Raw genomic sequence first — 110858 nt, forward strand, 5'->3', positions numbered from 1 at the left:
TAATTCCATAAAGGATTTTCTGCATTATAAATTTATGCCTACGACCTACACGGTGGACTGCCATGCGGGATAGTGAATGGGCCCTTTAAATGGAAATATATTCTCTATGGTCAACCGTCAATGTGTCAAATACTCAGTCAAAATGTCAATTTTGTGACTAAAACGTAGTGATTATATTCTCTTTGTTTGTGACCGAACTCCGAACAAATTTAAACTAGTAATCTGTGACTCCGAAGATATCAATGGAAATTGGAAAAAGTCCATGATTTTTTCGTTTTTGATAATATTTTTCCTCACTTTTCTATTTTTGTTGTTTTAAATAAAGCGTACATTTTTACATTACATAACCTTCGTCGTGAATTGCGTTACATGTGCGTTGCTCGTATCAAAATTCTGTAAAATATGCTTTGTCTACGAGCGGTAAGTATTTGATAAAATGTTCCAAACCTATTTATTCTCAGTCATATTTCAATATTATCTTTTATTTTCAGCTTGTTCAGCATGTCAGGCAAGCACAACGAGCCCTGCTATCTAGCAGCACAACAAGTTCCGTAGACACAACTTACATGGAAATTCCTGTGTACGACATTAATAAACCTCAAACATTAGAGAATAGAAAAGCGAGGTACGAAAATAATTATTGTTAACATTAATTACTCGGCTGTCGCATAGCAATTGAAAATCTATTGTGTCTGCGATTCCCACGATCAAAGTATTAACACCTCGATCGTGGAAAAACCAGACACAATAGCTTATCTATTGTTATCGCGGTCGCCGGTGACCGCTTGGGGCTTGAGCCATTAATTCATGATTTTCAGGTTGCTGTACCAGTCTCGTAAACGGGGAATGCTAGAGAATGGCCTTCTATTGAGTACATTTGCCAAGAAGCATTTGTCCAATTTTGATGAAAAGCAAACAATGATGTATGATCGCCTCATTAACTCACCGTCTAATGATTGGGATATCTTCTACTGGATTGTTGAGAAGCAACCTACACCCAAGGAGTTTGATAATGAAATTATGGATTTACTGAAGAAACATGCTAAAAACGAGGACAAAACAGCACTTTCCCAGCCACCCCTATATTAAATAGATCATATTTCAAAAAATCTGTTTAACTGTTATGGGTAATTATTACATCTTTATAATATAGTCTGGGTTCCCTAGAACAATTTTTTTTATTACTTTTATGCTAATTTTTGTGAGTAGCTTCATTGATAAGACAAACAACAATTTTATTTGCAAAAAATCTCGAAAGTGGCAAAAATTCTCTGGTTAAGGTTCAGTTTTAGGGTTCCGTTGTCAACCAAGTTTTGTTGATTACAGAACCCTAAAACGAAACCCTAACCAGCTGATTTTTTGTATATTGATAGGGTAATGGTTATATTATTTAAGAGTAACATTGTCCTACAAACAAACAAACAAATATACATTATTGTGCACAAAAATTACAATAAAACTTCAATATTTAAAACGATACTTACATTTGATTTTAAATACAGTAATAATATTATATATAATAAAATAAATAATATAATATATACTAATAAATACAATGCATACTATAAAACAGCGGTCGGCAACATGCGGGCATCGGGCCACATGCATCCCGCAAATGTGTTACTTGTGGCCCGTGAATGTGTTATGAATAAGTTATATTAAGTATCAAAAACAATGTTTTCTAATATTGCCAATAGTAGTTGCCTCTTAAGAATGTAGCTGTTTCTGTCATTTTATAACACTAAACTTATTTCCCTTCAATATTTGTAGGTACTTATACTGAGCTTCTAGGGTTAATGCCTGCGGCCTGCCTTTAGTTTGTTTTGCCACCTTGTGGCCCTTGCCTACCAAAAGGTTGCAAATAATATTTCAGAACCATCAAATCAATATAAAATCCTTTCTATCTCTGTTAGCTACAACTTTCGAGATTTTTCGCAAATAAAATTGTTGTTTGTTTTATCAAAATCACAAAAAATTTGCTTGATAGTAATCACAACAAAATTTGTTCTGTTATCAAATATTTTCACCTTATAATATAGCAAAGCATTGCTAAAAGATACTTAATTGAAGAATGTATTTAGTATTTCTTGTCTAAATTATGATAGTATAGTTATTGCTTAATAAAAGTTTTATTTAACTGAATAACAGTTTTCATTTTTGACCTAGTATTTGTTATATTAGTGCGCAATTTTGCAATTAGGTATAAGACTTTTAAATATATAAGGGATAGGATATTTAATTTTTATTATTTGTTTATTTAAAAAATTAAAATAATATATATACTACATATTTTAATAAATAAGTCCAGGGATAAAACAAAAAAGATCCACGGATCTTCATATAAATCATTATTACATATTTTCTTCTTATGATAACAAAATATGAAGTTTTATTTTTGTGTGCATGTAGTAAGTTGTACCATAATATGTAAGTACAAGAAGTCATTAAGTACATGGAGATAATAGTATGTCGCTGAAAAGGCGAGTTCATGGGCCATAAGTATTTACAGAATGAAGTTCTTTGGCCCAATTTTTTAAAACATGTGTGATGTAATAAATAAATATTATGTGTTTATAGGAGTCAAGATCATCATGCTGAATGCTGCTACTGCAAAAGTATAACTTAATACAACACTATCATCATAATTGGTTGACCTATAAGGTATGTTATATTCTTTAAATGTATGTTCATTAAAGATGTTTCAATTAATTAATTATTATTATTATTGATCACAGAAAATGGATCTAGTTAGAACCGCCATGTTGCTCCAATTTGTATGAACCCGAGCGTGTCACTTTTTTCATACCTACTATGACGTCACAAGAGCGCTTTAGTGATGGGAATACCCGTACACGCGGAATCGATTCGAAGGCATCGCCGCGTCCCGTCTCTTTTGCAACTTTAATAGGTATATCGATTTTTAATCGATTATTATTCGAGTTAATATACAGAGGAATGATAAATCCAGGACAGCTAGTAATATATTATATTATTCTAAACTAAATCACTAAACAGGAACATAAATACATCTATACATCTATACATATAAATAAAATTGGAGTGTCTGTTTGTAATATTGAAAGAACCGTTTTTTACTAGATGCATATGAATGTATATAGGGTATATATGTCGTAGGATGATTTGATAAATCCGTGTTTTCGCGAAATCCCTAGAATTTTCGCGAAAATTCGATTTATCAAATCATCCTACGATGTCGTAGGATGATTTGATAAATACAGAGATAGAAATCCCTAGAATTTTCGCGAAAATTCGATTTATCAAATCATCCTACGATGTCGTAGGATGATTTGATAAATCGAATTTTCGCGAAAATTCTAGGGATTTCGCGAAAACACGGATTTATCAAATCATCCTACGACATATACACCAAAACAACATTTTTTACAATTTTTGTCTGTATGTTTGTCTGTCTGTCTGTCTGTTTGTTCCGGCTATTCTCTGAAATGGCTGGAGCGATTTTGACGGGACTTTTTTTGGCACATAGCTGATGTAGTAAGGCATAACTTAGGCTACTTTTTAACCGACTTCCGAAAAGGAGGAGGACATATTTCATTTTTTTTATATTGGTTCGCGGACAACTCCGTCGTTGGTAGACCGATTTCCAAAATGATTTTGTTGTTGTATGAGATGTAGCCCGAATTTAGTAACATGATCACAAAAGTGATGATCTGATGATGCAATCCATAAGAAATCGACAGGACTCCTTAAAATTTATATGGAAACATATAGTGATTTTACGTTTTTCTGAAGGATTTTAAGCTTAAACTACCAAAAAATGAGAATTTGCGCTGAAGTACACCCTGACTCCGAAGATGCTGTACAGAACTCTTGAATCCTTATAGATAAATGTTCGGCAATTTTGGCGTTGTTTCAGCAACTAAATGCATATTATTATGTCAATTCATCATCATCACTATAATTATTATGCCATGAATCATCACATTATTATCAAAAATCTTGCCTTTGATTATATTATTGTTCCACCGTTTGTTGACTGATTTTTAGGGTTCCGTATCCAAATGGCAAAAAACGGAACCCTTATAGATTCGTCATGTCTGTCTGTCTGTCTGTCCGTCCGTATGTCACAGCCACTTTTCTCCGAAACTATAAGAGCTATACTATTGAAACATGGTAAGATGTAATGTGTGAACCGCATTAAGATTTTGATACAAAAGTACAAAAATTATTTAAAATTTTAGGGGTCCCCATTGGTACAACTGAAAAAAAAAAACTTTTTTTTCATCTAATCTATGCGTGTGTATGGATAGGTCTTAAGTAGGGACATGATAATTCTAAAAAAAATATATGATGTACATTACTATAAAAACTACCAACGAAAATTGGTTTGAACGAGATCTAGCAGGTAGTTTTTTATACGTCAATATAAATGGTAAATGGTAAACCTTAACTTTTCTTTCATTAAATCAACTGAAATATAAAAATAAATCAAAAGCCTTTTAATTTCATAGAAATAAACCTTATAGCTGCTGCGAAACCCTTCATGGGCGAGTCCAACTCGCACTTAGCCGGTTTTTACTATTTGGGTAAGGAAGGGGAAAATTTGTCTCTTTTTAAAAGCTTTTATTTAACTTGCTCTGTATGTATGTAAGTATGTATGTCACGGTGGAATTTTGGAACTCAATTTTAAGGTAGATATTTCATTTTCTTTTTTATCGCATTTTGCTGACGCGGACGAAGTCGTGGGCAACAGCTAGTGTTACATAAAATATAATTATCGAGTCACAAAATATCCCAAAGCGAACATTATCATTCCTCTGTTTCATGTCTGTTTCGAAAATCGATTAATTAGAATCGAGAATATGTACAACACTATTTGCTTCATTTGACAGAAAAATAAGAATATTGATTGTACCTCGAAACTAAGCGATGAGTGAAAGTATCGATTGTTTTATTTCCATTGTGCGCTCAATAGCGGACAAACAGAACGGACTCTATAATTTTCTAACTAAAGCGGCAATGTATTATGAATGCCATGCGCTACACACGCAGTTACGTAGATTTCATGGTAAAAACTACAACCACCCACGATTAACATTAAATAATTGATTTTAAAATAAAGGACACATGATTTAATCATAAAATTACTTACCGATGAAAAGAAACGTATCCACTATTTAGACCAACGTTTCTAGTCGAATTTCCACAGCCCAATACGGCACAATTAGACATTTTTAGAATTCCGATTGACGTCCGATTCCGATGACGGTGGAGCACAGACTAAATAACAGACTTTCGAAGTTTTGACATTGTACAACGTTTGGGAACGCGATGGCACGCGAAGTACATACACATGGCAGTTCTAACTATATCCATTTCTGTGTTATTGATAGAATCAGTACTTTTCTACTGACTTATACTTAATACCTCGATCGTGGGAATCGCAGACACAATAGATATTCAATTGTTATGTGGCACCCGGGTGCCGCTTGGGAGTTGATGGATTAATTTATATTTTGTTAATTTTTGCAAGCACACAATATGTTAATGTTTTAATTAGATTTGGTATCTACTTGCTATTTATTGGGTATCAGCCCCGGATTTATAAATAGGCCGTTATAGGCCGTGGCCTAGGAGCGGCGGCGTCCATGGAGGCCCTTCAGATTAGGTACATGGGGCGGCGGAAATATAGTGGCCTACTCTCTTAAAAAATATAAATTCGGCACTGTTGGGTATACAACTAGTTACATAAATGAGTTTTGAATTTAAATTTGAATAAAATAAAATAAATGATGTTACTCTAGCGATCTTTGCATCACCCTGGCATCACCGTTCTGCGTTACAATTTCACGTTAGTACGCAGTTATCGCGCCCAATTTTGTTCAGTACTTCATTAATGTAAAACCGACGTGGTCGATTTTAGCGTCGCATTATGCTAAGTGCATTAATAAATTCATGTAAATGTATATATGTATGAATTGACCCGGTGCAGACATTTCGCTCGACCCCGCTCGTCACGACCAGGGTATACGCAGTTTGCGTGCACGCCCGCAACAATCGGTCGCTCAGATCGTCCGTTATCGTTTTGACGATCCGCTGTGATGCTGCAACGTTCGCGCTGATTGTGAATGATACGTCAAAGGTCATATCTTATCGCGTCGCTCCTTAGAATTGTTTAAATATTGTGCGGTGGTGTAAGTGAAGTCAGTTAACTCGCAACCGCCGGTGAACGAGCATATTTATACTGTGATTGTCGAAACGTAGAGTTCGAGTACAAAACGACTGTGGATTAAACATAAGTGCTACATATAGTATTACAAAGTGATTTTATACGAATACGATAGTAAAAGTGATTCAAAATGCCTATCCGTCGTAGCAAGGTAGGTTATTCATAAATGCTGTAATATATTTCATTAGGCCCTAGCTGTTTATGTAGTGTTAGGTACTGGTCAAAATTAAGAATAGGCAGATTATTCAGGATTTAATTATTATTTGAGATTCAAAGCGGGTAATAAGCAAGTTCTGTAAGTATAGATAATATTATAATTATTGCAAATTAAGTATGATTAAAAAGTTAAGGAAGTTTACAAAAATTATATACTATTTAGATAGTTATATAAAAAAATTAAAGTAGAATTCTTTAAAAATTATTAAGTAGATACTTTAGAATAATTATGAAAACATTTAAAACAATAAAAAATCAAGGGTAAAACAAATTCTAATGCCTACCATAACACTGCTCTTGATATTAAATCCAGAATCCAGCAATACTCAACTTTTTTTTAACAATAAACAAATTGGGAAATTTTAAAAGCTAAAAGTTTTTAAAGCGAAAAAGAGATTTCGATTTTCGGCAATACATAGTTTTTACAAGGGCTAAAACTTAAATAATAAAAGCCCTTAACTATTCCTCGTTTTCCCGTAAGCAAGATGTCTTACTTTAGGATTTACTTGAGTTTGTTTAAAAATATTAATAATATCTAATTATTTCTAACTGTCTTCAAATAAAGCAGACTAACGAACGCGAAGTACCTAAACATTGTTTGTTGCATGTTTAACCTAATTGAATTTCAAATTACCTAAAATCATTCACCCAATTTTAAACGGAAAGTTATTAAGCACTTTTTTCAAGTTAGCTACACAATATGTGTTACCTAAGAAAGTTAACAGTTTAAATGACTAAAGAGAGGTAGTGCCATGCCTATAACATTGGCAGGCAGGCAGGCAGGACACGCCCACAAACGTCATAGTTGATTGTGGGAGGACTTAGGATCCTCCCATATTATAGGTTTATAATAGACTAGCTGTTGCCCGCGACTTCGTCCGCGTGGACTTCGTCCGCGGGGACTTCAGTTTATAGCGCGCGGTGTCAACAAAATTGGTGTCAAAAGCTTTTTAAAACCCTGGTACGCCTTAAATCAAAATACCCAAAACAGCCGTGTAGTGTGCACATTTTTTTTTAATTAAACTTTTTTATACCAAATTTTAAAGCTTATTTAGCTTTACACAACTCAGCTGCATTACACAAATTATACACTAAATAGTTTATGGGTAAAGCTACCCATAAACTATTTAGTATTTATTATTGGTATGCTGTTGTTTCTGATATCTATGTTGGTAGGTGAGTTATTTGATATCGTGTATAACAATCGAAAGAATCGAAAAATTTAGCCGAACATGGTACCACCAATACATATGAGCAAGCGAAAGCGCGACCTAGGCGACTCTTGGCGCCATCTGTTATGAGTTTTAGAACTAACTTAATTTGAACAAATTTACGCATAAACAGCCCCCTACAACCCCCTTTTCCAGTAAAAAAGTAGCCTATGTCCTTTCTCAGGCTTTAGACTATCTGTGTACAAAATTTCATTACAATCGGTTCAGTAGTTTTGGCGCTGTTGTTTCTGATATCTAAGTTGGTAGGTGAGTTATTAATTGATAACGTGTATAACAATCGAAAGAATCGAAAAACTTATCTTGACATGGTAACACCTCTTATAGAAATACACATGAGCAAGCGATAGCGCGATCTAGGCGACCCTTGACGCCATCTGTTATGAATTTTTGAAACTAACTTAATTTGAACAAATTTACGCATTTTCACCACCTTACAACCCCTTTTTCCAGTTATAAAGTAGCCTATGTCCTTTCTCAGACTTTAGACTATCTGTGTACAAAATTTCATTACAATCGGTTCAGTAGTTTTGGCGTGAAAGCGAGACAGACAGACAGCCAGAGATACTTTCGCATTTATAATATTATTATATAGAATAAATATAATAGATAATAGATATAACTATTAATTTTATTCTTAAATGCATTTCCAAAGTGAACTTTATAAAATATTTAGACGTTCCGCGCGGCTTCGCCCGCATAAATTAGGAATTTTACGGAAACCGTACATTTTCCCGCAAAAATAACCTTAATTTGGTCTACTCTACATCTGTGCCAAATATAACTTAAAAAATACATCTAGTAGATCGCGAGATAAGCGGCTTCAAATAATTTTCCCGGTTTTTTTCCACATTTTCCTCTGTTTCTTCGGTCCTACTGGTCTTAGAGTAATAATTTAAAGCCTTCCTCAATAAATGGGCCATCTAACACTGAAAGAATTTTTCAATCGGACGGACGAATCAAATCGGACTAAGTAGTTCCTGAGATTAGCGCGTTCAAACAAACAAACTCATTCCGCTTTATAATATTAATAAGTATAGATAAATAGTATAGATTGATTTTATTTGAGATAACCAAAGGCATCCGAAGCTTGCTTTTGTGATTACCGTAACATAATATTATGTGCATATAACATATTGCATTATGATTTATGAGTATTAGAATTGAGATAATATTATGTTCTTAATAAGTGGTGCGAGAAACAAAAAGCCAAACATATTTTTGTGTTTTTGGATATATTAATTGTTATTATTATTATTATTAAAACTCACGTAAATCACACAAACTTCATTTTATGCATTTAAAGCAAAAAAATCACGAAAAAATTCATACTGTCAAATAGCCTACTATCATTATATTATAGGTATCATAGCTGATATTATAGTACTTGGGGTATCTGTTATGGTTATCAATCTTTTTATACTATGCCTCGGTAATCCCTGTAAAATTCGTTCTTAGCGATTGTTTACATGTAAGGCGCCTACTCGACAAATTTAAAGTTTTTAGAAATTTCTAAGATTTAGTGATTATTATCAGTACTTATTTCAATTTTGTTATATAAATCTTAATCCATGTGTAAATCTTCATCCATGTGTAAATATGTATTTTTATAAAAGAGAGAGGTAGACTATATACTCATTACTCACTTCTATCTCTCAAAATTAGTACGGTTAGCTGTAGTCAGAAACTAGTGAGCCCCATAAGGGCCTAGGTCTACATAAGCCTCGCCCCGCCCACTTAGTATACCTACATAAATAAATAAATACAACCCAGACTAGCACCCGCTTCTCCGCCCATAACAAATAGGTTTTTAGCGCCTGTTTAACCCTTTTGAGGGTGGAATTTAAAAAAAAAAAATCTTAGTGGATATGTCGCAGTCCACTGCTTAAAAAAGCCGTTCAATCAAACAGCTAGCCTTTTGCCATTCAATCACACGGCTATACGTCGTTTAGCCGATTTGTTGACTGCAACGTTCAACACTACAGCTAGACGACGATTAGCTAATTGGTTAAATGGCAAATTAACTAAGGTGATCATTAGTTTAGTGTTATTATTACACAAATGTAATGATATCAAGAAGAATAAATAATTGTATTCTAACTCATTTTGAACAAAATTGCAATAAATACCTTGGTGATGCATTTCATAATCCCGTAATTTTTCCTTGAATATTTGTTTAAATTTTGATTCACTCGTATGCGCTTCCATAATTTCTGTCACTTTAATAACACTTGTAACGTATAATTACGAAAAATATCTTAATACAATATCAAAATACCGGCTAGTTGACGCCATATTGTAAACAAAACGCACCTGGTGCCGCGGTGGTGAGCGCTGAACTAATTCAATCAAACGGCTGCTTTTGAATTAGCTGTAGTGTTGAACGTTTTGAGCGACTGAAATATTCAATTAAAAAGCTAGACGTGTGATTGAATGACGTTGTTCAGTCAAAGGGCTAGCTGTTTGATTTTCTGGTGCAGGTAGGTACACCATAATATGGGAGTGTTTCTCAAGTGTGAATTTTTTCCATCTCGGAAGGGTTGGGCCTAACAGTCAATTTGTTGCCTAGGTAATGGGACCTAGGTATTACTTAAGTTTTTAATATTGTGACTACTTTTCATTAAACTATAAAAATACATATGAAATATTTATTTGATATGTCAGTGCAGGACCCTGTTCCTTCTGAAATGTATGTGTGGTAGTAATAATATACCATGTACCTCTGTTTAAATTATTTATGAATACCTATTCATAATAATATAATTTTGCAATGCAATCTAATCAAAAGATGTACAAATACTAAAATATATAAACATAATTAATGTCAACTTTAAAAGTAATTAGTAATTACGTTTATTTATTTTAAATATAAAGATTATTATTATCAAAAAATAATAAACTTTGGTAATTTAGAATAGATATATGAATAGAATGCAGTTGTATCGACCTTGTACACAATGTCTAGCTTTGGGATAACATAACTGCTTAGTTTTTAGGGTTCCGTACCCAAAAGGTGAAAACAGGACCCCTATTCAGGAGACTTCAATGTCTGTCTGTCCGTCTGTCTGTCTCCAGGCTGTAACTCAAGAACCGTTATAGCTAGACTGCTGAAATTTTCACAGATTGTGTATATCTGTTGCCGCTATAACAACAAATACTAAAAATAAAATAAAGGTAATTTTTAAGGGGGGCTCCTATACAAGAAACGTGATTTTTTTGGCCTTTTGTGCTCGTAATCAGTAATGGTAACAGTTAGGCACTTGAAATTTTCACAAAATCCTTAATTTTATTTGTACTATAATAATTAATAATGAAATTAAAATAAAGTTAATATTTAAGGGGCGCTCCGATACAAAAAACACAATTTTTTGTCTACTTTCACTCTATACCGGTACGGAACCCTTCGTGCGCGAGTCCGACTCGCACTTAGCCGATTTTTAGAATATTTGTACAAAATATAGAAATTAGAGGGCGTAGTTACATACAGTTTGGTAGGTAATTACTAACTACATATTACCAAAAGGGTCGTTGTCTGTAGTTTTTAATTACTTACATTAACAAATAGGGATCTTAAAATATGAAATAAAGTCCGAAAGTCGTTACAACACTCGTAATAAAAAGTTGTACTAATATGTGACGTCACACGCTTGTAAATTATCATGTACATAATTTATGATTACTTACAAGTTTTTTTCTCAAAAGTTGTGCGTTCATACATACATACATACATACTATATTAAACTATTTATTAAATATTTTTATATTTGATACTATAAAGGTAATAGAAAAGAATAAAAACTACAATCTTGAAACTTTATAATGCTCGCAATTCCAAAATTACACATGTACAACCTTTTTTTAAGGGTACTTACAATCAAAAACTACATTTTTGTATGAACCATATTATACTACCCATAGGTACTCACGTATTCTCATTATCTGGTATGGATTCTGCCTAAGCAACTTATAGGTGCATAATACCCCTATCCACCAAATTAAGTACCTACTTAGCACGGAGCTAGACCGACGTAGTGTGAGGAGTCATATAATTATTGTAGAAAAATATCGGCGTAGTGACCCAAACACCCTCATCAATAGGTCCTAGTGAAATGGATATACGAGAACCAGCACAAGATGCAGACGGTGCGGCGCTGCAGCTCGTCGTTCCAGTACAAGCTGGCCGAGGACAGCCCGCTCGAGCTCGCGCCGACCGACTCGCAGCCGCGCCCGCAGCCGCAGCCCGCACCTGAACACTCCTTCAAAGTAAGCTATTGCATTATCATATTGGAATCGCCTCGCCTTTTTTATAATAACGCCTATAATAACGGTCTAGTGGTATAGAGCGCGGCTATTGGCTCGGAGGTCGTGGGTTCGATTCCCGCGTTGGAAACATGTTATTTCCAAGTTTGGTTAGGACAATGCAGGCTGATCACCCGATTGTTTGACAAGTAAGATGATCCATGCGTCGGATGGGCATGTAAAAAGTAGGTCCTGCGCCTGATCTCTCGCCGGTCGTGTCGGTCTTCCATCCCACTGGGTTATGAGAGTAAAGGAATAGAGAGTGCTCTTGTGTACTGCGCACACACTTTGGCACTATAAAAGTTACTCCTGCGTAGCTGGCCTGGTTTCAATGAAACCCGGCCACGTTCACCGAAACCGATGTGGGAGCTATTATTATTATTATTATATTGGTATCGATCGGTGCAAGTGACAAAGAAAGCGCTATTTATTTATTAGCGTTTCCGGCATCGAAACTACCCCGGGGCAGGGCAGGCCGAATGGATACGAAAATAGACGAAGTTTAAATATCAGCTACATAGAAACGCCGCAATCCGGTCATGTTGCGGTTCGTGGATCACCGGTTTTGTTCGGCTATTTCTGTATCTATTCGACCTGTCCTGCACCGGGTCAGTTTTCGATGCCGAAAACGCTATAATATATGATTTACAACCAATCAAATTTTATGTCGTACCGGTGTTACGTGACACGGCACACGTTAAACGAATCTTGGATAAGCGGGACGGGTCAAAGGCGTCGCCAAGGGGGGGCAAAGAGGGGCAGCTGCCCCCCCCTAGAGATTCTAAAAAAGTTGCCAAATATAAGTAATGCCAACTATTATCTATTCTGTGGTAATGCAAACAACGAGCACTATAAATTAAAATCTGATAATTAAAAAAATACAATGTTATTATAACTTATTTAAGTACAAGTTTTTTATTGTACTAAGATACTGTTTTTACAATCGCTGTAGATGTAAGGCTCGTAGTACAAGTGAAAACCTTCATATTGTGCTGTCGACTTTACCTACAATTTATATCTACTTTTCTCAATTCGTAGATAATGAGAAAAGTATGAATTGTAGTAGGTAAAGTCAACTTGCCCCCCCCTGCGCCATCGGCTGGCGACGCCCTTGGGGCGGATCATTGTAATCGCGACACCTAGCGGGATAATTTGGCAAAAATCTGCACTGTCAGGAATTTGTTTTGAAGACCCAATAGAATCGCTGCGCTTAGCGAGGTCAGGCAAATGAAGCGAATCTGTTGGCTCTTAAAACACACTCCTATGTGTACAAATTAAACGACTATCTAAAGAGGAGTTACAAAAGCTCGCTCTCAGCAATCTGATCGCGAAGCACGTTGAAATTCGGACAATGACTTCTCGTTACGGCTCTTTCGCTCGAGCAAGAACTCTGCTAATACGAGATAGCAGTACTGCTATCTCGAGTCTGCACGTACGTAAATGCAGTGCGGCAATAATATTTTTCGAACGAGTAAAAGAGACAACTGACAAGTAAGGAAGTATCGATACGAATTTCTATGTGGCTCGAAAACAAACGATTATAGCCCCCAGCCGTAAAAATGCATAAAATCTGTGCATCCTTTTGCGGGTTCACATTTATTTCTAAAAATAATTGTTGCTGCCATTATCTAAATAGACAGCTGTAAATGTTTTTCTCTGCTCGTCGCGCGTAATGTTCACAACCCAGGTTATGATCTCTTGAACTTTTTATCATGTTTTGGCTTAGAATTTAAATCGTATAACGTCAATAACTAAAGCACACTTTTTCCAGCCTAAAACATCTGATTAGAAAAATATGTGTTTGAACTTTGAAGTAAGCGACGAACGTTTTGTAACAAGACCAGAACGTAATCGAACGTTTTTTTTTTAAGTATGAAGACATCCACGTGAGGCTAGCGGCGCCATATCAGTTGCAACCGAAACCGGAGGCGAGCGACCTGGGCTTTGGGAAGTACTTCACGGACCACATGCTCAGGATCGAGTACCATAAGCACCTGGGGGGCTGGCAGAAGCCCGAGATCACCCCCTTCGAGAATCTCTCCCTGCATCCCGCGGCCAAGGCGTTGCACTACGCGATACAAGTACGTCACACCCGATAACCCTCGTGTAAACATCTAGAACGTGACAAATAACTTATTTACATTTGCCAGATCTTTCCCAGTAAAAACGTTGCCCGATGCTGTTTGTTTTGAAAGGGAATGTTATCTATCTATCTTTTATAGCATGATGGAGGAAAATGATGAAGGAAGTTCAAGTAATGCTCAGTAAAACTTACCTAATTATGCATTTAAAATGAAGCCATAACATAAATTATTTTATGCTGCTTTACTATGCTAATAACTAATAAGTAATAATAATAATATGATAGCTACACCAGAATATACTTTTTACATTTCAAATAAAAACATATTTGGCTAAAATCACTTGAATTCATAGACTAAAAAATATCTCGATTTCTTTAGGTTATATCTCCACAGACTAAAAATATCCTATACAGTTGTTCGAAGGTATGAAGGCGTATCGGGGCGTAGACGACAAAATCCGGTTGTTCCGGCCGGATTTAAACATGGAACGGATGAACTTAGCCGCGGACCGGTCCGGCCTGCCGATGTTCGACGGGGAGGAGCTGATCAAGTGCATGTCCCGCCTCGTGCAGATAGACCAGGAGTGGGTGCCGCACTCGGAGTCCTCCACCCTGTATATGCGACCCACGCTCATCGGAACTGAGGTGAGATCTTGGCCCTGATTCACAATGTAATTCGAATTCGGAAACTTCATCGCGCGACGTCCAATAAACGCTCGCTGCGCAAGGCATTGACCAATGATCGCACGGTTAAGAGCCCATATGACCCTAACTTGACTACATACTTTAACCTAGATCTCAAAATCTGTAAGGTCTAGAAAACTGATTTTTTGACACAAGTAACTTCAGTTCATAAAGATTAACGGCCGTTCCCAATATTTGATCTATCTCTGGTTTTGCCCTACTAGAGCTATCTCTAGTAGGGCTCACAGTTGACATAAAATATATGTCTCTAATGTCTAATGTGAGCTATTCCTATCTCTAGTAGGGCCAAACCAGAGATAGACCAAATATTGGGAACCGCCGTAAATGCTCAAGACGAAAACACGATTACTCAAAAAATGCACGATAGTTTCTTTTTTACAAAAAACCTTGTTTTAGACACATTTTTGCTTGGATCTTCGAAATTTGCTGTCTTTTCTTTAATATTTTTTAATATCTAAAAAGGTATTGATAAAACCTAAATTTGCTCAAAACACTTTTTTCATAATCATTATAGTTCGTCTTTTATTCAAGTAAAACTAACTCGGATTCCGCGCCGTCCTTTTTCACCTGGCATATGAAAGACGGGCGTGAGTGTGAAGAGAGAAGGACGATGTTTGATTTTTAGAGTCAGGTGAGCTCTTATGTTTCCAAATCCTTGTCGAACGGGAATCGTGAATCGCCCTGCTATAATAAGTTTTTCTAAGTTAATGATAAAACTGTGTGGACTTTTCTAGATAAAAACGACTACTATTTTTACAATATATATCCCAATAAAACATCTATCTATTCTTAAACTCTTATTAACATAAATATGCTTAATACACTAAGGCCCGGTACATATATGTACCGGCTCTAAATCATGTGCTATGTCTTTTTAAACGTGTCAGTATATTAAAATAGCAATTAGCAAGACGTATTGTATTAATAATTGTATCTTGTACAATTATTTAGTGCATAGTTTTATTAAAAAGGAAGGAGTATAATTTGCGCTTAAAATTACTAAATTTTATCTTGACATAGATTTTATCATAATAGTTTCCTGTAAGATAATAATTTTTGGTAGTCTAAACACTAACATATAAATAGGATGTATGAATTATAACCACTAATATTAACCACGTCATCATATAATAAACCACCTAAGAACGTTGTTTGCAAATGATTTAAGATATTATGAGAAACAAATATTTTGTACGCAAATTAGTGAACTGTACAGTTTATCATAAAGTAATCAGTAGGTGTGTTTTGTGTGATGTATTTTATTTTACCTTTCGTATAATTATATGTACTTATAGTTTTAATGTAAATAATAGATTAAACAACCAAGGCCTTGCTTACGTGAAATTATTTTGCAATCAGTTTTTGCTCGATTCATACTTACATTAAAAATATATCTTCCATTTAATACATTTCAACCTTCAGATAGAGACTATATTATATACATGAATTTTATTCATCTATACTAATATTATAATTGGGAAGAGTATGTTTGTTTGTTTGTTTGTTTGAACGCGCTAATCTCAGGAACTACTGGTCCGATTTGAAAAATTCCTTCAGTGTTAGATATCCCATTGATCGAAGAAGGATCTAATAGGAGCGAAGAAATAGAGGAAAATGTGGAAAGAACGGGGGAAATTATATGTAATTGCTTATTATATTATGAACTATACTGGAGCAATTTTTATGTTATTTGGCAATCATGAAGAATAAACCACGTGAAGGGACATAGACTATTTTTTGCTGCAAAATGTACGGTTGCGTGAAATTCCTAAATTACGCAAGCGAAGCCGCGCGGAACATCTATATATAATAAAATTGTAGCAAAGTCTAAGTATTCTGCATATTGAATAATTTTACTACAATAAATAATACTTGGGATGTGATCTACTATGCTAACGCGGACGAAGTCGCGGGCAACAGCTAGTTTTATTATATTCAGTTTAATCAGTGTTCATTGTCCAAACTCCAAAACACTAGTAGTGAGTAGTGTTATGGAAATAAAGAACATATTATTATTATGTATGAAGAAGCTGATTTAGTAGGCTGACCGAAAATTTTGTATTTTTTTGAAATGCCGCTGTCACTCAATGTGTAATACAAAAGATCACGCGATATCTTTCGTATTACTTTAATTTTGCAAAGTTGACATGCAACTCTTAGACTAGGGTTACACGGTCAGTCTGGCATCAGTTTTGTTTCATCAGTGTTGTTGATTAGTCCATCAGTCTCAGACTAAGGGCGTTCGCTGCATTGAGTGTATGCCCGGCGCGGGCGCTCGCCATAGTAATCGTGCGGCGGCTGACCCGCCTCGACGTAGCGCTGCTTTATGGGATGACATGAAACGAGCACGCCTCGCGGGTGGCCGCGCCGGGCGCACGCTTAACGCAGCGAACGCCCTAACGCCAGAATGATGGCCGGAAAATAAATAATAAAAAATGACCAGTCCGTCAATCACACGGTTACACGATCATTCTTTAATTACTGTAACCCTAGTCTACAACATCGTGATCTGTCTCGCAGGCAACGTTCGGCGTGATGCAGCCGGAGTCGGCGCTGCTGTTCGTGATACTGAGCCCGGTGAGCTCGTACTACAAGACGGGGACGGACGGCGCCGTGTCCATATTCGCGGACCCCGGCGTCGTGCGCGCCTTCCCCGGCGGCGTCGGCAACAGGAAGGTCGGCTCCAACTACGGACCCACGATAGGTTAGTATTTAGTATTCTTCACTAGGAAATAGTAGAGATATTAATATGTTAACGCAGGAAACAAATTATTTTTTATATCATATTATCATCGTAAAATGAGAAAGTATTCTTCATTTTCTGGTATATTCCTGAGACTGACACAGTAAATAACTCGGCTAAACGACGTATAGCCGTGTAATGACACGGCGTTGTTCAGTCAAAGGGCTAGTTGTTTGATTGAACAGCTATTTTAACCAGTTGGCTGCACACATCATTCAAATTTGCCACTATATCAATGGAGTGGTGAGTCCGTAACGTTACATCAACTAACAAATAATTTGTTAATAATTAAATTTAATAAATAACGTTCCACGTCATGTAGAAATTTTTCCTGTTTAGTATTTTTATATTAGACTATCTCACTAGTTGTCGTAGTCTTACTACTACTACTTACATAATACATACGTCACGAAAACTAATATTATTACGTTACGTCTTAACACGTCCTTTTATTGCAAAGAGTTAGTGCTAGGTTTTATTAATACACTGCAGTCTGCAGTATCCATAGCTTGGAGACATTTCAATCCAAGCCATCATCTCATCATAAACAGGTGTATAAATTTGATCCACTAACACGTAGTTCTATGGTGGTTATACGAGCCGAAATGTGTCGCAGCCAACAGTTTAAATAGCCGTTCAATCAAACAGCTAGCCCTTTGACTGAACAACGCCATTCAATCACACATCTAGCTTTTTAATTGAATATTTAAGTCGCTCAAAACGATCAACACTACAGATGATTGAAAATCCGCCGTTTGATTGAATAAGTTCAGCGCTCACCACCGCGGCGCTAGGTTAGTTTTGTTTACAATATGGCGTCAACTAACCGGTGTTTTGTGGTTGTATTAAGATATTTTTCATAAATATACGTTTCAAGTATTATTAAAGAGACGGAAATTATGGGGGCACATAGAGTGAGTCAAAATTTAAACTAATATTCGAGGAGAAATTACGGGATTATGAAATGCATCACGGGATTATGAAATGCATCACCAAGGTATTTATTGCGATTGTGTTCAAAATTAGTTAGAATACAATTAATCTGCTTGTTATCATTACGCTTGTGTAACAACAGCACTAAACTAATGGTCACCTTAGTTAATTTATCATTTAACCAGTTTGCTAAGCATCATCTAGCTGTAATGTTGAACGTTGCAGTCAACAAGTCTGCTAAACGACGTATAGCCGTGTGATTAAATGGCGTTGTTCAGTCAAAGGGCTGGCTGTTTGATTGAATGGCTTTTTTAACCGGTCGACTGCGACATACGCACATCCTACTGTCCTGGATACACCCGTATCATGCCTGATTATTGATTAATTATTTTAATATTTGTACGCCCAAAGGCTGAAATTGTGATACACTTAGTTATTATGTCTAAAATCAAAATCAAACACATTTATTTCCAAATAGGTTAACAAAGTTAATACTTTTAGAACGTCGTGTCTACATGAGGCCTACCACCGGTTCGGGAACTACCCCGCCGAGAAGAACCGGCGTAAGAAACTCTATAAATTATAACATCTTCAACAATTTCCCGAAATAATTGGTTCTGATTCATTAATCGTTTCCTTGAGATCCCCTCCTCTAAATCATCGAAATGATGTTTTATTGAAGAAATGACATAATTTTTGAGGATCAAGTTTAAGTCGAGTGGTGGAAATCTCGAAGAAACGACCAACAATACGTGGGACTACGTTTACACGGTCAGTCTGGCATTAGTTCAGTCCATCAATTTTTATTATGTACTTTCCGGCCATCATTCTGGTAACAGTCTCAGATTGATGGTCTGAACTGATGCCAGACTGACAGTGAACACTAGTCTAAGGGCCTGTTTCACCACTTTCTGATAAAGTGCCTAATAGGCTATTCACAACTTTTTTGATAGATTATCCATACTTGATCTGTCAAGTTAATTGGTGGATAGCCTTATCAGGAAGTGGTGAAACAGGCCCTAAATGTCTTTATAAGTACATATTTATAACCAGCGTTAACGTTACAGAGACGACGGCGCGCGCGGCGAAGCTGGGCTACCAGCAGGTGCTGTGGCTCTTCGGCCCCGACCGCCAGCTCACAGAGGTGGGCGCCATGAACATATTCGCCGTCTACGTCAACGAGCGAGGAGGTAATTTCAAACAAAACGTACAAACGCGCGTTATAAAGGCTCCCACACATAACTGCGAATTCGCATGTCATCGCAAATATCTGTGACAAAACTCATACTTAAAATGAAATTACGATGCGATGCGAATTCGCAGTTTTGTGTGGGAGCCCTAATACGAACATAAAAGTGCACGCATGCACACACGCATACGTACACGCCACTCCCACTCCCACGCTGTCCGTACGTCCCCATGCAAGAATATGAAAACACCACCACCACAAGTAAAAATGTTCGATAATGATATTATATTATTACTATATAGTTATTACTACTTGTCATGTATACTGTAATATTTTCCCGCGGTAAAAGTAGAATGTGTTAATCCAGATTCCAGGGTATCATATAACTCCATACCAAATTTTATTAAAATCTCTCCAGCCGTTTAGACGTGAAGAAGCAAGTTTTCGCCTTTATTAATTAGTAGTGAAGGGAAGTTCCGGTGTTGCTAGCTTTCCTGTGTTGCCAGATGACGCGACCGGAAGACATGGCTTGACGTAGGCGGGATCGCTTGTCTTTTTTGCCCAATAAAAAAAAGTAATAACCGTGTCAGGTTACTCTAAAGACGCGAAATCGCGTGCAGTGTGATATGATATTTTAAGTTTAACGATGATAAGATTTTAAATAATGTTTGATAGGTCGGGAAGTCTTTCATATTATTTCTCCAAAAGCAAAGAAGTATGATCTATAATAATTTTTACATCAAAAACTTTTTATCGTGAATGTATACCGAGGTTATATAGTGGGCCAATAATTGCCCTGAATCAATCTTGCCTAGTTTCGTACGAATACTCACCATAACAACTCTTACTTAAGTTGTCAGTACGTATGGTACTTAAATAGAATCAGCTTTGTTTAAAACAAAGCAATTCTGCAAGTGCATTACGATTTACGTCAGAATGTTTGTTTGCACGTCTTCGTATTTGAGTATGGAAATATATTTTTTTACCGTTGGCGTATTATATTACTAATTAATTAAATTTCGAGCATAAAATTAGTGTGTATGCAGATTTTTAATTTATTTAATTTCGTAATTAAAATTCGCATATTAAACAATTATCTGGTAGCATACCTACTAAAACGAATATGATTTTGACTTACATTAAGGTGGCCATACACGGGACAATAAATTATCGTAACGATTTATCTCCTCGATGTTAAAATCGAACGACAAATTGTACGTGTGTAGCAATATCGCAAACGATTTTACGTTCAAAAGATCGATTGGACGATTTTCTTGACGATCGATCGAAACGACAAATTGTCCCGTGTATGGGCACCTTTAAAAAGTAAATAAAGTTACGGTACTCCATATTATAAAAATGTATACTATAGGATTTGGCACAACGCATTGCTGAGTGATTTCTCTACATTTTTGATTTGTAACTTCGCAGTTCGCTATCGAAATTAGTGTTTTCGAAATTTCTTTTGCCGCTTTGGGGCACTCCTACAAAGCGCCATCTAGTGGCTTCTAAAATTAAGTATTTTTCGACACTTTCTGCCGCCTCACTCACATGGCAGAGATCTGTATCAATCCTTGTCATTTAAATTTTAAATAATTTGGCAAAGTGTCATTCACTAAGGCCGTGATGATACATCGTATGTTGTATGTCATGTAGGAATCGTAATCGGTAGCGCGGGTTATCTACTGACCGGTTATATCTGAAGCAATAGCCGGGGTCGCTAGCATCATTCGTTCTTTCTAGATATCGTCCTACGTTTGTAGATTATTAAAAAAAATTCCTCGTGATCTAGTTACGTTGGAGAGGTCAGCTGGAATCATACGAACGTCACACAAATTCATATAAACTATTATTATTAATGCATTTTACTGTAATTAATTATTTTATATGGGTTTTTATGGTAAAAAAGACAATTGAAAGTCTGTTTTATACCAATCACTGTTATGTACACACACAGTCTTACCGACTTTAGCTTCAACCGGTTTCATCAAAACCAACCACACTCTGAACGAAACATTAATGAGTAGTACTTTGTTCGTAGACAAGCAGTTGAGTACGCCGCCACTGAACGGCCTGATCCTGCCCGGAGTGACGCGGCGGTCGATACTGGAGCTGGCCAGCCAGTGGGAGGACGTCACTGTCAAGGAGGAGGTGCTCACCATGGACAGAATAGTCGAACTCAACAACAAGGGACGGGTAGGTGTCGTTTAAACGTTTATAAGCTCGTGGGAGATCCGAGAATTAGGGATAGAAATGAAGACGCGGCTTCGTGATGGGCTGAAAAGTACCCCAAATAATAACATACACGTATAGCAAACCTAACTGCGCACAATCTTAAAAGCCTCGTTTATGTCCTACTTTGAGTCCGTGGAATGACCGAGCGGCGGCGGGTTAATGAAACTTATTTCACGAGCCTCCTAATGAGATGCACGGCTCGATTGACCGCGACAAACGATACATTAATTATCGGCCTTTTCGATCGACGGAATCGCGGTTACATACGTTTTACATAACACCGGTCAGCGCGACAACTATCGTGTCAAAATATATGACATTTGAATTTTAAAGCCGCTCTATTTAATGTAAAATGTAAAGCGAAAGCGCTGGCTCCTTTTTAGCTTCGATATTTGCACAAATTACATATTGTAATTTTGTTTTTCAGCTGCTGGAAATGTTCGGGGCGGGGACGGCCGTGATAGTGACTCCCATCAGCAGGATCGGTTTCCTGGACGCGAACATCGAGATACCGACCATGAAGCAGGAGCAGCCGCTGTTCCAGCGACTCAAGGACACGCTGCTCGCGATACAGTACGGCCACATAGCGGAGCACCCCTACACCAGGGTCATATCGTAGTGTCCCGGCGACTGTTAACAGTGATCAGACTCTAGTGTGGACTTGGGGCTCGATTCGCACCCAAATGGCCCCCGAGTTTCGATTTCGCGCGATCGTTAACTTTATATTTATTCAAGTAGGTTTAATCGCTCGAAATATTAATTTGGACTCTTATTTCTCTATGCCATTTTCGTGTGAATTGGGTTTAAGAACAGTAGCATAATGTTCCGCATTCTTTAGATAAACGTAAGATAAATAGATCGAATGCGGCCTAGTTTGTTCTGTCGTGTCGGTTGGACGATGTATAATGTTTTCATACTCACATTGTAAATAATAACTCCTAGCTAATTAGACATTTTTGTATATATTTTAGGTCTACTTAATTAAATGTATTAAATACATTTAATTGTACGATATGAATATTTAAACGCATTTATTTAAATAAAATTGCGCATCAAATTCATACACGAATTAATTATTATAGTTTCAAATGAAATCACTGCTGGTGGAAATTGAAATCTTTGTTGATGGTGAACTAAGTATAATAATATGTTTGACTATATTACATTGTCGCCGTCCTCAAACAACAATGATTTTAATTTGTGATATTATCTTCGTTAGATAATAATGAATTGGAAAAGACCTGAGAAGGCAGATTTATCATTGTCATTGGCGTATCATCTAAAAGAATATTTAATAGATGTATTCATGTATAATTGTAAAAACTATTGCTCAAATGTATAGATAAAATACACTTTGTAAAATTTAAAATTTTATCAAGGTAGCGTAAAGTATTTAGTTCCTAAAAATTTTGCAAGAATTGCGCAGTATTTTATGTTGTGACGCTTTGTTTAAACGATGATGAAATTTTTATTAATTTGAATAAGATTTGTCGGGCAATAAACATCTCTGGGGCGAGGGAGTGTGGTGATAAGGTTATCACTAACATAATAATGACACAGCGAGCTCAGAACAATAACAAGATATATGTAAACTATTGCCGCCGTTATCGGCCAATGCTTAACATTTGTTTTAATTATTTCTTCGCTAAGTCCATTAGTTTTTAATCAACTCGCCTGTACCATATTTCTAGTCTAAGTGATTGTATAAGTTATTTAAATATAGAATAAGTTTTACAATTAAACTGGTTTTTATTTTTTACTCTCGAAATTGTTAAAAATTATCTACCTAAAAACTTGCAATGAGTGAACGTATCTAAATGCGAATATTTGCACAATATAATTCGAAAATGAGACAAACATACGCTTCCTCAATAATATTGTTTTTTTCCGGGCCGTTTCTACAAGCTTTACATAACTTTGTTCGGCAGTTATGATAATTATTTATACTTACTAGGTAAATTTTAATTGCGAAACATGTTTATATTTCAAACGAATATCAATGATATGCCTATTCTTTACCGATGTTTTATTCATTACAAACGTTTTGACAAGTAATCGTTATTCGTAACTGTACCTATTCGGGTGGGAGTGGTAGGTCGTCGTCGAAATCCTCAGTCTTCTTTCTGCTCTGCGATCGCTGTAGAGGTCTCGATACTGGCTGCATAGATTCTTGGTAGTTTTCTGAATAACTGTAAAAGATAATCATAAAACAATTTATCAAAGTATACTGATAATATAAAATACAAAATCTTTACAAATACAAAATCATTATTCACAAAGTTTTAATTTTAACACAGACGAGTAGACGACGGGAAAGAACATAGGTTTTCTTCTATTTTTTGTCTCGCTATTTTTTGATTGGAGGCCTACGAAGTCGTGGTAAAAATCTACTTTGTTATATATTAATGATATGTAAAAGCTTATTTAAATATCTGTTGGAGTCGTCAAGACGTTAATTATCGAAATTCTACTAGACGTTACACATCGGCAAATCCTAAGTAGGGAGTTTTTGAGTGGGTAAATACTAAATAGGTATAATAATGCCAGTGTGACATTAATTTCCTAACCTTGGGTTACGTTTCACGCGGTAGACTGAAAAAAGTTCAGTCACCCATAGTAAACAAAATTAACAATTCACTGGATTAAGTATTAACCTAGCCTAAATGTCACTTAACAATCATCATAAACAGCCTAATGTTTATGAATCCATAAGTTAATATTATAAATGCGAAAGTGTGCCTGTCTGTCTGTCTGTCTGTGACCTCTTCACGCTCAAACCGTTGAACCGATTTTGCTGCAATTTGGTATGGAGATATCGATATATCTCCATACCAAATTGCAGCACGCGCAGCGACGATTCGCTGCGCGTGCGATACCGCGTATGAGCAGTTGGTAAATACCGCGTATCTGCTTTTTGATGATTTTACAGGAGGAAGAAAAAACTGAATATCTCAGCTATTTTGACTCCTATTACCGACTGAACTTAACAGCTAGTTCTTTGTACTTTCCTTTAGTAGTTAGTAACGTAAATTTGTTCGCAATTGGCTTAGGTTTTGTGTAAAGTCAAGTCAAAAACACTTACGCGTTTTTGTATTAACTAGTTACAAAATAAGTAGGCTTAATATTAAAGATACGCGGTTTTGAAATCAAACAATTTAGTAAAAGATTGCATTTTCTTATTAGAAAAATCAAATATTTTATATTTTGTTCCACTGTAAATTAGCAAAAATATGACGTGTTAATTACCAAAATCATTTAATTAACAATAATATTATCTATTCTTAATTTTTAATTGATATCCCAATTTTTCATAGATTTCTGATTTTATCTGACAGAGATCATAATAATCATTTAAAATATACATACTGAAGCCCTGCTCTTCCATGGACGTGAAAAAAAAGCACCCCCACCCGGAGCACTTGTTATCAGAGGGTCGAAGGTCAAAATGAGTCCGACGCTTAAATATAGGGACCACAGCAGCTATACTCTCCAGAGTATAGCCGCCAGAATCCAGTCTATCGGAGCTTAGCTCTGTACGGTGGTTCAATATAGGCAGATTCCGTTACTAATTTCGTAGTAATAAGGCGGGCATTAGCCGGGCGGCAGCTACTCTTCGCAATGTAGTGGTGAGGGTTACCAGGAGGTGCCGTACGGTCTCCTAGGCGGCAGCTACTGCCCTAGCGGGAGATTCATCGTGACAGCTGGTTACGAAGGTCTTCGTCAAGTGGCTCATCCTCGTTCCAGAGAGGACGTCACGGCCTGCAGTGTGAGTTCCGGAGGGTTTAATGGCAAGGAAAGCAGCCACGAGGCATACGATCGTTAGGCCATAGAGTAACAAAGATAATGAGCTATTATCTGTTGCGCATCGGGAGAGGGGATGTATCATTATGCGAACCTCCAAATTTCAATGCAATCGGGGCTCCGGGTGAGGCTGGAAACCTACCCGGCTTAGCTGGTCCCGACGCCGAAGGGAACTCTACAATTTACCGAAGCGTTTCCTTACTTTGATGGTAGTCTGCTCCCTTTTGGAGAAGACCGTCCGGTCGTGGAGGGAGCCCTGTGTTTAACAAGCCCAGAACATCCCTCCGTATACGGCTAAAGGAAAATCGGTGAGGCTAGAACCTACCCCGGCTTAGCTAGTCTCGACGCCGAAGGGAACTCTTCAATTTGCCGAAGCGTTCTCTTACTGTGATGGTAGTGTGCTCCCTTTTGGAGAAGACCGTCCGGTCGTGGAGGGAGCCCTGTGTTTGACAAATCCAGAACATCCCTCCGTATACGGCTGAAGGCAAATCGCAGGTGGTTTTAGTGGGTAGGGTTAGCACAACTAGTCGCCCATATCCCCGGGGTGCTTTAGCTTAACTGAGGTACTTCCCCAACCTGGTGATCATATTATTTAGTCGTGGCGATTGGTTGCCGCCTGTATTTTTAAGGTGAAGATATAATGATCACGTCATGTAACCTTCCTTGATCTTCAAAGCAATGGAAATGGTGGTAAATTAATTGAAACATTCTAGCATGAATACAATACATATGAACAATATTAAACAATAATTAAAATATACTTACGTGGTGGTTTATCTCAGAAAAATTGTTATTTCTGGGAGCACTTTACTATTTTCGATATATTTTTCTTGCCGCTGTAGTAAATACGCGGAATTGCTTCTAACTTCCGGCCGCCTACTGATCCGCGGTATTGTTTCGATGGCAAAATGTACGTTTCTAATTGGATAATTTAAATTCTGTGAAGCCTAATAAAGGCCAATATGCGTTTCGAATCGGCTGGCACAATATCTCAATTTTGCGCATTTTGCTGTTACGCGGTATTTACCAACTGCTCATACGCGGTATCGCACGCGCAGCGACGATATGGCGATAAACGAATTTTGGCGTAACGGAGTTACGGGCGTCGTCTAGTGTAATATAACATTAACAGCTTTAAATTGCAGGGAAGAAAACAGCTTAATAAAAACTGGCCAAGTGCGAGTTGGACTCGTCCATGAAGGGTTCCGCAGCAACAATAAGGTTTATTTTTATGAAATTAAAAGTTCTTTGATTTATTTTTATGTTTCAGTTGATTTAATGAAAGTTAATTTAAGGTTTACCATTTATGACGTATAAAAAAAACTACTTGCTAGATTTCGTGCAAACCAATTTTCATTGGTGGTTTATATAGTAATGTACATCATATATTTTTTTTAGACTTATCATGCCCCTACTTTAGAAATTACAGGGGGGGGGGGCACAAATTTTACCACTTTGAAAGAGTCTCTCTCGCAAACTATTCAGGTTAGAAAAAAATTATATTTGAAACTTCAATATGATTTTTGAAGACCTATCCATGGATGGTCCCAACCCACACGCATAGGTTAGATGGAAAAAATTATTTGTTGTTGGTTTAGGGTTTACCATTTATGACGTATAAAAAAAAACTACTTGCTAGATTTCGTTCAAACCAATTTTCGTTGGTAGTTTTTATAGGAATGTACACCATATATTTTTTTAGACTAATCATGCCCCTACTTTAGAAATTAGAGGGGGGGGGGGACATACATTTTACCACTTTGGAAGAGTCTCTCTCGCAAACTATTCAGGTTAGAAAAAATGATCATATCAATCTCAATATGATTTTTCAACACCTATCCATAGATACTAGGGAATGAAGAACCGGTGTTCTTCTTGCATCCCGGGATTTTCGGGATTACTTGTTGAAGGAACCGGGGGAACCGGGACTTTCGGGACTTTTGGGTATTTTTTTTACTTACTGCTGGTATTTTTATTTTAATAGGTCTTTAGTATTTGTTTATGTACGTAGGTAATGAAAACTGCATTATATTAATTAAAGATATATTACATTTTTTTTAAATCAACGTAAACAGAAACGTAATTTGCGTGGGTTGGTTTTTCTTTTTTATGTTGTTTATGCTCATTTGTGTTGTAATTTAGTTGACTAAAAGGACATTTTATCTTTTTCGAGCAGCCTTTAAGGTTTTTTTGTCACCGATTTCCAATCCGAGTAGCCTAAATGGCGAAAAATCGCCTTCGTTGGCAACACTGCGCAGCGGCGCGGCTGCACGGATGGTTGCGGTGCGGGAGTGGTGGACGAATCGCGTGCGCGCGCGTATTTTGATTTTATTACTTTTAATTACTCACTATCTACACTATTAGGTTAGGTATTACAAAGAGGAAAGATTTGTTATTTGTAGGTATTCTAGGTATGCAATCGATAAACTAAAAAACTACTGATTATATTTTAAAATTTTTTTCACCACTAAAAAGCTATAACATCAGCATCAACAGTAGTAAGCAACAAAGGATATTTTTGACCTCATTCGCTCGGAAAAACGTGTAGCAGCGGGTGAAACCGCAAGGCGGACCTCTAGTTTTAAATAAAATCTTAGTAAGAAACCTTTTATTATGATATCTGAATGGGGAAACTCAAATTCTTAACTTAAGTTTATACTTTTCAACTAAGTCCCGAAGGTCCCGAAAGTCCCGAAAGTCCCGGGACGAGGTTTTATCGTCCCGGTTCTTTAGTCTATACAAAAATCCCGGGATTTCCCGGGACCATTCCCTAATAGATAGATACCCCACACGCATAGCTTAGTCGAAAAAATTTTTTTTTTGTTTCAGTTGTACCTAGAAGTTTTAAAAAAATTTCCATTTCTGTATCAAAATCTTAATGCGGTTCACATACTACATCTACTTACCAAGTTTCAATATTATAGCTCTTATAGTTTCGGAGAAAAGTGGCATACGGACGGACAGACAGACAGCCATGACGAATCTATAAGGGTTCCGTTTTTTGCCATTTGCTACGGTGCTTCGGAACCCTAAAAATAATTACAACCGACACCTCGCATTTTAAAAATCTTAAAAACAGAACTTTTTTTAATTTTCAACTCAACACGCGGCCACATAGTACCTACTTATGATTTTTTAATTTTCAACCACGTGACATTGCTAATAATCTTGTTTAAACATTAGCATTATTGTACAAAAATCATTAATATTAATCGTTTGACCCCGTGACAGAGCTCACGATGTCTGGAAAATAAGAATAAAAATCTACGCAGCAAATAGCAATTGAGCTGAACCGCCAGCGGTCACCCAGACCTGCGTCATTACATTATGCCGTTTTGTAAATCATTTGCAATGACGTGGGTACATAATATTAGGTCATACTCTGAAGTAGGCGGGCCGCTCGGTAAATATTTACCAAACTACACCACGTCATTTTCTCAAAACATCAGCTGATGACGTGTGTTTTACACGTCATAAAAAACGCAAAGCATAATGATTTTTAATGCAAGATTTTTAATGAGGTTTTATAGGTAAGTAGACTTAAATCTTAATAGAGAAAAGTTACAGAAAATTCTAGAAATGTTATCAAGAGGTTAATTTAATAATAAGTACTATAATTTAATATCATGTGTTATTAATTATTATTGATGCATTACCTGTTTATGTTTGGCTCTGATAAACACAACGTAAGCTCTTATTAGTTCTATCGTCATTGGAAACTGTTATCTTTTGACATTTAAATAAATTAGCATCATTGCCTAGATAGAAAAATAAAGTAGCTAAGTATACTAGAAGACGTCCGCAACTCCGTTGTACTAAAACACGTTTATCGCGCGGTAATCTATACTAATATTATAAATGCGAAAGTATCTCTGTCTGTCTGTCTCGCTTTCACGCCAAAACTACCGAACCGATTGTTCATTACAATTTTGTATACAGATAGTCTAAAGCCTGAGAAAGTACATAGGCTACTTTTTTACTGGAAAAAAGCGCTGTAAGGGGGTGAAAATGCGTAAATTTGTTCAAATTAAGTTAATTCCAAAAATTCATAATAGATGGCGCCGTGCGTCTCTTACATCGCACTAACGCTTGCCCAAAAGTCTTTCTATAAGAGGTGGTTTTATCTTATAATCAATTTTTTTCGACTGTTATTTCTTTTTTACGTTATTTCTTTTTTACGTTATTTCTTTTTTAAGTTATTTAATAAATCAGTACTTTATCTATGCAGTGACGTAACCTTAAACCTATCAATGATAAATAGTTTATGGGTAAAGTTGTGTAATTGAGGGGCTAAATAAGCTTAAAAATTTGGCATAAAATATAAAGATTAATTTAAAAAATTGAAATATTATATGCACACTGCAAGGCTGTTTTGATTTAAGGGGTACCAGGGTTCTTTTTATAAAAGCTTTTGACACTAATTTTGTTGACATCGCGCACTATAAACTGAAGTCCACGCGGACGAAGTCGCGGGCAACAGCTAGTCGTATATATTTCCGGGATGAAAAGTATACATTTTTTCCTTTTCCGGGATCGGGACTATATTATTCTGTATACTTATTTGTATATGCATACAAAATTTCAGAAAAATAGGTTTAGCGGTTTGGGCGTAAGAGATTAAACAGACAGACAAACAGACAAAAACACTTTCGCATTTATAATAATACTAGCGGTCGCCCGCGGCTCCGCTCGCGTGGATGTCGGTTACCGCTGCAATTTGCAAAAAGCCTACCCAGGAAAGACACGGTCAGCTGCAAAATGATTCCCAGGCCAATTCACAGACAACGACATGACGACGCAGTCATTATCCGCAGGCTTTAAGATTATCTTTCTGTGGATGTTAAAGTTGTTAATGACGAGAATATTTAAATGTAATTAATAATAAGTTTTCACTTCTGACGGTAGTCCCGGAGTGCAACCCGTTGTTTTAGGATAGATAACTAAAGCGATTATTGAAGAGCTTCTCTACAACATTAAATTTTGACGTTTAGTTATTTTCGTAACAAAATATACTGATGGTCGGGAGCCCCGACTCGTAATAGGGCAATGTTGGCAATGTTGTAGGCAAGTTGCCCATACGTAAAACATTCCTTTTAACCGACTTCCAAAAAGGAGGAGGTTATAACTTCGCCGTTTGTTGATCGATTTTCATGATTCTTTTGTCGTTGTACAGGGTTGAATGCCTAATTTGGTACCATGTTCACAAAAATGGTAATCTGATGATGGGATCCATAATATAGTGATTTCGACGAACGAAGACGAAGTGAAGCACTTGAGATAAATGCTACCAAAAAGTAAGACTTCGCACTAGGTTATACCCTGGATCCGAAAGTACCGAACAGAATTTTTGAATCCTTATAGATACAGGTTCGGGGATTTCGGCGTTGTTTAAACAACTGAAAGCATAAGCCAACATATCAATTTGATTGATCATTATCATCACAACCATAATTACTCATTATGACCCAATTATTGGTACTTTTAATTCAAAAGAATGAAAATTTAGTACAGAATTCGTTGAGATTTAGTCGAATTTTGAAAAAGGCACTAATGAAGAATAAGAATTATTTCATACTTTTTAGGTCATTTTAAGAATATTGTTTTTTCCTTCGAAGTCGGGTTCAATTTTTTGTTATAAAATAATAATCGTAAATCTATTCCTACTAATCGTTAGTGCAAAATAAATTTTTACAACAAATTGGAGCCTTTTGAAGGGTACTTAATAGGCAAATCAGTAGGGATCATTGGTATTCTTGGTATATGAGCTAATTCACCAGCTGCAGGGCCGGTCATAAATCATAATCTTCGCTACTGCGCACCCCTGCCTTGGTAGCGCCCACTTCAAAACGGACGTATTAATTACTAAACTTAATTTCGCCATAACTTCTAAACCAAACGTCCAATTTTAGTCATTCAAAGACAAAATATTATTTACACAAACTGTACTTAGCGAATTGTGTTAACATAATTAAAAGTTAAGGCAGTATCTTACCGTTTTAACTTTTAACTATCTTTTCCTTTTACATTTTAAAACACTTTGACTGAAAGCAGATCAACTGGAAATAGTAATTAAAAAAAATAAACATAGTAACGATCACAGCCTCATTTCTCTATCCACGAGAGGTGGATACCTACTTTGAGCTAACAACAATAATGTTCACTTCTATCACTTAATTTAAGAATAATGAGTTAAACCTATTGGCATGTTAATAATATTTTTTGATTATAATAAAAATGTTACACTCTACAGATAAACCTTATTGGATTAATCTCTAAAAAAATAAAGGCAAACTGTGACTATACAAACTGTAACATTCCATACAATGAAATTGAATTATAAATTGCGTTATTTCATAACACGAAAAATGTGTGTAAACAAATTGAAACACTTTACCTATCCAAAAAAGAAAATATTTTGTGACTTAAAGCCGTGTTTATCCAAATAATGACACTGTTGTTTAAAACATCCGTCATCACCGACACCGATTCCGACACAATATTGTATTAATCGACCCTAACATGACTCGGCTTAGTAACGCTTTGATTTACCGCTAAATGGCGCAAAACACAACATTTTGCAAAAACCAAACCAAGTGTATCTTGCAGCTTACGTTTATTTTAGATAGATTACATTGATACCTCAATTTCTGAAAAATTTCGTTTGGTAACGGTATTACTTTAAAGATGCGAATTATTGAAATAAATTGCATAAAATATGACGCAAGAGCACTTATTCTAGGTTCAAGTGTATTATATTATGCACAATAATGTAATAAATAACTATTACATGACTTAATCGCTTGTTTGACCGCTAAGTCAATGGCCTTATTTACAATTATTTAATTTAAACCGACTTCTACAGTAAAAACAAAATGATATACCTATACCTAAATAAACCAAAAAGTATTAAATAATTCTTATTCCATATTAACGCCTTTTTTCCTCAACCATAGATTTATATTATTCTTTATTTTATATATTAGACCAATAATTTATCATTAATCAATAAAATCTAAGCCCTCAACTATATCTGTACCCAAGCTTTATAATTTTGAAGTCGATACCAGCTGTTAATAGCGCAAGTTGTATGTCAAGAATGAAGAATCCTCCGATGTAACACGCAGTGCTTCCGCGAAACGACGGACATGAGAAAAAGTGGGAGGCTGAGAGCGGTGCTGTCAGTTTTTGTTTTTGTAATATCGCGCGTAAATGCAACACAGGTGTGGTGTATGCGTTTCTCGTTGCGACGACGCGACGTAGGTACCTAACGGAGCAATGTATGGCAATGTGATCAAGTTCTTCCAATCCAAACCAACTTACGTGTGAGCCGCGGAGCTGCCGCTCGTTCTACTAGCCGGCCGTTTCGAAGCTGTCGCCATCCGTAGTTCACTGGAACCACCTGGAAATATGCAAAAAAAGGCATATTCAATCAGTTTCTTATGCAGTATGCTACTGTGGGATACCACCACGCAAATATCCCACACTACTACCAGTTTTTTTATTATATTTGGCGCTCCACTTAAAGGTGATGGATAGATCATAGACCATCAGTAGGTAACCAAACAGATTATTCTTATAAATAACTTTTTACATGGTATAGCTACACACTAAAATTTTAGGTACCTACTACATAGTTTGGTACTATGCCAAAATGTAATAGACTTTACTTTAATTATTTGCAATATCACGATATTATATAATATGACATATTAAGTTGGTAGTTGTAGGTATTTTAGCTTTCAGCTAGGTGTTACAATATGTTCTTGTATCTCATGAAAAATATTGGTCTTCGGTGTTATCGAAGAGGTTATCAGTGTTATAATATCATGCGCGAACACAATAACAGCAGTGATAAGTATGTCAAGTTCAGAAAACCGTGTGCCTTGAGCCTCTGGAAATTAACAGGCTCAAAGACGACAAACATTCAACACGAAAACGGGAACTTACGAGGTGTATAGTTTATCTAAAAATTTTACAAATTGACATTAGTTTCGTTATACCTACAAATACGATTACTTCTGCATGATATGCGAATATATTATATTACAATGACATATTATAATGTTAAATACGGCTTGGATGCACCATGTGTTTGTAACTTTTGGGAAATAATTTAAAACCCAAGCAAGTAAGGGTATAAAAAAGACTACCTACATTTTAGTTATGGAATGACTTCATTAAAATTATTTTAGCCAAACAATAAAACCTACAAGCTATTATTATTAACTTACACATAATTAAATTGTAAGTATAGTCCTATTGTGCACACAGACAATAAATCAATAAGTACTATCATTCAATTTATTGCTCAACAACAGGAAAGATTTTACCCTCTCGCTATACAGTGTTATCTTTGTTCAAGAAAAATCTGGTAGCCCTTATCTCGAGTGACCAAGTAATGTAACTTTAACCGGTTTGAACTGGTCACATAGAGTGGTCAATTTAAATCGTTACCCAGTCAGTTTTAATGAGCATTCGTTAATCTATGTTGCAGTCAATCGACAATAAAGTTTACCAAATAAGATTAAATATGAATAAATTAATATTTGAGAAAAACATAGCTGTAGGGCATTTTGCATGCCGCTTGGTTAGTTGCATGATATGGGTTTAGATCACGAAGGCATCGCTCAGAAAGGAATATTCAAACCCGTTTAGAAAATATATACTTAATAACAGAAATGATTTTTTTATACATACAACATTATTATAATAATAGTGCAAAAAGTAAAAAGTTATTTTGGTCAAACTATTAAATTTTAATTTTAAGAAAAAGATAGAGATACATGTGATATTTTAGCAAACGATTAGCTATAGCGCAAATTGCTCTATATTCTATAGTCTATGGCAGGGGTCACCAAATGGCGGACCGCGGTCCTCATCCGGACCGCCGACCCATGGTGTGCGGACCAAGCATTTTCAAAGATTATTACTTCGTTTAAAATAAATTTCGGTCTCGATGAACATCTCCAGGATTAAATTCCAATAGCTTACACCAATTTCACTCCTAACATCAGAGACATAATTAGCTACAAAAATTTATTTGTATGTTAATTTGTAAACTTTGCATAGTATTTTTTTAATGTGTGGACCGCCAAATTAATTGGTGACCCCTGGTCTATAGTGTTCAAGGCTTACTTACTGGTAGAAGAACAACAAGTGTCTTAACTAGGCATTTTGCAGAAAGTAAGAAAGCAAAGTATTAAGACAACACTACTGCAGAGCATTTAGTATTTTATAGACCCATTTGCGCTACAGTCAATCGTTTGCTAAAATATTATGCTTTCTCTTTTTATAAATACCAGCTATTTGACGGAGCTTTGCTCGGTATTCGATAAAACTCGAATAAAATGACATTTTATAAAAATGATTCTCTTTTTATAAATATTAAAAAGAAGACAGATAATAATATGCATAGTTTTGACATGTGGTGTGACATGGCCTATGTTGCGTAGCTTAGACGTCATGTGGTGTGACATGGCCTATGTTGCGTAGCTTAGACATGTGGTGTGACATGGCTTATGTTGCGTAGCTTAGACATAATATTGTAGTGTGACATGGCCTATGTTGCGTAGCTTAGACATGTGGTGTGACATGGCCTTTGTTGCGTAGCTTAGACATGTGGTGTGACATGGCTTATGTTGCGTAACTTAGACATAATATTGTAGTGTGACATGGCCTATGTTGCGTAGCTTAGACATGTGGTGTGACATGGCCTTTGTTGCGTAGCTTAGACATGTGGTGTGACATGGCCTATGTTGCGTAGCTTAGACACGTGGTGTAACATGGCTTATGTCGCGTAGTTGATACGTGTGGTGTGACATCTCACCCCTGGTTCTGTCGACCGGAGACTGGCTCGCACCGGATGAGCCGCTGCCAACCGACGCCGCCGCTGTTAACACATTACAGTTTCAATGTCTCATTAATTAATGAAATATCCCAGCAAGATACATAAGTAAATACAGTCGCTAAAGCAAAGGAAGAAAGAAAGTAAAGGAGTAGTAGTGGTCAGAAAATATCTAAAATTTTTATTGAACTTATAAACTTTATCTTACGTATTATCTAATTTGGAGTTGACGACATTCATAACATCTTAAGCATAACAATAACAGTATTTACCCTTGTGAGTTATCGCTCATTATTATCAAATATTATTTATGTTTGCAACAAATTGTCGTCAAAAGAAAATTTATACAAAATATATTGCCTATAGATAAGCTTACTGGAACAATATTATCGGTTAATGCGTTTAAGAGTTACGATGCTACAAACATGCTACAAACATACTTACATAGAGACGCACATAAGATATGTTATCAAATAAATAGGTATAATGAAATGCGTGAGAGAATGCCTGGGTAAAAATAAAAATGACACCCTTAAGGGTCAATTTGTACTAGCGCAGAGTCGAAGCGAAGCGAATTCCCAAAAACTGAACACAGAAAATACAACCTTAACTCCAGAGCGTAACGCGTACATTACTTCTGCGAGGCCAATCAGCGTTGGTCGGGCGCATCGACACGAATTCGCGCGGATGCGCGCGCCTTTTTAAATTCTCAGAAGTAATAAAGTGCTTTAACGCTTTGGAGTTAAGGTTGAATTTGTTATATTCAGTTTTAATAATTCGCTTCGATGCGCTTCGACTCCGCGCTAGTATAAATTGACCCTAAGGCTGAAGTTTCGAAACCTGCGGGCAGTGGGGCGGCAGCGGCGCGGCGCGTAGCAATGTATAGATTTCTATGGATAAGCCGCCAAGTACGCCGCTCGGTTTTCGAGGCATGTCCACATAAATCAGCCTAACAGCCTTCAGCCTTACAGAAATGACGTTACGTCAATAATATTTGTTTTACAGTGTGAGGTTGCCAGAGACAAAGATATAAAACGAGCATCAGCGGACCTATTCGCTTAACATCAGGAAATCGCACTGTTCGTTTTCTGTCCCATAACCCACTTCATTTAAAAAATACAGCTTTACTGTAAAACAAGTAAGAAAAATTGCACATAAGTTTTGACTCAGATTTTTATTAGCCACAAATCATATTAACGTCATATTTGTTTATACAATCCGTTATCGAGGTTCAAAGTTGCAGATAATATTATGTTTGCTTCTGATGTCAATGTGCTATTTAAACAAAACTGAAGTTACTCTAAAAATAATATAAAACTAGGTTTTTTTGTGCTTATGAGTAACGTGATATAGGTACTCGTCTGCAAAATATTATATTGACGGCTCCGAACTTAAAAGTTAAAAATATCCGACATTCATAGAGCGTTTTCATATTCAGAGGGCGAACAAAGCAAAAAATCAAACATGTGCCTTCTCTCTTCACACTTACTTAATACTTTCATATGCCAGGTGAATAAGAACGACGCACAATCAGCGCCAAGTTAGTTTTTTCTTAACTTGATAAATATACAACATTTTAAAAATCCGCTAGTACGGGAATAGATTTATTTAAATACACACACTGGCAAAATTAGCGGAACATTGGTAAAAAGGGCCAAAACTTGAACTCAAGTGGGCCGGGCTGTCTGAAAGCCTTTTTTATAGCTTCTAAGCTCATTCAAGAAATAAAATATTGAACAAAACTGGCAAGTTGACAGGTTTTTATAGCAATTATGCCCTAATAAGTGTTTTTCGATTATTGACGTTGTAAGTGTTCCTGATAAGAATGGCGTTTTAGCGGGGTGCAAGGTATGCTCAGCTCATTTGATTGTTTGGTTTTTGGAAGAACACATTGCTTAGATACAAAATTAGTGATTTCCCAGCATCTGCGACAGCTAGAGCTGTAACCACGATAGAGAAAGGTCACACCTACCGTTCGGTCAGTCAGGCCAGGTGTGTCGGCTTCCGTGGTTCATCGTAACTTTCAACGCTTCAGAGAGACTGGATCTTATGTTCGGAGACGAGAACAAGGCAGATATCGGGTGACAATGGTTCAGGATGACCATTTTGTAAGGAAACAAAACTTAAGAAATCGACCTCAAACTGCTATGCAGTCACGAAACCTGTCGGAACAGGTCCAAGATGAACGTGTAAGTGATTGTACAGTAAGATGAAGACTCAAAGAAGTTAAATTAAACTCAAAAGTGCCAGCAAGGGCACCAAAACTTAAGACAGGACACCGAAGAGCCAGGCTAAGATTTGCGCGTGAACATCAAAATTAGACAAGTGAGTGAAATCTTGTGCTGTACAGTGATGGGAGCAAATTCTGTGTACATTGTATTGACAGGCGATAAAGAATGTGGATAAATTATAAGGAAAGCTACAGGCCATCAAACTTACCGGAAACACTGGCCTATGATGCAGGCTTCGTAATGGTTTGGAGTTGCATATGATTTGGAGCCCGCATGGAGCTGATGATTATAGATGATGGTACTTTGACAGTACAGAGCTATAGCACCGACATCCTGGAACTGCATGGTGTGCCTTTTACACAGTTTTAGGTAGTAATTTCAATTTTATGTGCGTCCATAGAGTAAGAAAATCGGGCATTATTACCTAAACGATGCTGGCGTAGCCCAGGTGGAGAGGCCAGCGTGCCCTACGGATGTGGATCCGATTGAAGACGTGTGGCACATCAATGGGTGAACGGTACGAGTTAAAACTCCAGCTCCAAAATGTGTCCAGGAGCTCAAGTTGGCGCTACTGGAGGAGTAGGAGAATATCCCACAGGAAATGATTGACAATTAAAATGCAAGCATGGAATGGCGTATCCAGGCCCTCTTGAGATCCATAGAAGGCATTACACCAGCATTACACGCTTTTAACATGGCATTTCTTTAATAAAAATGGAGAATTTATCTTAAAAACTTACTACTGAAATTTCAAAGATTTTCTTAATTTTTTTATTTTTGCTGATTTTTTTCTATTTTTCACGTTTTTATGCCCTAAATTTATATAAAATTTAATTTTTAATAATCAATTAATAAATAAATAAATAAATATATAAAAATCAGTGAACAATTTAAAAAAAAATGAAAATTTTGTTATGTTCCTCTAATTTTGCCGGTGTGTTTATTTACTCAGTTGAATGCCTTTTTTTGAAAAGAAATTAAATATTCGTTAAATTTACATGCATGTTTGTCATTTTTCTCTATTGAGAAAATTTTGAGATGTCGTGTTTTCGCTAGTAGGTACTAGCAAATATAATGTAGTATCTATACTTAAAAATCGGCTAAGTGCGAGTCGGATTCGCGCACGAAGGATTTCGTACCGATACAGAGCAAAAATAGGCTGAAAATTGTGATTTTTGTATGGGAGCCCCCCTTAAATTTTTATTTTATTCTAATATTATTATCAAATATTAAAGTACACCTATAACAAAAGAATGTATAAAAAAATCAAGGGTCTACCTCTTCCTATTATTGATATAGAGCGAAAAAGGCAGAAAAAATCACCTTTGTTGTATATGGGAGCCCCCCTGAAATACTAATTTTATTTTGTTTTTAGTATTTGTTGTTATAGCGGCAACAGATATACACAATCTGTAAAAATTTCAGAAGTCTAGCTATAGCAGTTCTTGAGATACAGCCTGCAGACAGACAGACGGACAGACAACAAAGTCTTAGTAATAGGATTCCGTTTTTACCCTTTGGGTACGGAACCCTAAAATTAAACAATAAATAGCTTATTATTATGTATAAGAATGAATTATAAGTTAATCTATTTTGCTTTAGTCGCCCCTTTTAAGCGATACGGTTAAAAAACTACCTATGTATAGTCCGTCAAGAAAGTGAAGAAATCAAAAAGTGGCAACATCGTAGTGTCATCCCTTTTTTCTTAGATTGATTTGAAAAAAATTGAAATATTTTGCAACAGGCGATATTGCATCGCGGGATGAGCCTTTTTCTAGTAATAAGACCCTAATGACAGTTTTCGGTATTTAATTTTAATAATTTGTCGCTAAGTAGCGGACCCGATTTACACGAAGCGCCGCCTGGTAGACTCATGTTTTCAAAAACTGTCAATAAAAATATTCCGATCTGTCTTACCGCCTGCCACCGCCCACCAGGCGGATCTATGTAGCAATAAGGTATTTTGTACCGATTCGAATCAATTTTCATGTCAAACAGTTGTCATAATATGTCACGATCTTTACGCCTCTAGTCCACCGACGCTGCGGATTGCGAAATATCTGCGAAACCAATGCGAAACAAAAATTGAGCGAGATGCAATATAACGCACTGTCGTGTGGCGGATGAGACAGTAAATCGGTTCGCCGCTGTTGCATCAGCAGTTTGCAGCGTCGGTGGACTGGAGGCGTTAACCTCTTGAACCCCACCGACACCTTAACGAGCCACCCGTAAAAATACCTCTGTGTACCACCGGCTCGTTATCGAGCCACCTGATGCACCTCACGCTGTTTTGTAACTTATTTTAGTGTTTAGGTATAAGATTTAATTTCGTTTGTTCTATGCATTATTTTTAAGAGTATGAAGTTAGCTACAAAAAGAACGCACTATGTTCCTGATTGGCGCAATTTTGTAAAACTTAAAAAAAAATGGCGCCATAGAACGCGGTATTTGAGGCTCAGACATCCCAGTAGTCGAGAGGTTAAACCCCCTATTATTATTGTTATTGTGTACTGCACTTCTCTCGTGCTGCTTGGCCCGCGCCTGTGCTCGCTGCAGCTCGCGGCTCCAGGCGCTGGTCTCCGACAGGCCCTGGTCTCCGCACAGCTTCACGATTAGCTTCAGACCTGAGAAAACATGGCAGCTATCAGACAGTAAAGTGTGACGCAAAGCGCCTCCTAGCCACAGAAAAGGAAAGGAAAATAAAAATTCGCTTACTAATGGATATTTAAAGCGCTCAAAGGCTTTAAATGAATGTGGACGGGGCGCTGCTGGTAAAGGAGAACTGTGAAACACATGTCCAAAATGACGTTTTTGTATGATAGAAGCGTTAGTTCCTTTTCTCGCCACGTTCATTTAAAGTAAAACCTGTATAAGCTATACAATGTTATGTCGTTATCTTTTACATTGGAAGTCTTTTGAAAGACAAAAACGAAACACTGTATAGTGTACTAGAGATCGCCCAATGGTCAAAATTCGACCTTAGTTTTAACGACATTAGGACTACTACCTATATTTTGTAAAAAAAAATATTGACTTTATCAAAATTTTTTCAACTTTTGTCCGTGGCCGTGTAAGCATGGTCTTAATGTCTAAGATTCAATAAAAAAACTATTATCCATTTTCAATTTGTCAACAGACTTCAACCATAAATAAAAGAGTATAATTCGTATGTATAGGTTTGTCACTCAAAAATCTATAATCTTCTTGAGTAATGTGTGTAATGTTTTATTTGTTAAAAAAATGTATGATAAAAGCATAATTTCAAAATAATATTAGCTCGATGCACTCCTTCACCATATAAAATATAACTGTGCAAAATTTCATTCACCTACGTTTCCGCATTTTTCGTCAAAAGGGATACAAAGTTTTTCGCTTGCGTATTAATATATAGATAGATAAGTTATAAGTTATAACATATCCATTGTATAAATATTTTATAAGTATGCTGGGGCTACGGTTTTGCAATACAATTGGGACAACTAGTAGAGATAGTTTGCATTCCTGACTTCTTTAGAATAATTAGTTATCACTTATCTTGTGACAGCAAAGCAATAGACGAAAATACAGTGTAGCTATGCTTATTTGATAGCTCACAAGGTAGCTTGTTTCTCTGTACGCAAGAGTTTGTCACTCACAGTGAACATTATCGGGGAACCGGGAGTTGAGGTTCTTGTAGAGAGCGAGGGCTTCTTGGTAGCGGCCGCTCGCTCGCAGACACCCGCCCATCAGCAGACCCCATTGCGGCTGCAAACATAAGGCGGTATTAGAAGAATCTTAAAGCAGTAGAGGCATTTCATTCAATATATTATTATGTATCAACGTGCTACAACGGTGGGTACGATATGCCCGATATGCCCCTTCTGCTTTAGGGGTTTTTACCCGGCCACCGTAACGCCAAAACGATAAAGATAGAATAATAGCAACATGAGAAATTCCTCATTACTCTTATAATTGCTCTGTAACTCCATGCTTGTAGCATGAACCCACATTCTTTATTTTATTCATCCGTGGTGATGATTGCATTATTTAATCAGTTTAAAATATAGAGGTCCGTTTCTACATGATACTTCATCGTCAAAAATTAATATTATAAGACAATTGTTATTTGGTTAGCTTATCATATTAATATACACTATAATCCATACATAGACCCGTCGCTTTTCGTCTTTTTTACCCAATATTTTGAAAGTAGACAAATAAAAATATAACTACAGCTACTTGTGTAACTACTAACAATATCTTTGTTTGTAGACAGACAATAGTATATAACAAATAATACATAAAACAAAAAATACAGTGTATAACAAAAATAAGTGATAATATTTTAGGGTGTGTACGTGTTCCTTGTAGAGAGTTCACTGTGAAAGTAGCAGCTCTGAAAGACGAAATTTTTTTCACTTTTGTATGGGCAAGGGCCCGAGCGTCACGAGTTTAGCCATACAAAAGTGAAAAAAAAATTTGGTCTTTCAGCGCTGCTACTTTCACACTGAACTCTCTACAAGGAACACGTACACACCCTAAAGTATTATCACTTGTTTTTGTTACACCCTGTATATATATATATATATATAAAAGAATTGCTCGTTTAAAGATATAAGATTATTATATACGTAATATTATGTCAGTACTAACATTGTCCGGCTGCAGTCGCGCGGCGCGGCGGTAGTACTGCAACGCTTCGTCGGGCGGCGCCTCGCCCGCCAGCCACCGCAGCGCGCGTACGTCGCACGGCCACACCGCCTCCACCTGACATTATATTTACAATACACGGAAATTTGTTATAGTTTGTGCGTTTTAAGATGATATGGGTGACACATGATAATTGACAATAGTAGGGAAGTTACCTAAGAAAATTAATCGATAATTTAAAAATATCGAATCACTTCGTAAAGGAATTGCAATCGAAATTATCGATTTCGTACTGACATTTCAGTGGTGCCGGCGATTTAAAATTTAAAACGGCGATAAAAAATTTTTATCGATTTGATTTCGATTCATTTCATACATCTGACATTTTTCAAATATTTTCGTAACAATAATTTTCACAGTTAAAATTTATAATTTTATATTAACAAGTTAGCATTTAGCAACTTTTCATTTTTATTCATTTACAATTATTATAGGAAACATTTGTTTTTGTAGATGGAATATAATTTAGTACATTTTGATTTTTTTTGTTTTCTAGTAAAAAAAACCGTAGCAAGGAATATGAGAAGTGTCACCCATATCATCTTAAAACGCACAAACTATAAGTAGCAGAAACTTAGCATCTGACCGCCGTATTCCGAGACATTTATTTTAATACTTTTTGGTGGTACGGGTCCTGAGTGCGGCAGTAAGTTTACGTTATGGAATGAGAATTATTTTATAAAAAATGAAGCTTCCACACTGTCGAATGCAAAATGACTAAGTATGGAAGGCGTACTGCGTCTTCAAGTAGCGAATATAGTCCGTTCACCTTATTTATGTATATATTATGATTATAACTATGTATATTCTATTATACTCTATAATTAGTAACGTAGTATATCTTTGTCTGAAAAGTTCATAATAAATTGTGCCTTACGTCCTGGTAGTGATGTTTGGCTGCGTGCGCGTCGCCGGCGTCCGCGTGCAGCTGCGCCAGCGCGCACGTCACGCTCGCGTCCCAGTTCCCGATCATGCTGTACCTGTGATAGATATTAGAGATTTGAGATCTTAAGGTGCGCTTATACGAGCAACTAAAATTGCTCGATTCCAGTCAATTCTCGTCAACTATGACGTCACGACTACATCAAGCAATTTGCGGCAACAAAGCAGCAACACAATTGCCTAGAATTTTCAAGCCCATCGGATATTCGTCAATTCGTATCTGCGACATTGAGCGATATGAAATATCTGGAGCAATTAGAAGCAATATCGCCGAAATAATTACCGCAATTTGTTGAAATTGCTCCATATTGCTCCAGATCGGAGACAGCTCTTTTTAAAACAATAGTACTATATTATGTACTGTTTAATTTAATTGGACAATTATACTATATCATCAACCAATTATGGTCGCTTTATTGCTCGTGTAAGTGCATCTTAAGGTTTTAAATAATGAATAAAAATCTGCATTCTGCTGTCGACAAGTGCCGTTCGTCTGTAAGTAGCCTTACCAGTGCTCGGCGGTGGCGAGCGCGTCAGGTTCAGGGCTGGCGGCGGCGAGGCGAGCGAGCGCGGCCGCCGACAGCGCCCGCAGCGTGCCGCCCGCCGCGCCACGCACGCGTGACAAACGCGCGCTCGCACCCTCCGCCGCGCCGCACTGCTCTAGCACTAGCGCTGAAATGATTATGAATAATATAAAATTAACGCTTGTGTTTTTTGAACACAGTCTAAAATGAGCCTATAGTGTTTTGAGTTTGAACTCCTAAGCTGAAGTAATATTTCTTCTAGCTTATCCTAATTTTTATAATACTTACTTACATTATGTTGTAATATAGCACATACATTCCACAACCAATTTTGCCGCCTCTATTTAAAATCATAAACATTACCAACCGGTATCATACATAGCGACTAGATCAGTGGGATCGAGATGGGACGCGGCGGTGAGCTGCTCGGCGGCGGACTCGAGCGCATTGCGTTCGATCACACTGTGATCGACATCTAGCGCGCTACGATCCGCACTACTGCGCTGTGTCGCGCTGCGGCCGGCGCTGCGACCCGCACTGCGGCGCTCCGTGGCGCTGCTCACGCTGTCGCTTCGCTCCATAGACCCGCGGTCACTGGGGCCTCGTACCGCGGCGGCGAGACTGGCGAGCGCGCCGGTCACTCGCGCCACACACGAGTACGGGTCGTCGCGGGCGGCCGCTTCGCTCAACGATTGGGATTCGGACCATCTGCCCAACTATTTAAAGATATAAGTAAGTAGGGTAAACATTCTTCGTACGATGAAAAACTTTTATTATTTTACATTAAGTTTTAATAATATAATACATACAGCAAAGGCAACAAAAGCAGCATCTGCGTTAGCCTCAGCCCTCAGTATCCGGTCGTCTGGATGGGCCCGGGCGACCGCTTTCAAGCGCTGCAGCGCCTTGGTGCCGGCCGCCATGGCACCGTTGCTGGCGCTGGTATAGCCGGTGGTCCCAGTGGTACCGGCAGCGCTGCGCAGCGCCGCGAGCGCGCTTCCGAGCTCCAGGCGGGCGCCCGCACCACCGCCGGAGTAGCCGCGCAGGGCTTCCACGCACCACGATGGCCCGCTTTAAAAGGGAAAAAGTTAGGGTAAGTTTATGTCAGGCTTGTTTTTATTACGATGAAAATCCTCCTTACTTCATAAAATATAATACCGATCCTGTTGATATATTTTATTCAAGTCAAAATTTTATATGGAAGACCAAGCTCACTTTGAGAATTTATGATTTTCCACGATTACTGGGAAACCGGCTAGAATTTTTTATAAACTGCAAAAACCCCTTTACTAAATAAAAACACTTTTAACCATTGCCGAGAAACAAATTATACATTATATCCATACTAATATTATACATGCGAAAGTGTGTCTGTTTGTCTGCCTGTCTGTCTGTTACCTCTTCACGCCCAAACCGCTGAACCGATTTTGAGGAAATTTGGTATGGGGATATTTTGAGACCCGAGAATGGTCATAGAATACTTTCTCCCTGAAAAATGTACAGTTCCGCCGCGATAAATGAATTTTGGCGCAACGGAGTTGCGGGCGTCATCTAGTATATTTATACATAATATACAAGATGATTCAAAATATTAAAAAAAAAAAAAGTTACCCGGGCGCGTCAGTGGGTCGGGCGAGTGCGGCGGCGGCGCGCACGAGGCAGGTGTCGGCGCGGGCGGCGGCGGCGCGCGACCACGCCGACAGCCGGTCACCCCGCACCACGTCGCGGACCACGCACTCGAATGCGTCCTCCTCCTACAACCGTATAACCCACTCTTATGGTCAATTCAGACCGCAACGCGACGCGTTGCATTTTTCACTCTAAATTTGACAGACTTGAATGACGTCTCACGCAATTGAAATCTGTTGAGTACTTTAGAAATGCGTCTACGCGTCATTGGGGTCTGAATTGACCCTTGGGGCCGAAACACATAACCACGTTGCGGCGCAACGCTACAATCGGTGGAATTCTTTAGTTTTTATTATCAGTTTTACAATATCAATCCATAATATTCTATACCTACCAAAAACTTCTTAAAATATTTTTTGTAAGAGCATTGTACAAACTCGTATAGGTGCCTATAGGTGTGTCAATGAAACTCGGGTTTGAGTACGGATCAAGTTTTTATTCAAATGTATGAGAATACTTATATTAATATGGAAGTAACTCCTATAGTGCGATCTACAACGACTCGCCTGCCATCTAGTGGTAGATGGCAAAACTAAAGTTTATTCAAATGTATGAGGATACTTATATTAATATTGAAGTAACTTCTATAGCGCGATCTACAACGACTCGCCTGCCATCTAGTGGTAGATGGCAAAACTAAAGTGTCTAATAATACACTAACACACAGCGGATATTGTATGACGCTAGATGGCAGCACTAAGATAAATATTATACATGCCGCCCACCAAGGCCAAAGTTTTAAGTAAGACCTTTGGACTTATAAATTTTGAAATACAAATTACAAGTCTATTTTAAAAATACACTTTAGATTGTCATAGTGTTACATATCAAACAAGTAAATGGACTGTATAAAAGTAAGTATCTACATTTTCTTATTTTAAACCATGAGAACAATTTTATGGGTACATAATATTTATTCCGCAATGGGAAGTATACAAAGTTTTGAAGTAGGTCTCTTAAGATAACCTGACTTCGTTCGAAGAGTAACTACACGTACTATATTGTCTTTGCCAGGATGAGTGACAGTCACTCTGCCATAAAGCCAGCGACAGGGAGGCATGTTATCTTCCTTAATGATAACAGTGTCACCAACTTTGAATTGGTGAATGGACGCTGAATTCGCTTTATATCGCACTAAAAATTTGGTGAGGTATTCTTGCGACCATTGTCGCCAAAAAGCCTGAAGCATACGTTGAGCGTGTTGCCACCTCCTTAATGAACTTACATTTAATGTCTCTAGGTTCTGATTAGGAACTGTTACCAGTGGTTCTCCGATGAGAAAATGTCCGGGTGTCAAAATGGTGTCTGGATCGTCTTTGATCACCGACAACGGACGAGAGTTCAGACATGCTTCCACTTGAGCAAGGACCGTTGCCATCTCCTCGTAGGTTAGGGTGGAGTTGCCAACGATTCTTTTCAAGTGGTACTTTACCGATTTTACACCTGCCTCCCATAAACCTCCAAAGTTGGGGGAATGGGGGGGTATAAAATGCCATTCACAATTAGTGACTGCTAATGCTTCGGCAACTTCTGTGAGCAGCTGCTTCTGCTCAGCTATATAATGTTTTTTGAGCTCAGTTGATGCTCCAATAAAATTCGTGCCATTGTCGCTCCAAAGATTTGAACAATGGCCACGTCTGGATACAAATCTCTTGAAAGCCTGTAAGAAGCCTTCTGATGTTAGGTCACTTACAACTTCTAAATGGATGGCCCTTGTTGCCATACAAATAAACAAAGCGATATATCCTTTGTACGATCGATTGCCTCTGCCTTTGCTCATTCTTATTTGGATTGGGCCTGCGTAGTCCAGTCCACTGTGGCTGAACGGTCGAGATGGAGTGATCCTAGCTGTAGGTAGTTGACCCATCAAAGGTGTTTTTGAGATGGCGGCGTTTTTGACACATATGACACATGAACGGTAATGAGATTTTGCCATCTGTTTGCCACCAATGATCCAATATCTCGTCTGAACGAGACATAAAGTGGCTTGCGGTCCTCCATGAAGAGAGTTTTTGTGGGCATCAGTCACAATGAGTTGAGCAAGGCGACAGTTTTTTGGTATAATGATGGGATGTTTTCGCGTGAATGTTAACAAATCTGATTGATGTAATCGTCCTCCTACTCTCAAAATACCGTGTTCATCCAAATATGGCGTAAGTGATTTTATATTGGAGCTTTTGGGTAAGTCTTGTTTTAATTTAATTTTCTTTATTTCTTCACTAAAGTAGCTTAATTGACAGTTTTTAATGTAAATGTTTAAGGCTTCATTTAATTCTGTAGTTGTAAGGTAAGTAGTAGCGTTTTTAGTAGTAGTTTTCTTAGTGTTATTGATGAACCGCATGCAATAGGCTAGTACTCTTTTTGCCTTTGTTAAAGTAGAGAATCTATTTAGTAAAGCATTATCGTCTAACGTAGTACAGTGAGCTTGAACAATCTCTAAATCAGTTTCTAATTTGTTAGGTTTATTGTAGGCAATGGTTGGTTTAGCTAAAAATTCTGGTCCGCTGTACCATATTGGCCAATTGTTAATCAATTCAGCTGGGCTTAGACCGCGAGAGGCGCAGTCAGCTGGGTTATGTTTAGAGCTAACGTGCGACCAATTGGGCGGGTCTAAGTTTGTTAAAATTTCTGATACCCTATTTGCTACAAACACACTCCACTTGCTGGGATGTTTATTTAACCATGCCAGAACGACATTTGAGTCCGTCCAGGCGTGCAAGTTGGGTTTTGCAATATTTAGTATGGTTGCTACTTCGATTAACAATCTAGTTACCATGACTGCACCGCATAATTCAAGTCTCGGTATTGAGACTTGCTTCACAGGTGCGACTCTCGATTTTGCTGTAACTAATGAGACGTTAACCTTGCCTTCAGGATCCAAAGTTCGAATGTACACCACTGCTGCGTACGCTGATTTAGATGCGTCGCAAAAACCATGCAGCTCAACTTCGCGATCAGCTTTAGATGTCCCCAACCATCTTGGTACACGTATTTTAGTCAATTTAATTTGTTCACTACGGTAAGTTAACCATTCTTTTAGTAAATTGTCTGGGGCGACTTCGTCCCAGTCAATACCTGCGAGCCACAGCTTTTGTATCATTATCTTGGCTAATAATATGTTAGGTCCAACCCACCCTAGCGGGTCATAAAAACGTGCTATGTCCGATATAATTTTTCTTTTTGTTACAGGTTCCTGCAGCGTCGGGAGGTTTACTACGAAACGGAACGCGTCTTCGCTTCGGTCAAAGGTAAGTCCCATTATTTTTACTAGTTCATCTTCTTTTATTTCCTTATCCTTTCCCTTTCCTGTCGTCCCATCCTTTCCTTCCATTAGTTCATTAAGTTTTTCATTGTTGCTTATCCATTTTTGTAGTTTGAAACCCGCCTTACCTAGTAACTCATTCATTTCCTTAAACAGCTTAATACCTTCGTTCACATTTTGAACTCCACTCATAAAATCATCTACGTAGAAATCATTTAATGTTTTCTGAGCTGCTATAGGATATTCTTCTTCGTGGTCACGCGCTACTTGCTGGAGTGCCTTTACAGCCAGGTAAGGTGCAGAAGCTGTACCGAAAGTAACTCTGGTAAGTCTATAATGGTTTATTTTCTCATAAGGATTTTTTCTCCATAGGATTCTTTGATAATTATTGTCCCGTTCATCCATCTTCACTTGCCTAAACATCTTAATAATGTCAGCTGAAAGACATATGGGTGCCGTGCGCCACTTCATGATGATATGTCTAAGTTCTGGTTGGATTGTCAGTCCTACTAGGAGGTGATCATTCAGTGATTTGTTATTTTTTCCTTTGCAGGACGCGTCGAAAACAACTCTCACCTTTGTAGTCGTTTTATCATCTCTCACGACCGCGTGATGTGGTAAGTAAACGGCATTTTCATTGTTGATTTCTGTTTCAGGTATAAGTTCCATATGATTAAGAATGAGATATTCATTTATTACTTCATTATATTTGGTTTGTAATGTTTTATCTTTATTTAATCTGTGTTCTAGTGATTTCAGCCTTTTCTCTGCAATTTCCAGTGAAGATGTTACTTGAGGATTCTGGTTCTTGAACGGAAGACGAACGACATAGCGACCATCTGGATCTCTACGTGTTGTCTTCGCAAAGTATTCTTCACATCGTTGTTCATCGTGAGTAAATAAACGTTCCTTTGGCATTTGAATATCTGATTCAATTTCCCAAAATTTCTTTAAGAGATTGTTGTTATCGTCCGAGCGAGTACAACAATGTAGTGATGTAAATTGACCACTCGGTTTAGCATTACCGTTGACTACACCTGATAAGATCCATCCCAAGCTTGTTGCTTGAGCCAAAGGTGTGCCAAGTGGTCCCTTTTTGAGGCCGTCTTTAATTATCTGCGCATGCACTTCTGCGCCCAAAAGGATGTCGATCTTGTTCGGAATATTATACTCCGGATCAGCTAAATTAAGGGAATGTAGTTCATCCCACTGTATAGTGTCTACCTTTTTGCTGGGTAGAAAGGACGTGATACATTTGTTAATCACGTATGCCCGTACTGTTATTGTAAAATAGGGGTCATATAGAGACTGGAGCTGAATATTAACTGTTGCTTTGGAGACGATGGTTGCACTGCCACCCAAGCATGATATTTGTCCCTCAGCTGATATCTTCTTCAGTCCTAGGAATTGTACAGCCGATTCGGTTATGAATGAAGACTGCGATCCTTGATCGATTAAGGCTCGTAATATAAAGTTTTCTCCGCTTCGGGAAGATGCTTTAACTAAAGCTGTTGCAAGTAATACTTGCTGATAAGTACGTTTGCTAGATGAAACACATGAGACTAATTGCGTGGAAGTATCATTAGACGCGGCAACACTCTCACTTGCTTCATTGTTTCCGTTGTTGTCACCCTTAGGGTGTAAAAGAGAGTTATGTGCTCGTTTACACACCCGACATTTCACCTTGCTGCGGCATTCTTTGACAGAGTGACCACTACCCAAGCAATTAAAGCACAAGTTATTGTCAGTGACGATTTTGCGGCGTGTGTCAACTGACGCTTTATGGAACTGCGTACATTGGTTAATTCTGTGGTAGTCTTTACAGAGGACACAAGTTACAGTATTAGAAATATGTAAAGACTTTATTTTAGTAGTAATATTAGAAGGTTTATTACTTGATTGTGACAATCGGTTAATAGCTGAAAACCGTTCTTTGAGGAAACCTTCAAAAAGTTTATAAGTGGGCAATTCGTCAGAAGTAGTTTTTGCGGTACAGTAAAACTCCCACTGACGTCGCGTTTCTGGGTCTAACTTCAGATTGATAAGATGTATTACAATTACATCCCACGTGTCAACTTTAATACCTAAACTTGCCAGAGAAGCCATACATTCATTTGTAGTGTCTACAAGTTCCTTAAGCCCACTACTGGACTCGGTGGTGAGGTTTCCTTGACTCAAAAGTCTTTTTAGAACGTGATGACATATCCACTTTTTGTCGTTGTATCGTTCATTCACCATTAGCCAACAACGCTCAAAGCTTCCCTCTTCAATAGCTACATGTTTAATTAATTGTTCAGCTTCTCCTTTGAGGTAACATTTGAGGTAGTGAAGCTTTTGAATCTCATCAAAACATTCGTTGTTTATAACAAGAGACTTGAAGAGAGATTTGAACGATGTCCACTCTTGGTAATTTCCAGAAAAATAAGGTATGTTTATTTGTGGATAGTTTGCATGCGTTTTATTTGAAGATATCGATTCATTACCCTTAACTGTTACCTTTGATTCAAATTTTTTGCATAAAGTTTTGAGATCACACTTATACTCTAAATAAAATTCTTCAGCCTTATCATAAAAATCATTGGTAACATAAATTGAGCTTTTGACATCTTTGGCTGGATAATTTCTCATTAAGTCTTTGTGACCAGACAAAAATTCAAACCACAACTGTTCAAGAATTTCTAATCTACCATCTACATATTCTTTGGTAATGCGCTCTTTCGGCGATTTCTTAAAATTAGTTTTTGCCTTTACCATGCGTTGGTACAAGTCTTCTTGAAAGCTAATAATGTTTTCCATGTTTAAAAATTAAAAGGTAAGTGAAAATTAACTTTAGATCTTTTATCAAGAGTATTACAAATTTTTATAAAAATATTCTAAGTGTTTTTATCTTGTTGTACAAATTTTCACGAAATTTTGTAATTTTATTGTTTTAAAAATCGGGCATAGGTTCCCCGTACCTCCGTTTTATTGAAAATTATTCTAAGTCTAAATACTACGTGAAAGTTAAGTACCTAAGTTAAAATTAACACAAATTTTTAAAGTCCAAAATTCACAACATATTCTAAGTCCACGATATTAAAGTTTTTATAAGTTTCTTATTTTGCTTGAAATTCTTCTAAGTTATTTTCCTTTAAGTTATAAGGTTGAAAGTACTTACAGTTGTTCAGATACGGGATCAATCCAATTATAGCGAACACACACTATCACTCACTAATCACACGCACTTGGTGATGTACCGAGGGAGGGAAGCCCTAAATTCCCTCGGAACTCAGTACCCGCTGATCCGCTCCTGCAGCAGCTGTTGTTCTGAGGCACCTCCGCGGGTCACTTCCCGCGCCAGAAGCTTGTGTTGATGATGGGCAGGCTCCGCCCACCGTGACCTGACCAGCGCCTTCCACCCGAAGACACGGTCTGAAGCTCGCCGATGCTGCACTTAGCCTCGGCTGGCTCCTGTTACTTGCGTTTGCGACAGCGATCCACTGCCCGCAAGTAGTTTTCTCAAAAAACAATTACGCGGCACTTCGCGATTGACATCCGGCTCGAAGGACCATGTACAAACTCGTATAGGTGCCTATAGGTGTGTCAATGAAACTCGGGTTTGAGTACGGATCAAGTTTTTATTCAAATGTATGAGAATACTTATATTAATATGGAAGTAACTCCTATAGTGCGATCTACAACGACTCGCCTGCCATCTAGTGGTAGATGGCAAAACTAAAGTTTATTCAAATGTATGAGGATACTTATATTAATATTGAAGTAACTTCTATAGCGCGATCTACAACGACTCGCCTGCCATCTAGTGGTAGATGGCAAAACTAAAGTGTCTAATAATACACTAACACACAGCGGATATTGTATGACGCTAGATGGCAGCACTAAGATAAATATTATACAAGCATAATAATTTATATTGCATGCTGTGTTCACTGTAGAAGGTTGTACACTCAGTTCTACTAACATACTGCATTATTTTATAAAATTGTTTTAGTGATACAGCCAGCTTGTGAAACTTTCAATTTAAAAATCAGTTTTGAATGATTTAGCCGTCGATTTTGGCGATGCGGTGCCGCAACGCGGTTATACTACCTATGAAGTATGAATCAATTTCTTTGGTGGTACATCGTACATGTGTACTCACATCATCGATAGCTATGTCGTGATGGTACGTGGGCGGTTCTACGTCGAGCATGGCGTGGAAGGCGGCCTTCCCCCCCTCCACGTCGTCCAGGGCAACCGAGCACAGCACCAGGTGCAACCCTACAAGGTGTTTCAATACAAAACTTGTAAGTACAAAATGTACACTTCCTAATAAATTATATACACAGCGTTTGTGCCTAAACATACTAAGCCGAAAATACGCAGCCGAAGTTCGGCATGATTACGCCTGCAATGTATTTTAAATTACCGATGACACACCATGCCGAAATTACGTCGCGTTATAGTGCCGAACTTCGACCGCGCATTTTCAGCCTAGTGTGTTTAGACACTTATACTTTTCGAAGCCCACTGGCTTTGTCTATCATGTGACTTTTAGTATACTTTAGTATACTTGACCTTACATACTCTGTTAGTTCATTGATCCTAGGTTCAGTTTTTTACAGATATTATCAGGTCAATTTTGACCGCAAGAAGATTTCGTTTCTAAGTAAATACTTGCGGTACATTATCCCCGGCATACTCCTCTTTTTAGGAAATCTATGTTTTAGCGTAAACTCGATATTAACAGAGTATTACAGTTATTCTTTATAAATACAATCCCATCCCATAAATCATAATACTTGGTGCTTTGACAAAATATCAGGTAAGTATTAAAATTATTTATTTATTTTTATAGACTCACCAACAGAACAGCATTTGTGACATTTACATACCTGTTTGAAAATCCCCTTGTTCCTGCATAATATGCTGGAAATTCGTGACCGCGTCTCGAAACTTGCCCATGCGCACCAGTAGCAGACCAATGTTGTGCATCACTTTCATCCTGTAAGTGACAATAAATTAATTATATTAAGTCATACTAATACTCGTACATATTACATAATAATATTATTTAATATAATAATAATCAAACAAAAAAAAATAAAGATATTTATGTTATGAATAAAAAAAATTGTTCCACTTAGATGAAGAAGTGATAATAATGATAATTCAATTTCAGTCACAGCATTGAAAGATTTCTTTCGCATGCGAATGAAAGTGGCATGTGGTATTAGGCTCATATAATCAGGCGCGGTCGCAGCCTGAAATTTTGGGTGGGGGTTCACTCACTAGTCACTATACTAATATATATGTTCTGGGTTGACAGCTGTCTAAGGTCGGACGCAGTGGTGTTGAGGGAATAGCTAGAAATTTCCTTATAATATTTTGCAAGATTTTGAGATTTTTCAATTTGACCTTAGATTTTTGGAGGGTCATGTCCCCTGTGACCCCTCCCACTTCGGACCGCGCCTGCATATAATATGTGCTTAGAAACCAAACACTAAATTCGAGTAATAAGATACAAGCAGCGATCTTCCAATTGATTTCTGTCCCTCGACCGGTCTATATACAACAGTTGAAATTGTAATTTACATACCTAAGGTCTTTTTCCGCGGTCGGCGTTTGATCTAACGCCATTCGATACAGTTTCAACGCCTTTGGGTGTTCTCCCATTTTGAAATAAATATTACCCATGTTTACCTGTCAAATATAAAACATTGAAATAATTAGTTAATATCAAATGTAGGTCAATTACTTTATTAAGTTTCAATTTTATTATATACGAGCTTTTGCCCGCGGCTTCGCTCGCGTTATGAAGGATTATTATATACAAACTTTCACCCCCTATTTTATTCCCTTGGGGGTGGAATTGATAAAAATACTTTCTTAGCGGATGCCTACGTCATAACATCTACCTGCGTGCCAAATTTCAGCCCGATCAGTCCAGTGGTTTGGGCTGTGCGTTGATAGATCACTATGTCAATCAGTCAGTCACCTTTGAGTTTTATATATATATTTATTCACCAAATTATTCGAAATCCGATGTGCAATATTCAATAAAATATGAAAAACTTGCCGTGCTTTTCACATGCATTAATATCGATATAAATTATTATTATTATCAATTAAGTTTACCTTCAGTCTATTAGCATGTGGGAACAATCTGTTTCTCGTCAACAGCTGGTAAGTGTTGAGCGCTTCAGCGTACATTTCGTTGAGAGCATACTGATCGGCCAAGTTACATAGAACCTGCAAAATAAATAAAAAATTAAGCCTGTTTTAAGTTTAGTCCATTTCATAATATTTCTATAAAATTAAAAGAAAGTTGTTATTAAATCTCTCTGATTGCGGTCGATAAGCCTTATTGAAAAATTATAAAAAAATCAACATACTGCAAACGTGAGATCCAGGTTATGAGAGTCTCCCATATTGGCCTGCTCCTGCATTCTGATGAGCTGACGTTCCAGCGTCGAAGCCTCTTGTGCCTTGGCGAGAGCCTGTAAAATATTTATCCGTTCCCTTCACCCCTGCAGGTGGTACAAATGACAATAAACGTTTGAAGCTGTTGTTTAAAATAAGAGAAAGTGGATTATGTGGCAGATGGCGGACCTATGCAATTTTGTCGGGTTGTGCCAAATAATGTTTCCCATTATCTGTCAGCTAGGCTTGATTGAACCCGATCAAGCAACGTTGATCCGTCATCTGAAATTGAATGATATCTTTGATAGTCATACAATATCCATACTTCTATATATATAAAACTCAAAGGTGACTGACTGACATGGTGATCTATCAACGCACAGCCCAAACCACTGGACCGATCGGGCTGAAATTTGGCATGCAGGTAGATATTATGACGTAGGCATTCGCTAAGAAAGGATTTTGATCAATTCCAGCTCCAAGGGGTTAAAATAGGGGATGAAAGTTTGCATGTAATAATACTTCTTAACGCGAGCGAAGCCGCGGGCAAAAGCTCGTAATATTATAAATGCGAAAGTGTGTCTGTATGTCTGTTACCTCTTCACGCGCGAACCGCTTAACCGATTTTGCTGAAATTTGGTATGGATATACTTTGAGTCCCGGGAAAGGACATAGGATACTTTTTATCCCGGAAAAATGTACGGTTCCCACGCGATAAATATTGGCAGAAACTTACTTGGCTCAAATCACTCTCTCTTTTACTCTCATTTTCACCTCCCTGTTGCTTCTGTGCACTCAACACACAAGACTCTTCTACCAGAGTCATGATCTTGAGCTCCATTTGTTTTATCTTGTCTTCGATTCTGAAACGTAAGAATTGCGAGTTAGAAATCTCATATTGAACACTACTCAGTCACATATTTCGGCTGCAAACATAATGAAGTAGATGTCAAGTTTTAGCGTAAACCACATTTTTCTAATAATTAAAATTCTACTTGATACATTACGTTTCCTCCTTCTTGCTATCCCTGCCGGCGAAGTGCTTAGCGGAGGAGGTGTAGCCGGCCGCCCGCACCGCCGTCACCGGCCGCGCCGCCGTGCCGGCACGAGATGCGCCGCGCACGCTCACCGTGCCTACACGGAATATCTACAAAGAAACAATATGATTCTTTCCTAAGGGTTTGCGGTTGTGTATTTTGCGTATCCCGTGGCTCTGCTTTAAGCGGAAAAGCAGGAACACTGTTGAAACCTCAGGTTTTCAGGGTACATCAACAAATTATGTTTATGTCACACCTAAGAGAGGGAAGGGGGGGGGGGGGGGGGGGGGGTTCATACCAAACGTGTAATACAGGGAGGTTCAAAAATCCTAATTTTGTGTTATAAAATGAACAAGCTATTAAAATGTTTTGTCCTTATCTGACTGTCTGTTCAAGCTTTTGAACGTCTAAAACGAGAATTTGAGGATTGAGATATTTAAGCAGCCTGTTCAAGTAAGTTATCAATCAACAACGAGATTTACTTCGAGTAATCACGTGAAGTGATCCACGCACTTTAACTGTAGTGTGATTATTATCATACCTACTACTTACTACAACATACAGCAAACTTGAATTACATAGACCCTTTTCTGGATCAAATGATACTGTAACAAGATATAAACAAGTTTTACTATATTTTTTAACCGACTTCCAAAAAGGAGGAGTCGTACGATCTACAATCTAAATTGTTAAGCTTACCCCTGTCCCGAGTCGGTTGGTAGCCGGTCTGCCGATGCCCGCCGTGCGAAGGACCTGTTGAAAGGCCTGGTCGTCCCGAAGGTTTCGCGTGTCCAGGGCGGGAGCCACCTCATTAAACCCCGAATATAGGTCGTCTTCGTCATCGATCACTTTCGCCGTCCGCGGAGGTGTCGCGTCGTACCGTGATGTGATCATTTTTAGCACTGGAAATTTCTATTGATAGAAATACAATAAATATTTAACACAACTGTTGACTAAACCCATAGTATATATTAAGTCTATGACTAAATCGTATGCTTCCTTTGCTTCAACGGGTACCTTATCAGATCGATTTGTTGTGACGCCGTTACCATGGTAACGGTATCGCCCCATGTCACGAACGAATAAAATCTGACATAAGTAGGTACCTATAATACCTAATGCGGGCTCTACGCTCGCGGCGCGAAATGCGGCCGAGACTCACGGATGCTACGCGCCGTGAACACGATGCGTACAAATACGAAGCCCCTAAGCGCAAACACGAAGCTGCGAAACCCTCTACACTCGCGGTTCTCGGCCTTCGCGGGCTTTCGCGCTGCGAGTGTAGAGCCCGCGTATAAGCCCCTCTCTGCACCATTCAAAAATGGCCAAACCGGGCAGGAGTATTATTTTTTGCGGTTTGCTCCCGATAATAGTTCCCGCTGCGCCCCTAGAGCACGATTCCAACAGTAAAATAGATCTACACATTGCTTTGGGCAATACACAAATACGCTCGCACAGGGCGCAAAAAAGGCTGTTTACGGCACTGGCTCCACACTCGCGACGCGAAAGCCCGCGTAGGCCGCGAGCCGCGAGTGTGGAGGATTTTGCGGCTTCGCGTTCGCGCTTCGCGGCTTTCCCCGCCCGGTGTCAGTTTAGAGATTTAGTTCTCTTCCCCCGCATTGGGGGCGCTGATTCCACTTCAAATAGGCACAAAAAATAGCTGTCATTTCAAAGGGTCCAGTGTACTTGTATAATGGAGGTCAGTGGCTTACCACAATTATTGTGAAAGAGAAAGGTATACCTATGTGTGTGCTTCTTCGCTATTTTAACTCTGAATTTTTTAAAATACATACAGAGCAGCAGCAGCAGCAGTTGTAATTTAAACAACTTGAGTCAACAAGTTGTTTAAATTACAACTCACCCAGGGTTCAAACAAGCTTGATTTCGTTGATGGCAACCAGTATCGGTAGTCGGTACCAATCATCATATTAATCATCATGAGCCAACCTTGCACTTAATAAATTCTAATACGATATTAATATCTTTGTTATAAAAACTTTATTGTAAAATTATTTTAAAACTACCTAACTTACTTTTGTAAACAAAAGTCAGAGTAAATCATATGTACGATCAGAGAAGTTGATACCTAGGCAGATGGGGGACCTACGTAGTTTGGTCGCGTTACGTCAAACCCATCCGACCGATCACAGCTAACATTGAATTGACGTGATCCTACCAAATGACGACGTTGGTCTGTCAACTGCCTAGGAATCAAATTCCTCGATGGTTAAATTTTATGAGACGGAACAGATGTTTCTCCTACGTGGAGTCTCTAAATAAAACACAATTTCTCAGTCATATTTATTACATGATCACTAATATTCATTACAATCATTATCCTCCACTTAGCTGCATGCTGGCTGAACGGGTATACTGTTAAGCTAACTTTCACTTGATAGCTCATTCGGCGGTTGTACCTCTAGAGTCCGGTTGCCGGAAACATAGAAATTTAGAAAAGAACCTGTTACTTGTCCTTTTCATTCATGCACGAATTAAAAGTTATTTTCTAAATGAGTGAAAAAAACAAGAAGCGTTAAGCCTTTTCCAAAACTTCTGTCTGTCCTGCGACCGGACTTTAGCACAGCGTGCTATTCGCCAAATGAGTGATAATGGTCACACGGCATTTTACATCGCGACCCTACTCGCTCAGTCAGCATCCGTGTACGACACTCCAAAATATATCACTTAAACTAAACATCGAGCTGACTTGACTGACATCACGGAAACGGTTGACAAATCAATACAGTGGTATTGGAAGACACCGACGGAGCTAGACGTCCTGCGCACAGAATTACAACCTCGTCCGCGGCCCGCGCCGGCGAGAGGCGAGGGCCGCGTCGTTTATATACAGAACCAATCTCCTCCACCTCCGGACTCGATTCCCTCTCTGCACCATTCAAAATATTCAATATAAAAAATAAACGTATCTGAAATTTTAAAGTCATTTCGAGAAACGCAAGATTATGTACAATTTTTGATTTCACGATTTCGAAACTCGTAGACTGTTATCAGTAGGCCTACTACGAAACCGTTTTGAGACTCAAACAATCGGACGAGAATGCCGCGTCCTGCTCTAACAACATCATTTCACGTTTGTTAGAGTAGGACGCAACATTCTCGTACGATTGTTTGAGTCTCAAAACCGTTTAGTGGTACGGGCCCTGTTTCGTGACCCTAGGAGACTAGTAAGAAATGCAAGTTTTTATATTTTTGTACATTTGTCGCTTATCAATAGAATAACATCTACTTAAAATATTTAAAAACTCTCAATGACGTCTTAACATAGATATGGTGATGAGAGTTTAAACATGTCATTACATAACAATGGCATCCATGATGAAGCGCACTCGTTCTTTCTTTCTTCCCCACACATTCGTCCGTGGCAAACCGATTGCGATAGTATTTGGAAATTCATAATCATCGTGTAAAATATTCGAAATTTACAAATATATAGGTATAAAATGTTTATGTAATATTATGGAAATAACTATTATAAAACTTTGTCAAATTAAGTGGCCACGTTGGGGCCGTGGCGCACGTTCGAGGCATGCTTTCGTCGCCCATTATTTTGTATTCTGATTATAGAATCTAGCGCATGCAAAATTGAGTCTAGTCTTTTACGAGTAATGTTTTCTTGCAGCTTTGTAAAAAGTTGGCATTTTTGGCGAATGCCATAATAGTATATGGTAATTGTAGTTTTTATTATTCGTAGGGTAATTGATACTAATCAGAAATAAAATTGTGAACGACGAAGATTTCTGCTGACCGTGCGCATTAGGGCCTGTTACTGCGAATTTTAATCCCGCGAATTTTTTCTCGCAATTCTGTTACACATTGAATCTTTTAGGAGTACCCGCACTGCGGATGAAAAAAATATATTAATATATTCGAGCGATTTAATATTACGCGGTCAAAATTCGCAGTGCGGACAGGCCCTTACAACGCGAGCGTATAATATACCTACAGATGTTAAACATAGTAGAGTTATTAAACATTATAAATTCGGCCATGAGGAAGATTTATATTGCGTTATATACCATCTATTCAATATTTGGCTTGTATATTCCCTTTTACTGTTAACGTTAAAGCCTATAAACTATAGTAGTGACTGCTTACATTTTAAACTGAGACTTACGAATTACATCGACGTATTTCTCTGCCAGCTACAATTATTATCTTAGGACTCTTAAGACTGCGGCAAAGTTTAAGCTATAATGTATAGAAAATGAAGCAAGCCTGTACTATGCTACATTCAGTCACTAGTACCAAAATACGTGGCAAATCACCAAAATACTAATTATATGCGAACTAATGTTCGTCCGCAAAATATTGACGCTTGGTCCACATTTTGACGAAAATAATAAATCCATATTCATTTGAATACTCGTGACTGTAGGTAGCGTTTCGTTAGGGTCACTGATCACATAAGAAGCACCAATGTGTAGGCATTCATACGAGCACACAGTATCGGGATGAGTTACATACAATATATTGACGATCCCTACGCTAAACTAAACAATTAACACGTTTTAACGTCAAATACACATAAAATGTTCACCGACGACGCCAAAAGCACGTAGGCTGACGCCAGTCGACCACAAATATTATGAAGATTAGAAGGTGCAGTTAAGACGACTATTTATTGACATGCAATATCTTCAAATTAATTACACCTAAGACTTTTTTTCGTTTCTGTCGCCCAGATTAAGATTATGCTGGATGTAAAAAAATTACTCGAACTCGCTCAAAGCGCGAAAGAGACACAAACAAATAAACTCACATAGGCATATGATGACGGACGTGTGGATGGTCGACAGGAGCACGCGGTCGGGGGGGCGGAGCGGGGCGTGGCGGGGCGAGAGCTGCGGCGGGAGGGGCAGGGCCAGCGGACCCGGCAGTACGAGTCGGACGGGCGGGAGGCACGGGGGGAGGGCGCGCGGCGAATCCGGTGGCGACGGCCAGGGCGTCCCCGGCCGCGGCGGGGTCTGCACCACCGGCCGCGAGCACCGGGCCAGGAGGGGAAACCGGTCGGGCGGGGAGGAACAAGGTGACCGGCAGGAATCATCGTCCGGGGGCGATTGTGGCGACCGGTGGGGCGTTTCGGATAAATGGGACGTATCGGTCGGATAGTAGGATTTGGGCGGGACTGATCGTGGAAGCTGTGGCGACGAGCCTATCGACCGTAGGGGCGGTACCGAATGTGGCGACTGGTGTGATGGGCTTGGCCTACGTGGCGAGGGGAGGGGCGACGCCAGGATCGGCGAGGGCCGCTAGATCTGCGTGGAGAAGCGCGGACGAGGCAGCTCGTACACGTCGCCGTGCACGGAGCGGGCGAGGGCCTTGATGCTCGCCGCTATATCCTGAGTCTCCTCCTGCAATAAAAAAAGTTAAACATGAGCATTTTGAATCATAAATCAGGGCTTCTTAAACTTATTTGCACTGCGACGCTCTTTGAGACTTCGCCATTTTGCAATGGCATTTTTGTTTTAATAAAAATTAAATGAGAACAAAATTATTAAAAAAAAATTAATTATATGGGTGATTGACTAATAAATGTGAGAAATGTGCTTGCTTTTCTGTTCCTAGCTTATGAAATTAGATTTCCAGTTTGGTAACTGCTGCTCGCATTTCTGTTTTGACATTTATTTTTAACCTGTTTTTGTTTTCAATTTACTACGACACTCCTGGGACCATCTCGCGTCACAATTAAGGAAACCCTGCTATAAGGGATCAAAATCAAGTTTAGCGACATACTATTGTGAAAATAAGCAATTAAATAAAAGTATAGTACACTTTCTATTATATCATCTACTCGTTTGCTGATAAAGGTAAACGTCCACTTATCGGTATCGGTTCGGTATCGGTTAACGCATAGGACGCACGCAACCAGAGTATGCCTCATAACATGTTGCGTGCGGTGCGGTTAAGTGGACGCTGTCGTATGAGTTCGTATACAAGGCATACTAAAATCCGTCCGATGCGTGCAATACCGATAGGTGGACGTTTTCTTTAAGGAACACTTACATAGTCATCATAGTCCCTGACAGACGGGCGCTGGTTGGGGAAGGTGGGCATGGAGATGGGCAGGGAGTGCGCCACGTCACCGCGCGCGCCGCCGCCGCCGCGTGCCCGCTCGATGTGAATACCCTCATCGTTGCTGCCGTCTGAAAACATGTGATGATGATTAATAGTTTGTTTTTCAGAACATCTAAGGCTTCTTGTCGACGGCACGCGTCTACGGCCGTCGATAAGTGCCGTTCGTTGTGTGTTAAATAACATCTTTATATAACACACAAGGGACAAAAAATACATATTATATGAAATTTAAATTGCCATTAAATTTATAGTTTTATTCATCAAACATTGAAATCAGTTCTGTAATTTAAGTGTGATGAGGTAGCAGACAGACAGATTTCATTTATAATATTAGTATGGATTCAGTAAAAGGAGAACTTATAACCTACTCCTTTTTAGAGTTCCGTACCCAACTGGTAAAAACGGGACCCTATGACTTTGTTGCCTGTCCGACTGTCTGTCTGTCTGTCTCCAGGCTGTAACTCAATAACCGCTATATCTAGACTCCTGTAATTTTCATAGATTGTGTATTTCTGTTGCCGCTATAACAACAAATACTAAAAACAAAATAAAATTAATAATCAAGGATCCCATACAATAAATGTTGTTTTTTGGCCTTTTTTGCTCGTAATCAATAATGGCAACAGCTAGGCACTTTAAATTTTTACAAAGACCTACGTTATACAGGGTGCAATTTAACCTTCCTGCCAAATTCGGATATATTGATCCTTGTTAAAAATAAAAATACACGTATTTCTTCTTTTATAATCACTCAGTACTAAAATTTTGAGAAATAGCCTCCGAAAGTTATCCTACTAAACACCACAAAATATGGACACATTGCGCGGCTCGGCCCCGCCCCGCCCTTCCATTGACGGATTAAGACTACTTGATGCCCTAAGCAATCCATGCCTGTGGGCCCCCCTATCCGTATCTCAACTAGAATCGGTCTTTGAACCTTAACTCTTCTGGTGCCCCCTCAGACGTGATGCCCTAGGCAATTGCTTAATTTGATTAAGGGCTAATCCGTCACTCCATTCTTGTTATTATCATAAGTTGCGAATTTTCCCTTCATACTTTGACGAACTTAGGACCGTCAAATGTAAAGGACGTAGGTATGTTTAGAATAAAATTAATTGATACACATCAAAAGAATCAAAAATTACAACTTTTTAATTACGAAAAATAAGCATTTTAGAAATTTATAATAAATCTAAACCACATCCTTAGCATTTAGGCGTATTTAAAAAAATCAATTAACTTATGTACACAGTACAACTAATTAAAAAATAAAAATCAAAACAACCCACCTCTAAATCTTATTTACTTCCATCTTGTCTACACTTAGCATAGTTCAAACGAGTTCAAACTGCAATCCGTTTTGCTCTAAGTAGAGTCTAGCGCGTTTTGCACATTGTCTTTAAGACTTTAAAAGTTTGTTAAGCACAACTTTGTCACTTTTAACCTCGTCAGAGGCATATCTTCGAGGCTGGCTAGGCGTGTGCAGGTGTTGCAAAGTGCGAACTGTCCATAATCCGAGTCTTTGAATGTCTCGCGATTCAGATTCAGGGTACAGCTGCTGCATTCGAGAATCATCAATCAGCTGTTACGAAGACGAGGAACGCTTTCTTGCTCGTACAGTCTCTGGGTTTCGCGTAAACTTTCGCCACTCTTATACGTGGGAGAGCCATGCTTCGGCACGAATGGGCCGGCTCGACCGGAGAAATACCACGTTCTCACAGAAAACCGACGTGAAACAGCGCTTGCGCTGTGTTTCGCTGAGTGAGTGAGTTTACCGGAGGCCCAATTCCCTTCTTTATCCTCCCCTATTCCCTTCCCTTACCATCCCTACCCTCCCATATTACCCTATTCCCTCTTAAAAGGCCGGCAACGCACCTGCAGCTCTTCTGATTCTGTGAGTGTCCATGGGCGACGGAAGTTGCTTTCCATCAGGTGACCCGTTTGCTCGTTTGCCCCCTTCTTTCATTAAAAAAAAAAAAACTCAAAATGTAGCACCTCCACCTATGCCTCCACATTTCATAACACTCGATCGTGGTTAGGGTACATTGTAAAAGACACTAATTAAAGCGCGGGGGCCGGGGGGGGCGTGACAAACAAAATAATTACGTGTTAGCTATACAACTACGCGCGTGGTACTAAACGGTCGCCGGCGGCCGGCGACCGGCAGGCGGCGGGCCTCCCGCCTCCCATCCCGCACGTCACCCCCGCTTTACCCCTACGCATAACCAGTCTCGACTGGATATCTGTGCGGCGCGATGTACTAGCTTAGTCGCAATATCGTAATGGGCATTGTCTAAAAAAATCACATGTACTTTTTATATTTTTTTTCGTTAAAATAGGGTATTTTAAGAATATAAATTAAATAATTTTGAAATTCATTGGCTAGTTTTTTCTCAATAAATTTTTAAAGTTTCACTCTGACGTCATCATCGGCGGACAATTGACCTCTAAGTATGTTTTAAATTTCCTTTCAATCTTATTTATAATGGCTGGTTCGTCAAATGCAAGTTCTCATTATGTGAAAGCTGATACGAGAAGCGTACCAAAAGTTCAAAACGTGATGTTGGTCGAATTTATTGCTAATATAACGCCATTGAAGGTCAAACAAAGGTTAAACATATTTGTTCAAAAATATAAGTAACTAATGGGTATTTTTTTCGTTTAAATACAGAAAAACGATCGCTGACCTTATTCCTCGAAATGTTGTTGTAATGAGCAAAATTAAAAAAAAATGGACAATCCCCATTATTATTAACTTATGAAGTGACCATTGTGCATCGATTTTTTTGGGATAAAATATGTTATTGTAAAAAAATTAACACCCTATTTTTTTTTGGTTGAATGGACTCACCTAATGATACCTAAGCCCCAAAAAAAAATTGGCAGGTAGGTTTAATTGCACCCTGTATGTCTATTTTATTAATTAATAATAATATTTAAATAAAATAAAAATGTAAGGGGGCTTCCATACAAAAACACAATTTTTGTCTTATTTTTGCTCTATAACGGTACGGAACCCTTCGAGCGCGACCGACTCGCACTTGGCCGATTATTTAAAAGGCATGTTAGACTTACCATCTGAATCATAATCATCTTGATCAGAGACCATGTTGTTTCGGGAGTGAGTGCCTTCTAAATCAAATATATCTTCTGCATCTAAGGAATCTTCCTCATGAGGAATAGGTGGATTTGCCTAAAATAATGTCAAAACATTGATACCATGTAACATTTAACACCAGAACAATACAAATATTAAAGTAATATCTAACAAACATCTATGACTCATATTTTGATATTTGCATAAAGAATTTACGGATTGTTTCACTTATGAAAACAATATGAAGCTATACTAAGCAGTGAGATTTACAAATTACATGCTAATTAAATTTATTTCAGTACAACAATAAAACAATGTGTATACCCGAATTTGTGGAATTTTTCTGGAATCTTTAATAGAAGACAGTCTCCTTCTTTGAATTGAGTTAAGAAGTGTAGGAGGGCCATTGTCCACATTTGAATAGTTTGTCCAATTGTCATTATCAACATTACTATTTGATCTGCTTAGAATACTGTCAAAGAAACAAAATAGCATCAACAACATGACCTTAATACTACTAAGGGCCTGTTTCACCACTTCCTGATAAGTGACGAATAGGCTATCCAACAATTAACTTAACAGGTCAAGTATGGAGAATCTGTCAAAAAAGTTGTGAATGGCCTATTCGGCACTTTATCGGAAAGTGGTGAAACAGGCCATAAATCTTTTTTAAAATAATTTTGATCTTAGGTCATATACATTAGCAAAACACTTTTTAAATAATAGCTTCAACATAATGTCTGTATGTCTCAAACATTACTACCTATACTGTACTCGGCGAAACATGGCGGTAGCGGTCATTGACTCCCTGTCAAAAACTTGTCATTTTCTATATAAACCGCGATTGACAATGAAGTGTCAGATGTTGTCAATCGTGGCTTTGTATAGAAAATGACAAGGTTTTGACAAGTCAATGACCACTACTGCCATGTTTCGCCGAGTACAGTATAGATAATTATGTGTACACACTTACCTAGATAAAATTTTGTGATCCCTGTGTGCTCTCTCTCTGTAAGCTTCATACTCTGCTAGCTTTTGTTCTCTAAACTGATTCACCGCTTCCTCTATCTCATCGAGGTGTGTCTTTAATGTTTGGTTTAGCTGCTTCTTAAGAGTTCCTATCAACTGTGTAGAAGGTTGAGTGCCATTTCTATCGGTGAACTGATAGTTATTTGTATCAATGTTTTCTTTCATTTCAACATCATTTGTTATTTCTGGCACTAGCAAATTAAATACTGGGGAGAAGTTACTTGATTTTTTAAGATTGTTTATTTCCTGTTCCGTAGTCTGTAATTTAAATTAAAATTTTAAATTAAAAAAAGTTGACACTATAACTTATAACTTTAAGAACTAATAAAAACATAAATTCAGTTCTACGTGAGCGATCACAACGGACGCGCGTGTATCACTCCGCTTACCGTGTAGTAGGGATTCGCGACCGGACTTGTTTACGTTCCACTGGGAACGTAAACAAGTCCGTTTGCATATAACTTGGGGTTTATCGACATTTTTAAAGGGTCTCCTGTTTCCAGGAGATACCCTATTCACTAAAGTACTCGTATATTACTTATCCAGTGATAAGGATAAACCCCAAGTTATATGCAAACCCAACGTCTCAAGTTAACCCTCAGTTACCTACCAACCCAATGTCTCAAATAAACACAATGTCTCAGTTACCTACTAGTCAATCTACTAGTTACGCAAACGTGACGTCGTCTACCTGTTACCCCAAGAAGGATCAAGCGATAATATTGGATTCAATAGAAGGAATTCAGTTAAGAGAATACATTGTTGCCTTAGCTACGTTAGTTCCATCGACGGCTATCAGATTTGTATCTCGTATTTCAAATGCGCGAGTCTGTGTATACTTGGACAGTAAGAAAACAGCGGATAATTTAATTGACAATAATAAAAGAATTAATGTTCAAAACAACAGCCTCGTAATTAAGCCTTTGATAACCAGAAACAAAAGAATAGTCTTGTCCAACGTATGCCCGGTTATACCTAACTCGTTAATAGAACAAAAATTCGGAGAATTGAATATTAAAATTATGTTTCAAATATCATTTATGAAAATCGGAGCAACCGAGCCTGGATGTTCCCATATTTTAAGCTTCAGGAGACAGCTTTATATCAGCCCAGGGGATGAGATATTGCTTCCTGAATCCATCCAAATAACATTTGAAGGAACTAATTACTGGATTTATATATCTACTGATTCATTAAAATGTTTTACCTGCAATTCTATGGGCCATATAGCTAAGAACTGTAAACAAGGTCTTACTATTTCTCCAACTATTGAAATCGAGTCGCCCCTAGTCGTTGAAAATAATATCAATGATGACATTACGAACACCGCCATAGTTTTACCTACTGTCTTAGATATTCCAAGCCCACATTTCCAAGACCACCAAAAGGGAATAAAAAGAATTCATTCGGCTACCGCTAGTGAGACATCGAATATTGAAGTTCCTAAGAATGACAAGATAGAAGAAGACAGTGAAATCATGGATGAAACTGACGAATCCAGTAGCAATATTATGTCTATTGAAGAAGGAAAACTAAACTTAAGAAGAAGATAAAAAGAAGTGATTCAAGAACGGACAAGGAAGTATGGAGAACGATCGATAGCTGTATACACGAACTCAACAAAGATAAGGACTTTCCGATTAATTTAGACCAATTTATTAGCCTACTTTATAATTCACGTGGTAAATTGCATTTAAAAGAATTAGTTAGTTCTTATACTGATAATGTTAAGGATTTAATCAAAATGTGTAATTTACTTCATTGTAAAATGAACAAAGGTCTCAAAAATAGATGTTCAAGACTGACTAGGAAATTACATAAATCGTCAACAACTTAATTTACACGATCTAAATGTCAATAAGACAACCTCCCATTCCATTTATTTTATTAGGCGATTTTAACTCACATCATTTTTATTGGGGTTCTCAAAAATGCGATACTAGGAGTAGGATAATAGCACAATGGATTGATGATAATGACAACATGATTTTATTGAACAATGGACAGCACACATTTTGATAGTAACACAGGTCGCACTAGTATTATAGATTTAGCGGTAGCTTCACAAAGTATAGTATCATATTTTGATTGGAACGCTATTGACGAACTATATGACAGCGACCACTTTCCAATTTTGATTAGATCCCGTAGTCAGTCAGACTTAGATTACGTGAAATGCCCAAAAAAATGGAAGTTTGATAGCGCTAACTGGGAAACATTTCAAGAAGAGATTAATAAAAAACATAAATAAATTACCGTTTTTAAGTGTATTAAATAATTATTCGATTAATAATATCATAGAAAATTTTACAATCTTAATATTAGAATCGGCTGATAATTATTAATTAATTAATGCCCAAAACATCCGGAATTATAAGGAAAAATAATCTCCCCTGGTGGAACGAAGAATGTAAAAAAGCAGTAAAAGATTATAAAAAAGCATTTAGGAAATTTAAAAAACAAGCTCATAATTTAGATAACAGCATTACATACAATTAAAACAATTACATAAAAATAAAAAAAGAATAAATACAATAACGTTAGAAAAAGAAAATGATTGTTTCGCGTCAAGTCCCGCTGAAGATTTATTAGCTAGAACCTTTTCTAGTAATTCAAGCTGCAATAATTACGACAAAAATTTTATTACTTACAAAACTAGTCAAGAATTGTTATTTAACTTTAACACTTCTGATAACCTAAGCCCAATTAACAGCGAGATATATTTACATGAACTGTTAGCGGTACACTTCAAAGTTGGTAATACTAGTCCAGGTCCAGACGATTTACCCAACACTATAATAAAACACTTACCTAATAGTGGAATTCAATATTTATTACAAATATATAATCATATATGGACAAAACAAGTGTTTCCAGATAATTAGAGGGAAGCTGTTGTCATTCCAATACTGAAGACTGGTAAAATACCTACTTCAACACTAAGCTATAGACCTATTTCATTGACATGCAATTTATGTAAAATTTTAGAGAAAATTATTAGTAAAAGGTTAAGGTGGTATCTAGAAATTAACAACTACTTATCTCAATATCAGTACGGTTTTAGACAGTATCGATCAACATATGACCATTTAATTAATTTAGAATCTGAAATATTAGATAATTTTGTAAATGATAACTATACTATTATCATAGCTTTAGATATAGAAAAGGCCTATGAAATGGTCTGGAAACAGACAATATTAAAATTACTTAATGATATGGGAATAAAAGGAAATATGTTAGCTTTTATCAAAAACTTTCTTCGCGACATGGAAAATTAGAGTCAGACAAAATGAAATTTTATCTGATCCCGAAATTTTAGAAAACGGTTTACCTCAGGGATCTGTATTGAGTGTTGTTCTATTTTTGATCGCAATTAACGATGTTCTTTCTTGTTTAGTTAGACCGGTAAAGGGTTTTCTATTTGCGGATGACCTAACAATTACTTGTAGTGGTCGATATATATATATATATATCATAACTATTCATTCATAACTATATATATATATATATATATATATATATATATATATATATATATATATATATATATATATATATATATATATAGTTATGAATGAAAAAATGTATTTGATAGTGAAATTTATAGAAATAGATTAAGGGATTATTTCTCTGTATTCAGTTGTGAAGCAACGGCGATTCTTAAAGCTTTAAACATTATTAAAAATAGTTCTATTAACCAAAAATACATAATCTATACTGATTCAAAGTCATGTTTGACGGCAATAGTTAGCGATACTAACAATACGCCTGTTATAAAAGAAATAAAATTATTAATTATTAGTCTCATAGAAGATAAATATAAATTACAATTAATATGGATACCAAGTCACCAAGGTACAAGGGCGTCGCCAAGGGGGGGCAGGGAGGGGCAGCTGCCTCCCCCTAGAGATTCTAAAAAAGTTGCCAAATATAATGCAAACAACGACCACTATAACCAATATTAAAATCTGGTATATAATATAATACATAGAGAATGAGAAAAGTATGAATAATTGTAGTAAGTAAAGTCAACTTGCCCCTCCCTGCGCCATCGGCTGGCGACGTCCTTGCCAAGGTATATCCGGCAATGATAAAGCAGATTTAGAAGCTAAAAATGCTACAAACGAAAGTATTATTTGCGATTCTATCAGCTCGTACATATTTGATTTAAGAAAACATGTGTAAAATAAAAAAAATATGGAATCATAATTGGAAAATAAATAATACAAGTAAGTTGCTACAGCCTACATGTTAGAGATACAATCTTTGATAAATCACCAATTTCATTTGCCTGTACAAATGACCAAACAGTTATAACTAGACTATGCATTGGTCACACGAACATAACACATATACATTTAATTACCAAACAAAATGTAAACAAGTGCAAGTGTGGAGCTGAATTATCAGTTTCTCATTTACTCATTGAATGTGTAGAATTTAATTTACAAAAGAAATTAAGTAATCTTCCTGATAATTTAAAAGAGTGAATGGAAAAGGTTTTAATTGTACTTTAAAATATTTGAAATTGATTAATATGTATAAATGTATTTGAACTAAAATTATTTGTATTTAAGGTGGTTGTTTAATGTTGAAAACGACCTTAAATAAATTAAAAAAAAAAACATAAATTAATAATCAAGTTATATTAATTGAGAATAAATTAAAAGATTGACTTACTTGCATAGATTTTTTAATAAGAATAACACTTTTTTCCTGAAAGATTGCATGAGTTGTCTGTCCACAAGCGAGACAAGACTGCATGTTGAAGCGACCAATCAAAGTATTTCCAATAAGTGCTGCTTGAACTACATGGCATTTTAGCATGTTCGCAAGACATGATGTCAATTTCTGAAAACAATAACATATCATTATAAAAGTTAAGGCTATTTTCAATTTTACAATTTAGTAAATTTAGTAATGACAATGATGTATGTTACAATTAAAGTATTATTATTTCTGGATTATGATGGGGTCAAATGCATTAATTACAGAAATTGGCAGTTATTATTTCTAATTTATTTCTATCACTTTAATATAGTGCTAGAAATTAGAAATAATTTCAAGGAGTTATATAGTTTTATATCATAAAACTCTCCTTGAAATTTAACAGACATAGTGAGAAGCTTCTACAATAAATAAATAAATATACACAAAATGTAAGTATATAGCATCTTTTGTTAAAAAAATCGGCCAAGTGCGAGCTGGACTCGCGCACAAGGGGTTCCGTACCACAATAGAGCAAAAATAGGTTTTTTGTATGGCTATTTGTAAAAATTGTGTTTTTTGTATGGGAGCCCCCTTAATTATTTAATTTGTTTAAATTTTATTATTAATTATTAAGGCCCTGTATTCCCAGAAACGGACGATTTTCAAAAGTCACAGTAGACACAAAAATATAGTTATTTAAATTCTGAAAAAAATATATGTATTAGTTAAGAATCTAACACAGTGGAATTTATATTCCATTACACAATATCATGAACTTCACTCGATAGAAAAAAATCCCAAACTTACCTCTTCTTTAAACGAAAGGCGCAAAGGTTCGGCTGGTATGCTTTCAGTCACACACTTTGCGCCTGCTATTTTATAGTTTTTTAATCGTCTTTTTTTATACATCAATTAAATCGAGTCAAAAAAACGAATCGCCCTAGATATATTCTTTGTCTTTAATTCAGTGCAAAAATTATCTGAAAATTCCAAATAATTTGGACATAGTATGGAAAATTTGTTAAAAGAAGAGGTAAGTTTGGGTTTTTTTTCTATCGAGTAAGTTCGTGATATTGTGTAATGGAATATAAATTCCACTGTGTTAGATCCTTAACAAACACATCATATACTTTTTTCAGAATTTAAATTACTACATTTTTGTGTCTACTGTCACTTTTAAATCTTGAAAATCGTCCGTTTCTGGGAATACAGGGCCTTAATGTACAAATACAACTGAGTATTTTGTGAATATTTCAAGTGCCTATGCATTGCCGTTATTAATATTGAGCAAAAAATAGCAAAAAAACATGTTTGTTGTATGGGAGCCCTCAGCCCCCCTTAAATATTTAAGTAATTATTTTCTTTAAGTATTTGTTATAGCGGCAACAGATATACACAATCTATGAAAATTACAGAAGTCTAGCTATAGCGGTTTTTGAGTTACAGCCTGGAGACATACAGACAGACATACGGACAGACATCGAAGTCTTAGTAAGTAATAGGATCCCGCTTTTACCCTTTTGGGTATGGAACAAGCCGCAATAAAGTATGTGTGTAAACAAGACGTAATTTTGCATTATTAAGGTTTGAATTTCGTTTTCCATATACATCGTCATAATTCATAACAAGTGCCTAAATGTTATTTATAGGTTATGTAATATGTTGTTTTTATAAAGCAGATTTATGTACTGTGATACGAGAATAGCTTACCGTGATTATAAACATAATATAAGCTTAATATTAGCATGTAGCCTTTCAATCACAAGTATCCGACAATAGTAAAAACGGATGAAATATTCAAGGTTAAATAGTATTTATTGGTAGTACCTCACTGAAAAATAAGTCCCTTTGTTCCTCCGTAGATAACTCCAGTTTTTCTGTGTCGGTAACGTCTTCTACTTTATCACATTCTACTACTATATTTAAACATTTGCAAGAGTATAGAGCCATTATTAACACTAAATTATAAGTAATCAAAACAATTGAATCTGCTAAGAGCGAATTAAAATTCTACTAAGTAGATCAGTGGTTAGACGCGTTTGTTATTTATGTAAACTCGTGTACATAAAATACATATTTAGCTAGATACACATGTTAACACACCGTTTGGCGCTTACAACAAAAGTATTTATCGGTTTTTCAATATCAGGGCGATGTGACTTTTAAGGTGAGCACAAAAAGTATGAAGTAGCATAGCAAGTACTTTTGACATAATGCCTATTTTATTGGAATATTGAATGTTGTTTGTCTCCTTCATACGACCTAATTTTTTCATGAGATAGAAAAGGTAGAGTGCATCCAAAATCGCGTGTTTATTTCTACGTTCCTTTTCAAGTTAAACCACAGCTGATTGACTTTGGTTTATCTAGAGCTAAAACTTAAAAGTAATATATTTTTGTAAAAAATCTTAATAACCTAAACAAGAAGCTTATTAAAATTTTAATAGGATAAAATCCACTTCTTTTTTCAAATCTTTTATGCAACTTTGTGGCTGAAGTCACTAAAGGGGTGAGTAGACTATGCCCAGCCGCAGCGTGCGGAGGGCGCGGGCGCGGCGCAAAAATCCGTTCCATACAATTTGTATGGAAGCGGGAATCACTCACTGTGCCGGGCGCGGGCTCGATGTGCCCCGGGGCACATCGACGCGGATTTTTGCGCGGCGCCCGACAGATTTCCGTCAATGCGACACGGCCCGGCAAGACCCGCTGCACCCGGGCAACAGTGTGACCACATTTAGTAGATTTTTGGTAGAAGCTAAAACACGGCTTAGTAGATTTTAGTAGAATAGGGGTGTAGACTATTTTTAGGACATATATATTTTATTTTACAGATGTACTATTTGTACAAAAATATATATAAAAAATAAATGCACTCTTAAAATAAAATAAAACACGTCTTAATAAATTCCAAAGTTCATCATGGCGTGCTGTGCTATGACGTCTCGGTCCTCCAAACAACAAAAATCTTTGTATGGGTTTGACATCGAAATGTCACCAGACGTCACACACAATGTTTTGGAGATCGTGAAGTCACACTCTGCGGTGGCTGTTTGCGATCACGTGATATTACGGATAAAATATTTACTTGTTATTTAATAAAATAAAAAATATTATAAAGTTAATGAGTAAAAATATTATGTAATTTTTGGTAATTCTATAATACAAACTCTTAAAAAAACAAAAGTTTGTATTATATTTCGTTTATAAACTGTCTACACCCTGCAACAACGTTTTTGGTATTCGGAGCGTGCGAAGTAGGTGGGGGGGGGGGGGGTGTAAAGAAAGCAATTGCCGCGTTTGCCGTGGCAAAAATATGCAACCAAAGGGGCTCAGTTAGTAGTCAAACAAACTTGTCAATCTTGTTTTGAAATTTTTAGAAATTGGTCTTAATGATTTTTGTATCGTAGACTGCAAAAATAACAACAAAAATAGGTAGTCAGTATACAAATTTAATGTTTTCCCTAAATCCGCTAGGAAATTAGATCAGATAGCTGCTGTAAAAATGAAAAAGTATGTGATTCGATATAACCTAAAATTGCATTATCGGTCAAGTCAATTTTATTTGAGTTGCATTTTATTATATTAATTGAGTACTAATTAGTAACTATTGTTTTAGTGTTGATGAATGATGGATCACCATGTTCTCCAAAATCCGACGACAAAACTTGCAGTGATAGTTTCATAGAATACCTATTTTATTTAAATCCAAAGTATCAGGTGGAAGAAAAGAAACAGTGACTCACAAATGACGATAAACCAGATACTTGAAAAACCTTTTTCATTCAAACTCTATCTCCAGCTTCTAAAAATCAGTTAAACTAGATGTAGTTTAACTGATTTTTAGAAGCTGGAGATAGAGTTTGAATGAAAAAGGTTTTTCAAGTAAGCAAGTCTTAGATGAAAGGGGTAAAAAAGTTAAAATAATTATGCCCCCATTTTGAACAAAACAAAACGAGTACTCTCAAGAGGAAACCGAAAGGACTTGCTCGCTGATATTGCTCAAGTAAGAATCCATATTGAAGTGATTGAAAGCAATGATATTCTATGTTACTATTATAGAAACTCATTGATTGAAAGTGTATCAGAAACATGAAGAATGTTTGCAGTGTTGTAGTAAATTTGGAGACTCCGATTTTCTTCCAGAGTATTAATGTTGTAAAAAATAAATAAAAACAAGATTTTGAAAAACATTACATTTTTTTTTTTAAGTAAGTATATAAAGTATTGCTTGTATTTTTGTTACTGATTAAAGTAGCAATATGTTTGCACTTGCCGCTCTGGTTATAAATGCAGCTGCATTTAACCCGATCATTATTATCTATCTGCGAAAAAAGCCGCACATGCGTAGTTGAAATGTGAAACGAACACGGCTAATGCGATGCGACCCGACCACTGACCAGGCAATAGTGTGCTATATTATTTTTGAGCCCCGGACCCCCGACCCGCCCAGCGCGGCTCGGCGGTGCCCCGGCTGCGGCACGCCCCGGCACGGACCGTCAAATTGTGCGCGAACCTTTAATAAGTCAGCTGTTCAAATGTCATTTGTCAATGTCATTTGTCAAAATATCCGTAGAAATTTGGCTTTTGTGGTCTTTGTGGATGTGGAATGGGAATTGCCGTATTGCAAAGTTTCTTGTGGATTGTTTTATGGTTGGTTTATTAAAAAGTACGTAAAGATTTTAGAGAAACAATCATTTATTTTTTGAACTTAGCACCTAATACATATTTTGTGTAATGGTTTTACTTTTTGTTACTCATTTGTAAATTGTAGGTTAGTATTACTTATTAGACAAAAATGTCTAAAAGATCTCAGCCTGCTTGGAGTCCACCGGGGTCACAGCAGGAGCGACCTCAACTTAAGTTATACAACAGTCTTACGAGACAGAAGGAACTATTTGTATGCGAGAATGGAAACCGCATCAACTGGTACAGCTGTGGGCCGACTGTATATGACGCGTCTCATATGGGGCACGCAAGGTAAGCAATACAATATAGAACTATGAGTGTTTTTTATTATTTCAAAATTATATAAGTAGTACTTATGTGTCTTATATGTTAGAGTCCTTAAATTGTGCACAATCTCTTATGCATTATAATTATGTTACTGCGTAAGAAACGTAACATATTGTTGTGTCTGTAGTTTGCTGGTAATTCGTAATGCAATAATTTACATTTAGAACAGTCTTAATACATTATTTATGTCAATTTTGTTGTATTTCAGGTCATACATCTCCTTTGATATTCTTCGGAGAGTGCTATCCAGATACTTTGGCTATGACATCCTCTATGTTATGAATATTACCGACATTGATGATAAAATTATAAAGAGAGCTAGACAAAATCATCTATATGAAAATTATTTGAAAGAACCGAGAGATCTTAATGAAACTATAGATGATGCAACTTCAGTACTAGATTTCTATGAAAGTATTGTAAAACAAACAGCTGATGCTGATAAGAAAAATTTAATGCAGACAATTTTAAACAAGTAAGTAATAATTATTTTTAAAATAAATTAATATTATCTGGCTGTCGCATCACTATTGAAAAACTATTGTGTCTACGATTCCCACGAGATCAAGGTATTAAAATACAGTTTAAACTCTATATAATAATACTCCCCACACCGGTTTCGGTGACGGTGGCCAGTTTCATTGAAACGGCCTATTACGCAGGAGTAGTTTTTATAGTGCCCAAGTGTGTGCGCAGTACACAAGAGCACTCTCTATTCCTTTTACTCTCATAACCCAGTGGGATGGAAGACCGACACGACCGGCGAGAGATTAGGCGCAGGACCGACTTTTTACATGCCCATCCGACGCATGGATCATCTTACTTTTCAGACAATCAGGTGATCAGCCTGCATTGTCCTAACCAAACTTGGAAATAACATGTCTCCAACGCGGGATTCGAACCCACGACCTCTGGAGTCGAGAGTGACGCTCTAACCACTAGACCACGGAGGCACTATATAATGACACTGAAGGGACTGTGCATTTTATGACATTATATAGAGTTGTCGTTAAATGGAGAGAAAAAAAATTGAAACTTTTTCGCCAATATACAGTGATTTTCTATTACTAACCATATTTACAGTTTGAAAGTTTATGTTCAACTGAGAATATGATAGCGGATAGATAATAATCCATGACTCCTTAATAGTTATGGTCAAAAACAGCCTACACGTGCAAGCAATCCCAAGAACGAATTTCTTAGAAAGTTCGGAATGCATGATGCCGAAAGTTTAGTTTATTGCGGGCTAGGACAACAATGCGACAAAAAAATGTACACAGCTGCGCATTTTTAACTAATTTTAGTAACTTAAAAGGTACATTTTATTAATCAATTGTTGTGATTTTGTCGCTATTGAGAGTGGGTGTGATGTTATTGTCACGGACATATAGTGCCATCTAGCGTCAAACCAGCGAAACTTATCGAGGGCACACCGACAGCATAAATCCCCTACTCAATACTAGATGGCATGAGGTGCGCAAGTACATACTCGAACCTTCTAGAAAGTCCCAACATTTGTTTACGTGTTTACCGGTTTATTTTGTTTACGTGTTTAGTTGTTTATGTTTATTGTGGTACATGCTCGAGCCTCCTAGAAATTTCCCACACTTGTTTACTTGTTTACGTGTATCGGGAACTTTCTGGAATTCGTCTCGTCATATAAAAAGCCGCAGGTAGACGGGTTTTAGAGAGTTTGTCGTTAAATAGAGTGACGTTACTTGGAGTTTACACTGTAGTAATATAATGTTTATCTAAAAAAAATTATGGGAGCAATGAAGTACTTCAAATCTAGATGCTTTTTAGTAAATATTTTTTTTATTATTATATGAATAAAGATAATGGATAAACTTTAAAAAGAACATGTTTACAGTGTTGCTCTAGCAGTAAAAACTTTGAAAGAGGCAGTTCAATCTAAAGATGACGAAAAAATACTAAAAGCAAAATGTGACATGCTGAAATATGCCAAGGACCCATTATCTGAATGGTTGGACAACAAACATGGAGCCTCAGTAACAGACAACGAAATATTCACCACTTTGCCTCGGTATTGGGAAAACGAGTTCCACAAAGATATGAAAGCTCTAAATGTAAGTAGCAAGTGATAATAATAATATAAATATTGACCCTATGGGGGTTGACTAAAAACGTAATAATACAATGACAATTGACATTCTAGTAATACAATGTTTTTATTAGAAAAAAGTTGCTAAGCAGACAATTATTAATGGCAAAACATTAATAATATTATACAACATTGATCTTTTTATAAGAGGGTTGACCAATATTCATTTATAATTCTTATTATGACAAATGCTTGGCTTGTTAATACCTCGATCGTGAGATCACAGACACAATAGATTTTCAATTGTTATGCAACAGCCTGGTGCCGCTTGAGGATAGATGGGTTGATACCCAAGAGAGGTCAATGCTCAATTTCATTTATTTGCTTGAATTGTAGTAACAAAAGACATTATAAAAAAATAAAAATTGTTTTTGTACTTTCTGCTGTTTGCTTAGTTAAACTTAAATTATTATGTAGTTCAACATAATATCATGAAATCATATAAACCATAATATTAAATTCAAGTTAGTAAAGGTATCATTAATTATATGTAATGATAGCGATCATGATAATAATAATATTTATTTATTAATGAATTATTCATTTTATATAATCAACAAAATACATTTTTAAATATTATTATCATTGCAGGTTCTACCCCCAGATGTGTTGACTAGGGTCAGTGAATATGTTCCTCAAATTGTAAAATTCATTCAGAAAATAATAGATAATGGATTGGCGTATGAGTCAAAAGGATCAGTTTATTTTAACGTTAGTGAGTTTGATAGTAAGGATAAACATCATTATGCTCGTCTAGTGCCTGAAGCATACGGAGACACTAAGTCATTGCAAGAAGGAGAAGGTATATTTATAATTCTATAAATTTATTGCCTGCCTGCCTTAAGAGCCCGTACTCTCTTTTCTACTGCTCTCTTCACACTCACGCCCGTCTTTCATATGCCGGGTGAAAAGGGACGATCGCCAAATTAGCGGGCAGTTATAGGTTTTCTGGTTTAAAAGGGTTTTTTATATGAAAGTGTTAAAAAGTAATTCCAACATTGTATAGACGACTTTCTCAACAGTACATTGTATTTTTTTCATACCGTTAAGACATCAATACAATCCATAAACAGGTGATATTCTTAACCTTTTACAGCAAAAATCACAAAACTGTCGCGGGTTTGAGTTGGATTATTTAAAGATACTTAAAAAAATAAAAAATCTAGCTGCAACATTAGATTATAATTGAAATGATCTTACATGTTGTGCATTAAAACTTATAGAAATACTGTATTTTAACTGTTAAATCACGTCTGTAAAATGAGCAAAATCGGCAAAATTTCGTATACGGACTCTTAATGCCTTTTAAACATTTCAAAATATTATTATAGGTGACCTGAGCGACGAGAAAGCTGAAAAACAATCTGCTAATGATTTTGCTCTCTGGAAGAAGAGTAAGCCTGGTGAGCCATCTTGGGACTCTCCCTGGGGTGCAGGCAGGCCCGGCTGGCACATTGAGTGCTCGGCTATGGCGTCAGATGTCTTCGGCTCTAAGTTAGATATACACACTGGCGGTGTTGATCTTAAATTCCCTCACCATGATAATGAAATTGCTCAAAGTGAGGTTTGTGTTTACGTTTATTTAAATAAATAATTAATTACAACATATTAAATTAAATACTTTTTTAAATTATAATCCATAGTAACTCCACTAAGCAATCTATACTAATATTATAAATGCGAAAGTATCTCTGTCTGTTTGTCTGTCTCGCTTTCACGCCAAAAGTACTGAACCGATTGTAATGAAATTTTGTACACAGATAGTCTAAAGCCTGAGAAAGGACATAGGCCACTTTTTTTTTCAAAAACTCATAACAGATGGCGCCAAGAGTCCCCTAGATATGTATTTCTATAAGAGGTGGTACCATGTTGATTGTTAAGTTAAAATTTTCGATTCTTTCGATTGTTATACATGTTATTTAATAACTCACCTACCAACATAGGTATCAGAAACAACAGCCTACCAATAGTAAATACTAAATAGTTTATGGGCAAAGCTAAAGCATTATGCAGCTAAGTTGTGTAAAGCTAAACAAGCTTTAAAATTTGGTACTTATAAAAGTTTAATTAAAAAAAAATTACTTATGTGCACACTACACGGCTGTTTTGGGTATTTTGATTTAAGGGGTACCAGGGTTTTAAAAAGCTTTTGACACCAATTTTGTTGACACCGCGCGCCATAAACTAAAGTCCACGCGGACGAAGTTGCGGGCAACAGCTAGTTTAATCTTATATCTTTAAACGAGCAATTCTTGTATATATAATTGGAATCTCGGAATCGGCTCCAACGATTTTCATGAAATTTAGTATATAGGGGGTTTCGGGGGCGATAAATCGATCTAGCTAGGAATCATTCTCAGTAAATGTATTTTTATTCGTCTTTTATCGATAATCGATAAACTGAAAAATATGACTCTTCCTGACATCTATTGGCGAATAATAATACTATTATGTGAGCAACTAATTGTTTTAACGATCAGCAGATGGCGTTATTAAGTAACACGAAGTCAGTGAGTGTTTGCTATACCGAGCAAAGCTCAGTCATCCAGGTACTATAATATTATGTAATAAGTATGTTATTTCAGGCACATTATGATCAGCCTGGCTGGGTCAATTATTTCCTTCACACGGGACATTTAACTATTGCCGGGTGCAAGATGTCAAAATCTCTGAAGAATTTCGTCACAATCTCGGATGCTTTGAAGCGTCATACTTCGAGACAGCTACGGATAGCATTCCTGCTGCACGGCTGGAAAGAAACATTAGATTACTCTGATAATACTATGGAAATGGCTATACAGACTGAGAAGTTATTTAATGTAAGTAATGGTCGATTTACACGGGTGACTAATGGGTCGATTTTAGTCACCAGTCAACAGTAGTATTCGCAGCAAGTGATCGCTTGCAACTGAGCGTTTGCACGGTCGATTGTAGTCACCAGCCGCACGACTTTGGAGCTTGCGACTTTGGAGCTTGCGACTTTAGCCGCATGCGGCGTAGTCGAATTGCCATTTACACTGTCGATTTTCGCCGTGCGGCGTAAATCGTGCGGCTTTAGTCACCCGTGTAAATCGGCCATAAGCCAATTTTGCATAATATTATATAAATAACACTGCTTGTGACTTCCTTTTTTTGTTGTTGAATTTTGTAAATTACCTTTTAAAACTAAGAGGAAATGAGCATAAGACAAAACTATGAATACTGATACCATAGGTTAGACCTCTAAACAGGATGCTGATAAGACTAACAAAAAATAATCATATTTGTAAAATATTTTAATATTCGCCATAATATTGTTTATGTTTTTCAGGAGTTTTTCCTGACCGTAAAAGACGCATTGCGGAGTGGATACGACGAAGCCAGTGGAGGCAGCTGGGGTCTCGAGGAGCAGCAGTTGTCTGCTAAACTCTCAGCCACCAAGGAACAAGTCCATGCGGCTCTGTGCGGTAAATCAGCCTGTCTTGTTTTCTTAATTACCATGCAGTTTAAAGTATTTTTATCATAATTGAATGCTTGCTAAGCGTAACAGCAAATTCAGGGTATTCATAATATCGTCATGAATACTGTAACTAACCTATTTGTTTGTCTATACCTCGTAGTAATTCTTTAAAAATATGTATGTACTTTATAATTTAATCTAAGTAGTACTATATTTAGGAGTTTTCTTCTGTAACAACTTTTTGCTATAATAGTAATGATATCACAGACAACATCGACACGCGCGGTGCGCTAGACGCGTTGCGCGAGCTAGTAGGTGCGGCGCACGTGTACGTACGGGGCGGGGCGGCGCGCGCGTCACCGCTGCTAGCCGCCGCCGCGCGGTACGTCACTGACGTGCTACATATATTCGGCGCGGTGGAGGGTCCGCGTGGCCTCATAGGGTTCCCTGTGGGGGATGCCGGCCTCGATGTGAGTAATATGGTTTCATCCTGATTATTTTTATTATCACAACGAATTAATTGTCTAACTCTTAGTCTTAACTAATAAAAAAAATTGTCTGTAAAGTCGGTTTACGGACGGCCTTATTTTCCTGTTCTGAGCGGACGGCAGTTTGACGTGACAACTACGAACTGAGCCGATCGCTCGAGCCGAACATGCCTCTCTGTCGTTCGTGCCGCGCTCTCGCTTGAGGAATGCGACAATGAGCGTAACGGGGCAGTGACGTCATCATTTTTGTGCATGCAGCCCGTACTATCGAGTTATTAGACATTGTCACGTCAATAGTTGCAAAGTGGACACGCATTTAAATATTTTGTCAATCTAATGGTCGTTTCTTATAATGTTTTCAGACGGAGGCAACAGTGATGCCGTATTTGGAGGCGCTGGCGACGTTCAGATCGCGCGTGCGGGATGCGGCGCGCGGCGCGGGTGGGGCGCGCGACGTGCTCGCGCTATGCGACGAGCTGCGGGACTCCGTGCTGCCCGAGCTCGGAGTGCGGCTGGAGGACAAGCCAGGTACTGAACACCGATGAGAGTTGAGCTATTGCTCATTGTGCTATCTTTTGACTTCCATGTTTCTATGAGATATGCCCCAACGTCATGAATTGGCTCATACACCCTATGTAGCGCTTCAAACAAGATAAACCTTAAATCAATATTATAATATGCAATGTGCAGGTACCGCGTGTAAGCGCGCGTTTAGTATACCTACGTTGTGATCTATATCGTCCCAACCTTACTCACCTTTGTGTGGTTAATAAATGAAACTCTATAAAAAAGTGTAGGTTATTAAACCTGCACATGACCTATACAATGTTTTGCCCTTATATTTGCTACGTGAAAAAGGTGCTTGACAGACAAGGACAAGAACAAACTATTTTTATTAGTTAGAGTCACCACTCTAACTAATAAAAATAGTTTGTTCTAATTTGAAAATCCTATTTTTTTCTGTTCAGAACTAACGCAACTATAAATTATTACCTATTTTTAAGTACATATTTAGCCGCAAGCAACGAGCCACAAACATTACTTAAGTTTATAACGTAATTTTGTTGTTTGTAGATCGTACAGTAGTAAAACTAGTCAGCAAAGAGGAGCTAATGAAAGAGAGGGAAGAAAAGAAAAGGCAGGAAGCGGAGAAACTGAAGAAGAAGCAGGAACTTTTGGAAGCGCAGCGCGCGAAAGAAGAACAAAAGAAGATACCACCTAGTGAGATGTTCAAGAAGGAAACGGATAAATATTCTCAATTCGATGATAAGGTAATGAAAAGGAAAGTTTTTATTTTAGATTTATTGATTAGTGTCATCCATTTTTTCTTAGATTGATTTAAAAGGGATGATACTACGATGTTGCCGCTTTGTAGGGTCTATCGTGTCAAATGTCGAAAAAAAAACAGCTGTTACATGTCACGAAACATGCTTCCACGAGTCACGATATAGCTGTCATAATAATATGTCTGTCTGAAACATAAACAGATAAAGTTAATATACCTAGTGGAATAGAGCAACAATCTCGAGCTGTCAAACGTAACCAAAATTGGTTTTCATCTGTGTGAAAAATGTGTACGTATACACTTACACAAGCACGATTGAACATGAATTCTATAAGATTAAATTGTCAACGTGCTGCACGTGCCGACTGGACGTCAAAAAAAGAGTGCTGCTGTCATGTATCACACGTCTCTTTTTACCATGCAGTGTTACTGATAGTGACATCTCTCTTGCTTAGGCTTTTGTTTCTCTATTCCACTGGGTATATTAACTTTATGGTCTGAAACCACATTTGACACGACAGACCAGTGTACGTATTTTATTTCTCTATGCGACAGACCCTACCGTCCCTTTGGTGGCTAATGAATTAATGATACATCGAAAACCTTCATTTGGTTGGGTGTCTCAAGACATTGTTATAGGTCTACCAGAATCTGATGGCAAGTTTCGACAGCAGATTTTCAAAAAATATCCTTGATCATTGGATATATATATGTATTTGCATGTTTCACACACAGAATCAGTCGCTATAAGGAAAAAAAAAGGTTCCAAATGTTTTATTTCAATTACCTCGGTATTGCAAGAGTCAATTTATTTTCTCACTTTTTGCCATCAGATTCTGGTAGACCTATAGTTGTGATCTGTGTTGATCGTGACAAAATCAATTTCTCTGATAGATCTGATGCATCCTTAAATTTTTTACAATCTTGGTCTTGCTTGGTATAATATGATCTATCGATTTTACAATAACCAACAAATACTTACATTGTGTCATAGACAAGCAGACCTAAAGTCGGGGCATTTTAATAGGCCACATTTGACAGAATCTGTCAGAATAATCTCCATAGTGAGGTGAGCTGCTTAAAAACATCGACCAAAACGAATAAATCGATACCAGGCCTGTCCCATTCGCGCCTTTAGGTATCGAACTATAAGTACCCCTTTAAAGGGGCAGATCACAAGGGACTCACAAGCGAGCGGTGACGCGCGCGCAAGATTTTTTCGTCGCATATATCTACGTACTGATTTAACCGCTGTGACAGAATCATTATTAATCTGATAAATATGAACAATTGAAAAAAGTCAAAGAAATATTTCAATAAAGTAATTTAAGACTTTAAAATACAAAAAAAGATAAAAAAATACACAAACATAGCAAATAAACCAATTTGTTACGCACAAACCGCATAATACACATAAATAAATACAAGTTACTATGTTAGTTGTAAAAAATCCTGACCAGCTCCTACATTATAATCGAATATAAAACTATTATAAAATATACGTTGGGTTACTAAAATTTGATTATTACTATAAAAAAGTTTGCTATTAGTAGCTATAGTAATTAAAAGAAGATTATTTTATTTTCTAAAAGGTGACAATCTTGATTTCGTTAGAAAGGGTACCTCTTACGCGATAGAAAGAGAGCGCACATGTAGGCAAATATAACTGTAGGCACCTAGCATTGCGCGGTCGGAATTTGAACTTTATAGTATCGCAGCGAGAGTTGTTATTTTTTTTAAACGGGTTTCACGAGTTGGACTTCTGTTGGTACTACTAATATATATTCTGTGTCGATACGGACTTGTAATAAAATATTTGAATTGTATATGTTATTTATAAAACCAAACACGAATTCCTGTCCTATTATTACTATTGCTTTTGTAAATTCAAGGAGCAAAATAAGACAAGTACATAATTTACAAGAAAAAATGCATTTATTCACTTGAAATATCAAAACTGTTATATTTAGTATTATCATTATGTATTCATTTCACATATATATGTGTTACTTTTCACAACGTGGTTATTAATTTATGGGGATATTTCATTATAAGTAATCAATGCATCTGATTCTACTTATACACTTTCGATTTTTAGAGTAACATCCCTAGAGTTTAAAAAGACAAAAGGTCGGCTGACGTAACATTGTAACGACGTACAATTATTAAGATCAGAATTTGTTTATTACGTTTAGAATTGTTTATCAGTGAAAGCAAATCGTTAAATAATTCGTATCGGTCATCTTTACAATAAATATGTAATCGTTATTGAAAAAAGTTCATCAATTGTGCAGTTATAATAAAAACGAATATATTTATTTTTTATGCACGTCGCTACAAGGTTACTTTGTGCAATTTTGATGAACTGTCAAATGTGACCTATTAAAATGCCCCGACTATAATACTATTCAAGTTATACACTGTTTAAATATTATGATTTATGTATTGCAGGGCATGTGTTTTACCGTAACGCTGCTGTATTTACTAAAAAAATAGTTGTATTAATGCAAATATTACTACAATTATTATTATTTTTCTTATTACAAATTTGTATAATTTCGTGCGTAGGTGCTTATTTCTAAAAGAACTTATATCTATTTGTCGACGATTTGTTGCAGGGCTTGCCGACACATGATCAAGACGGAAAAGAGCTTAGTAAAGGGCTCGTGAAGAAGTTGCAGAAACTACAGCAGGCGCAAGAGAAGAAGTATAAGGAATACCTGGCCAGCGTCAACACTTGCTGACCATAGACAACACTATAGAAATTAAAATACAAAATAGGGACCCGATTCTCAAGCGTTGAATGTCGTTTCGATTGCAGGCATATCACTTTCGTGCTGAATTCTGTCTCACGGGCGAAACTCAAGGCTTGAGAATTGAGCGCCTAGTATAAGAAAAATTATACCTTTATTTATTCTATTTTTTATCTTTCTCATCGATTATGTGTCACAAACTGTTAAGTTTTTCATCCTAAATTGTTCTTAAAATTGCTGTTTAATGCCGAAAACTTTGGGTAGTTTAACATAATATTTTGTAATTGTTTAAACTAAAAACATTTTACTTATAACACATATTAACTTAAAACTTGAGATGATTTCATATTCGTGCAGTTAATTCCCATACAAAGCATTTAATGTTTCACTTTAAGGTTTCTTATTGTATATAAAATGTTCTTTTATATCTTTTATATACTTCGTAATTTATACACTGTTGTTCAGTATTAGGGTAATAATAATAAACTTTTCATTCGGAACTTCTTTGTTATTTATTTTTTAATTATATTCTTGCTACCTTGTTCTTTCTAGTCTCTAAGTATTGTTACGTGCTAGGGTTCGAAAGATTTGGAGAGAAAGACCTGCTGACTCTCTTGAAGACACTAAAGCACTAGGTCCAAAACACTAAGCGCTCTCACTGTCTTAGGTCGTAGGCTCGTAGCCAAGTCGTAGGTATTACTCTTGATCACTTGTTTTTACTCCGAAGTCGCCTTGAAGATGATGCACTGTCATTGCATTGACGCAACGTTGTGGTTGCGATGTGGTCGGCCGTGGTTGCGATGTGGTCGGTATCGGTCGACAACGACTGCAAAATGTGTACCTACGTGTGAATGGTCCAGTTCATTTACAATACGAAATATACGCCCGACCACGTGGTGTGGTTGTGGTAAACAAAAAGTTTTGTTCGACGTTTGACAACGTTTCAATGTCAATATTAAGATAATATATTTTTTCATGAAATAAGGGGGCAAACGAGCAAGCGGGTCACCTGATGGAAAGCGACTTCCGCCGCCTATCAGCATCGCAGCATCAGAAGAGCTGCAGGTGCGTTGCCGGCCTTTAAGAGAGAATAGGGTAATAGGGGAGGGTAGGGAAGGGAAAAGGGTAAGGGATTGGGCCATATTAAGACTAAACGTATACCAGCAACATATCGGATTTTGGTCGGATTATTCCTGTATGTGCTAGTAGCCCCACCTTTTCGTAATATTGACTTTGTATACCGCGATAGGTGGTAGATAGACGTAATAAGAATTTGAATGTCTGTCTTTATTAACTAATCAAGCAAAAAGGCGTTTCAAATTTTTTTAAACATTAGCCTAAAATATTCAGTTTTCATAATAAGTAAATGGACTAATTGGTTACCTGATAGTAAGGTGTTCTTCAAGGATAGTGGAAGACCTTCAGACGATTAAATATATTCTATGATAAAAAATATTTTAAACAAAACAGTTGGCACAATGCCACAGGTGTTCTGATTGACCTTTTAAGAAAACGCATCTGTTTTTGATTGCCCAAAACATTGCAATACAAATTGAGCAATTCTATATATTCTAATCGTAATTTATATTTAAAAATATGTTATTATCTTGCAATATAAAAAATATATTTGATACCATGACGAATGTACTTAGTTAGTTAAATAGCTATAGGCTTTAAGGCATATTTTGTTCAATTGGCATCAACCTATTAGCCGTATCTAGCCGTATAATAATTTGGCTTAATTACTTCCTGTATAGAAAATTACTAGTCTACTAGGTTCCGTAGTCAACAAGGAACCCTTACCTATAGTTTCGGTCTGTCCGTCGCGTCTGTATGTCTGTCCGCGGTTTCTCTGTAATTCGACATGAATGCACATACTAATGATGCCGACAAAATGGTATATTAAATACTCGATAAAACTTGTAATATTTAAAAAAAAAGAGGTTTTTAAAAATATTACAAGTATTCATATTTCGTTTTCCGATTTAAATTTGTGAAATATGAAGTTAAAGTGGAAAAATCGTTAGCCCTTCTACCAGTTAAACGGTTGCTTCTGGAAATGTGGAAAAATTCACGAGAGTAGGAAACATGCTGAATGGGGATTGTCCATTTTTTTTTAATTTTGCTCATTACAAAAACATTTCGAGGAATAAGGTCAGTGATCGTTTTTCTGTATATAAACGAAAAAAATACCCACTAGTTACTTTTTTTGAACAAATATGTTTAACCTTTGTTTGATCTTCAATGGCGTTAAATTAGCAATAAATTCGACCAACATTACGTTTCGAACTTTTGGTAAGCTTCTCGTATCAGCTTTCACATAATGAGAACTTGCATTTGACGAACCAGCCATTATAAATAAGATTGAAAGGAAAAAACATACTGCAGAGGTCAATTATTGCCCGCCGATGATGACGTCACAGCGAAACTTTAAAAATTTATTGAGACAAAACTAGCCAATGAATTTCAAAATCATTTAATTTATATTATTAAAATACCCTATTTTAATGAAAAAAAATTATAAAAAGTACATGTGTTTTTTTTTGGACAATGCCCATTTAAAAGGACAACAATCACGGCTTAAATAAGTTTGTCAAAAGAAGATTGAGTATACTAGTAGTCGATCAAATAAAAAATGTAGGTACTCGGCAAAGTAAAGGAACTTTTTGTTAAAAAGATGATATAGTGTAGAACACGTTACAAATGTACATTCATTGAGCATACAAAAATTATTAAAAAACTAGCGCGGTGGTACTAGGGAACTCGCGCGTATATTGCGCGTGGCCCGATACGCAATTGGCTGGTTTTGTTTCGATCCTGGCAAAGAAGTTTCAGTGGTGAGAATGTGGTGGGCCAGTTGTCCGTAAAAACAGGATTCATTATCTATAATTACTTAGGTAAACCGTATATAAAGTAAATATTTACCGCTAATTAAATCTCTAACAACTTTTTGACAGTTATCTGCAACCGTATTCGAAACAAACCTGCAACCGCATTCACCGTCATACCAATCTAATAAATTACGTCGCTATCAAAGAGCAATCATTTAAACATCGCTGGGGATAATATGACAAATCGAAAGATTATCTTCATTGAGCAAAACATTGAGGATCAAATACAGTGGCGTCGCGACAATAGGCGTGAACGCTTCAATGAGCGAGCGCGCGACCAAAATAACTATAAAAAGGTGAATTCGAGTTTAAAAAAGGTAAAAAGTGAGGTAAACAATCTGGGTGATGTTTTTTATGTCGGCGGGGACTGGGGACTGGGGTGGCACGAGAACTCGCATCTGCATCTAGCGCACGCCACTTTTATAACTGGGGATTATAAAACTTATTCTCTCCCATATTTGTCGAAGCCGCGATTTACGTCGACACTAAGGTGACAGCTTAATTTAAGCCTATTTAGGTACTTTTGTTTAAAATTACTAAATAGGTAATTTTTAATACCTTACTCTACAGAGAGAGTAGAGACTGTCATTATACGAGACATCTCAAAAGTTAGGTATAGTGCGTCAAGAAAGTGAAGAAATTAAAAAGTGGCAACATCGTAGTGTCATCCCTTTTTTCTTAAATTGATTTAAAAGGGATGTTGCCTATTACCTGTATTCATTAATAAAAACAATAAAAATATATGTTTAATATAAACTGTAATATGAAAAACTTACCTTGCAGATTATTAACGAGTCTAGGTCAAATGTAGAGTCGACGTAACTTATAGATACTAGTTATAGGATTCTATACATCTGACCAAAGCCGGATTTATAATTTTTATGAGTACATACTTATATATAGGCCACTTTTATTTTGCCGCTCCTACGTACGAACTCTGCTGCCAATAATGCCATCCCAGGTCACTGCCATAGGACGCTACCGCCCATAGACCATAACTACTGGCCTATACTGGCTATACATAAATCCATAGAGGTGCATCTGACCTAGTTGACTACCTGGATGTAATAGCTAGTAGGTAATTGTGTTTTGATCTTATATATTTGGTTTATTATTGTGGAAGACTGGCATTAGTAACGTGTGGTGTTAATTTATCTTATGTTAAAAATAACTTGACTATTTCGTTAAGGTGCCTTAGACTTCGTTTTCTGTCCGTCCGTCCGTCCTTCCGTCCGTCCTTCCGTCCGTCCGTCCGTCCGTCCGTCCGTCCGTCCTTCCGTCCGTCCGTCCGTCCGTCCGTCCGTCCGTCCGTCCGTCCGTCCGTCCGTCCGTCCGTCCGTCCGTCCGTCCGTCCGTCCGTCCGTCCGTCCGTCTGTCCTTCCGTCCGTCCGTCCGTCCGTCCGACCGCTTAGCAGAAGATGTAATCTGTTTACTTAAATGATTTAAATCAGTAATCGGAATCAAGCTCAATCAAACGCAAAATTTAGGAAAGCGATCAGTTTAAAAAAATTGAGTAGATTCAAGAAATAACGGTAGTTCCCATAAGCATAATAAAGTCCGTTACGTATAGATCAATCGAAAAATCGAGAAAATAATTCAATTGTGGAATTATATCGCGGTCAGGTTTTGCCAACAATGGACAGTCAGGGGCGCGCGGTTGACCGCCCGGCGAGATGTCAATCATTTGAATATCGAATTCGAAATTGTTTCTTTTCCCGATTCCGGTGCGATTTTCGCGATAGTAAAATTCATTATTGTGGCCCACTGAACTGTATTTGGGGATAGAATTGTAAAAATGTTGAATATTAACTTCTCCAAATTATTTGGACGCAATCACGTGAAATTGTAACGGTCTTTCCTTTCAGACCCCGACTGACATTGCGTTATCACCGACATCTCTGTCAAGTTCTTGGCATGGCTTCTTGAATTAATATGCAGAATCATAATAATATTTGGTTACCACATTTGAATCATTCCCACGTCACTTCACTTCACTTCTAGCTAATCGGAACCAGCGGAACTAGGTACGTATTTGAGTTTTGAATGTTATATTTTTTAAACGATGCCTTAGCAATCTAAAAAAAATTTGGCGGGAAATCATTTGTCAATTGTTTTTAGGGTTCCGTAGCCAAATGGCAAAAAACGGAACCCTTATAGATTCGTCATGTCTGTCTGTCTGTCTGTCTGTCACAGCCACTTTTCTCCGAAACTATTAGAGCTATACTACTGAAACTTGGTAAGTAGATGTAGTCTGTGAACCGCATTAAGATTTTGATACAAAAATGGAAAAATTATCAAAAATTTTTGGGGTAGGTACCCCATAGGTACAACTGAAACAAAAAAAATTTTTTTTCGTCTAACCTACGCGTGTGGGGTATCTATGGATAGGTCTTCAAAAATTATATTGAAGTTTCTAAAATCATTTTTTTCTAACCTGAATAGTTTGCGAGAGAGACTCTACCAAAGCGGTAAAATGTGTGTCCCCCTCTAACTTCTAAAGTAGGGGCATGATAACTCTAAAAAAAATATATGATGTACATTTCTATAAAAAACTACCAACGAAAATTAGTTTCAACGAGATCTAGCAAGAAGATTTTTTTATACGTCATAAATGGTAAACCTTAATTTAACTTTAATTAAATCAACTGAAATATGAAAATATAAATCAAAAACCTTTTAATTTCATAGAAATAAACTTTATTGCTGCTGTGGAACCCTTCATGGGCGAGTCCAACTCTCACTTGGCCGATTTTATTTTATTTATGAGTTATGACCATAAAGTTAATATAGGTTATTCCACTAGGTATATTAACCGGTTATGACACATCAAAGCTCTACGCAGCTCTACTTAGTACGTACGCAACGAAATTGGAATTAATTCTAAAAGATTTAAGAGCGATGATTTTTTATGATTTGAAAAGTTCTCTCTCTCCGCAAGACTATGCTGCTCGTTTTCAAAATGCTTTTAGGAGAGAAGCACCTTGCTTGAGCACCGTGAGAAGATGGTATGCTGAATTTGAGAGAGGTCGAGTTTCTTTACATGACGAATTTCGTGAAGAAGGCCTTCAACTGTCGTCAACGAAAATACTGTGGCTATTGCTAAGCGGCTAATTGAAGAAAACCCGCGGATTACGCATGAGTCATGACACAATTCGAGGACTATTGGGAATTGATATGAGCCAAATTCAAAAAAATTTACACGATGAATTGTGAGTTCGGAGACTTTGTTGTCGTTAGATCCCTCATGAACTGACAGCGGAGCAGAAGCGGCCTCGCGTGGAATGGTGCTCACATATGCTACTGAAGCACGACCACGGACATTCTAATGTTGTTTATAACATTATCACAGGAGATGAAACGTGGATTTGTTGTTTTGAACCCGAAAAAAAAAACAGCAATCTTGTGAGTGGGTGTTCGAAAATGAGAACTGGCCAAGAAACGTTGGTAAGAAAATGATCTCATTTTTTTTTCTGAGCTACGGATCCCATCTGTACAATTCCACTTGGAGATCAAAAGAGTGTTAATGCTGAGTGGTATTCTACCATTAATTGTTTACAAAGGACATTAGAAAAGGTTCGCGAAAGGCGACCAAAAAGCCGCATTCTCCTACATAATGACAACGCCTCTTCACACACGGCCAACAAAACAAAGTCATTTTTAGCTTCCGAAAAAGCACAACTCGTCACCCATCCTGCACATAGCCTAGACCTAGCACCCTGTGTTTTCTGTATTTTCCCCAAAATTAAAGATTTAATGAGAGGTTTCACTTTTACCAACTCGGAAGAGACCGTAATATAGAGTGGATTTCAACAACTTGCATTTTTTATATAATTTTGGTGGAAATTTTTGTTTCCACCAAAATTAGGTGTTTACGGGAATCTGGTACGACAACCACCACCTAGACGAGTTAGCTTGTGACAGAATGAAGTGAATGGCGTATTTTTTATGCTTCAAGAATCAATGGTATTTTGTAAAAATAATGTTTTACACACCCTCTTACCCACCAAAATTTACCCACCTAAATTAGAATTTACGAGAAAAATAATCTTTAAAAGAAAACTACGTGCTCTAAAGTTATAGCACATTAACTTAACTATAAACAAACCAAAACTCTACCGATATTTAAAAAAACAACATGATATTATTGCCACAAGTAGGATAATTTAAGTACACAAAAATTGCATAAAATCGGAGATTTTGTGATAAAACGGTTTTCTTTCATTACTGTCTGGAAACTGGTACGACCCAGCCCACAGCCACCTCCTAAACTGGTTAGCGTGTGGCTGAATGAAGTAAATGGCGTATTTTTTATGCTTATGGGATCAATGGTATTTAGTTCGGCGACAAGCCACCAAAATTGGAAATCGCCTATTTATGTTTATTTTCTTGGAAAATAATAATTATTTTTAAAAAATAACGAAAGGCCCAAATTATAAGCCTTATGTTTTACTTATAAAATAAAAAATGAAAACGATATCTTGAAAAAATAAGATAGTTTTCAGCCTTGCCGCGCAAAAAAGCGGTTTGGGAAATCCAGTCAATAGCGTTCAATCAGCGCGTTGAAAACATGACTTCAGATCTGTGGTCCTCCTGTTTAAAAAAAAAGGTCCAATCGCATAAAAAATGATTAGGATATAAAGGAGAGTATTTTGAAAAGCAATAAACATAATATTTTGGTTTAATATTTTATAACATGTCGTTTTTTTTCAAGTTAGGTACGCAAAACTTATAGTGTGACCTACATATCTAATATCTATGGACACACCACGTCAATCTGGCTCCGTGCTAAGTACCTAAAGGACTTTGTGACAGGTACCAGACAACGGAAAATATAATATATTTAATATTTTTAAACAAAACATATTATATTTAAGATGTTTATAATATGATACATATATTTAATACATATCCATGGCCCAGGAACATTAAAAACTTCTTGTTCCGTCGGCGGCATTCGAATCGCGACCCCCAGCTTGGGCGCTGACCACGCACTCAACCACTGAGCCTCATTGGTCGACGATAACATTAACAATACTATAATACCTGCGTAGTTCAGCCACAGAATCCATAGATAATAATTAGTATTATTTAAGACTTTCATTATTTAAACTAGGTCGATTAGCGCACATGAAACATTTATTAACTATATGGAGCTCGGTGACTGCGTTATGATTTTCTATTCACTTATATTCCTAACTTCACTTTGTTGTTAATGTCTACCGAAGTATTAATAAGGAGTGTGGTCTTTCATCTTTCTAATTAAAAATGTGTGGATCACAGAACACACTCAAAATGTATGTAATAATTAATATTATATCAATAGCAAATCTTTTATTTCGATAGAGCGTATTATGCATACTGTATTTACCCCCAAAATTTCTTGAGCTACCAATTTTGTAGTATCATATTTAAAACGTATCTTTTTTATAGTCCCGTAACTTGAAATACCTAAATTGTTTCAATAAGGTATATATAAATATTATATTATAATATATTTTGCTCTTTTTACCGTACCTCAGGGTCAGAGGTATGTTGCGACTTGCGGTAGGTTCTTTCGTACCCGCAACTCTGCCGTTTTAGTGAATAGACTACAGGAGTCCCAAATACCCCGGCCGATATCCCCAATTTGTCGGGGATGTGTAAAGCATTTCCCCATGTTAAAAAAGAGGGTCAGAGGCATGTGCAACATTGTACAATCTACTATCAGAGAAGTTGATTCCTAGGCAGATGGGGGACCTTCGTAGTTTGGTCGCGTTGTGTGAAACCCAAGTAACAGATCACAATTAATATTGGTTTGACATTCAATCCGGCCAAATGACGTTGGTCTGTCAACTGCCTAGGAATCAATTTCCTCGATGGTACATACCAAATATAACCTACCAACTCATTGCCTGTTAAAAACTTGTCGTGATCCTAACAATTAGGTTACCTATTTCATATTTAATATTCTTATCGAAGTACCTACTACCTATACTATTTGAATTAATGTTTTAAAGTCAGGATTTAAATGCTATTTGTATTTAAATGCCTAAATGCTAAAAAGTCACGACGAGAATACCCTATGTAAATTGCAGAGGGGATTTTTAGGCAGAACCTAAATATTTAGTAATAAATTCAGGGTAAGTGCAGGTTTATATTTTTCTGAGGAAAATAGGCTTGATGACTATTTTTTTTCTTATTGGTAATTGAAAGACCCTTAAAAATAGAAACATCGCTGAAAGAATGACTCTGATAGCATAAAAATTCACCAAGATATGACAATTCAAACATCTCATAAAATAGACCTGCCCGAAACGTTCCATACAAAGTGCTACGAAAGACTGACGTCACTCTTTCATAGTTTGTACGCATCGGGAGACAACTTTGTTCGATAGGTATATTAAATATTGCATTTATGAAAGTGGTTTTATAACAAAAGTTGCTTTTAATTGCATAAGTTATCGATTGGTATACAAATATTAAGAAATTTAATTGAAAAAAAAATCGACTTGATTATCTAACTTTGAAGGCGCATAACAAAAAAAATAAAAATGCTATCGAGCTGTAATTTATTTTTCACCGTGATTTCTTTATTTTATTAAAAAAATTCGCTAATCTTTGACATTGTCATCATCCCTAATTTTTTCCAACTTCTAAAATGAAGTTTTACTTGCCTTGATACTTCGATCAAATATTTCTGCCTTGGTACTCCTAATATGGAAGTGGCACGTTGCAACATATACAAAAAAATCATACCGTGTACGTATACATAATATATTGGCCTGTTTCAAATAAATTTTCAACTTTATAATTAGTTAGGTACATAATATTTACTTACCATTTGACTATAAAAATCATTCAATATACCGAAATATTTAAAATAAAAATTTCTTTACTTTCTTCTCTTCTCGTGAAGGTTGGTTTGTCTTGTCTTATGAAGTAATATAATCTCACTAATTAGTTCGATCCCAGCATGCAAGTGTCCAAATATGAACTTGCAAGCAATACAACTGCGACCCCATACTTACCGAATCAAGTTATTTACTCGGCCTTTCTTCGCTCTTACATAATTATAAGGCCGATATCCAAATTGCTATAATCTATCACTCAAGCAAGGGCTTCATTCAAAAAGAAGTCTTCGCCATTGCATTGGCAAAGACTGATTCTTTTTGAATCTTAAAACATGTTATATACACATACATATTACATAATATTATATACATAATAATACAGTAGATATACCTAGTTCTACTAACTAGCGACTCTACAATTAAATCGCGTATTCTTATGTTCTAGCGAAGTTTTTAAAGCCATTACAAAAACATATCTAATAATATATTTATGAGGTTGAATGAATGTTCGTTTTTACGCCAAAATTACTTAACAGATTTTGAATAAATTCAGTATGGACTATGGTATAAGTCAAAGCTGTAATAAAACGTAGGCTTTCATTCCGAAAACTACACTCTCAACGTTGTACTACTTAACTCCAGAAAAGCGCGCTCAAAAGCTAGGATGGCGCGTATTTAAAAAGTTAACATTGATTTTATATTCAAATTTTATACTGGAGCTTAATGAAATAAAAATGTAGCTGCAACGTCACGACGGTTTTAATGGGTGGGGTGAAATGACTTGCTCTTCATCCCCTCGGGCCCGGCTCTGAAAAACGAAACAATTTTACACATTAATTATTTAAAGTTCTTTCTTATACTCAGACTTACAACGAATTTCAGCGCTGAGTACGTACGTACCCATCTAGACTTAAGCCTCTCAGACATATATTTTTTCTGAGGTCGAGAGTAAATGTTTTCATGCTAAGATAAATAAAAATAAAATGTTATTTTATCACAATAATATCATGTCTTACGACAAGTTTAGAAGTTTAGTTAAGCTCTATCATTTAACTTGGTTCGTTAACCAAATTTGGTTAACGAACCAATTCAAATTAAAGGATAGAGGTTAACTATCTCGTTGGATTGTTTTTTGGTTCAAACTTTAAACCATTTGTACATTTTAGATAATTCTTCGCAAATCCGGTATCAACTACTCTTAATGTGATATAAAATATAATACTAGAGATCGCCCAATGGTCGAAATTCGACCTTAGTTTCAACGACATTAGAACTACTACCTATATTTTGTAAAAAATAATATCGACTATAATATCGACTGTAAAAAATATATCGAATAATATTGTCTCTGGGACTTAGCTGATCTCGGACTGGCCGTGTAAGCATTGTCTAATAGTATCTTAGATTCAATAAAAAAAAACTATAATCCATTTTCAATTTGTCAACTTGTTGTCAACAGACTTCAACCATAAATAAAAGAGTATAACTCGTATGTATAGGCTTGTCACTCAAAAATCTGTCATTTCTTATGTGTGTGTGTTGTAGTGTGTGTAATGTTTTATAAGTTAAAAAAATGTATGATAAAAGCTTAATTTCAAAATAATATTAGCTCGATGCACTCCTTCACCATATAAACTGTAACTGTGCAAACTTTCATGCACCTACGTTTTCCCATTTTTCGTAAAAAGTGTTACAAAGTTTTTCGTTCGCGTATTAATATTATGATATTAGGTACCTATATGCGATGTTCCTAAGATATTGGTATAAAGATTCGCGTGATTAATTAAGCTCGAGTTCGAAGGGTAGTAACTGTTTTGACAATCAAGTGATTTCCTTATTTCCATTGGATAGTTTTATTTGTTCAAACTTTAAACCGTTTGTTATGTGTATTTTAGAGAATTCTCCGTGAATCCGGTATCAACTACTTTTTATGCCATGTTCCTTATGTCGGCACTACATATCGGCCAAGGCGTTCGCCTATATGTAGTGCCGACTTAAGATATAGCTTTCAAGATGGCGAGTGATTGAAGATCGAGAGTTCGAAGGGTAATATTTTGACAATCAAGTGATTTCCTCATTGCGAAAACCAATTTTCGAAGGCTGGAAAGCGATTAAAGTGAAACAGGAAATTTGCACAGCGTTGTTGGACCCGTGACGTCACTCGGCCCGCTGACGCCCGCTTCCGATTAGATCAAGTATTTCGCCTCTTGTCTTCGAGTAAACCTCCAAATTAGGAAATTAAACTTCGCCGCTGGTACATAAAGGCGCGGAAATCTGACGACGACAGCGCTCATTAAAATATTTAGCTGTACACGGGAGGAAGCGAAAGGTTGCCAAACTTCAGCAAAAAGTACCATCCAAGGAATTGATTCATAGGCAGATAGCGGACCAACGACATTTGGTCGGCTTATATCGATTCAATGTTAATCGTGATCTGTCGTGTAGGCTTGTTATAAACTTATAACCATAAAGGTATATCTAGCGGAATAGATCAACAATCTTGATCTGTCAAACGAAACCGAAATTGATTTACATCTGTGTTTTAAATATTATGTGTACGTATACATTTACACAAGCATCTTTCTATGAGATTAAATTGTCAACGTGCCGATAAGTGCCGACTGGACGTCAGAAAAAGAGTTCTGCTGTCATGTATCACACGTCTCTTTTTACCACGCAGTGCTGATAGTGACATCTTGCTTGCTCAGGCCTTTCTCTATTCCGCTAGGTATATTAACTTAATGGTTATAAGCCGACAGAATTATGTAGATCCGCTATCTGCCTATGAATCAACCTTATAGTACAACTTACCAGTTTATTTTTTAATAATTCCAATAATAATTTTATGTGCTAATATTATTAGATTGTATTTTGTGTTCACCATTCAAATAAATACGGTAACACAAAAAATAATAATTACAATATATATTTATACTATTATAATATATTATATTATGCAGTTTTGTTTATAATTATAATATGTATTACCAGCAATACATGTACACACCAGAAAAGCGATACACATAGAGTACCAATATTTTGTACCTAGGTACTTTTAAATATTCAAAGAGAACCGTTAAATACTTTTACAAAATAATTTACATTAAAAATGTTGCTTAAGAAAATGCGAAGCGACGTTTTTAATTCAATTCGTTAGCGTAATTAAAATTTTTAAAGGAGGACTCGCTGTAGCGAAATCTGGTTAATACTAATTTACGCTTTTGTTGATTGAGTAAAACTCGAGTAATGGGATGGCGCTCCCGGGGAGTGCGCGGGGCGAGGTGGGGGGAGGACAGGGGGAGATCACTCGCCCGTGCTTTAATTGCTTTTTACTTAGCAACCGTTCATGAACAGAACGCCCGCGAAAATGAAGAAAAAAATCGTTACATCAACATCTTTTAGAGATTGCCCAGATTCGGGTGGGTCTGTCGCGGCCCGGCGGCGCGGGTGCTTCGCCGTTGTTTTTCCAGCGCGCCTCATTTCCGGAGGGGGTCGCGAGGCGGCGCGAGGTGGCGAGGGGCCTAAGTAATTTCTCTTAAGAACTCTAAACGTAATTAGTGTAGGGCGTGCAAAGGGAAGGGCTTGAAAGTCGGAGAGGGTTGCGTCCCCCGCGCCCTCGCGCCGCGCCGCTCTGAATATTTGATCGCGCTCGTCTCGCGATAATATTCGCCGGAGGAGGTTTCCGTAAACACGAGCATTTTTCCCTTTCCATCTACTTTCGTTTTCCTCCGCTGTGAGGCTGTCGCCGTGCGCGGTTAATTGAGGCCGTACTTGCCAGGGAATTAAAAACTCTCGCCCCGCTGCCTCCGAATACTAATGCTATTAAAATGTTTTGACCATATTTCCTTTTATGAAAAATGTTTCTCGAGAGCTCCACCGTTTTTATTAACGGCTTTACGGGGCTGTCTGCGAAAATAAGAAAATGATATCATTATAAAGAAAATTATTTCAATTAACTTTGTACAGGTTTTTCTGTGTAGGCAGTGCCGCTATTATATATTATTTCGTACGTCCTGACAGAGACTCCAAATTTTGGAGAAATACCGACGCAATGTTATGAAATACACTACAAGAAATAAATAGGTTCGTATGTATAATCAGTAATCACCCTAATAACACGAATCTCGTCCTTTATCTTTTTAATTACAAGCTATATTTCAGACTTTTCAGAGTCATTCAATTATTGTTAATTTTTGTTAATTGCGTTAGCATAAATAAGATTTATAAAGGGACTACGGAAGCGTCTTGGACATATTAAAATTCATTTAATTGGGCGAAGTAGAGGCGGCAATTTACAAATTCAAAACGCCCAGGAACAAGAAAGGAAATTAGAATTCGTAATTAGAGCGAAGTAATACCGTTCCGACAACATTTGATTACCAATTATGGTAATTTGACTTAGAGCAGGGTAAGATTTCTCCTAATTTGTTACTTAAATTACCATCGCCTGCGTCAGAATATAATTTCATGTCTTGCTGGAGTTTCTAATTGTTCCTACAGTGAGTAGCTACTAATTAATTAATAATAAGGAAGTGAGTACCATGTATGTTTAATTACAGTTATATCTTTTGTTTCTTATGCGCCATGACTGATAAATTTGGTACTTGGTTGTACCTATCTGTAATATCATTAAACCAATTAATGAACATACATTAAGTTATGTCTATTTTGTAAAGAATTTCCTTAAATAGCTGCTCGAAGCTAAATAATGTAACACTTATGTATATTCGATAGTTCATCAGTTCAGTTTCATATAGACCCAGTGTAATAAAACTACAAGTTCTCTCCTTAAATAAACATAAAACGCGTTAAACTTATTGGTTAAAACTTAAAACTGAGAAGCACTATTATAATATTGAAAGGATCTAGATTGATTCAAACTTTTTCATTTTGGAATTATATACCTACCAGAGTCAGACCTAATATTATTTTGGATAGACAATAATTTGGCTAAGGAATTGAAAGGGTGCTTCAAAAAAAATGTATGATCAAATATATACGGTACTTAAATGAAATTATATAATGAATTAGTGTAAGATTAGCTGCTAGGTTTTAATTTATAAATAAAATCAGCAATTTCCTATCAATCTACTGTCGTTCCAGCGCTTTCCCAGTGTATGAAAATGCGCCTCCCATCTTCATCAATGTATGATATATTCCTGAAATATTATTTAATTTAATTCAGGACTATCTAAAAAATTACATCAATTAATTTTCATATTTCTCTTCATTACAATATGAAATTATGTACCCTCGAGGAAATTGATTCCTAGGCAGTTGACAGACCTACGTCAGTATATAAGCTGATTATGTCAATTCAATGTTAGCTGTGATCGGTCGGATGGGTTTGACTTAACGCGACCAAATTACTTAGGTCCGCCATCTGCCTAGGAATCAACTTCTCTATTAGTACATACTTTGAATGTACTTATTAATACTATATCTTAATATCTTCTTATCGCGTTAAGTATAAAGTCTTCGTTAAATTGTTAAATGTAAGAAGTTGGATGTTAATTTATGTTCGTGAGCGCGCGCGCGGAGCGGTGGCGGGGCGCGGGGGGAGCGGGCACACTCCGTGCAATTTAATTATCGGCGAGGTTCCCGCGTTTACCCTTTTGTATCTTAACCCCCGGTTGAAAAAATGCTCACCCATAAAATAGAGGACGGGTGAAAAAAGGAGCGTATGCAAATTCAGGATAAAATATAGCCCGTAAATGCCACCGTTTCTAAAAGAATATTAGAGACGTTTTTCAGTGGGTGGCCAGGGGGGCCACTTTATATTTTGTCTCCTCGCTAAGTACTCGTTCGGGGTGTCCGCTACCCAATCCTTAATTTGCGACTGTTGTTCGGTAATAAATCAACCTTACCCTCTACATGTTTCAACTTTTTGTTTATAATAAACGCTTTCGTGAGATTACTTTAAATTTTTAAAAATTATTGCCGTCAAACTTTCTTTTTTAATCAAGGTTCGTCTGGAAGGTCTTTAGCGTGATGGTGAAATATTGCATGGATGTAAATTAGGTATTAGGGCAGACTCGGCTTGTTCGAAGTTGGAGAGAACCTTAGGTATAAAAGTCCCATCAATAGACAATACATTGATTACTTGACTTGCTTATGTTTATGCCTTAATTAAGATTCAATATACTATAGATTATTATTTTATTTCATTTTAAGCCTTTCTAAGATATTATTAAGTTCGGTTGTCTGATCTTATACCCACAAGAGGCTCGGGTGGTCGCAATTTTAGGAGCTTAACTCTGTAGGGTGGTTTTTAACGTAACCCCTATCCAAATCATTCGCGACATACTCGAAAGAAATTCAGTCTTAATTTATTTTTGGAGCATCGATCTATACTTTCGTATAAATGTTCCCGTTTGATCAAAGAGTAATTAGTAGTTGCAACCAAAATTTTCGTGAATGTGGATACATAAGTAATAACGTCGTAATTAAAAGGAGCTCCTACTAGGTCTGTAACGGGTTATTAAGTGTCGCGAGACATATTTTTTCGTTCAGCAAGAGGATAATGAGGGGTCTTGGGCGAGCGGGGTTCGGGGGAGCGGGCCGCGGGGGGTGCGGGCGAGTTGATAGGTGTTTTAATTATTGACGGCCGGCCATCGCGCCCGAGAAAGAGACAACATAAAATATTTAACGCACGTCGCCGGCCGCGCTCTCGCTTGTAATTAAAGCTTTTCTTTCCTTTTTTCAGCGGCCCGATACAATATTCAGCACGAGAAGGAAGCTTCCGGAGCGGGGTGGCGCCTCCATTGTACTCGCTAAGGAAGATAAATTAAAAAATATAATTACAAGGCGGCCGCCATAATTCTCGGCGGGCGCGGTGGGCGGGCAGGGGGCTGGGGGAATAGTGGAGGAGCGGGCGCTCCCGGAGGAGGCTTCTTAAATATTTGGGGATAGCGCGTACCTACGCATTACGTAAATTAATGACACGGATTCGAGGAAGCACGGCCCCCCGCGCCTCCCCGCCCCCCTCGCTGTTTGTTTTGTTTTAATGTGCGTTGTTAACGATGTTATTAGACACGAATTATAATACGCGCAGCCGCCCCGCACTCCCCCGCCCACCCAGCTCCGGCCGGATTGATTGCTCTAATGACTCTTCGCTACTCGTTTAATTGCTTAAATCCGACTTTTAAATTTTCCTTATTAATTTCAATTTATAACGTTTTCGTACCGAAACTCAGCTTTCATATTTATAGAGCGTAATTAATGTCGTCGTAAAAAAAATAGGGGTGACATTTTTTATAAATTTTATTAATTTTCTAATAATTTAAAGAGAAGGCTACCTTAATAATTGCTAGATAAGAACTGAAAACTCTTATCTAAATTACCTGTAGGTAATATTTTTTTATTGTAACGCTGTTTCAATTCTATTTTCGAACTCCACCTGCGAGAAAAATACAACTCGTGGAGCTGCACTTGTACGATGAAACAAAACAATTTTGCAGTTTAACCGTTTCACACGTGGGAGTGCTTAGTATTAGCGTATGCATGTATGTATGTATGTGTATATCACACACACACTCACATGTAGTGTGAGGCGCATGCGGGGCAACAAGTGTGCCCATGTGCCTCTCACGCCGCAACTACAAGACAAACGACGTCTCATCCCGCGCCTCTTACAAGCATTTGTTTTGTAAAGAATTTTATTGGGATGTGATTTTTGTAGTGCTTATTGTGTTCTCAACAGCTATAATTAAAAGCTTAGTACTTAGAAGTTATAACCTAGGTACTTTAGGTGATAAGAGTCTATGATTTTGTTTGGCAAATTATAAAATATGCAGTTTATTTATCAATATCCCACTAAAAACATAAATGTAAAAATGGAGAGCCAAGTTCCATACAAACATTATTCTTGTCTATGGACTTCGCCGTAAAAAGGATGAAGGTCTTCATGAGTGCCAAGTTCTATAGAAAATTAAAATATGTATGTATAGGAACCAAATAACATTATGAACAAATAATAGAGTCTATTTCTTTGCTTTGTTGAATATCACAATTAATGTTATTTAAATAATGTGAGATCTTAAACTAGATTAGATCTAACTTGGCCAGTTTTCATTACATCAGTCATTTCATAAAGTTATTGAACATTTTAATTTAGATGAAAACTTGCACAATATCGCTTCAGGAACTGAAGTTTATGAAATAGGTAATACCTCACTATCTAGTGAAGCTGGAAGGCGGTTATGTCACAGGCAAGTACTGTGCCGTGCGCGCCCGCTCTACTCCATTGTTCAGCACACAACACATAGCAGCTACTTTTTAATGTTTTACATACACTATCTACATATCATATTAGTAGCACCAAGTAGAAGCAAGTGTCTATAGGTCAGTCAGTGATAAAAATGTAGATTTTCGGACGTTGATATCTTAATAACCGTTTGAGCTGTTTATGAAATTTAGATCATATACTTATCTCGCAAGTCTCATTATATGAGCCAAATTTGAAACGTTTATGCGAAATAGTTTCCGAATGATGAGGGGGTCAAAAGTAGCTGCAAATGGTTCGTGTAATATTACACACGGTGCTGCTCGCCAGTTCTGTTATACTTGAACTTGGCTTGACACGCTACCGCGTGTCTAGATTTGATAACTTGACATTATTTTATCTTAGATATCTGTTACGAACTATTAATACTGATATTATAATATGATGCGAAAATGTCTCTGTCTGTATGTAACGTCGTCTCCATATGGGTGCATGCTGGCTGAACCGATTTCAGATATACAGATTCCGTGAGACCCGGGAAAGGACATATGATACTTTCATCCCGTTCAAATAATGTACGGTTCCCGCGATAAACGAATTTTGGTGAAACGAAATTGAGGGCATTTACATGTGCCTGCATAAAATATTATGTTTTCACTGAACAAGAATTAACATAACCATACCAACATACATTAATATAGAGAAAAAAGATCCTTACACAAAGTTTAAATCAAACAGTGAAATAATAATAATTAAAACAGTGAAATTACTAAATTTGTTTTTGAAAGATCCATATCAAAGTAGCATGTTAAAAAGATATTAAGAAATTCAGGTTTAAAAAGTTTCTCTTGTTTTATAAATTCTTTGAAATGAAGTTTTTTATTCGTCTTTGATATTCGAGACTACGTGAAGCCTTAGGCAGGGTATAAAGCTAACCTACTTAATTTTATTGATTTTAGAAAACGCTTTACAAAAAAGTAAAGGTTGTAAGCGGTTTTCAATTAAATGAATTAGAAATATAATATGAAGGTATGCTACTTAGATTTTATGTCAAAGTGAAAAATATCATAAAGCGAGTGAAAACTTGGCTGAAAGCTAGGCCACATTTTTTTATCACAGCATAAATAAGTATATTATTATATATTTAAAATAATTAGTAACTAAATTACAGGTTTAGCTTTTATATTCCACTTAATCTATCAATAGTCAATAGGGGGTGCTAAGAAATAATCATATATGCATGTGAAAGACATGGCCCTTCTAATGGTGTAGAGTGTAGACTGTAGAGTGTAGACTGTAGTCGGTTAGACAGACCTCGTAATGAAGTCCCGTAGTCATTAAAGTACGTGCTACGCCGGGCGGGAGCGTGCTACGAGATCGCTACGAGATCGCTACGAGCGCTACGACGCCTACGCCACACTGTCGAGTACTCAAAATAATAAACGCATTGCAATTAGGGAATAATTATTACGAAAAGGTCGGAGCAGAGGGCGCTACTAGCACACACTTATTACTATCATTGCTGGTGCTGAACTTAAGTGTCAAAAAATTGCAGTAATCCTATTACAGTACAATAATACATACGAGACAAATGTACACCGTACATAATAATGTTTGGGTACGCTCCCAGAATGAACGTATTACTTCCTCCTATGATAATCCGTGTATTATTATTCCGTTAACACGATGCCGCTCGAACTAGCGGCACGCCGCGCCGCTCCTCGAGGGAAACTTATTAATTTTTCGTCATTATGAATTCCGCGAGCGAAACTCGATCGTCTAATTTCAACCCTAACTTATCAAGACGCGAATAAAAAAGTTCACCCCCCGGCCTCCCGAGCTCACCCCCTTGTTTAAAACGCCGGCGAAAAAAGAAGCACATAAAAATGCATGAGGCCTTCCTCGTTATAAGGAAAGGGTAGCGACCCCCCTTCCCCCTGGGGTGGTCGCTGTAAAAATCGTCTCTAATTTAAATTTGGGAAGTTTCGCGGAGCGAGGCGGCGCTGATGTCTTGATAAATGCGAGCGAGTTCCACTAATTCGAAGTCTTCAGCGCTCGAAGTTTTAATTGGGTGTGCATAAATCTGGCGTAATGTTCCGCGATCACTGTGGAGTGTGATATGATCTGTAATCCGGACTCCGGACTCCGCAGTCGGGACTCGCTAACGACTCCGCTGTACGATAAACATCTTTAACGTTGTTCGTGGCGGCCGAAAAGGAAGATCTTCCGACCGAGCGAGATAGCATGCTCGGTCAGGCCGAAGCCCACTGACGTCATTTCAGACGTTGTATATATCTTGCCGTTCTCCGAAACTTTGATAGCGCGATGCAGGAATGTTAGGCGAATTGTGGGTACCGCCACATCACTCCCCCCCGAAGACCTGAGGTATTCTTCAATGCGCTTGTGTTGTCAGGTGTGGGCCGAAGCTACGCGTGCAATGACCAGGAGAGGGACTCCGTGCTCTGCTTGTTGACCGGTCGTTGTAGCCTATGGCTGCCCCGTTCAAGCCAGACCGGGTTCGACCGGCGCGGACGCCCAACGCGGCTTATGGTCGAGGCGACCCGGTTATGCTTGATGTCTGCTGACGTGGTGCGGAGGGGCGGGGAGTGTTGATGATGATTGATGTCCAGAAGGATGCGTGTTCTTGTCGGTGGTCACCAATTTAACGTTGTTCGTGGCGGCCGAAAAGGAAGATCTTCCGACCGAGCGAGATAGCATGCTCGGTCAGGCCGAAGCCCACTGACGTCATTTCAGACGTTGTATATATCTTGCCGTTCTCCGAAACTTTGATAGCGCGATGCAGGAATGTTAGGCGAATTGTGGGTACCGCCACACATCGCTCATTGTACAGTAACTTGTCTTAAGTACGAGCGATTGTTCCTATGAATATAATTACACACCCAGATAGGGAAAATGAGAACAATTTAAATTCCCCACTTAATATTATTTATTAACTACTTACAGTCGACAGAGCCTCCATCGTCTGTTTATTGTTGTGACGGTGAAACCTATTTCAGGTTGAATTCGAGATCGAGGAGTAGTAAGAGTATAATTTACCAGAGCCACAATACAAAACATATTATAATACCTAAGATTATGTTTTAAGCATCTTGATCATCGTAAGTATATAGACGAGAAAGATCAATCATCCTTATAAGAGGAGCAATTCATGTGTAGGGACCACGGTATTCGATGATTGTCATACGAGGACTTTGATTATGAAAATATTTGCCGACTACAACTCGAGCTTAGTAATTTTTAAAATCACATTCGTTTTTATTTTAAATATCAAAAATGTTTATTTCGCTCCTACTATACTACACTACCGATTGCTGGTGAAGCACACGCGGCTCATGTAATCTCTAATGTATTTCCTTAAAAGTGACGTCGATGTCCATTTATTCAAAGGTTGTGTTAGCGAAAAAAAAAGTCACCAGAGAGCGGACGGTGGCATTTTTTCCATTCGCCGCGTTCCATTAGCGTGCCTTTGTTTGGCGGAGGCGCGCAAATTAATTTAGCTCTCCCGCCATTCCCCTCCCCTCCCCCCTCTCCCTTTTCCCCGCGCGCCTCCCCCCCGCTCGCCCTTTGTCTACGCCTCGCTCTACGTATCGTTTTCTTCTTTATGGCTCATTAGGCATCATCGTCACCATTGTTTTTCCCTTCGGCCAAGTAATCTAATTACTTTCGTCGAGTCGATATTTCGCGGGAATGGCTGTTATGACAGAATTTTTTGAATATGCTCTGAAAGGGCCCATTATTTCCCTTTGTTTAGTTGTTCTTTTCGGTGTTCGAACTTCAAACCCCCAATAAAAACAAAGTCAAGTACCATAATTAATGTCTTATTGAAAATTTACTTTCAAGTTTTTTACTTGCTTTTTAACGAAATTTTAAAAAATATTATTCATTATGATTTTTATCGACGACTTCTGTGGCTCAGTGGTGAGCGCGTTGGTAGCTCAAGCCGGGGGTCGCGGGTTCGAATCCCGCCGACGGAACAAAAAGTTTTCAATGTTCCCGGGTCTGGATGTGTATTAAATATGTGTATGATGTAATAAAAATCTTAAATATATGTATAGTATAAAAGTATTAAATATATTTCCGTTGTCTGGTACTTGTAACACAAGTCCTTTAGGTACTTAGCACGGGGCCAGACTGACGTAGTGTGAAGCGTCCATAGATATTATTATTATTATCATGTTACAAAATATTGCTTTCTTTGTCAAGCTATGTGGTAGGTAGTTTACTATTTACAAATTTGTTCTAACAGTTGCTGCGACATTTAAAGCGAAATTCTAAATCCTAACTAGCCTGAAAAGAATAAAATTTACACATAATATATCATGTTTATTTTTTATTTACTTCATCATCATTTCTTACCCAAATATACAAGTATTTAAAAAAATTAAACGACCTAAACAATACCAATATAATTATACTTCAAATACATCCCTTTAGAAAATTCGGCAATTATTTTTATTAGTTCAGTTTGTGGGATCGTACAGTTGTTTATAATTATTGAATTAGATGTAGAAGGTATCGACCAGAGTCATAGCTAATTACAAATTAAATTACATCGACATTAATTAGTCAATAGTTGCCTTTAAATATTACATTTACTAAGACCTTTACGTAATATTATAATTATGTTGAAGCAAAAATAATTATTACATAGTCTTAGCTGTACGTCTATAGTTCTACTTATATACTCTGTACTAATTTGGTATACTAAAATCTTTCTGTGAAGGGTTAAGACGCCGTCCATAGTCCATACACATGAAAACTAGCTACTTTTTTTAGGAAGGCGCGTACGCATATTGTACGTAAGTACGAATCGTGTTTAGTATTTTGCATTTGCATTTTTTAAAACCATGATTTATCTAAAAGGCTTAGGTACACAAGAGTATCAATATTATGGACGTGAATTCGTCGCCGCGTCTCTCGCGATCTTGTGACGTAATTACTTCGAATTCAACGTTAGCCACTGTATTTTTAACCGACTTCCAAAACGGAGGAGGTAATATTGACGACGTCTGATCGTCATCATGGTCAAGATGTTGTTTTTTAATGTTTGACGTGTGTTATCATACCTGCGCCGCTGTTGTTTCACCTGCGCCAGCGCCGGAGCGGAGCGCCCGCCGTCACAAAAACAGCACAACTGACGCGGCACGGTGTGCGACCCCGCGGCCCGCGAGCGGCTCCCACACTTTTTTACCCCGACCGCGGCGCGTGCCCCGAACCCTCTACCCTCAACCCTTGCAGACCTTTGTACTCGGCGAACGAACGCGATATTAAAAAAGTAGCGGGCCCACCGGTAATGAGCGTCCTAAATCTACGCTTCAGATTTTAATAAGCGACGGCTTCTCCTTTTAATTTTCGATCTCGAGTATTGTGAAAATTGAGAATTATCGTCGAAAAAGAAATATCCTTATCGCCGAACGCTAATTTTCATTCTCGAATTTCGTAATTAATCGCTCGGCGGACACATTTTAAATTCCTAACTAAGCGATTCGTCCTCTCTCCCGGCTATAAATTAGATCGAGCCGTTTCCATAGAGACTACTCATCCTTTAAAGCGGGCCGGGAGGCGAGGGGGGACTTTACAAAAAATATAACTTAGGGTGAGTTAAAAAACCGTGGGGGACGCGGCCGGCCGCTGCACCCCACGATGAGAAATCTACGATCGATATTAACTCTTTTTTAGACGGGGAATCGCTGAATTTTAATTCTCTTTAAGGAGACGAGCCGGATCGATGGGCCGCGGGGGCGATCGGTCTCGCAGCCGCGGACTAATATTTGTTCTGACGGACTATAAATCACGACACGGTTAGTATTCTGCTCGTGCGTTAGTCAAGGTCAGCCGCCAGCCGACGGCGACACATGCTGCTGACGTGTTCATATATCTTTTACACTTTTCACCGGGGTCACAATTGAGAAGCTTGCGATGTTTAGGAAATCTTTAACAGCAGTAAAGTCTTTAACAGTAGAGCCCAATTTACCATTATACTGCTAGACGAAAAGGTAGAACCTAAAATTTTGATTATAATCTTGATCAATCGCTTCCATTACGCCTATTGTAATAATCGTAAGTGGAATATTTTTAATTATTAATGAGCCCGAGGAAAACGTAATAAAAAACGCCCGGTGCCGCGCCCGCCCAAAAAACTTTTAGTTATAAAAAGCTATTTATGACAGTGACCATTATCGTCCAATAAATCAGCTGCCCGCTCTTCTGTTTTCGATAATGATTCTATTATTATGGAAAAGCGTTATATAACTGTAACATTTTTTATTCCTGCTCGCTAACGTGGAGGAGGCTTGTGTGTTGTTATACGCGTAGCAATAGGTGTAGTGCCCTATCCATACTATAATATTATAAATGCGAAAGTGTGTCTGCCAGTTTGTCTGTCCGTCTATTAGCTATTCACGTCCAAACCACTTTGGTATGGAGATATTTTGAAACCCGGGAAAGGTCAAAGGATACTTTTTATCCCGGAAAAGTGTACGGTTCCTGCGCGATAAACTAATTTTGGCGCAAAGAAGTTGCGGGTGTTATGAATTACTTAAATATTATTTATTTATATATACTGTTATTTTTTATCTTTAATTGATAAAATTGATT

At 37.2% G+C, this 110858-nt stretch overlaps 5 protein-coding genes across 5 annotated transcripts; 3 read left to right on the forward strand and 2 right to left on the reverse strand.

Annotated features, from left to right (window-relative positions):
- Positions 1 to 263: 263 nt before the first annotated feature.
- LOC121728666 (succinate dehydrogenase assembly factor 2-A, mitochondrial-like) lies at positions 264 to 2142 on the forward strand. The gene is made up of 4 exons (XM_042116892.1): positions 264 to 420; positions 492 to 625; positions 819 to 1141; positions 2016 to 2142. Exons 1-3 carry the CDS (start codon positions 403 to 405, stop codon positions 1087 to 1089), a joined length of 423 nt encoding a protein of 140 aa, XP_041972826.1. The 5' UTR covers positions 264 to 402; the 3' UTR covers positions 1090 to 1141; positions 2016 to 2142.
- Positions 2143 to 6045: 3903 nt separating this feature from the next.
- Positions 6046 to 22826, forward strand: LOC121728625 (branched-chain-amino-acid aminotransferase, cytosolic). The gene is made up of 8 exons (XM_042116825.1): positions 6046 to 6359; positions 11752 to 11916; positions 13824 to 14033; positions 14450 to 14680; positions 17261 to 17444; positions 19484 to 19606; positions 21647 to 21801; positions 22268 to 22826. Exons 1-8 carry the CDS (start codon positions 6339 to 6341, stop codon positions 22457 to 22459), a joined length of 1281 nt encoding a protein of 426 aa, XP_041972759.1. The 5' UTR covers positions 6046 to 6338; the 3' UTR covers positions 22460 to 22826.
- A 980-nt stretch (positions 22827 to 23806) lies between these two features.
- LOC121728624 (intraflagellar transport protein 88 homolog) lies at positions 23807 to 57373 on the reverse strand. Its single transcript, XM_042116824.1, has 19 exons — positions 56961 to 57373; positions 56232 to 56371; positions 55961 to 56087; positions 55197 to 55301; positions 54940 to 55053; positions 54401 to 54504; positions 53697 to 53806; positions 52964 to 53082; positions 45483 to 45625; positions 44681 to 44942; positions 44239 to 44587; positions 43857 to 44019; positions 43283 to 43385; positions 42349 to 42462; positions 41352 to 41460; positions 40233 to 40340; positions 35468 to 35530; positions 32962 to 33040; positions 23807 to 24029 (listed from the first exon to the last, which is right to left on the reverse strand). The coding sequence occupies exons 1-19, from the start codon at positions 57153 to 57155 to the stop codon at positions 23915 to 23917; spliced, it is 2622 nt and encodes an 873-aa protein (XP_041972758.1). The 5' UTR covers positions 57156 to 57373; the 3' UTR covers positions 23807 to 23914.
- Positions 57374 to 60077: 2704 nt separating this feature from the next.
- Positions 60078 to 73339, reverse strand: LOC121728582. The gene is made up of 7 exons (XM_042116751.1): positions 73024 to 73339; positions 71167 to 71337; positions 66428 to 66741; positions 65779 to 65926; positions 65433 to 65550; positions 62286 to 62425; positions 60078 to 61633 (listed from the first exon to the last, which is right to left on the reverse strand). The coding sequence occupies exons 1-7, from the start codon at positions 73144 to 73146 to the stop codon at positions 61532 to 61534; spliced, it is 1116 nt and encodes a 371-aa protein (XP_041972685.1). The 5' UTR covers positions 73147 to 73339; the 3' UTR covers positions 60078 to 61531.
- Positions 73340 to 75769: 2430 nt separating this feature from the next.
- On the forward strand, positions 75770 to 86710 carry LOC121728581 (cysteine--tRNA ligase, cytoplasmic). Its single transcript, XM_042116750.1, has 12 exons — positions 75770 to 75861; positions 75967 to 76172; positions 76417 to 76683; positions 78079 to 78295; positions 78922 to 79132; positions 79662 to 79894; positions 80916 to 81149; positions 81641 to 81776; positions 82037 to 82239; positions 82620 to 82785; positions 83332 to 83528; positions 86161 to 86710. Exons 2-12 carry the CDS (start codon positions 75991 to 75993, stop codon positions 86284 to 86286), a joined length of 2172 nt encoding a protein of 723 aa, XP_041972684.1. The 5' UTR covers positions 75770 to 75861; positions 75967 to 75990; the 3' UTR covers positions 86287 to 86710.
- The last annotated feature ends 24148 nt before the right edge of the window (positions 86711 to 110858 follow it).

Source organism: Aricia agestis, chromosome 7 (genome assembly GCF_905147365.1).
Source record: "Aricia agestis chromosome 7, ilAriAges1.1, whole genome shotgun sequence".
Lineage (NCBI taxonomy): Eukaryota > Metazoa > Arthropoda > Insecta > Lepidoptera > Lycaenidae > Aricia > Aricia agestis.

Coding starts and splice junctions, on each gene's coding strand:
- LOC121728582 (XM_042116751.1), bottom strand. CDS start 73,146: ATGGCTCTATACTCTTGCAAATGTTTAAATATAGTAGTAGAATGTGAT. Junction 65,551..65,778: donor GAAAAATTCCACAAATTCGG/GTATACACATTG, acceptor ACATTATTTTAG/GCAAATCCACCTATTCCTCA. Junction 62,426..65,432: donor AGATGATTATGATTCAGATG/GTAAGTCTAACA, acceptor ACATGTTTTCAG/ACGGCAGCAACGATGAGGGT.
- LOC121728666 (XM_042116892.1), top strand. Junction 626..818: donor TTAGAGAATAGAAAAGCGAG/GTACGAAAATAA, acceptor CATGATTTTCAG/GTTGCTGTACCAGTCTCGTA.
- LOC121728581 (XM_042116750.1), top strand. CDS start 75,991: ATGTCTAAAAGATCTCAGCCTGCTTGGAGTCCACCGGGGTCACAGCAG. Junction 79,133..79,661: donor GTCATTGCAAGAAGGAGAAG/GTATATTTATAA, acceptor ATATTATTATAG/GTGACCTGAGCGACGAGAAA. Junction 82,240..82,619: donor TGGGGGATGCCGGCCTCGAT/GTGAGTAATATG, acceptor TAATGTTTTCAG/ACGGAGGCAACAGTGATGCC.
- LOC121728624 (XM_042116824.1), bottom strand. CDS start 57,155: ATGATCACATCACGGTACGACGCGACACCTCCGCGGACGGCGAAAGTG. Junction 53,083..53,696: donor ACAAGGGGATTTTCAAACAG/GTATGTAAATGT, acceptor AACACCTTGTAG/GGTTGCACCTGGTGCTGTGC. Junction 45,626..52,963: donor ACGACATAGCTATCGATGAT/GTGAGTACACAT, acceptor ATACGGTTGTAG/GAGGAGGACGCATTCGAGTG.
- LOC121728625 (XM_042116825.1), top strand. CDS start 6,339: ATGCCTATCCGTCGTAGCAAG. Junction 14,034..14,449: donor CGTTGCACTACGCGATACAA/GTACGTCACACC, acceptor TATCCTATACAG/TTGTTCGAAGGTATGAAGGC. Junction 19,607..21,646: donor CTACGTCAACGAGCGAGGAG/GTAATTTCAAAC, acceptor CTTTGTTCGTAG/ACAAGCAGTTGAGTACGCCG.